Raw genomic sequence first — 119,907 nt, forward strand, 5'->3', positions numbered from 1 at the left:
CTTCAGAAACTATGGTGAAGTAGAAAAATGTACTCAGTTGTAATATATTGGGGAAAACAGTACTATGATCAGTAACTTAGGGAAGTGAAAAATTCTATATGCCAGAAGTGATGTGGACATCAACCACATTTAATGACACACATTTGGTAGAGAACATAAGCAATAAAACTGTGATGTGTCAGAAAGGGGGCTATTTCATTTTAAGGTAATGTACACAAAATCTTGGGTTTAGTATCTGAATATCTCAGTAAATTTTAACTGTCAAGAGCAGTTGCAAAAAAAAATGAATGGAATAAAATTCTTGAGGATAAAATACAGTAACTTAGGTAGAAAGTCCAAACTATGTAATTAATAAAATATTCGAGCCTTTTATTGAGACCTAGAAGTCAACTTAAAATCATTGGTGGCCTTCTAAAGAGGTCCCCGAGTACAAAACCCAAGACGGTAAAAGCAGAAGATATAGAAAAATACTATATTTTACTAAAATCTACTAAATCACCCCATAGTTACTAAAAAAAATTACTACTAATTGATATAGTGTACTTATTTTTGTGGTTGTTAATCCTCCCCAAGGATATTTTTCCATTGATTTTTTAGGGAGAGTGGAAGAGAGAGGGAAAGATAGAGAAAAACTCGATGTGAGAGAAACACATCGACTGGTTGCCTCCTGCATGAGCCCCAACCAGGGCCTGGGCCAGGGAGGAGCCTGCAACCAAGGTACGTGCCCTTAATCGTAATTGAACCAGGACCCTTTGGTCCGCAGGCCAATGTTCTATCCACTGAGCCAAATCAGCTAGGGCTAGTGTACTCATTTTTGAAGTCATTCTCACATCAGAATAAAGGGAAGGAGCCTTGTGAATTTTCAGAGAAGATGTGAAACTACTCACTCTGTATTTCACTCCAGAGTTCTTGTCTCTGAAACTGACCAGCGAAACCGGCAGAGAGACCTGTGCCGGACGTCTGGAACTTTTTTATAATGGAACATGGGGCAGCATTGGCAAGAGTAACATGTCTCCAACCACTGTGGAGGTGGTATGCAGGCAGCTGGGCTGTGCAGACAAAGGGAACCTCAGCCCTGCATCTGCAGCCAAGACAACGTCCAGGTACATGTGGGTGGACAATGTTCAGTGTCCGAAAGGGCCTGACACATTATGGGCATGCCCATCATCTCCATGGAAGCAGAGACTGGCAAGCCCCTCAGAGGAGACCTGGATCACATGTGCCCGTGAGTATTTGAAAATTCCATTCTGCCCTATATGAAAATTCCATTCTGTGACTCCACTGTGATCTTCTGATCTCATTAAGTAGGAATGAGTAAACTCTAGTTAATACCTATTCTACCTGGATCGTAAAATTGGTTTTATTTCATTTGATCTATAGATTTTCAAGACCAGAGATCATTTTTCCATAGAATATTTATACGTCCCATGGTCTTCCTGAAAGTCCTATTCAATTGCTTTCTCTGTGAACAAATGAGGAGCAGAGAATATGTGATTCAGTATTTAACTATTGAATGGTCTACTTTACCTTTCCAATTTTTCTTTCAATTTCATTTTGATGTACTAATATAAAACAAGAAGCAGTCATAAAGACCAATCCTAAAGTATTTCCCCATTCTCCATCTTATTAAACTGGAAGAAATTTTCTATGTACCTGGCAATCTCTCAAGCTCTTTTATATTTGAGAAAAATTAACATTATGCAATGTTCACATTATTTATTTGACATTTTGTGAGTCACGCTACTGTTCTTATGTCCAATATGAAATATTTTGCTGAAAGGGCATGTATTTTCATAAAAGATACATTTTGTTAAAATTTATTTTTTATATGTGCATTAAATAAGCAACGTTTTAAAATAGTCTTAAAAAGAGTTTCTAATATCTCTTTTCCCCTGTGACCTCTTAGGAGTTTTTAATCTTCTCAAAAATGACCTTGGGTCTCTGATTTTTCAGACAAGATAAGACTTCAAGAAGGAAACACTACTTGTTCTGGACGTGTGGAGGTCTGGCACGATGGTTCTTGGGGGACAGTGTGTGATGACTCCTGGAACCTCGACAATGCTCAGGTGGTGTGTCGACAGCTGGGCTGTGGCTCAGCTTTGAAGGCACTCAAAGAGGCGGCATTTGGTCAGGGGACTGGGCCCATCTGGCTCAATGAAGTAAAGTGCAAAGGGAATGAGTCTTCCTTGTGGGATTGTCCTGCCAAATCCTGGGGGCACAGTGACTGTGGGCACAAGGAAGATGCTGCTGTGATATGCTCAGGTGAGTGCCAGGATACGGGATTAAGCTTGCAACTTCTGGTAGCTAAGAAGGGGTGAGTCATCGAGTGCATTGTGTAAAGACTGGATATGCCAACATAGGGATCTAGTGGGGAAAGAGTCATAATGTTTCAGTCTGAAGAAATGATGAAAATATTTGTGGTTATACATTGGCCTTCACCAAGGTAAAGCATATTACTTATCTGTGTTCCTGTGCAGAGGGAAGAAAGAGAAGAACAACATGGTTTTAGATTGGAAACAGTAGTTTGCTTGACTGAGGGCACTCAAGGCTCACATAGAAAATAAAAAATTAATTGTTTTCAATAAAAGTCAATATACCTTAACCCCGGAAGTGGTACCACCACCCATCCAAATCTCTCGTTTGAATTTCTTCCTATCCTTTTGATCTATCACCTCCTCCAGTTAGTCACCAGGTCCTATTTTTTTTTTCTAAGACTAAATTTATTGTGATAGCATTGGTTAATGACATTATATAAGTTTTAAGTATACAGAAATAGAAATATTTGTTCTATATATTACTCTTAGAATTGAGTCTCCTTCTCTTTTTCTCCTACAGGCAATGCAGTCAACGAACCATCAAATGCCAAAGGTATATAATCTTGAGGTTTCTGAGCATAGGACCAACTGTCTGCATTATTTAGAATTCCTTTTGTTAAGAGACTTTAGGTTAGAAATTCTGAGGATATGACACTTACTTCAAGGATCCTGTATCTGACCTAAGAAAGGGACCCACTTCTTTTAGCTAAGACATTCTCATCGCTTGTGATGTTTACTTGCGCTTAGGTAATGCGCTCCCGGTTGTATTTGGAGTCCTTGGGGTCATTGTGTTGACTGCTCTCATCGTGTTCTTCTTGCGGTCTCAGAAGGGAAGACAGCTACAACAACTTGCAGGTCTGAGCTAAATTATGGTCTTTCCAATGTTTTATGGGATAAGAACATTCTTGGGGGAAAAAAACAACTCATAAAAATATTAGATTCAAGAGTCAAATGGCCAGAAAGATGGAGCCTACAAGAGGCTTAAGCAGTTTCTCAAAAAGAGGGAATAAGATTTTAGAAAAAAAAAAAGGGCTTAGGTTGTTTTGATGAGTCCTATACTTCATCTATATATTTAACTGGGACATTATAGAATTGCTAGTTTAGAATAAATATGCTTATATAGTTAAACATTAATCCTTTTTTTTGCCCGAAGATTCATTTGCTTTTGCTATATACTTATTACTGATTTTTCCATTCTGTCAAGCAATGTGCCTAAGATCTTATGATATGGACATAGATAACCAAGTGTTTTTTGTCTTCATAGAATTTCAAATCTAATGGAAGAGATATATATGTAAACAAATAAATTGCAGGGTAGTGTTATATATTCATATGAATAAGGGGACAGTGGCACAGAGAAGAGAATAATTAACTGGAAGGGAAAGGGGAGTATCAGAGGCCTATTCTAGGAGGCATTCAAGATAAATTTTGAAGATTAAGAGTTCAAATAACTGGGTAAGGTGCATTTATAGGGGAAGAGAAAACTATGTACAAGTGTAGAGAAGCTTAAAGGATGCAACATTTGTTGTTTGGGAGGGGGGAATAAAAGTTGAGCTCAAGGAGAGAAGCTACTGATAAGGCTGGAGAAGAGGGGGAAAATCATGAAGTTCTGTATTCCGTGGTAAGAAGAATAGTATTAAAGAGTATTATGTAGAAAAGTGAAATAGTGAGGCAGCCTTTTAAGAAAGTTCCAGGCAACAGGATGTATGAGGAATTGAAGGATCACATTACTGACAAGGATAGCAGTTTTAAATAGTTGGGATGAAAGATGAAAAAGACTTTATAGTGAGAATGAAGGGAAGATAGATTTTAGCGAGACTTTAGGAAACACTCCAATGGATTCGGAAAAGCTTCTGGCTGCCTTGGGGGGAAGAAACTAGGTTGTTCTACAATAGCAATAGCTTTAGCTTGGTAGTAGAATGGAATGGAAACTAGACAAGGGTATGAATGAAGATTGGGTATGTTTGCACTGCTAGGAAGAAGCACACAGAGGGAGGGAAAGTTTTACTATTTTCTGCTGATTTATAACTTACGACGTCTGTTGTCAGTTTCTTCAAGAGAGAATTTTATCCACCAAATTCAATATCGGGAGATGAATTCTTGCCTGAAAGCAGATGATCTGGACATGCTGAACTCCTCAGGTGTGTGGTTCTTTAAGGGTCAATAGCCCGGGGCTTCAGACCAGTAGCTGCAATTGAGGCTGAGGCATTCTACTTTGCATAACAGTGGAAAGAAATCACAAACGCGTATTAATAGGAAACTTATGATACACGTAAGGAAACAGACAGGAATGGCCTGAAAATTATTCTTCGAGAACATGAAAATTGCAATCATGGGGACACCTCTGGCTAAGAGGTCTATATTTCTGACAGAGGTACAGAGACCCATGAAGCAGAATATTATGACTTGGACCTCATTTTATTAAAACAGAAATTAATCTTCTAAAAAATAGCTTAACTTTTCACATATCTCTTTTACAGTTTCTTCCATTAAAACTCCTGCTACTTTCCTTTCTCTAACTTTATATTTACCATATTTTTCCTAAAATCATAAAAGCTTGGACTTTTTATATCTTATCCTATCAGAGGCCACTAGCCTAATTTCCCATCACATGATACTTCTTTCTTTGTCCTCTGACTTTTATTTAGCACCACTGCACTAATTCTGCCTCTGGGAAGCATAACTCTGCTGGTTTTGGGGGAAAAAATATCCCAATACCTTCTTACTTCATGAAGGTCCAATGCCTTCTCAATAGTTCTTACCTTCTGGCAAGGGCCTGCCTCACTTCTTCCATACAAGGGATTTGATATTTGCTGCAACTATGTCAGGAACATAATGTTTAAGGCATGGGAAAGACTTTCTGTGCCCCCTACATCACACTTGTTTCCTAATTACAGATGGTGTTTTTAAATGTTCAAAGAGCTTCTAAGACATTTGAGGGGAGGTCTGATTTATTTCCCAATAATTATTTTCTTCCATTCGGAAAATCTCAATGAGCCAGACGGTTTTAATGCTGCTCAACTAATTTCCATGTCCAAATCTCTTCCTAGGGGACCATTCTGAAATACACTGAAAAGGACAATGAGAATTATAACCCAGTGAGGTGAGTGAGGAAAATTTATTCATCATCATTCTCAACAAGTACATTCCTCTGGAAAATTGAGAGCTCCTCTGGTACTAGAAAGAATGTATAGACACATATTTTATATACATGTTTATATGTTTATGTATGTATATCCATATAGAGAGTAAATAATAGGTTTTTATTACTATGACTTCACCTTTCAGTTACAAATAAGGGTTTTCCAAAAAATGTATGCACACTGTGAATAATTATTCATTCCAGTGGGTTAAATCTGAAAAGAAACATCAATTGAACTATCAGCTGTTAAGTGTGTGTAGTGTTTTGGGACACCCTATATATTCTAAGCCATAACAATGGTATGTAATGGAGCTAAGGAAAAACTGGGTAAATAAATATGAATAAATCTTTTAAAGATATATGGGGTAATTTCAGGAAAGAAATAAGGCATATTTATGGTTGTATAATGCATGTTGTGGTAAGTATTCAATACTATAGGAGTATAGAAAGTTTGGAGAAATTATGAAGAAGATGTAATGTTCAAGCTAAATAGGAGATGACTGAAAGATACACCATTTTAGGGAAAGGGCATAGCAAGTACAAAATATGGAGGCATAAAAGAGAAGCACGCCTTTGGGAAACAAGCTTTTCATTCAAAAATATATATTAAACATATTTATGGTAACAAGTGGGATCCTGAGTGCTGAAAATACAAAAATTAAAGACACTATTGACAAAGACAAGATTGTTTAATGAAATAGGTAGGAGTAAGGAGAGGTTCTGTGAAGAGAAGCAAAGTGATGCAAAAACTAAGATGAAAAGGCTGTATAGAGCCCTATAATGAATGGTCTTATCTGCTGCATTTCATATTTATATTTTATTTTAGCGATTCTTGGGGAAGTGGTGGCTATGGAAGATTAAGCTGGTCAAGAAACAGATTTGCATTTTATAATTTGCTTTCTTGAGGAAAGTATAACAAGAAAAAAGTGAACAAGGCAAAAAATTTGCTAAGTTATGCATCAAAAAGAAAAATGGTGAAATGAATTAGTGGGTACATTTTCTATTCTTTCAAAAGTAAGGGTTGTTGGGTTTTTTTAGAAATATTATGACATATAAGAAATACAGATTTAGTCAAAGGATAAAAGTTGGAAATCTTAAAAGTATATAAATATAAAGTGTTAATATCATATGTAGACACATAGAGCACCTATAACTTGTATATTGCATGAAAAGGGTAAATTCATGTATGTAAACTTTACACACACATATATATCTCATCAATTGTTATGATAAAGACAATATCTAATGGATAATTGGGAAAGCTATGAAAAGACAACTCATAAAAAATGAATTTCAGCCTTAACCAGTTTGGCTCAGTGGATAGAGCGTCTGCCTGCAGACTCAAGGGTCCCAGGTTTGATTCCGGTCAAGGGCATGTACCTTGGTTGTGGGCACATACTCAGTAGGGAGTGTGCAGGAGGCAGCTGATCAATATTTCTCTCTCATCAATGTTTCTAACTCTCTATTCCTCTCCCTTCTTCTCTGTAAAAAATCAATAAAAAACATATTTTAAAAAAATGAATTTCAAATGATAGACATTTTTAAATGCTTAAATTCACTAGTAATTCAAATTATGACTAATGATGAGATGCCATTTTATGTAAATCAGACCAACAAAAATTTAAAAGCACCAATGTTTATTGCTAGTAGGAATACAAAGAAAACTGTAATTTTAAACATTGCTTTTGGAAATAAGAAGTGTGATAGTCTTTGGAAATGGAAACTTCTATTTTAAAAAACTTAAAATGCTTCACAGATCCTTTGACCCAACAATTCTACCACTGAGAATTTTTTCCATACAGATAAAGACACTAGTATATAAGAACATATATAAAGGATTATTTTTTGCAGTGTTGTTAGTAGTAGCAAACGTTGGAAACAAAGTAAATAGCAATCAGTAAGGAAGTGGTTGATATGGAAAAACTAAAAAGAAAAACCCATTCATGAAAATGCAATAATATTATTCCATCTATGTGCTCACGTTATTGAATATAATAATTAAATCCACCTATAAAATCATGTGCGTATACATATAAACATGTAAACATTCTAACACTATTATAAACTGAGGACTATGAATGACTTTTGATTTATAATATCAAATGCATGAATATTATAATAAATAATGTTTAAAACTACTTATTCCTTAAAGAGTAATCACTGATGAATAACTGCTTCAGAATCATGTAAAATAACATTTCTGGACATCACTGTAGTTCTTTGGAGTAGAAATAATATTTATGCACACTGAAGTTTGAAAATTGCTGCATTTAAATTTTCTGTCCAGGAAAGTATTGTGTTTTGTAATCCAAAGGAGTGAGTGAGAGTGTGTGGTAATGTAATACATTACAGTATATTATAATGTAATTCTTATAAGCATGTGTGTGTAAAGAGGAATATAACAATTTTTCTATGTATGGTTTTAATTCAGCCTTTTAAGATATCTGAAGACTTGGACTATTGAATGGAGCAAGAATTCACCTGGTTCACTGAAGATCACAATACAATCCTTTTTCTCCTACTATTCCAAAGACTGCTGCTGAATTTATAAAACTTAAATTGATGAATGTGACTACTAAAAGTTGTATATAAGACTCTCGGGGGGGGGGGGTAAATAAAAATGAATATTGCTGATTTAAACTTGTCTTAATTTCTTGTTCTTGACTATATTTCTTAGTGGGCTTTCTGACTTTTTTAGAGTTTCATCAATATAATGTGATGTCTTTATTTGATAATGTTTTTATTTTTATATAATACATACTTTTATAGTTTGGGTTAAATAATAACTTTCTTCTTATTATTAAATCAAACAAAAATTTGTTAGAAAGGGAAAGTTAGTGATTATTGAAGGATTTGTTAATAATATATGGTTACCTCTGCAAGGCATGATTCTCATTGGTTCTTGAATTGCTTTTTGTCACTGTAATTCTGGTCATGGACAAAAATGCACAGCAACAGCTGGTAAGGAAAAAAAAGATTCAATAACTCACTTTCTCAATTCCTTTGGATGGTAAAACAGAAGCTGAAATAAATGCATAAATTATGTCTTTTCTATATAACTACTAGAGGTCCAGTGCACGAATTCGTGCATGGGTGGGGTCCCTCGGGTTGGCCGGCCAGCAGAGGTTGGCTGTGGGAGCGCACTGACTGCCAAAGGGCAGCTCCTGCATTGAGCGTCTGCCCCCTGGTGATCAGTGCACATCATGGCAACCAGTCATTCAGTTGTTCAGTCACTTAAGCTTTTATATATATAGATTATAATGAAAGTTTATATTTTAGTAAAAATCGCTTATCCACATTTCATATAAACCTAAGTAAGAGTTATAGTAACTCAAATAAGAGTTATAGTAATAAGACTTATAGTAATTCAACACTAAGCCTCGAGTCTATTAACTTGTTCAATTTGCATCAGTGTTAGATGCAAATTGATTTTTAATTCTTTCTTGATATTCAGATATTGCATACAGCCTTTCCTGGCATTTTGGGCTTCAAAGCAACTATCTTGTAGAAACATATCTGTCTGACTTTCCATTTTTTAATACCTCTTGTCAATTCCACAAAATCTATTGAGCACTTACTATTTGTCAAGTATTGTATGTACATTAAATACTCAGTTATACTCAATTATATGCCATGTACTATGTGCCCAATGTTAGGAACTATATACATATGTGTGCAAATATATATATGAGCCAGGGTCCCTCATGTCCAAAATGACCAGAGGGACGACCGAATGTCGGGGGGGGGGGGGGGTGGTGAGGTCATTAGCCTCCAGCCTGGGCTGGGCGGAGCCTTAACCACCTCGCCGCTGCCTCCGTGGATGACTCCCAGCAGGACCTGTGCCCTCCCCTCTGTGGACCAGAGGCCCTTTTCCTGATACCATGTTCCCAGGATCTCTCAGACCCGTTTGTGGAAGTCAGGAAACACTGCATGTGGTCATACCGCCCTGGGAACTCCCAGGGCTGACAGCAAGGGTGGGCTTCTGTGGGGTTCCCTCTGTTATGTGATCCAGGGTCACTACATCCTAATGTTGACTCTGGCAGGACTTGGCATGGTCCTCTGCATATCTGAGGTCCCGCTCCCTATACCAAAGCCCCCGAGTCTCTGAGACCCGGATGCAGAAATTGCCTATTGTAGTTCTAGGGTCCAGGGTCCCTCCCTCCTCCCTCATGTTCCTCACCTTGAGCCCTGGCAGGTCCTGGGATCCTCCCTCTGTTGACCCAAGGCCAGACTCCTCAGATCACGGCCTCACTGCCCTGAGTCCTCTGCAGGAAGTCAGTGTAGGTCACATCCAGTACCAAACCCAGCAATTCCAAAGCCTGATGGCAGGGGCTGAGATGGATTCCATAGGTTCCTTAAGCCCCTGCCTCTGATCCATACTTTGACAGGGCCTGGGCCTCCTGTCCTCTATGAACCTGAGTCTGCAATCCTCAGACCAAGGATCTGACTACCCAAGTTCCCTGAGGAAGTGGGGGGTAGGGAGGAGGAGGTGCAGTTTTCAACATACAAACAGGAAGCCCAACTTTGGGAATTTAAATTCCTGCCTCATTCACCTTATACTGTTAAACTCCAAATCTAGATACTATACCTACTATGATCACCCCCAAGATTTTAAACAAAGCTAAGATAACCAGTTGAACAACTCTATTCATTAAATACAGCCTAAAGGCAATGATTTCAACCTTGAAAACAGAAAGCTGGGGAGAGCCACATGGACAGTGGGAAAAGGGGGGTGAGATGGAAAATTTCTCTGGTAGTAGCCAAGAAGTGAATGGTTTTCAAGGTGCATAAGAGCAACCTGTACTAGGGAAGCAGGATGATTCACATCTCCACAGAGACAGTCACATTACCTTGAAAAGATTTTAGGTAAATCATATGAAAACTAGAGGCCCGGTGCACAAAAATTTGTGCACTCGGGGGGGGGGGGTCCCTCAGCCCAGCCTGTGCCCTCTCGCAGTCTGGGACCCCTCGGGAGATAACGACCTGCTGGCTTAGGCCTGCTCCCTGGTGGCAGACGGCAGGCCCAATCCCTTGGTGCAGCCCCTGGTCTGGCTCAGAGCAGGGCCAATTGGGGAGTTGGGGCGCCTCCCCCTATCATGCACAGAGCAGGGCGGATTGGAAGGTTGCGATGCCACCCTCAGTCATGCTGAGGGTAGGGCCGATTGGGGGTTTGAGGCACCGCCCCCGTCACACTCAAGGCAGGGTCGATGGGGAGGTTGCGGCGACACCCCTTGTCACACACAGAGCAGGGCCAATTGGGGGGTTGGGGCGCTGCCCCCTGTCACTCACAGAGCAGGGCCCATCAGGGGGTTGGGGCTCTGCCCCCTGTCACACACAGAGCAGGGCCAATCAGGGGGTTGGGGAGCTCCCCCCTGTCACGCAGAGAGCAGGGCCCATCAGGGGGGTTGGGGCTCCGTACCCTGTCACGCACAGAGCAGGGCTGATCAGGGGGTTGGGGCGCCGCCACTGTCACACTCAGGGCAGGGCCGATGGGGAGGTTATGGCTCTACCCCATCACACACAGAGCAGGGCTCATGGGGGGCGGTTGGGGTGCCGCCCTCTATCACCCACAAAGCAGGGCCGATCAGGGGGTTGGGGTGCCACCACTCTCACACTCAGAGCAGGGCTGATGGGGAGGTTATGGCTCTACCCCGTACACACAGAGCAGGGCCCATTGGGGGGGGGGAGGTTGGGGCGCCGCACCCTGTCACACACAGAGCCGCAGGGCAATCAGGGGGTTGGGGAGCTCCCCCCTATCAGGCACAGAGCAGGGCTGATCAGGGGGTTTGGGTGCTGCCCCCTGTCACGCTGATCCCGGTGCCAGGAGGCCTCATGGCTCTGCTGATCCCAGTGCTGGGAGGCATATTACCCTTTTACTATAAAAGATAGAGGCCTGGTGCACGGGTGGGGGCCGGCTGGTTTGCCCTAAAGGGTGTCCTGGATCAGGGTGGGGGTCCTGCTTGGGTGCCTGGCCAGCCTGGGTGAGCGGCTGATGGCTGTTTGCAGCTGGTCACACACCCTTCAGGGTGGGGGTTCCCACTGGGGTGCCTGGCCAGTCTGGGTGAGGGGCTGAGGGCTGTTTTCAGGCTGGCGGTTGACTGAAGCTCCCAACCGCACCTTTTTTTCTTTTTTTTTTTTTTTTATTCTGAGCCAGCTTTAGCTCTAGCTCCAGCTCTGAGGCCTCTGCTGCTGAAAGCAGGTATCTGGTTTGTTTGGGTTCTACAATCGAAACACTGTTTCAACTCCAGCTCTGAGATCCCGGCTCGCTGAAAACAGGTTTCTGGGGTTTTGTTTAGCTTCTATATTTGTAACAATGTTTCAAACTGCAAGCTCAGAGGCCAGCAAGGCAGGCGGGAATGTTGGATTCCTCCGTCACTGAAGCAAGCAAGCCTCATGTTAGTTTCAAGCTGCCTGGCTGCCGGCCACCATCTTGGCTGGCAGTTAATTTGCATATCACCCTGATTAGCCAATGGGAAGGGTAGCGGATGTACAGCTAATTACCATGTTTCTCTTTTATTAGATAGGATAGATACTAAAAAACTAATTTTCCGGGACTCCTTTTATATATATATTCATAGATTATAGGATATTTTTAAACATGTGTTTATCCAGGCTCATGTAGACATCAGCAAAATTTTCATAGAAAATCCAGTTTTGGGCAACGTAATTTCCCTTCGGTCCCTTTAACATAGGTTGTTGTAATATGCATGCTAATGTTAACAAACCTGGTGACATATTTTATCTTTTAAGTAAAATCCATATAAATCTTTTAATGCAAAATATGAATCTCTCTAAAAATATAGCATGGCAGTTTATAGTTCCCCTTATTCTGTGGTAGTGTCCAGGCAGATTCTTGAACTTCCTTTATGGTACCATATCCAAACATGATAAGGAAGTAACAAGGGAAAAACAACCTCAGCTTTTATAACGACTTCTCCTTTCAAGTACCAGAAACTCAAAAAAAATTTTTAAATATATTTTATTGATTTTTTACAGAGAGGGAGAGGGATAGAGAATTAGAAACATCGATGAGAGAGAAACATCGACCAGCTGCCTCCTGCACACCCCCACTGGGGATGTGCCTGCAACCAAGGTACATGCCCTTGACCAGAATCGAACCTGGGACCCTTGAGTCAGCAGGCCGACGCTCTATCCACTGAACCAAACCGGTTAGGGCAACTCACATTTTTTTTAAAAAGTTTTTATTGATTTTTAGAAAGAGAGGAAGGGAAAGGGAGAGTGAGATAAAAATATCCATCAGTTGGCTCCCACACACCCCTTACAGGGGATCGAGCCCACAACCCGAGCATGTGCTCTAACCAGGAATCAACAGGATCCAGCTATCTCCTGGTACCTGGGTTGATGCTCAACCACTGAGCAACATCAGCCAGGCTAGATTTGTCATTGGCTAGCCACACCAATGACAAATCTGTTTTCACATCATGAGTACACCTATAGGGGCATATATAAGAAGATCCAGGATTATTTTTTAAGACGCAGGAAGAGGTAGTTTCATAATGATACTACCTCAAAATTCTTGGCATATTGGTAAGGTTTGATTTTATTTTACTCGGTCATTTGGGAGAGGGTAGGCATGGTAGAAGTAGATATAAATATCATGCAGTAAGGACAAAAATTGAAAGAAATGAGAAATATAAAAGATATCAGAAGTTTTGTGAAGGTTTGAGTAGCAGCAATTTGGGAGACAGATCCTCACTGTTCTTACCAAAAGTTCATGACTAAACAGTTCTCAAATTGGTTTCTGCCTTTGGTTAATTTCCAGAGTTCTGAAATAGTGTTTTTTAACTATTATATTTGGTTTATAGTTTCTTTGGGGGGACAGGATTTGCCAATCTGTTCACTCCATCATGCTTCCCTTACTACTGTTAGCATCCATTATCTTGCCTGAACCAGTTATTATTAGGATGATTACTGAACAGTGACTTTTAAATCTATAATTTCTATTTTGTTTATATGTTGAAATTCTACAGTAAGGAAAATTTTTCTCTTCTTCCCCATTTATTTATAAATGCATTTATTCAATATAAATACATGAGTTTTTATTTCATTGAAGAATTATAGTCTATTAGTTACATTATTAACATTGATGCAAAAATTGTCTCATTTTTGACCAGTAGGAGCCCCCTTCATACTAGGGCATAAGTCCATTAGATATATTTCCATCATTCTTAGAGTACTTCTTAAATTTATGTCATTTAAGTACAGACTTCCAGTCAAGGTGGCAGAGTAGATAAACTCTGTGTGCACCTCCTCACACAATCGAATCAAAATTGCAACTGTGTTAGGAAAAAACCATCATTGAGAACCTCCTGAAGACTAGCTGAACAGAACTGCTATAACTAAGGATGTGAAGAAGAAACGATGCTGAGACTAGTAGGAGGGTCAGAGATGGGGAATGAGCAAGTCTCACAATTACAGTGAGGTGATTGAGAATCAGAATGGTTACCTAAGTTGCAGAGGTCTCCTCTGAGGCATCCTAGACGCATACTGGGCTCCTCAACTTAGCTCATTGGTGGCAGGAAGAAGTCCTCATAACATCTGGCTGTGAAATACAGAAGAGATTGCAACTGGGAAAGACAACAGCCTGCGAGAGACCTAGGTGCTCCTCTTAAAGGTCCTGCCCACAGATTCATTCTCTCATGAACTCATCTCGCTCTAAGATCTATGCAGCAGATGCAGCTTGAAAATCAGAATGGACATACAGGAAGGAACTGAATTAACTAACTTCAGGATAAGGGCTGGTGGGGGAGGGGTGAAGACAACTCTCTCCAGGAATGGAAGTACTGGCAATGTTGAACTCTCCTCCCACGCAGCTGGCATGGCACAGGCAGAGGCCAAATTGGTGCTCTCTATTAACCTGGCTAATAGGTATTTATTGCTCTCTATTAACCTGGCACAAAATATCAAAGTGGTTAAAGGCAAGGCCTACAATCAAGGTTACTCAAGCCTAGCACAAGCTGACCTTGGTCTGCAACAGAGCTTGTCCCAAGAAGCTCCAGAACCAACATATCCACTGGCCAGCTATAGACGACACCAGAGCACTACCCAAAACACACCTGAAGGACAGATTTGACCGACACCAAAGCCCCCCTGACACCGTTCAACCCTTCCTGGTGACTCCCTGAGACCCCGCTTCACCCAACTCACACTCTAGAATGAAGCCTATTCCAACAACTCCTCCACAAAAGTAGCCTACCTACTTCGTGCTACAGGCTTTTCCAAAAATTTCTCGAAGGTCCACAAACCCCAAACCAGTAGTGCTGGCCTCTGCATGACTGGTAGCTCTTGCTAAGTGGCCCCAAGCCTAGCAAAAATGGTAACCATTCTCAGTTTGCATGTGAGTCCCATCAGGGGGTCCCACGCCTGGCACAAGTGGCAACTGGCCTCAGCTCACACTGTGGTCTCTCCCAAGCATCTCCAAGACAGCACACAGAACTTTTCTGAGAGTATCAAAGTATTTGTTATCCATTTTATTTCAGTACAAATAGGACTCCCACACATTTTTTTCCTCCATAAAAGCCCTTTCCTGTTTATGAGGAACTTTGATCAATATTTTTATTCTTTTTCATATAAAGTCTGGTTGTGTCCTTGTATAGATAAATATCGGGGGGAACCCCATTTTAATAAACATGAGTGAAATATTTAAAAAACAATAGGAATATTTTTCTTTCTATTTAAAAACCATGCTTGAAACTTTAAGATTAATTTAATGACCCAAAATATTAATATGAAGTTAAAGGAGAAAAATGTGGGGATTTGTTGACATTTAAATGTTAAATGAAGATTATATGGAAAGATAATAATAGTTCAATGGAACCATTTTTATTTAATATTTAGCATTATTTTATCAAGAGAGTGGCAGCTAAAGGGTTTCTGGAAGTTTTATTCCATGGCATCATTAGCATAAGGGATAACTCCTTTTAAGTTCAGAAATTAGCTATCATAAACTCTTTGCTTACACAAGTATAAGGAAAGTAACCACCCATTGTCCATGAAAAAAAAACTATTAGGCTATCTTGAATCTCAATTTGGGTCAGAGAGATTGGTTAACAATGTAAATTTTTTAATAAATTCATCAGGCATATCGCCAGCCAGGAAGCATCATCTTTCAAGAGCAATGGTTCCCTGGGAAGGAAATTAAGACTAGACTGTTGGTGACCCACACACAATATATAACATATCTATAATAATAAAAGCATAATATGCTAATTAGACCAGAGAGCCGAACAACCTTCCGGACGTCCTTCCAGACAAAGCTGCAGTAGTGGGGGATCAGGCAGGCAGGCGAGCAGTTAGGGGCAATTAGGCAGGCAGGCGAGCAGTTAGGAGCCAGCGGTCCTGGATTGCTAGAGGGATGTCAGACTGCCTGTTTAGGCCCAATTCCTCAGGACAGTTGGATATCCCCCAAGGGGTCCTGGATTGTGAGAGGGTGCAGGCTGGGCTGAGGGGACCCCCCCCCCCCCGCACAAATTTCATGCACCAGGCCTCTAATATCAAATAAGTCAAATAAGATTTGGGGGAAATGGATGGAAAGCTATTGTGACTGGAGTATGCTTTTAGTAAGGTAAGGGAGCAGATGGCTTCCATACTTAGAATTAATTTCTAAAAGGATGAGATCTAAGCCCTAGCTGATTTCGATAGCATGTTGGCCTGGGGAGTGGAGGGTCCTGGGTTTGATTCTGGTCAAGGGTACATGCCCAGGATATGGGCTCAATCTCCAGTATGGGGCATGAAGGAGGCAGCCGATCAATGATTCTCTCACTCTCTCCCTCTTCCTTCCTCTCTGAAATCAATAAAAATGTACTTTTAAAAAATAAAGTTAATAATAATAAAAGGATGGGATCCAAGCATAGTATGTGGGCACTGTTAAGCCCTTCTAACCCAGCACCTGAAGAACCCCTGTTAAGAACAGAAACAAAAGTAGCTAGAGGAGGCCTCTGGGGTGATCACTACGTGTTCTGCTGAAACTAAGCAGAAACTAGCTCTGCTTTGCATTGAATAGGCAACCAAGCTGAATTATCTCTTATCAATTCTTCACAGAACTACATTTCTCACAATCTCTTTAGGAGCAATCTGGGCTAAGCTCCACCAATAACATGTTCTCCTATTCATGGAAGATTTAGTTTTGGAGGGGCTTTTGCCCTTGCCCTGAAAATTGCTAACTTCTGTGTTGCAGCACCATGACCTTTAGCAGTGGTTTCCTGCGGTTTTTGAAACGTTGTGATGAGGATTTTTGTAAGATAGAATTTCCTGTAGTAAACCACTTTCTGCTTTAAATACCTAGAGGGCTTTTTGACTGATATCTGATTTTGAGCCCTTGGTCTCTATAAATTCATTTAATCTTTAGCAGAATTACATTTTGGGGAGTGGGAGAACAGGGCCTTAAAGTTGTATTCTTCTTCAAAAGCAGTGAAACATAAAAAATGAAACATTTTCATGGTAGGCAGAAAGGAAAAGAAATAATCAGACTTAGGAAACAAATAGGGAAGACATGCACAAACCTAGAGATGAAGGAAACAAAAATAATCTAAAAGTTTAAAACAATCAGGATATTAAAAAGAATAAATAAAATGTAATAATGTAAAATAAGATAAATGTAAAAGAAAAAGAAATGTGTACCCAGAAATTCAGGAAAAAGATATACAGAGAAAAGAAATGCTCCAAAGAAACAGATGCAGACACAAAAGACCAATATTGCACATCCAATTTAAATATTATTTTTTTCACTCTTTAAACACAATCTTTATTCAAAGAATTATGTTAGCAAATTAATTAAAACTTAATAACAGAACTCTTTGAATTTGAAAAGCCTATTGAGTCTGATAGACTTTTTTAATATCATATTAATAGACATCCCTACAGTTTTATAAACATCAAAGTGAATTGGAATTTTATCAGGTTGTTTAAGTTGTATTTTTCCATTACAGTTTACATGCAGTATTATAATTGGACAATCAATAGGTCCATGCTGCCTGTCACTACTTGAGCCAATTAACTAGAGACAGGGTTGAATCATATATCAATATCCATTCCAATACCACCAGCAGCATGAGACAGTGGCATGTTATCCACAAAAATCTGCTCTACACCCCAGTTGCTTATGTTGGGTAGAAGGACAAAGATTACATGGGGAAGGGTATTCCAAATGGCAGTTTACAGGTATTTGCAAAGACCTGTGAATATGCAGAGCTGGGGATCTTCAAAGGGCTAGCGATATGCAAAGGGCTGAAGGCTCTGGTTTCTGCAACAAAGTTGTTAATCTTTCCCTGATAATAGGCAGCTCCCTGATGGGGAGGATGGGCTACATTTCTAGGTGAGTTCCCAGGTCACCTGTATAACTTCCAGCCAGGTTAGAATGTGCCTTCTTTAGTCAGAACAAATCATGGTTAGCAGAGCATGATTAATATTTCTTACAATTATTGGTCCCCAATATCTATTTCTGCCCCTATAAATATTTTGTATTGGTGTCAGGTATACAACATAATGGTTAGACTTTACAAAGTGATTTCCTTAATATTTCCAGTACCCACCTGGCACCATACATAGTTATTATGATAGTACTAGAGACCCCGGTGCATGAAATTTGTGCACGGGGACCGGGCCTAAACCGGCAGAAGGACATCCCTCTCACAATCCAGGACTGCTGGCTCCTAACTGCTCACCTGCCTGCCTGCCTGATTGCCCCCTAACCAATCCCCTGCTGGCCTGATCGACACCTAACTGCTCCCCTGCCGGCCCGATCGCCCCCAACTGCCCTTCCCTGCCAGCCTGATTGCCTCAACTGCCCTCCCCTACAGGCCTGGTCATCCTTAACTTCCCTCCCCTGCAGGCCTGGTTGCCCCCAACTGCCCTCCCCTGCTGGCCTATTTGCCCCCAACTGCCCTCCCCTGCAGGACATCTTGTGATGGCATGGGGTGGCTATATTGTGGTGGCCATCTTGTGATGGCATGGGGTGGCTATATTGTGGTGGCCGTCTTGTGATGGCATGGGGTGGCTATATTGTGGTGGCCGTCTTGTGATGGCATGGGGTGGCTATATTGTGGTGGCCATCTTGTGACAGCCATCTTGGAGCAGCCATCTTCTGGTGGCCCTCTTGTGATGATGTCACAGCAGCTATCTTGTGATGATGTTGTGGCGGCCATCTTGTGACTACATCACACGACGCCACCTAGGCTTTTTTTTTTTTGCTTTTTTTTTGCTTTTTTTTTAATATATTTTTTATTGATTAAGATATTACATATGTGTCCTTGTCCCCACGTTACCCTCTACCCCCCCCCCCCGGTCATGACCTCACCCCCCCGTTGTCCGTGTCCATTGGTTAGGCCTATATGCTTGCATATATGTCCTTTGGTTGATCTTTCCCCCTTACCCCCACCCTCCCCTACCTTCCCTCCAAGGCCCGACAGTCCAATCAATGCCTCTTCGTCTCTGGATCAGTCCTTGTTTATCAGTTTATGTTGTTCATTATATTCCACAAATGAGTGAGATCCTGTGGTATTTATCTGCTCTCCAGTTCCATCCATGCTGTGGCAAATGGTAAGAGTTCCTTTTTCTTCTTCCTCTTCTTAAAGAATACCTTTCGGCATTTCATATAATGCTGGTTTGGTGGTGATGAACTCCTTTAGCTTTTTCTTATCTGTGAAGCTCTTTATCTGACCTTCTATTCTGAATGATAGCTTTGCTGGATAAAGTAATCTTGGTTTCAGGTTCTTGCTATTCATCACTTTGAATATTTCTTGCCACTCTCTTCTGGCCTGCATGGTTTCTGTTGAGAAATCAGCTGACAGTCGAATGGGTACTCCCTTGTAGGTAACTGAGTTTCTTTCTCTTGCTGCTTTTAAGATTCTCTCTTTATCTTTTGCTCTTGGCATTTTAATTATGATGTGTCTTGGTGTGGTCCTCTTTGGATTCCTTTTGTTTGGGATTCTCTGTGCTTCTTGGACTTGTAAGTCCATTTCTTTCACCAGGTGGGGGAAGTTTTCTGTCATTATTTCTTCAAAAAGGTTTTCAATATCTTGCCCTCTCTCTCCTTCTGGTACCCCTATAATTCTGATGTTGGTACGCTTGAAGTTGTCCCAGAGGTTCCTTACACTATCTTCATATTTTTGGAATCTCTTTTCTTTTTTCTTTTTCAGTTGGGTATTTTTTGTTTCTTTGTATTTCAAATCTTTGACTTGATTCTTGGGATCCTCTTGTCTGCTGTTGGATCTCTGTAAATTATTCTTTATTTCAGTCAGTGTGTGCTTAATTTCTAGTTGGTCCTTTTTCATGTCCTCCATGGTCTCACTATACTTATTGAGGAATTCATTAAATTTATCGGCGGTTTCCATAAAATTCTTGAAAAACCTTATAAATGTGGCCTTGAACTCTATATCCAGTCGTTTGCTTTCCTCCATTTCTGCCATTTGTGACCTGTTTCTTTGTCTCCGCATTTTGGCTGCTTCCCTGTGTTGATAGAGTGGCCCTGCATGCCAGGTGTCCTGTAGGGCCCAGTGGCTCAGCCTCCCCAGTTACCTGAGGTGGACACTCTTGGTGCACTCTTGTTGCCTTGGTTGTTGTAGGATCACTGGGAGGAATTGACCTCCAGGCCAATTGGCTGTGAGAATCAGCTGTGTCTACAGTGGGAGAACTTCTGTGCTGAAGACACCCTTCTGGGGCAAGACTTGCTTCAGTGGGGCTTTGGTGCTCACTGAGTCTGCTCCCTGAGTGTGTCCCTTATGGATCTGAGGAGTTGCAATCTGGATGGTCCCCCTCTGACCACTGGGTACAGTGGCTCCTGGATCTAAGGAGGTGCTAATTCAGCCTCTGCCTGAGGCCACACAGCAGGAGCCACGAAGAGGCTCAGCTGTGAAGCAATGCAAGCCGCTGCGGGGCCTTGGGCCTTCTCTTGGAAGTTCCAGGTCTGCCTGGCTCGGCTGCAGTTAGGTACATTCACATGCAAAAGCCTCTGCCACAGCCTGGGTGGGGCGGGGTCTCAGGGAATCAAAGGGCGGAGCAAGCAGCTATGGCTGATTCTCCGCCCAGCCCTAAGGAGTCGCGCGTATCAGTGACTCGATAATTGCTGCAAGCACCTCTGAGGGAAAGCCGCCCTCAAGTTCGCCCACTGCCCGACATCTCCCCGTATGAGTCCTGGGTCCCCAGAGACTTCCCGGAACCGGAGTTCAGAGCAGTCGGGAGCTTGTGATTCAAAAAGACAGCCGCGTCCTCAGGTGCCACCCCCTTTCCGTGCGCGCGCGAGCCGCCGTACCTCTGCACTTCACCTCCGCAGCTCCTCTGGCTCTCAGTGTGCTTTTCTTTCCTTCTAGTTGTAGAATATACACTCAGCCAGCCTTCCTGTTGTTCTGGATGATGTCCGCTCTGTCCTTTGCGGTATTTTTCAATTGTTGTGGGAGGCGGCAATTTCCCGGTGTTTATCTATGCCGCCATCTTAGTTCTTTCCACCTAGGCTTTTATTATATAGGATTGACAATATCCCCTATGCTGTACTTTACCTGCAACTATTTTGTAACTACCAATCTGTGCTTCCCAATCCCTTTACCTTTTATACCCAACCCTCAAACCCCCTCCCCTCTACAACCATCAGTCTGTTCTCTGTATATATAAGTCTATTTCTGTTTTGTTTGTTCATTTATCTTGTTCTTTAAATTCCACATGTAAGTGAAATCATATATTTGTCTTTCTCTAAAAGACCTATTTCACTTAGCATAATACTCTAGGTCCATCTATGCTATTGCAAATGATAAGATTTCATTCCTTTTTATGACTAATACTAGTGGCCTGGTGCACAGATTCATACCCATTGAAAGGAAATTAATTAGAAGAAATATTTTAATATCACTATTCACCCTTTCTCTATAATAGAAGTGTCAGAGATGAAAGAAAATTAGTAAAATGTATATGAAAATAATATATAAATTGATTAGTAAATAAACAATAACAACATGATATAACAACAAAGACATGATATAAAAACAACAAAAACATGATATAAAAACAACATTGATAAAAACAATGACTGATAAATTGATTAAACTTATTCTAATATCTCCCTGTATACCACATGAAGAGTAAAAACACTTTCAGAATGCTTCACTAATTTCCCTTGTGATGAAGTATTGACAACTTTAACATCACACACTCTTCGAACTCAAGAGAAAGCAATATATAATTGACCATGTCTGAAAACTGGTTCAGGTAGGAATATTCCTACTCTGTCTAGATTGGCACATGCACGAGTCAATGTTTATTTTTAAATTGCCAGTGCACGTAATATGTACCAGCTGATTGGTTGGTCGGACAGTCGGACAATCAGTGACTTAGCCTTTTATATATACTACTAGAGGCCCGGTGCACAAAAATTTGTGCACTCAGGGGGGTCCTTCAGCCCGGCCTATGCCCTCTTGCAGTCTGGGACCCCTCGGAGGATGTCCACCTGCTGGCTTAGGCCTGCTCCCTGGGGGATCATGCCCAAACTGGCAGTCAGACATCCCTCTGGCAGCCTGGCAGCCCTTGGGGGATGTCTACTTGCCAGCGGAGAGCAGGCCTAAGCTGCAGTTGGACATCCTTGGTTTTGCTGAGGAGGCAGGAGAGGCTCCCACCACCACCACTGTACAGGCAGCCATCAGTCTGGCTTGTGGCTGAGCAGAGCTCCCCCTATGGGAGCACACTGACCACCAGGGGACAGCTCCTGCATTGAGAGTCTGCCCCCTGGTGGTCAGTGTGTGTCGTAGTGACCAGTCATTCCCAGTCTTTCTGCTTGTTAGGGTCAGTTTGCATATTACCCTTTTATTATATAGGATAGAGGCCTGGTGCATGGGTGGGAGCCGGCTGGTTTGCCCTGAAGGGTGTCCCGGATCAGGGTGGGGGTCCCCCTGGGGTGCCTGGCGAGCCTGGGTGAGGGGCTGATGGCTTTTTGCAGGCTGGTCACACCCCCTTCAGGGTTGGGGGTCCCCACTGGGGTGCCTGGCCAGTCTGGGTGAGGGGCTGAGGGCGGTTTTCAGGCTGGCCAAGCCCCCTCGAGTGACGGAAGCACCCAGCCTCTCCTTTTTTTCTCTTTTTTTCTAATTCTTGGATTTATTTACCTTCTATAATTGAAACTTTGTAGCCTTGAGACCTCAGAGCCAGCCAGGGTAGGCGGGAGGGAAACCTCCTGCTCTCTCCAGCTCTGTGGCCACAGCCAGCCAGCTGAGAGCAGGTATCTGGGGTTTATTTACCTTCTATAATTGAAACTTTGTTGCTTTGAGTGGAGCTCAGAGCCACTGTGGCAGCTGGGAAGCTTGGCTTCCTTCATCATTGGGGCAACCAAGCCTCCTGCTTGCTCCAGCTCCGTGGTTGCTGACCGCCATCTTGGTTGGGTTAATTTGCATATAGACACTCTGATGGGCTGGTGGGCGTGGCTTAAGGTGTAGCAAAGGTACGGTCAATTTACATGTTTGTCTTTTATTAGTGTAGATAGATTCCATTGTATATATGTACCATCTCTCCTTTATCCACTCATGTATTGATGCGCACTTGGGTTGCTTCCACATTTCTTGTGTTAATGTAAAAACATTCAAACCAGTTAAGAATTTTTGTGAGTTTATTTGAGCCAAACTGTCGACAATTTCCAGGAAGCAGTATCTCAACAGATTGGGCTAGTGCTCCAGAGAATGGCGGGTTTTCCTCTATTTTTATACATTGCAATCAAAGGAGGAGATGTAGGTGGGTGGGTTACATGAAATCCATTGGTGATAGATTAGAGAGGTGGGAGAAAGCAAAGCGGGGTGGCAGGGGGGTGGAGAGAGAACCTCTGGGACTGGACAAAAAGTAAAATGATAGACACATACTTAGATGGGTGTAGGTAACCAACAGTCAACAATTAACATAACAATGAAGGAATTTGTGGTATTTATCCTGGTGCCCAGGCACATTAGGTTGTGCCTAAGGCGTCCAGAAAAAGGGAAGTTACAAGTTATCCAGACATTTCAAGGATGTTATTATAGATGCAAAAAGACAGATAGGCTCAGTTAAGGTAAAGGTTGACCTTGTCAGTGAAGATACCGGCCTAGGATGTAACTACCCACCATAACTGCTTTTAGTTAAAGTTTAAGTTCAGACCATCCTTTGTGGTTACTTTAGGTCTCTGAGATTTCAAGACTGCTATGCAGGCCTCCCCTGAGCTTGTCAGGTCAGCATGTGGCCCCTTTCGTCCACACTTGGCTATTGTAAATAACACTGCAATGAACACAGAGGTGCACATATTCTTTCAAATTGGTGTTTTGGGTTTCTTTGGATAAATTCCCAGAAGTGAAATCACTGGGTCATAAGGCAGTTCTCTTGTTAATTTTTTTGAGGCAACTCCAGACTGTTTGCCACAGTGGCTGCACCATCTGCATTCACACCAACAGTGCATGAGGGTTCCCTTTTCTCCACATACTCATCAGTACTTGTTTGTGGTTTCATTGAGGATAGCCATTCTGGTGAGGTGATATGTCATTGTGGTTTTAATTTGCACTTCCCTAATGATTAGTGATGTTGAGCGTCTTTTCATATGTCTATTGGCCATCTATATGTCCTCTTTGGAGAAATGTCTATTCCGGCCCTTTGACCATTTTTAGATTAATTGTCTTTTGTGTGTTAAGTTGTATGAGTTCCCTATATTTTTAGCTATTAACCCCTCATATCAATGGCCAATAACTTCTTCTATTCAGTAGGTTGTCTTTTTGTTTTTGTTTCTTTAATTTGTATTGAATTTATTAGGGTGACATTGGTTAGTAAAATTATATGGGTTTCAGTTGTAGAATTCTATAATACATCATCTGTATTGTGTGTTCACCACACCAAGTTTGTCTTTTCATTTTGCTAATGGTTTCCTTTGCTGTGCAAAAAAAAAAACAAAACAAAAAAAAACTTTGTAGTTTGATGCAGTCCCATTGGTTTACTTTTTCTTTTGTTTCTCTCGCTGGAAAGATATGTCAGAAAAAACATTGCTAAGAAAAATAAATGTCCAAGATTTTAATGCCTATGTTTTCTTCTAGGAATTTATTGTTTCGAGTCATACATTTAAGTTTTAAGTCCATTTCGTCAACAGTTCTTTATCACAAATTATATTAGACAATTATGAAACTTTTCCATACTAGTTCACTTTTCCATTCAACACAGAAATCCCTCTGATAGGTAGTATCGGAGACTTTTCTTTAACATTTCTACTGACAGGAGTTTTTTTCTTCTCAAAACAACCTATTCTATGTCTCCAATCTAAATATCTCTCCCTTCCTCTTCCCTCCATTCACATCCCCTTCCTTTTCCTTTACTCTTACTCCTTCTCTGCCTCCTTCTCCTCCTTCCTTCTTCCTTCCTCCAGCCATCCCTTATATATCTCTCCAACTAGAGGTTTCCACTTGGATGCATTATGACTCAATATGACAAAGATATTGCACTTTGTTGAAAAAGGCGAACAGAGAGAAAGAGCAGGTAAATAGGTATATGTGGTAGGTAAAGATGAGAGAGAATTATGTGTAAGAACTTACATGAAAAGAAAACTTGGTGTGGGAGAGGTGAGATTAAAAAAAATAGTTTCACTTGATAGTAAAGAAGAAATATTGAAGAGGGGCCATGAGCTTTGAGTAGAAAATTCACAGTCATTCCTCCATTTTACATCTATCTTCACAAAACTACATTTCACTCTAAGATGGAAGAGGATCATGATACTTGTATAAGAAAAAAGTGCCACATGGAATCTGGACAGAACCTTTTAGATTATTAGGATGGTTTTGCTGTGTGATCTTCTTGGGTGGAGACAAGAAAGGCTCAGCTATTATACTGGATTGTTTTTTTAGACATATAGGGATCATGAGCTTTTCTTCCCTTGGAAAAGGGACTACACATGTTGCTTTAGGCGAGTGAAATAGCGTAAGTCATTCCCCTAGGATTTCACCTATAAGTAACAGATTTACTAAAAGCAACTGAGTTTATAATAATATTTTACTAACTATGTATGGTGCCAGGTGGGCGCTGGACTTATCTGGGACATCACTACTTAAATTATATAGATGTCTAGCCACTATACTATATACCTATAAATAATATGAGATCATATTAAATGCCAATTGTAATTGAAAAATAAATAAATGCAATTGTGTATAAGAAGCTATAAGTTAAACAAAAAATTTCTGCTACCATAACTTTTCTGAGAGATTCAAAATATTTATTATTTCTTTTGTGTGTTTTTTTAGTATAACCATTGATAACAAGGGTCTCAAAAGCCCTCTCCTGTCTGGTATATGATGTCACAGGTGATTGTTTACAGCTTCATCCACTCTCAAACTGATGGCCGAGGGGTACAGACCTCAGAATCCCTGGGCTCTCTTGCTACCCTGACAAATAGTAAAGGATCTTTCCCCATCCCATCTTCCTTCCCTCCCAGAACTTCTCTCCTTGGTGACTCCAGGGAACAGTCTGAAACAAGAAGAAAATTGCCTGATTATACCTGTGACTCGGCAGAATAACAACATCCATTTTAGACAGCAAATAATGGAAGAGATACAAATATTAAAAATTTCTATACATCATTAAACACTAAGAACAATCCCATCAGGAAAGGACAGTATGACTCTCAACCTACAGTCTGAGAAATACTTGTCACAAGAGATTACTATTTCTTAAGATGAATAAGCAAGAAATATTTTAAACTCCAAAAAATTCTTTGTTAGTGACAGACCAATCTTTTCTTTGTAACCATGTCCTAATTCCCAAAATATCTATACAAATAATCCCAACTTTTATAATAGTTGTATCTAGGAGTTGTTACATGAGTTATAAAAGTCAGTCTTCACCAAAGTGCCCACAACTTTCACCTTACACAGCAAAGAGAAAGCAAAAGTCTTCTAATCTGGTAATCAAATATATTTAAGCTGACATTTGCTACATCAGTGCTAATACTTCTATCTCTAAGCTTCTATGAGTTTATAAGGAAATCTGGGATAATGCTCTCCCCATCTAACCTTATTGGTAAGGAAAGTTATGTTAGGGACAATGGTCATCATAAGGTAGGAAATGTCATCAAAAATGCTCATATTTTAGCATCTTGCCAGACCCCCTACCCTTTGGTACACATACAGAATTAGTGCAAAAATCACTTGACTTAATATTCAAATTTGAGAAATATTGTCATATAACACAATATGTGTGCATCAGTGACTGAGAATGGGGGTGGGAGGAACAGGTAATCACAGACCTCAAGATTTACCCAACCTCTGGGAGGATACAGAAAAATGACAGAAATGCTTTGAAAGGGGGAGCAGTGATGTATGAGAGAGATCAGAGCCCCCTTAGATTCTGAACACTCAAGAAGTCCTAGATGATAAACCCGTGTCTCTTTACCTCTCCCTAAAGAAGGTACCCCCATCATTGCTGGAATAGGAAAAGTTCCAAACAAACCACCCATTTGACCCTTTTGAAATCATCATTTGGGGTATTATTGTTGTGAATTTGGGCCCTGAGGGCAAAAAATGGTCTTAAAAGCAGTATAGCAAGGGTGAAATGTAACACGAGTTGGGGAAGTGGAGACATTTGTACAAATGACTGAGAGTTACAGTGACTTCACATGGAATTTAGAGCAATTCACTTAACTTTTCCAACTATAATAATAAAATATTCTCATTTTAAATTACATATTCTTATTTCTATCATTGTAGTGTTGGGCTAGGTATTCTAGTTGTTTACAGTAAAACCGCATATACTTTATTTTACCTACCTCAAAGCAAAACAATAACAAATTTTAGAGACCAGATATTTCTATTTTGTGTGAAGAAAACCTGGTCAGGCCATCTGTAGCATATATTCACAAAGAGGTGACAATGTCGTGGGCACAGAGAACTCAGGAATTCACTGTGTCCCCTCCCTGTGATGTCACAAAGGAGCTATAGAATAACTCAAAGGAGGGCAGAGCTGACCTTAACTAGAGAGGCCAGTCACCTCACCTACATAGTCTGCAGGAATTATGGTCAACACATGATTAAAATGTTCCCCAGAAAAATGGAGAAGAGTCACCTAATTTTTCACTATCTACCAACATGAAAAACTGGTAGTGTAGTCACTGAGTCACTTGAGAAGGAACCTTGATTGAAAGAAAAACATCACAAGTATAGATTAAAAAAGATAAATGTTTCCACCTAGAGGAGGCCCTAGATCCGTGGTCGGCAAACTGTGGCTCGAGAGCCACATGAGGCTCTTTGGCCCCTTGAGTGTGGCTCTTCCTAAGCCTTAAGAGTACCCTAATTAAGTTAATAATAATGTACCTACCTATATAGTTTAAGTTTAAAAAATATGGCCCTCAAAAGAAATTTCAATCATTGTACTGTTGATATTTGGCTCTGTTGACTAATGAGTTTGCCGACCACTGTCCTAGATAATAAACCTGTATTTATTATGGAGTTAATGAGGACTCCACAAACTTCTGCTTGAAAAATATTCTCCTTAAAGGACTCAGAGATCTTAGGCTAAACAGAACATGAAGAGGCTGTCTCACTGAGACCAAATTTGATATGGGGTCCTGAGCTATCTTGCACACGGACCATGGGAGTAATTAGAGCTGCCAGCTTATGGCCATATGAACCAGAGGTGCAGAACAAAGAATACTCACCTGGCCTTCCCAGATTGTCCATCTGTGTCTCGTTTTCTTTATTCTTATGCAAGGCATTACGCAGAAAATACCTACATCTGATCAAGACTAAGACAAAGCACACTGGGTCAAAGCATACTCATCTGTAAATTCCTTCACATACCCCAAGATTTACAGGGTTCCCTTTATCCTTATACCTGAGCATTATGTTAGCTCAGGCAGGGCCCCAGATACTTCCCAAGCTCCACAGGTATACCAGAAATGGGCTTTCTAACCCACATCTAACCTGTGTCCCCCAGATATTTTTATCACATATAAGTTTATGATTACTAAGACCCCCTAGCCCTGGATTAAGACCTTAGAGATCAGAAAAGATCATTTTCTCCACATTATAATGTATACTATCCCCTCCCTCCACATATCCATTCTCTCATGATAAGTCCCCTGTGCCCTAGGGCCCACCATGGCACTTACAGTTCTTTATATGTTGGTCTATCTCAAGTAAAAGGGGAGAGAACATGACAAAAAGAAAAAATACAAAGAGCATAGCAAAGAGGACAGAGAGCCAAGGAACACCATTTGAGAATGAACTGGCCCCTGGTACAACCTTTGCCATCGGGATCTAAAATAAGATGGGGAATGCTCTGCCCCAGCTCTTTCATCACCTAGGTGATCAGAGTGATGAAGTCACAGCTTCAGACACAATAGGAGTGATGAAGGTCTGAATGGGGATTGGCCACGCCTCATTCCATTATGTGCTATACAAGGGAGCCACACTTCTACCACACCTCCACTGAGCCAAAATTACTAAACCTGCAGGCCAGACCTGTAAGAGGGTAGATTACTATAAACTTTTTAGAAATTGCATCGGAATCATATCCATTCACAAAATGAAAGAACAATTTCTAGAGCCAGTCTTATTGAACAAGATGATATCTAACTTGAGGGCAAAAAAAAGGACAGGTTTTCCTGAGAAAAGATTTCAGATCCTTCCTAGAAGTTCTGAGAAAACCTTTCTTCGTGTGCTTACTCATGTCAAGAATGTGTATCACAGATCATGGACTATCTCTCCCCAGTCACGTGTCAATGGGGAGGGAACAGTTTTTTTCTAGGATCAGGGTTATGTTGTCTTCTGAACTAAACAGAACTTGAGGCTGTGGAGTTGTTCTGGATATCACTATAGTCTGAATAAATCCTTATTTCTATGCTGCTACACAAACCCATCTGACATGTTTTAAAGAACATAGATAATCGATCCTCCTCGACTCAAAAGAATACCTGACAGCAGAAGTTGCTCATGCTTCAGGTCACTTTCCCCAGGCATCCCCTGGCCACTGCCACAGGGAACACTCTGTCCCATCACCACTCCCCACTGCACACAATGACCTCAATTCCTAGTCTAAACTCATCCTTCTCTGAGGTGACCAAGGCAGACACAATGAGAAGATGTTAATATGCCTCCATAGTCTTTGCCAGCTCCCAACACTTGTTGCACACCATCTCCAGGAGTACACTTTGCTCTCTATCTTCCATGAAGAGGTTCTCTCATCCCGTGTTTGGTTGCCCAGCATAGTGGCTATAAAACAAGTGATAAAATAAGTTGGGGAAAATGCAAGATCAGAACTTTCCTCTAGTCTACACATTCGTTTTCTCCCCAGGTTTCAGCTCTCTTCCCAGGTTGCTCTCTACTCACCAGTTCAATCTAGGTTTCAGTTTATTCAGGAAATGGTCTCCCTCTGATATGGTTCATCCTTCAGATGCTGATTTCTCTTTTATCTCTATTATAGCTCCAGAGCTGGTTTTGGCAATTAGCAGCCTCTGTTGGTTCACCATTTTGGCAAGAAGAGGTTGTCATTACATATAAAACAAATTATCCCATTAAAGATGAAATATTTTGAGAACATAATATAAATATTTGTCATGTTTGATCCAAAGTACAAAAATGTCAATTAATACATCAAATTCAAATTTCTAAAATTAATTACCCCTTTATCTTTATGATTGATCAATGATGATATTACCGGACAGTGCGGTAGCGGATCTGCTTCAGGCCAGCCTTCAGTGTGTGGATTCTTGACTTTGTGTCAAGGAAAGATTTCACAATATGAGTCCAGGTGACTTTGAGAGTACATTTATGAAAGCTGGTGCCAGTGAAACAAAGGAAGGACTTAGGGTAGAAGAAGCAACGGGAAGAGCCTAGGCAGTGCTCTGCTTTGTTCCCTGGAAATATAGGAAAAAAGTGAGCCAGGGAAGGGCTTCTGTTAGCTCACTGGGAAGTCAGAGGAAAAGGGGGCCTTGGAGACAGAATCAAGGGGTGTGCCTAGGACAAGCTGCTGCTGCCTGCTGCTCCCCTAGTTGCAAGTCTCATAGGGACCCTTAGAGTTTAGGAGGAAGTACAAAGTTCATGCCAAAGGAGGGGTGAGGGCATAGAGCGAGCCCACACCAGGTCTTTGTCTTGAGGGTTTTTATATTTCTTCTATAGGTGAAAATCTTAGGGAAGGGCTTCAGTAGAACATTCATCAGCTTTCCAGGTGTATTTTTAATATGTGGATGCATCAAAATGAGCGTATAAGTGATTTAAGCTACATATTCTCTAATTAGAAGAGGTATAAACCATTTGCTCTTAAGTGTCTTTGGTTAGGGAAGATAAGGTCTGGTGATTCACTAGCTGGCTGTAAGTTCTTCAAATTGTTTGACCTTGTTTAATCTTACCTCAGTTTCACCATTCCACTTGCCCGGGAATTTTCCTAGCTTCTTACTGTCCTGCCTCAGTGAGATTGCTATTTTAGGAAATTCTACAGATAACTGTATATATATATATATATATATATATATATATATATATATATATATATATTAGAGGCCCGATGCACGCAATTCGTGCAAGAGCAGGCTTCCCTTGGGCCACCCGCAGGCACACAGGACCCAGGCTTTGCTCGAAGCCCCGGCTTTGTCTGGAAGGTCGTCCAGTCTAATTAGCATATTACACTTTCATTATTATAGATTGATTGATTTCAGAGAGGAAGAGAGAGGGAAGAGAGAGAAGTAGAAACATCAATGATGCGAGAGAATCATCAATTGGATACCTCCCGCACACTCCACAATGGGGATCAAGCCTGCAACACGGACATGTGCCCTGACTGGGAATCAAACTGTGACCTCCTGCTTCATAGGTCAATTCTCAACCACTGACCAATGCCAGCTGGGCAACTGTAGATCTTTTAAAGCAATCTAAGATATACAAAGTACACCACAAATTTAGGCCAAGTAGAAATCAGCAAGGCCTCTGACATTACTGTTAATCAGATATTACCAAAGATGCCGGATGTTTTTCTGTTCATAATTAGGCCCATTCATGATTGTAACCACTGTGGTATGTAACAGGAAGGAAAATTTTGCTATATATAAAAAAAATGGCAGATGTTTTTTCATTCAGGAAAGGGTGTTGGGTTGTGGGTAATGGTAGTAAAAGTTAATGTTATATGTGTGTATTTTATTATAGGAGGTCTGCCAGTGCCCAGAGATTATAATTGGGCATTCTTTACAGTAAATCTACTATGTGGGCAAGGTTCCTATGGGTACCTACTAACTAATCTGTTTATATGCTAAAACTCTGTCATGTTCCTATACACAAATTTAGGCAGTCCCTGCTAGACAAAAGCACAAAGCTGGCCTAAACTCCAAATAGACAGAATGAGCAAATTTTGTTTACTGGTGTCAGCTTGTGCACAATGATACCTCAAATATGAGAATCAGGGAACCAAAAGCTGGCCAGGCAGTGACTGCTAGAATAATAAGCTTTTTCTCTGATTCCCTGCTCATGAATCAAGCATGCAGTCCCAAGTGGACAAAATTCTTCTACTTTGTCTTAGTTGGAGAAAGAATGTTTTATTGGCTTACTCTCTCCTTACCTCCCTGTACCTGAGACAAGAAGGTCAATTTCAAGAGACCTATGGGAAGCACTTCAAAACTTGTGAGAGAGAGACATTAATAAAGGTCAATAGAGAGAAGGAAGAGTGAGTCCTAAGCAATGGAGACAGTGGGGTTAAAATGGAAAGAGAAATTCCCTCAAGTCGAGGGGCAGGAGAGAACAGCAGTGGGATATTAAGATTAGGTCAAATTTGCTATTTATTTTTTGTGCCAGGCTATATCCCCTCCTAGCCCAATGGTAATAAATGTTGACCACAAAAAAATAAGCTTTTGATAGCAATGTTTTAGAGGAGTAAGAAGCAGCAAAATGTCCACACATTACATGGTGAAATGGGCCAGAAAGAAGATAGGCACAGAAAAAAACAGATAGAGGACTCAACAAAAACACACTTTCAGGAAGTAGTAGAAGTAGCCCAAATACACCCAAGAGCCATTAGAGTCCAGCCGGTGAGGCTCAGTGATTGAGAATTGAATTATGAACCAGGAGGTCAAGGTTTGATTCCCGGTGAGGGCACATATCTGTGTTGCAGGCTCAGTCTCCAGTGTGGGGCATTCAGGAAGCAGCCAATCAATGATTCTCTCTCATCATTGATGTTTCTGTCTCTCTATCCCTCTCTCTTCCTCTCTGAAATCAATAAAAAATATATTTTAGGTTTAAAAAGAACCATCAGAAGTATACAGAGCTATTGGTTCAAATCACTTTCATTTCTTATTATTCAAAGGACTTGCAAACTTAGATATGTTATATGTAGATAGCATATTTGTTCCCAGAAGATGTGTGAACTCTGTTAATTTTCCCAGGAAGTTCAAAAGGTTAGCAAGCCTGACCCTACTCTGTATAATATGTGACCCTATTATCCTAACACAGCAGCTCAGAAATATAGGACCTCATTCCCTTTCTCTTCTACTGATAGGCACACATTAGGATAGAATTTGGGGATAATGTAGGCACTTTTTGCATGTAAGGGTTTATCATTTGATTATCCTGTACTCCTAGCTTGGATCTAGGAAGCTACTTCAATTCTTCAAAATGAGCAAGCAACTGAGAGATTGTGGAATAGAGAATAATTTTACAGAGAGAGTATAACTACTTATCATAGAGCTATTTTCCACAGTGGTATGCAGCAGTCCCTTCTAGGAGATGCGTTGAGAAGACTATCCATGTTCATCATGGCCATGCTGAGGGAACAAGACTGGCACAACTCCTAAAGAGTTATTACTAACTCTGACCCTGATCCCAGCTTCCAATATTCCTCTTACCCACCAAGAGACTCATAGTTGCTGATCTTTTTCTATAGCCAGAGGAATTAACTGAAAATTATTTTCCCAACTAAAATCTAACCATACTATGGGATAATTTGAATTGATTTATATTTTCAAAAGATCACTGTACTTGAGAATATAAGAAATTATCTTCATCTGAATTAACCATACAGCACTCATTATATGCTACACCCATTGGCTCAACCATGAAAATACAAAATTGGGCTTAGAAATAAGTTGAGAACTAAGAATCTTCACAGCCCAAGTTACAAATCTGACATAAAATTATTCTACTTTCCTATTCCAATTATGCCTCTTAAATGTATTAAGATAGATTTTATTTAAAAAGCTCTGCCACTAAAGCAAATTCCAGAGTCTATAAAAGGACCCCAAATTATGTAAGACAAGATGATGTAAGTAGGATGGAACTTTTCTGAAATAGTCAAGCATTTTTACTGTGAAGTCATCTTGGAAGGAGGGACACCTCAACTTTGGATCTAGACTCAGCATCTCCCTCAGTCTGACCATAGATCACTCATCTAGGGTTTTACCCAGGTGAAGAAAACATGTATTTGAGTTAAAATGGCTAAGGTGTGAACTGAAAAAGCAGTTGTGTTAAAATTTCTAGAGAGTCACAAAGATTTCTCAATCACACAGAACTGTTCTTAAAGGACCAAAGTATTTATTATTGGACAATTTATTTGAAAATGGAATATAAGTCAGTGTTGTCCTATCTAGACATAGACAATGATATTTTCTAAACCTCTAGTATGGACCAAAATATAACAAAGTTTCAATAGAGGCATATTTGTTCACATGGTATCCCACCATCTCCAAGCTCAGCATTCTCATCTCCAACCTTGTCTTCTTCGTTTAGGAGTTTCTCTTTCTCGATATCTTTTTTTCTTGAGAAATGTAAAAACCAACCTGCAATAGCAAATTCAGGGCCTGGTTATAACTCAGAGACTAAACAGAGCCCTCTAGAGGCATCAGAATCATGGGCAAGATGAAAACAGCATTCCTGGGGCTCCAGATTGAGATCATTTCTGCACAACATAAAACATCAGGAAAATAATTTTAGATACAAACTGTTGGTCTCAGGTGACTGTCTAGGAAATATCTACAATAAGAGACTAAAGACCTCTCTGAATAGCTATTTTACAGTCTATACAAGCAGCAGGGGCATGAAATTAGAGGAAGAAATAATTGTGAATTGCTGTAGACCAATTCCAGCATGTCATAATTTTAAGAGTTTCATCAAAAGGTTGATGAGACTTGGGGACTCAACAGGGTTGAGTTACACATGTAGTCACCATCTGGGAATGGCTAAAGGCTTTTCCCCAAACCTGAATAGGAAACTGTGGCTGCCAGACAGCTAAAGGGCATCTTAATCTACATGTTATTGCCTCCTACTGGCCAAACACCTGAACAGCCGTAGGCTATTCCCCAAACTGACAATGCCTCGGTCCCCTTTGAAACCTTACCCTTTGAAGTGTATTATTGCCACCCTGCCTGAGGACAAATTGTGTGAATAAAAGCAAGGGTCCTAGACAAGGAGGGACTCTCTTCAGTTCCTTTAGCTGAAGGTCCTCTGACCCCCAATGCCTTTCAAAATTGTATCTCGTCTCCGGACTCTTTATTAGTCTCTGGATTTCTATGTCATCTACGCGCAGCTCCTTTTCCAGATTCCTGAACCCTTCTTGATGCTGGGACATGAACCCCGGCAGTGAACATCCTACTTACCCCAATGAGATTGGGCCAAATCACAGCAATGTGGTGATGGGAAGGTACAATCCCATTACCATCTATTCCATGAGGACACTTACAGACCAGACCCCGACTTCCCAGGTGTTCACAAGGATGACCCCAGCCTTTTCTGAAAGTCCTTAAGTGAACATACCTGCTTCAGTTTCTACCGTTTTTCTCCTCCCAAGGAACCCACCACCTTTACACAGGGTATGGCAGCAGATGTTTTATTCGGCCATCAGCTCTGAAATTCTGTGGGTAAGGGCCAGCTTCATGGACATGCAGCCTATGCAGTTGTGCAGAACCTCACGCTGTCGCCATCTTCAAAGTCTTAATCATTTTTGAAAAAGCAATTCATATTTTCTTTTGCATTGGGCCCTGAAATTATGCAACTAGTCCTGCCATGGGTCTTAAGAAAATCTGGAGTAATTATCACCTTTCACCCAAAACCTGTCATCATGAAAAAAATATACTTAGCAGAGTAATTTTAATGTATTAGTAACTTAACAGTGTCAAAATATAGCCTAATATCAATGCCTTGCTGTTTTAATTATATTTTTCACTTTGTCACACCTTAAGTTAACAAAAAAAATTTTTTTTGGTAGCATGTGGTTGTTGTGATTGGGAAAATAAGGTCTCAGGATCAAAATATATGTGTTGCTGTAACTGCAGGAAGGTACCTATCAAAAATCTAGTTATTTCCATTCTCCCAAAAGGTACCTACAAATAACAAAAATGACTTGGGAAGATAACTGCTTTTAATTAAGAAACATGGACCCACTCAAAAATTGTCTTTACAGAAGGATTGGCAATTAAGGACTCAAACTCATCTTCAGGAAATAAGAATAAGAATACAAGAGATTTAATTTCCCTTTTACTTGTTTATGAGGAATTATTCTCTGGGTTACACAATTTGTGGAGCCTGATGTAAAATAAAAATGCAGAGCCTTTTGTCCAAAAACTAACAAGAAGTTTATGATGTGACAGGAGAACAATAAACAAAGTGCGAGGTCCGGTCTTTCTGAGTGTTGTGACCTGTTGCAATTGCACAGGTCTCATTCTCATGAAGGTGTGTCTGAGCATGTCTACCTCATCCATTTCACATAAATAAACTCCAGGAAGAATTTCAGGCACAGAAAACCCTTCATTTTTGTAATTACATTCCATAGTACCTGTCTTCTGTCTGCTAATAATAATGCCTTACTCTGATAGAAATCAAGTAGGTAGAGTGGACCTATCCCTAGGAATGAGGAAAGGGTCATCCTGGATCAAATAGTGTCCTTTTTTTTTTTTTTAATCCTCCCCAAAGGATATTTTTCCATTGATTTTTAGAGAGAGTGGAAGAGAGGGGGAAAGACAGAGAGAAACATTGAGGTGAGAAAAACACATCACTTGGTTGCCTCCAGCACACGCCCGACCAGGGCCCGGGTGGGGGAGAAGCCTGCAACCAAGGTACATGGCCTTGACCAGAATCAAATCTAGGACCCTTCAGTCTGCAGGCCGACACTCTATCCACTGAGCCAAACTGGCCAGGGCTCGAATAGTGACTTTTTTTAATGACCTTGAGAAAGTCACATTATCTACTTTCAATTATTTTACTTATAGAGTAATATTTAACCATATAATCCCTATCATCTCTTAAGTACTGAATCCCAGAGTGTTTCATTAAACACATTCTAACAACTGATAGATATACCAGCTTCAAAATGTTATAGCATTATTCCCATAACACACAAAATATTCACCAAATACCAAAATATTTCCATAAAATTATATTTCTCAGTTGTCTCTCACCCTAAAGGTTTACAATTTTTAGAGGAAAGAATTAAGATATACAAATTGCCAGTTATAAAAACAGTCATGGGGATGTAAAGTACAACATAGGGAATCTATACATAGAAAAGCCCAGTGACCATTAAGGCGGAACAACCAGAATAACTGGTCACTGTGATGTGCACTGACCACCAGGGGGCAGATGCTCAATGCAGAAGCTGCCCCCGGTGGTCAGTGCACTCCCGCAGTGGGAGCACCACTCAGCCAGAAGCGAGGCTCACGACTGGCGAACACAGTGGTGGAGGCGGGAGCCTCTCCTACCTCTGGGGCAGGGCTAAGGAGTAGTGAGCCAAGCGGTAAGGAGCGAGCAAGTTGGCAGTTAGGAGCGAGGGGTCCCAGATTGTGAGAAAGATGTCCCACTGACAGTTTAGGCCCAATTGGCCCAATTGGCCTAAACTGGCAGTCGGACATCCCCCGAGGGGTCCCAGATTGTGAGAGAGAGCAGGCCAGGCTGAGGGACAACCCCCTGTGAATGAATTTCGTGCATTGGGCCTCTAGGATAGTCAGTAATTACATTTGGTGTCAGATAGTTACTGGACTTATTGGGGTGATCACTTCATAAGGTATATAAATGTCTAATCACTATGTTGTACACCTGAAACTAATATTGTATATTAATTGTAATTAAACAATAAAATAAAAAATTCTTTTTAGAAGTTTTACAGTGGTTTGTTTGTTTGTTTGTTTGTTTTGTTTTGTTTTTGTTGAACCAGATATCTTGGTTTGAGAAATACAGTCACATTATCTCTACATAAACACATATCTGAAACTATTAGAGCAACTATACACATGGAGAACTCAGTCTATTTCTTCTTCTCTGAGGTTATGAGGCAGTCACTGGAGAAATGGTCCTTCGGTTCTCAGAGGATGGTCTTTAGAAAACCAGACCCTCCTTTTCAGAGGACTGAGGTTGCAATTTCCCAGAGCTCTCTATTTCCTTCATTGTTTCCTTCACACAAGACCTTCTTACCCTCATCCCTATCCCAAGAGCAGATTGGCCTGCCTTGCCCGGAGCATGTCCAAAACCAGCTTTGTCTTCATACTCCTTGGCACACAATGGCAGCTTGGCCACAGAATCATCTAACAGGTTTTTTTAAAAAACATCTTAAGAACAGACATGAAAAGGGAAATTTTCACATGTGAAAATTAGATAAGCCTTCAGAACAAAATCTCAGACAAAGTATTTTCTTTCTAGAGAGAAGATTCAATGTCCCCTGGGGGTCAGAGAGAGATGCTGAGATCTGCAGAGAGCTATGGTTCTGAGGTGGGACACAGGAATGCTGTGTGTAGATGCTTTGCCTGCAGATGTTGCAAATAACTCCAGATGATGGTTTGTGGTCAGAAGAACATGTGAGAGAGGGCAAAGGACATCCACCTGATTCCAACTGTTTCTCTTCTCCAATGTCCTGGTCATCGTTGATGTCCTCACATGCAGCCTTACATAGATATGTACATGAAGGCAAGATAGAGACAAAGGCTCTGAATCAGAAACTCATATCTTGAAACACCTTTAGCTAGAACCACCTTTGAAGTCTCTGGAGCTGCTCTCAGCCCATCAGAGCCTCTATCCCTTCGTGAATATACCCAGAATTTTTGACCCAGTCCTGTGTCCCCCACCCCTGGTGCTGAAGTCGCTGCTGTCATATATGATACCAATTTTCGTCGGCACTCCTGATCCAAAGTCACTGAGACTTAGAGTCCACAGAAGTATAGGTATCATTTTCCAGAAATGTAATAAGGACAAGATGCAGATTCAGCATCCCACATCACAATGGGCCCCTTCTCATCCACTGCCCACAAGCTCTCCTCATCCTCATCTCTTTTCTAGAACCTACCTTGACACTTTATTTTCTCACTGCACTGCTGGATTGCCAAGAACATGAGAAAAAGAAGCAGGCAGGGCCCCACGATGAAACCGAAGATAGCTATCACAAATAAAATCCTAGTGCCAGCATCTGAGCCTAATTGGGTCCCGAAAGAAAACATATCCTCTGGATGGGAAAGGACATGGGGGAATCCTGCCCCTTCCTGTCACCTGTTGGATGCTCAGGTTAGTGAAGTCACAGCTTCAGGCACAATGGGAGATTGTGAGAGCCTAGCGGGGACTGGCCCAGCCCCTCTCCTTTATAAACCTCAGCCCCATCCTACGCTACCCAGAAAAGCTACATAAGAGAATTCTAAGGAATATCAGGAAGCTTCACAACTGCCACAGATTTGGGGTTCAGAAGCATCATATCTTGCCCCCTTCTCAGAGATAGAGCGCATCCACATCAGAGCCGGGAGAAAGATCAGAGGACTCCTGGTCAGGATGAGAGTATCCCCAAAGGGAACAACACCCATGTGCATGGCAAGTGATCTAGTTCCCCAATTTTTCTGCCCCAACTCAACCCAAGAAAAGCCCTCCTGAGTAGGGACTCCTTATCCTTTTCTGAAGAGTCAAGGGTCCCCCAGGGCACATTCAGTTCTGTGTGAAATGTGTGCACGAGAGAGAATCTTAGACTATCTCTCCTATCACATGGAGCAGAATGAAGAGAACACTGTGTCTACTTAAAATGTAAGGCAAACTTTTCCCTATTGTCTGGACAGCAACCATTACCAGAAAGTAGACACATTCACCTTGTATTCATTCTTGGGATGCCTTAAGCCCCCCTCATCCAAAGTGCCTGCCAAAATCCATCAGATCAGGACATAGACTCACCTAGTGTAAGAACACTTACAGGTCAGGCAAGTACTTTTGGAAAGAACATTTTTACTTTCTTACCTTGTTTCTCATGGCTGCCATAACAAATTGCCACAAACTGAGTGACTCAAGACAGAAATTTGTTCTCTCACAGTTCTGGAGGCTCCAAGTCCAAAACCAAGGTGTCAACAGGGCCTTGCTCTCTCTGGAGGCTTCAGGGAAAAATCCTCCCTTGCCTCTTCCTAGTTTCCTGTGCTTGTTGGCAATCCCTGGTGTATCTTAGCTTATAAAGGTATCACTCTAATCTTTGCTTCCATCATCAAGTGTCATTCTCCTTGGGTGTCTCTCATTTTCACATGGTGTTCTCTCTGTGTCTGTGTCTAAATGTCTCTCTTCTTATAAGAACAGTAGATATTGGATGAGGGACCACTCTAATCCAGCAAGATCTCATCTTAACTTGATTGCATCTAATCCAGCAAGATCTCATCTTAACTTGATTGCATTTGGAAATAAGGTCACATTTTGAAGTTTTGGATGGACATGAATTTTGTAGGGACACTCTTCAACTTAGTACATACCTCATCTTCAAAACTATCAAAACTAATTCTCCTTTACAGATTATTAATCCAAAGCACAGGCCTCTCCACTTAACAGGGCACCTCACTCCAGTATCCTCTTCACCCTGTTGTCTACAAGTGCTGGCCTGTGGGGAGGACTATTTCTGTAGGAAACCAGACACAGGTGCTGCCCCAGTGTGACTCCATGTCTGCACCAGCAGGCTCTGCAGCCTCAGAGGAGAGCCCTGCCAGCTGCTCAGGTGAGGGCTCCACCAAGACCAGAACACCCTCCTCTTTCCCTGTGTAAATACCCCATTGGCCTGACTCTCTCTCCTCAGACAGGGGACAGCTCCGCCTGGTGGATGGGGGCGGTCCCTGTGCCGGCAGAGTGGAGATCCTTCACCAGGGCTCCTGGGGCACCATCTGTGATGACAGCTGGGACCTGAACGATGCCCAGGTGGTGTGCAGACAGCTGGGCTGTGGAGAGGCCCTCAGTGCCTCAATGCTCACTTCGGGCAAGGATCAGGCCAGATCTGGCTGGATGACGTGAACTGCACAGGAAAGGAGTCCCACCTGTGGAAGTGCCCTTCCCGGGGCTGGGGACAGCACGACTGCTGGCACAAGGAGGACGCGGGGGTCATCTGCTCAGGTCTCACTGCATATTGTCGATAGGTTGGGGGGAGAGGTGGAGGGCCTGAGGTTCGGAGTCTGAGCCCTGAGTGGTGTTGCTGAAAGGGCCACAGATTCTGTCTTACTGGCAGGAATGGAGATTGGTGCTTTCATTTCCTCCTGCACCAGCGGAGGCTCTGATCCGTTCTGTCTCAGCAATATCCCTGACAAAGCCATTTCTTACAGAGTTCCCATTGGAAGCAGGGCTTACTCTTCAGTTGCCTCCAGTGGTAAAATCTTTTGACCTACTGTACTCGTTTTCCATTTGTTGCTGTAACAAATTATCACATAATTAGTGGTTTAAAGCAATGGATATATACAGTACTACCGACTGTTCCATAGGCTAGATGTCCAACACAGATCTCCCTGGGCTGAATTCAAGGTGTCAGTGGGGTTGCATCCATTCTGAGACTCTGGGGAAGAATTTAGTTCTTGTCTTTTCAAGCTCTAGAAACTTGCATGTATTCCTTGGTGTATAGCCCCTTCCTTCATCATCAGACCAACAATGTTAGATATCTCTAACCATTCTTTCATAGTCACATTTCCCTCTCACCAAAGCCAGGAAAGGTATTCCACATTTAGGGAGAGTGGGTCTAAGGTAGTGGTTCTCAACCTTCTGGCCCTTTAAATACAGTTCCTCATGTTGTGACCCAACCATAAAATTATTTTCGTTGCTACTTCATAACTGTCATGTTACTACTGTTACGAATCGTAATGTAAATATCTGATATGCAGGATGGTCTTAGACGACCCCTGTGAAAGGGTCGTGCAACCACCAAAGGGGTCGCGACCCACAAGTTGAGAACCGCTGGGGAGTAGACTGAGCTCACCCGGTTAATACACCATCCCAGGTTAATCTCACCAAGCTCATTATCTTAATCACATCTGTAAAGTCCCTTTCGCCATGTTAGGAAACATATTCACAGATTCCAGAGGGTAGGATGTAGGAATTTGGGGTCTGTTATTCTGTCTACCACCCACTCTCCACACTTCCTTTCACATACTCTGTCAGAAGGTTTGTCAGCAAGCGGCATTCAGCTTTTCCTCCCTGCGGAAGGCCCAGGTTGGTGATCCTCTCTCCACTACATCATTGAAGTAGAGATAGGCAGACACAAATGGACAAAGTCAGGGAAAAGGGACACAGCGTTCTATGTTGCCACTTAGGGGTGTCTCCTCAGCAGTCAGCGACAAGTGTTCACAAGCTCTGGGAGAGAGCGTTGAGTGGAAAGCTCACTGAACCCTGTTTCCCCTCTTCCACTTTCAGAGTTCCTGGCCCTCAGGATGGTGAGCAAGGACCAGGAGTGTGCTGGGTGGCTGGAAGTTTTCTACAACGGGACATGGGGCAGTGTCTGCTTCAGCCCCATGGAAGCCACAACCTTGTCCACGATCTGCAGACACCTTGGCTGTGGGGACAGTGGGACCCTGGACTCTTCTGTTGATTTTAGGAAAGGTTCTAGACCCCGGTGGGTAGATGGAATCCGGTGTCGGAAAACTGATACCTCTCTCTGGCAATGTCCTTCTGACCCTTGGAAATACAGTTCATGCCTTCCAAGAGATGAAGCTTATATCACGTGTGCAGGTGAATTACTGTCTGTTTCTATATGTCCGTGCCACCCCTGTAGGATATAGTTAGTGAGACTTTATATTTTCAAATCTAAGAAATAAGTGTACAAAACTTCACTGAATGAAGATGAGTTAATCTACACATTGCAATCATGTTTCAAAGGAAAAAATAAGGAAATCTGTGCTGACAGCAGTTTATGAGAAAAATATCAGGAATTCCACTGAACATGTGGAGAGCATGACTAATACTCTGATTAACTTTCTAAGGGATGGCTAGCACATTATTAGTTAAAAGATATATCCTGCTCCTTAAAGTAAGTAAGGGACAGAGCAGAGAATCTATCCTAATTCTCTGTCTCTTAAACTCATGGTATTTACTTTGAACTATGTGGAGAAAAAGGAACCCTCCTGCACTGCTGGTGGGAATGCAGACTGGTGCAGCCACTGTGGAAGACAGTATGGAGTTTCCTCAAAAAGTTAAAAATGGAACTCCCATTTGACCCAGTAATTCCACTCCTAGGACTACATCCCAAGAAACCAGAAACATCAATCAGAAAGGATATATGCATCCCTATGTTCATAGCAGCACAATTTACCAGAGCTAAGATTTGGAAACAACCTAAGTGCCCATCAGCAGATGAGTGAATTAAAAACCTGTGGTACATCTACACAATGGAATATTATGCCTCTATAAAAAAGAAGGAACTTTTACCATTTGCAACAACATGAATGGAACTGGAGAGCATTATTCTAAGTGAAATAAGCCAGTCGGAGAAAGATAAATATCACGTGATCTCACTCATATGTAATGATCAACATAATTTGATGAACAAGAATAGATTGATCTAGAGACAAATGGTAGGAAAGGGTGGGCTAGAGAGCAACTAAAGGACTTGTATGCATACATATTAGCATAACCAATGGACACAGACACTGGGGTGGTGGGGGCTTGCCCGGGGTGGGTAATGGCTAGGGTGGGGGGGACAATTGGGGAAAAAGGAGATATATGTAAAACTTTAAAATTATACAGGGTACAAGAAAAGCCTAAAGTGACTAAAATTAAGTTATAAAGGGTGTTCCAAAATTCATGCAAGAAGTAATTTTGATAGAAAACACAGGTTTATAATTAATAATTGTAAATTTTTATTGATTCATAAAGTATACAGTATAGGGTGATGTATGGAATAGCATATCAGGTAAATGGCCTCCACAGCTTTGCTGGCACATGTGCACTCATTTGTTGAAATTTTCCATGACCGTTTTTGCATAAATGTGGCTGAATTTCGATGAGCCTCATTTTCATCTTGATGGCTTGGTTAATTGACAAAATTGTTGCATTTGGGGTTCAGAAAATCCACGAGTGATTGTTGAGAAACAAATGCATCCACAACCTGTCACTGTTTGGTGCAGATTTTGGGCTGGAGGCATCATTGGACTATTCTTCTTCGAAAATGCGGCTGTTCAGGCAGTAACAGTTAATGGTGCTCACTATCATGACATGATAATCCAGTTTTTATGTATGCTATTCCATACATAACCTTATGCTGTATACTTTATTAATCAATAAAAAATTTACAATTTTTAATTATAAACCTGTGTTTTCTATCAAAATTACTTCTTGCGTGAATTTTGGGACACCCTTAGAACTAGTCCATCACCACAAAAGAACTGCTTTATGCTACCTCTTTTGTTCACACTTACTTCCCACCCTACCTCACTCCTATCCCTATCATCTGGCAACTGCTAATCTGTTCTCCATGTGTATAGTTTTGTCATCTTGATAATGTTATATAAATGGAATCATATAACCTTTGTATATAACCTTTTACAATTGACTTTTTTCACTAAGCATAATATTCTTGAAGCCCATTCATGTTGTTATATGTATCAATAGGTCATTTCTTTATATTGCTGAAAAGTATTCCATTGTATGGATGCATCAGAGTTTGTTCAACCATTGACCCATTGAAGACATTTGGACTGTATCGCAGAATTTTGTTATTACAAATAAAACTGCTAAGAACATTTGTGTGCAGGTTTTGTGTGAACATAAGGTTCTATTTCTCTTGGATAAATGCCCAAAAATGTAATGGCTGCATCATATGGCAAGTGCATGTTTAGTTTGAAGAAATTGCCAAACTGCTTTTGAGATTGGCTATATTCCACCAGCAATATATGAGAGAACCAGCTTCTCTTCATCTTCATTAGCATTTGATATAATCACTATTATTCATTTTAGCTGCTCTAATAGATGTGTAGTAGTCAACCTATGCCTTTTAATTAGACAATTTGGTTCATTTACATTTAATGTATATATATAAAAGCCTAAGCGACCATCTGACCATTTGACTGTCCGACCGATAGCTATGAGGCACACTGACCACCAGGGGGAAGACGCTCAATGCAGGAGCTGCCAAGCTGCAGTGACTTGGTAGCTGTGGTTCTCATTTCTCGGGTGACGCACCTAGAACTAGAGAGGAGGTAGCCCAATTACAGGGTGAGTCACCCAAGAACTGCCCTCTTGCAATCCAGGACTCCTCAGGGGATATTGGAGAGCTGGTTTCGGCCCAATCCCCATAGGCCAAGGGACGCCCCCCCCCCCCCCTCCCAGTGCACAAATCCATGCACCAGGCCTCTAGTATAATTATAATATGGTTGGATTTAGCACTACCATTTTGCTCTCTATTTTCTATTTGTGCTATATCTCTTTTGTTCATCTCTTTCTGCCTTCTTTTAAGTTAATTTAATATATTTTATATCCTGTTTTAATTCCTCTACTGGCTTTTTAGCTATATATCTTTACATCAATATAGTGGTTTCTCTAGGCATTAGAACATGCACCACTATCTTATCATAGTCTCCTTAGAGGTAATATTGTACTATATCAAGTAAAATGTAAGAACTTTGCAACAATGTGGCTCTATTTACTTCCATCCTTGGTGCTATTGCTGTCATATATGTTATATCTCACATGGATTTTAATGACTATACTACATCTTTATGATTTTTTCCTCAAATAGTCATATATTTTTTGTAGAAATTAAGAAAAAATATGACCTTTCATAGTTTCTTGTATATTTTCTAATTATTACTTCCTATAGAACTGTTTCCATCTCTGTCATTTACCTCCAGCCTAAAGAATTTCCTTTACCATTTTTTGTAGTGAAAGTCTGTTAACAATAAATCTTCTTGGTTTTTATTTATCAAGATATTCTGCTGCTTTGTCATAGTTACTACTAAGCAGAGAAGTTTTCTGGTTTTTGTTGCATGCCCTGGAATGGTATATCTTCCATTATCACACCCTCACAAAAGGCTCATTCATAAGCAACATAGATCATTTGAAGTGATTGCTGCTTTTCTCCCTAAGTCTAAACACTCTGAAAATCTGTTCACCAACTCCTGGCTGCTTTTTGATCACCCAATCCATAAACCCTGGAACCCTCCCAAATCTGGGTGGTGAAGCTTATCCTAACTCTCGCTTCCTTAAATTTTCCTAATTTTTATCACCAAAAATTATAGCAGCCATCTCTCTTTTGTGGCTTCATTGACACCATGCATCAGAAGTAAAAATCTCATAATTTTGGTGGGTATACTTTACTTTTCATTGTTTTTGTCATTTTCCTATGACCAATGGCCATGTATATTGCACTGGGAGAAGCCCTGGCCACCTTCTAATCCCAATGACCTACTACAATTTATGAAGATTACAAGAATGAGTATAGTTAATACACACACACACACACACACACACATCCCGCCCCAGACGGCATCCATAACCACCAGTTAAGTAATTAGGTGGGCTCAGCTCACTTCTTATATTAGTTCTTATATTAGTTCATCAACCTCTCCACACATTTATTGTGGTGGAGTTTTGAAGATGTAATCTTTATTTGGCCACTGTTACAGAATATCTCTTTACTCTGAAGAATCACAGCAAAGCCACATGTGTATTTTAAATAGTCACCAGATCAAAGCAACCTTAAAGCAACATATTTTCAGAGAAGCCCACTGGTCTGAAATTATTTTTCTATTAGTTTAATCATGTCAGATCCTTTCATCCAATCTGCAAAACTCATGTAGCCAAAAGTTCTTGTTTTTTCTGTCTGTATTCCTTCTGGGTTTCCAATGACTAGGTCTCCTCTTCCTTGTTTTCTTGCCTACTTGGATGCAGGTCTGTGGGTGAGTGCCAATTTGTCCTCCATCAACTTGCAATAAAAAGAGATGAGTTTATATAATTTGCTTAGAAGGCTTTATAATTAAACAGACAATAAATGGCAATGTCCTAAATAAATATGAGAAAGGAATGGAGAGGAAAGTCAGAATTTAAAAGGATTTCATAACCAACTTGACATGAGGAAAACGTAAGGAGACTGTATGAGCTTGAGTAATAAATGAAAAGCAGCTTAGGAAATTAGAGGTGAAAAAAGAAGAAACAGTTGTATAAAATTACATTTTTAATTGTTCCGTGAAAGTTTGGACAGAGTAAGGAAAGCTTTACTCATTCTCTCTTACTAGCCAGCCTCTCACCCTCAACTTTGAAATTCACACCCAAGTCTGGTTTCTATAAATTGTTTAAAAACAGATGATGTGACATCTCAGCAAAGAGCATACATGAATGTTCAGGATTTTTTTTATGAGTTCATCTTGCTAGGCATGAGGGATGAGGGTATGAGTGTGGACCAACTTTAGAGTCCCTTGTCTAAGCAAGAATGACCTGAGCACCCATGAGCCTGGGCAAAGTTAATGCCATGAGTAGTTTGTGGGGGAGATGAATAAACAGGTCAGTTCCCAATATCTTCATAGGGAAACTGATTGAGGACCACTCCTCGAAGAGCAATTAGATCAAACTTGCTAATTTATCAACAAAGCAAAAAGTGCTCCATTCAGAATAGTTAATTTTGAGCAATTTCCATATGATATAATTATAGGTCAGTACTACCCTATTGGAATAGAGACAGACTATCTGAGGCCTCATCTCTTTTTTAACACAACAGCATGGAAAGCTACTGTAGATGTTCCAACAACACTTAGTTCAGCGTCGTCATACTCAGGATCCTCTTCTCCCCCCTGGAGCAGCCAGGGACTATCTTCTTTCCTAGGATGAGCTGCCCCTCCAGGGAAGTACAGAGAGGAGCCTACAACAGTAAAGTGAAGTTTAATTAGAACTGTGATAGAGGCACAGGACAGTGCCCCAAAGTAGAAGTAAGTCTAGTAAATGGTAATAAAAAAGCATTTCTGGGGACCTATCACTGCTCAAGTAGGCTCCGACTATTTAATATTAGTTACAGCAAGGGTGTACCAGGGCTATCCTATCAGGACCCAGTCCATGTGGGTCTCTGGGGCCACAGCTTATCTGGGAAACCCTGGATCACAGGAGATCTGTGACCAGGACATACACTCTCTAAAGACCTTTTTCCTGGTTTACACACTTAACAGGGAGATAACCCAAGAATGGTGAGAATTACATGACAAAATGTGAAAGCTTCTTTCACAATTTTCAGGTCTGCATTCACAAGAAGGAGACAGGAGACCATATCTGGAGAAATCTCAATTCTTCACTGAAAATCCAAGTCTGCTCTTGCTGGCCTTGATTTATGTTCCCAGATGTCAACAAAAACAATCACAGAATTCCTTCACAGTTGCCCCATGGAATCACTTGAACCCTCAGATGGACACTCTTCTCTGAAGAATGAGTATCTTCATTTGGCCATTAAATGTCTAGAGAGGATTAGGCCTTAGCTGCCTACAAATTCTGAGTCTATAATCCACCACACTGGCTTTAATTTTTAAGGTCACCATATATCATAGACCTTGTTAGAGCTAACATATATGATCATAGTACATCTTAAATTATCAAAATGTCTCACAAATTCCAATATTCCAATATTGCAATTTTTTTTAAATCCCTTACTGCCATTTATGTATAAGACAACACAAAAATGTTAAAAGAACAGTTGTTTCATTTTTGGATTTGGTAAATACGCTCAATCTGCAAGCCTTAATGCAGGCACATTGAGGATAAAGTGATGAAAACACAGATAAAAAGACTACAGAGTGCTTCCTCCCTCCCAAGGAATCTGAAAGCATTAAAGAAATGAAAATGGTCTTCAGTGGTCGGCAAATGGCAGCTTGCAAGCCACATGCGGCTCTTTGGCCCCTTGAGTGTGGCTGTTCCACAAAATACCGACTTCTGTGCATGGGCCATGAAGTTTCAATCACACTGTACATGCGTACCCGCACGTGGTATTTTGTGGAAGAGCCACACTCAAGGGGCCAAAGAGCCACATGTGGCTCACGAGCCGCAGTTTGCTGACCACTGGTCTAAGTGATGCTATCAAACATATTAGGTCATCCAAATTTTGAATCTACGATAAGAATGGGCATTGAAGAGATCAAATTCATCCTTTCCAGGCCAGAGACAAAATATGACAGGGATCAAGTAATCCCACTCACCTGTCTGAAAAATTCTCACTCCATTCTCCTCTAAGGACACTTCCCACTCGTTCATCTGAGAGGCAGAAGGAGCCTGGGGCACTGGTACCTCCTCAGCATCATCGTAAATCTCGCTAAAGGCATCAGTCCTCTGAGCTGAGGGCTCTAAGGGCAGACGAGGGGTCAGGTGAAACCACAGTAAATGGATTGATTTAGGTCAGTGATGGCGAACCTATGACATGCGTGTCAGAGGTGATTTTTCTTTGTTAAATGGCATTTAAATATATAAAATAAATATCAATAATATAAATCTTTGTCTTACTATGGTTGCAAATATCAAAAAATTTCTATATGTGACACGGCACCAGAGTTAAGTTAGGGTTTTTCAAAATGCTGACATGCCGAGCTCAAAAGGTTCGCCATCACTGATTTAGGTAATGCCTAGAATCCTTTCTGACCCAGAGATTCTGGTGGTTGCTAATCAGAGGCACCATTTGCCCCATGATTTAACAGGTCTTTTCTAAGGCCATATATTTCATTTTTATGGGCCAATAAACCAGAAATTTATCCAAATATTTCAATATTTCTTGATTAAAACTTCATATTTTCAAAGGACTCTTATACCAAAAAGCATTACTAAAATATTTTACCAGATCATACTTTCCAGATGTTATTTTTTAAAAAACAATTTGTGCCTGCTGTGGCTGAATGGGGTTGGTTCTGGACACCGAGAGCCTGGCCCCGACATGAGGCATTTCAAAGCCACCAGAGAAGAGGAAGCGACCCCTCTAATCTTAGTCAAAGAAAAACTATTTCCCTTGACTCTCATCTCTGAGGGAAATTCTTCTGCCCCCACTATCCGGCCAAGACAGATCTACCTCAACTACCTAGAACATATTTATAGTCACTTTTCTCACCATCTCTGGTGTAATATGGCATTTTTTTTCACTGAGTCATTTGACAGAAACCCTACTGTGGAGGAAAAAATCACAAAAACAAAAACCAAAAAAACAACTGCGGGAAGCCATCCACTACCGATACTATCATGAGAGAGCACCAAGGAACTCGGAGGCAGATGGGCCTTGGTCGATTAGCAGGGCTAATGTCAAGCATCATTGTTCTGTTGAGATTGTAGTGGCTCAAAGAAATTTCCTGACCTAATAGCCTCAAAGTAAATGTTTACTGGACCTTACTGATCTTTACTGATCATTATTGCCCTTAGAGATGGTCCGTCTGCTACCTGTTTGCCGTGCTTTACTGAGGGCAAGATGTGTATCTAAAACTGAATAAAAAGCGGTAAGGCCAGGTTTCAGTATGCCTCTCCAAAAGAGAGGTCTCCACCTGGCCCCCCATGCCTTCTAAATTAATATTTCTTATATAGTATTTTCATTTGTGCATCGGCCCCTCCTTCAGATCCTGAACCCTAGTCGTGCAGGTTGGGGCAAACAACCCTTCCCACACCCATAGGCTCCACAGTAAGGCTGAGAAGAAATGCTGGGGCTAGCATGGCTCTTACAGAGTCAAGGGAAGGGTCAGAGCTCACAGGAGCTCTGGAGAGGCTCATCCTGCCTCTGTGAGCCTAGGGTACATGTGGGGTCTGCAGAAGCGGAGAAGACCTGGACCATAACCAGCAGGTGGCTGAAAAGTAGAGGTCCCAGGAGAGCAAAGCAGGGACACTCACCTGGGCTGCTCAGTAGAGCTTCTTTCTGCGGCGATACCCGATAATCAATTTCCTCATACATGGCTTCATCAAGAGCATATTCTAAATTGGATAAGGCTGAGAAAACGACCAGCAGGTCAGAGATTGCCACCTGAGACACCTTCATTATCCCCGATGCTCACACATGGAAAAACCCTCACAGCTTCCAGGAGCCCTATATTAGTGGTTCTCAACCCTCTGGCCCTTTAAATACAGTTCCGCATGTTGTGACCCAACCATAAAATTATTTTCATTGCTACTTCATAACTGTAATGTTGCTATTGTTATGAATCATAATGTAAATATCTGATATGCAGGATGGTCTTAGGCGACCCCTGTGAAAGGGTCATTCAACCGCCAAAGGGGTCGCAACCCACAGGTTGAGAACCGCTGCCCTATATAGTCTTATACCCATGCACCAGGTCTGCACCTTCTACCTTTGTCTGACCCTGTATCCAAAGCTCAGCTTTTACCCTTTCTTGTCTCACATAAAAAGCCACGATTATGAGTGCTCACACCCCATTCTTTTTTTTAATATATATATTTTTATTTATTTCAGTGAGAAAGGGAGAGGGAGAGAGAGATAGAAACATAAATGATGAAAGAGAATCATTGATCAGCCTCCTCCTGCACACCTGCTACTTGGGATGGAGCCCGCAACCTGGGCATGTGCCCCAACTGGGAATCAAACTGTGACCTTCTGGTTCATAGATCAACAGTCAACCACTGAGCCACTGCAGCCAGGCCACATCCCATTCTTAAGAACTTCTATAAATTCTGCCCTTAGAGGCTAACATGGGGCACATGGATTTTGCAAACCAATGGGGTAAGAACAGATACCTTGCCCAATTTTCCCCTTGTCACACCTGGCCCCATTTCCTGCCTCCATACATTTTCCATATTACCCACCTCTGTGCTCCACTCTACCTCTGTACAGCTGAATCGCCAGGATGATGAGGACCAGGAAGAGAAGGGCCCCTAAGATGAGGCAAAGGGTCCCAGACAGGGAGAAGATGCCAGGTATAGGACTTGGGCCAGATCTGGTCCCTAGAAAGAACGAAGCCAAGAGAATATCAAGAAGGACATATGTGCAGGGAAACTCACTTATGCCAGCATTTCCAGAGAGCTCAGAACAGTGAAGTCTCAGCTTTCAACATAATGGGACTGACTGTGACCCTGGTGGGCACTCCCCCAGGCCATGTCCTAAGATAAATTCAACTCCCCCTCCATTGTGGTCCAAAGGAATGCTGGGGATCATCAGGGATCTCCGGGGCTACAACAACCTCTAAAGGCCAGGGCACAGCTTCAACCCCTTCTCTTGGGCTCCACCAGACCAGAGCATCAAACAACCTAGCATAGCTGCTGAGGAGCAATACTCATGAGCAGGTGAAAAAAGTCCTTACATTCTCAACATAAGAGCCAGTCTTCAATGGCCTGAGGGCATGAGAAACTTCTGGCACAGTAAACAAAAAAGGGGGGAGCATTTCTCCAATGAAAACACCTTGATACTTCCCTACCATCCAGTTGCTCCTCAGGATTTCCTTTCCTGAGTTGGCTAATTCTGTCAGAGATTCCTCAGGACATGTCCCAGGAATTTGAACATTCTCCCCCATGAATGGATGGTGACACTGTACCTGCTGTAGTGGTGGGCAATGTTGTTCTTTCACCTAGAGAGACAAACAGGAGTTTCGAGTGCAGAAATTGGCCAGAACACGAGTTAACCCACTTTTCCCACCTGAGCCCTGAAATCACCCCTCAGTTATTGATATCAATAGTGAGTCCTCCTAGCACCCCTCTCCTAGATCTAGGACTGAAGAACCTAGATACTTTCTAAATACAAACTCCCCATCTTATTCCAGCCCAGCCCATTGTCCCACCCCTACCCCAGCTCAACCAGAGCCGGACCCACGCTCCTCCACTCACCAGAGCACCTCACGCCAGCATCCTCCTCGTGCTTGCAGTTGCTCTGCCCCCAGGGCTCCATAGCACAGGCCCACAGGGAGGACTCCCTGCCCCTGCACTGCACCTCATCCAGCCAGATGGGCCCATGTCCTGGACCAAATGTCGCCTCCTGCAGGGCTTCCAGGGCAGAGCCACAGCCCAGCTGCTGACACACCACCTCAGCCTCTGCCAGGCTCCAGGAGTCATCACACACTGTGCCCCAGGAGCCATTGTGCCAAACCTCCACTCGCCCTGAGCACTGGGTGTCTCCATCCCTGAGTCGGACCTTGTCTTTGTCTGAAAAGGCAGCACCACCTTCTGTTACTGCCTCTGGTGGGAAGGAAGGAGGTTCTGGGAGCCAACAGGAAGGTGGGAGGGGCTGATGTACCTGTGCAGGGGGCAGTAGAGGGACAGCTCTTGGATCTTCTTCCTGCAAAGCAGACAATGGGAAAGCACTGGATCAGGAACAGCTGGACCTGGTCTCACCCCACAACAAGATTATTTAAGGTCCTTGGTTCAGTCCAACGACAAGTGAAAACACAGGCCTTTTTTTAATCTAATAGGCTGAGTTACTGAGACAGTCACTGGATCCTAGCCTCTATCACCAGCCAAAATTACTTTATCTACTTACTCGTTTATCACTCTCCACATACCACAACAAATACAGACACAGACACATACACACACACACACCACATACACCTGAATGAAAGCTCCCCTAGAGGAAGAACCTTGCATATCTTATTCACCTCTGTGTTTCTGCTATTAAGACAGTGCCTGGCACATTATATGCATTCATTCAATGAATATACATTGATGATCTTCTATAAATAGTAGGTATAGGAGCTTGATCAACGTTTGTTGAATGAGTGGATCAATGAATAAAATTCAGTGAAATATAATTCACTTAAGTTCTTGCTGATCAGTAAGATAATAAAAGAAATACAAATTAATGTTCATGAATTGTGGTAATAAATAGTGAATATTAAAAACAATAAGTCAAGAACCACAGAAGTAATCTGTATTCAATGTTCCACTTCTACTTTTTAAAGGAAAATTATACAGCAGATTCTAAACTTATCTATTTTTCAGTGTGAGATATAGGAACCTAAGGTCACTAACCTCCCAGCAGGTCTCCATGGTGTGGCAGCCAAGAAGTAAAACAAATTCCTCTTTAACAGGATTGTTTTATTGGATCTTGCCTAACAGAGGTCTTTGCTCTGCTCACCATTCCAGGCTAATCCTGTATCCCTCTCCTTCGCCCTCTTTCTGCTCTGCCCAGGATGGAATATTCTCGGTACCTCAAATGTATCATGTCCTATCCCTACTCAGTATTTACACTGACCAAAATGATCTTTTGACTCTCTTCCTTTAGGAAACTCTTGCCCTAGCTGGTTTGGCTCAGTGGATAGAGCATTGGCCTGTGGACTGGAGAGTCCTGGGTTTGATTCCAGTCAAGGGCACATGCTCAGGTTGCAGGCTCAATCTCCAGTAGGGGGCGTGCAGGAGGCAGCCCATCAATATTCTCTCTCACCATTGAAGTTTCTATCTCTATCTCCCTCTCCTTTCCTCTCTGAAATCAATAAAAATATTTTTAAAAGAAATTCTTACTCTTCCTGTAAGTCTCCATCTAGATATGATCTCTTCTTTTGCCCAAATTACACATTTACAACCACTTTCTCATGCTTCATGACACTTGAAATTTCTGCCTCATGAGAGTTTTCAGCGCTGGATTGTAAGTTCTATGAGAGCAGTGACTACATATTTTTTCTCTTCTCTGTCCTCTTACCTATAGTATAAATTTGTACCTTCAGGCACTCAATTACTATCGACCAACAGACTGACTTGAAAAGTAGTCTAAGTGGTATAGATGCATTTCAGAGTAAAATACCATGAGTTTAAGAGACAAAGCCATCAAGATTGATTCACTGCTCTGTCCCTTACCTACTTCAAGGTGTTGTGCATATCTTTTAACCACTCCTAATTTTTTAGCAATTCCTTAGAAAGTTTATCAGAATATTATTTGTGCTCCCTACAAGTTTTTTTCCAATCTTCCTGATATTTTTCACTTAAATTGCTGTGAACATGGATTTTCTTATTTTTTCCTTTGAAACAAGATTACAACATATGCATTAAATCATCTTCATCCAATTTTATTTTGTAGACTCATCTTACAATCATCCCTTAGATTTGAAAGCATAAAGTCTCACTAACTATATCCTATAGGGATGGCACGGACATATAGAAACAGACAGTAATTCACCTGCACACGTGATATAAGCTTCATCTCTTGGAAGGCATGAACTGTATTTCCAAGGGTCAGAAGGACATTGCCAGAGAGAGGTATCAGTTTTCCGACACCGGATTCCATCTACCCACCGGGGTCTAGAACCTTTCCTAAAATCAACAGAAGAGTCCAGGGTCCCACTGTCCCCACAGCCAAGGTGTCTGCAGATCGTGGACAAGGTTGTGGCTTCCATGGGGCTGAAGCAGACACTGCCCCATGTCCCGTTGTAGAAAACTTCCAGCCACCCAGCACACTCCTGGTCCTTGCTCACCATCCTGAGGGCCAGGAACTCTGAAAGTGGAAGAGGGGAAACAGGGTTCAGTGAGCTTTCCACTCAACGCTCTCTCCCAGAGCTTGTGAACACTTGTCGCTGACTGCTGAGGAGACACCCCTAAGTGGCAACATAGAACGCTGTGTCCCTTTTCCCTGACTTTGTCCATTTGTGTCTGCCTATCTCTACTTCAATGATGTAGTGGAGAGAGGATCACCAACCTGGGCCTTCCGCAGGGAGGAAAAGCTGAATGCCGCTTGCTGACAAACCTTCTGACAGAGTATGTGAAAGGAAGTGTGGAGAGTGGGTGGTAGACAGAATAACAGGCCCCAAATTCCTACATCCTACCCTCTGGAATCTGTGAATATGTTTCCTAACATGGCAAAATGGACTGTATAGTTACTGTTAAGATAAGGACTTTGAATGGTGAGATTAACTTGGGATATCATGGACTAACCAGGTGAGCCTAGTCTAATCACATCCTTACCAGTAGACTCACTCTCCTAAAAAACAAATAAACTTTCCCATCTTCAGGTCAGAGGGAAATGTGAGTAGGAAAGAATGGTCAGAGGGAGGCAACATTGTTTGAAGAAAAAGAAAGGGAGGTAGGAATCAAGGAGTGTGCACCTTCTTTAGAAACTAGAAAAGGCAGGGAAAAGAAATCTTCCCTGGAGCCTCCAGAAAGAATGCAGCCCTGTTGACACCTCGATGTCAGCCCAGTGAGACTCCCGTCAGACTTCAAACGCACAGAACTATAAGGTAATAAATTGGGGTGGTTTTAAACCACTAAGTATATGGTAATTCATTACAATCACAGTAGGATCTCAAGATTTTACTACCATAGGCAACTGAAGAGTGAGCCCCACTTTTAATGGAAACTCTGTAAGAAATGGCTTTGGCCCTAACTGGTTTGGCTCAGTGTTTAGAGCGTCAGCCTGCAGACTTAAGGGGCCAGGTTCGATTCCAGTCAAGGGCATGTACCTTGGTTATGGGCACATCCCCAGTAGTGGGTATGCAGAAGGCAGCTGATCGATGTTTCTCTCTCATCGATGTTTCTAACTCTCTATCCCTCTCCCTTTCTCTCTGTAAAAAAAAAATCAATAAAATATATTTTTTTTAAAAAAGAAAAGGAAAGAAATGGCTTTGTCAGTGATATTGCTGAGAAGGAAGGACCAGAGCCTCCGCTGGTGCAGGAGGAAATGAAAGCACCAATCTCCATTCCTGCCAGTAAGGTGTGGCCCTTTCAGCAACACCTCTCAGGGCTCAGACTCCGATCCTCAAGACCCTCCCCTCTCCCCCCAACCTATGGACAATGTGCAGTGAGACCTGAGCAGATGACCCCCGCGTCCTCCTTGTGCCAGCAGTCGTGCTGTCCCCAGCCCCGGGAAGGGCACTTCCACAGGTGGGACTCCTTTCCTGTGCAGTTCACGTCATCCAGCCAGATCTGGCCTGATCCTTGCCCGAAGTAAGCAGAGACCGTGGCGTTGAGGGCCTCTCCACAGCCCAGCTGTTTGCACACCACCTGGGCATCGTTCAGGTCCCAGCTGTCATCACAGATGGTGCCCCAGGAGCCCTGGTGAAGGATCTCCACTCTGCCGGCACAGGGACCGCCCCCATCCACCAGGCGGAGCTGTCCCCTGTCTGAGGAGAGAGAGTCAGGCCAATGGGGTATTTACACAGGGAAAGAGGAGGGTGTTCTGGTCTTGGTGGAGCCCTCACCTGAGCAGCTGGCAGGGCTCTCATCTGAGGCTGCAGAGCCTGCTGGTGCAGACATGGAGTCACACTGGGGCAGCACCTGGGTCTGGTTTCCTACAGAAACAGCAGTGGTCAGAGGGTTAGTGGGGTCGAGGAACAGGAAACTGATTTAAACTAAACAATAACCCAGTGATGGGGTCTGAGATGAAAGCTGTAAAATAAAAGTAATATTACCATAATATTAGAGTTCACCTTGTTTGTCGAGAGTTCTGCTTTGACAATGCCAAAATTTCCTGTTTTTCATTGTTTATTAGGGTAACATTGGTTAATAACATTGTATAAATTTCAGGTGTACAACATATGTATACTCTATTGAATGTTCAACACCTGGAATCTAGGTTGACCTTCTTGAATTGCATGTAAGTAATAGTATGCAGTGCAAGTAACCACTTGTCTTTCAATACCTGGTCAAAAATGTCATGCAGCCTCCCCAAAATTAGCTTAGGAAATTTGCTTTAGAGAGAGTTTACATGTTGAGATTACATGCTGCAGATACTATCACTAGAGGCCCAGTGCACGAAATTTGTGCACTGGTGGGGTACCTAGTAGCTGCTGGCTGCCAACCAGGGCCTCCCTCCCTTCCCCTGGCCGACCCCACCCCTTGGTTGAACTCCCAGACAACTCCAGGTCGAGGGGACAATTTGCATACTATGCTTTTATTATACAGGATATGCAGGTGCTCTGGTCCACTAACCAGCTGACCCAGCTGCCAGCCATGTTCTTGAGCCATTCTGGATTCTCAGCCCAATTGAGTCTTCAGATGACATCAGCCCCTGAAACCTCATGAGAGAACTGCCACTCTAAGCCCTTCCTTAATTCCTTGTTCAGGAAATCATGAGCAAAATAAAAAAGAGTTTTAAACTGCTAACATTTAGGGAAAATTGTTATTTTGCAGCAATAGGAACACTTACACTTACCATGTTACTAAATATTTACTAACAACAAATGAAAATGCTTGTCTTCAAAAGAGCATGTACATTCATGTTCACAGCATCCTTATCTGTAATAACCATCACCACAATTAAAATACAAAATAGATGCATGGCCCTAAAAAGTTCCCATGTGCCTTTTGCAGCCAATAAAAGACTCCACAAACCCAGCCCCAGACAAACACTAACAGCTTCTATCACAATAAATTAGTTTTATATTTTCTAGAGTTTAATAAAATCATACAATATGCACTCCTTTTTTGTATGGCTTCCTTCAATATGTTTTGTGTAGTTGCATTTACCAGTAGTTTATTCTTTCTATTGCTAAAAAATCTTCCATTCTATAAATATTCTATAGTTTAACTATTCTTCTGTTAATGAACATTTGTTTGTTTTATAATTTTTGGCTCTAGTGAATAAAAATGCTATAAACTTGCCGAAACTGGTTTGGCTCAGTGGATGGAGCGTCGGCCTGCGGACTGAAGGGTCCCAGGTTCGATTCCGGTCAGGGGCATGTACCTGGGTTGCGGGCACATCCCCAGTGAGGAGTGTACAGGAGGCAGCTGGTCGATGTTTCTCTCTCATCGATGTTTCTAACTCTCTCTCTCTCTCCTTTCCTCTCTGTAAAAACTCAATAAAATATATTTAAAAAAAAAAAATGCTATAAACTTGCTTGCCTAGATTTTTTTGTGTGGACGTGAGTTTTCATTTCTCTTTGGTAAATATCAAGTAGTAGGATTTTTGGATAACCTAGTAAATGTATCTTAACCTTTAAAACAACTGATTTTCCAAGAGGTCATTTTCTTTTACATTACTACTAGCAATATATGAGATCTCTAGTTAATCCACATCCTTGTCAAAACTTAGAATTGTCTCTTTAACTTTAGCAATACTAGTTTGTGAAGTCATATCTCTTTACACTTTAACTTAAATTTTCTTAATAACTAATTTTACTGAGTATCTTTTCTTTTGCTGATTGGCAACTTATAAATCATCTCCCATTCCATAGGTTGTCTTTTTAATTGGTGGTGGTTTCCTTGCTGTACAGAAGCATTTCCTTTTATGTAGTCCCACGTGTTTATTTTTGCTTTTGTTTTCATTGCTTTTGATGTCAAATCTAAAAAAAAATAATTGCAAAGACTGATGTCAACGACTTTACTCCCTATCTTTATTATAGGTCTTCCATTGTTTAGGTCTTACATTCAAGTCTTTAACCCATTTTCAGTTGATTTTTGTGTATGGTGTAAGTTGAGAGTCTGCACCCCATTATTGTCTATGTCCATGGGTTATGCATATATGCATATAAGTTCTTTGGTCAATCTCTTTCTACCCCCCTCCTCCTTCCCTTTGAGATTTGTCAGTATGTTCCATGCTTCCATGTCTCTGGATCTATTTTGTTCATCACTTTATTTTGTTCATTAGATGTCACATATGAGTGAGACCATGTGATACTTGTCTTTCTCTGGCTGACTTATTTCACTTAACATAATACTCTCCAGGTCCCTCCATGCTATCTCAAAGGGTAAGAGATCCTTCTTTTTTTACAGCTGCATAGTATTTCATTGTGTAAATGTACCAAATCTTTTTTATCCACTCATCTACTCATGGGTACTTGGGCTGTTATGTTTTTAGTGTATAGAAATACAACTGATTTCTGTATGATGATTGTATATCTTACAGCTGAGCTGAATTTATTGAATACTTCTGGTGTTTTTTTTGGTAGAGTCTTTAGGATTTCCAATATATAAGACTAGAGGCCTGATGCACAAAAATTTGTGCACTGGAGGCGGGGGGGTCCCCTCAGCCTGGCCTGCCCCCTCTCACAGTCCAGGAGCCCTCAGAGGATGCAGAAGGCCACCAGGCCGATCAGGGGAAGGTGCCACCCCCATCACCCCACTGCTGCTACCACTACCAGCCACCGCGGCTGCTGGCCCTCCTCGGCCCTCGCAGCTGCCTCAGCCCTCGCAGCCACTGTGGCTTTGTCTGGAAGGATGTCCAGAAGTCTATTCAGTCTAATTAGCATATTAACCTTCTATTAGTATAAATCAGGGGTCCTCAAACTACAGCCCACGGGCCACATGCAAATACAAATATTGTATTTGTTCCCGTTTTGTTTTTTTACTTCAAAATAAGATATGTGCAGTGTGCATAGGAATTTGTTCATAGTGTTTTTTTTAAACTATAGTCTGGCCCTCCAACAGTCTGAGGGACAGTGAACTGGTTCCCTGTTTAAAAAGTTTGAGGACCCCTGGTATAAATAATATCATCTAAAATAATGACAATTTTACTTTATTTCCAATTTGGATGTCTTTTATTTCATTATCTTGGCTGATTGCTCTAGCTAGGACTTCCAGTACTATGCTGAATAAGAGTGGTGAGAGTAGGCAGCCTTGTAGTTTTTCTGATCTTATAGGAAAATCTTGTTCACACTTGAATATAATGATAGCTGCACATTTGTAATATACAAATCTAGTTTCTCGGCTGTCTGGTATCTCAAACAATTCAGTTCTTGACCAAGTTGTTCACAGAAAAAAATGTCTCAGTTATTGAACCAAACTGATTTTCAACCTGACAACCCTTTCTTGCTGATACCTCAGCATGACAAAAGCTTTTCTCAGGCAACAAACAAAGGAGAGAATGTTTTTTTTGTTGACAAAATTAATAATTAGCACAATTCTAAAACATAAAGAAGCCATCAAGAGTGCTAATGTTGCTAAGGGTGTGAAAGAAACAATAATTAGAGGCAATTGAAGAGGTACTAGCAGAAAAAGTGTTGTTGATTTGGATAAACAAAAAGCAGTTAGCCAGTGACAGCCATTTCAGAGGCAGTGTTATATGAACAAGCAAAGATGCTGCATTAGACATGTACTGTATATAAAAAAGGTTAAAGCAGGGAATTATTTAGGGGTCTAGAATGGATTCATTCAATTTACATTATTCTAATGAGGAAAAAATGATACAGTTTTCTGACAAATCACTTCTCTAATTAAGTTCGAGAACTGAGGTTCCACTGTATGGGTTTTTATTTTGTTGTGATGTGTTCCTTCTAGACCCAATTTATTGGTCTGTAAAGAAAATATGTTTTCTTTTATCAAATGCTTTTTATGCATTCATAGAGATGGTCATATGATTTTTATCTTTTATTCCAGTATTTGGTGCACCATCTTTATTGATTTGCATATGTTGAACCATCCTTGCGTCCCAGGAATAAACCTCACATGGTTATGGTGTATGATCTTTTGAATGTGTTGTTGAATTCAATTTGCTAATATTCATTGAGAATTTTTGCATCTTTATTCATCAGGATATGGGTCTACAGTTTTCCTTTAGTGTTATTATCTGGCTTTACTATCAGGGTAATGTTGACCTCATAAGATAAATTTGCAAGTGTTTCCTCCTTGTCTATTTTTTTGAAAGGGACTGAAAAGGACTGGTGTTAATTTTTCTTTTAGTGTCTGGCATAATTCACAGGTGAAACAATTTATCTTGGACTTTTCTATGTTGGAAGATTTTTGAGAATTAATTTAATCTCCCTACTTGTTATTGGTCTGTTCAGATTTTCTATTTCTTCATGGTTCAGTGTTGGTAGGTTGTGTGTTTCTAGCAATTTATCCATTCCTTCTATGTTATCCAATTTGCTGGCATATTATTGTTCATAATGGACTCCTATGATCTTTTGTATTTCTGTTGTATCCGTTGCAATGTCTCTTCTTTCATTTTTTTATTTTTTTTATTTAATTTTGTTTTATTTCTTAAAGTATTACAAAGAGTATTACATATGTCTCCTTTTTTCCTCCCCTTGACATTCCCCCGGCCTCCTTTACCCCCCAGTGTCTTGTGTCCATTGGTTATTCTTATATGTATGCATACAAGTCCTTCGGTTGGTCTCTTACCGCCCCCCACAACCCCTCCCCAGGCTTCCCACTATAGTTTGACAGTCTGTTCAATGCTGCTCTGCCTCTGTATCTATTTTTGTTCATCAGTTTATAATGGTCTTTATTATCCATAAATGAGTGAGATCATGTGGTATTTTTCTCAGCTTCCCAGGGGCCGTCTCAGCCTCACAGGGTCCGGTCTGTCTCAGCCTCACAGGGGCCATCACAACCTCACAGGGGCCGTCACAGCCTCTCAGGGGCCGTCCCAGCCTCACAGGGGCCATCTCAGCCTCACAGGGGCCTTTTCAACCTCACAGGGGCCGTCTCAACCTCTCAGGGGCTGTCTCAGCCTCACAGGGGCCGTGTCAACCTTACAGGGGTCATCTCAACCTCTCAGGGGCCGTCTCAGCCTCACAGGGGTCGTCTCAGCCTCATCTTCTTTCATTTTTTTTATTTGAGACTTTTTTCTTAGTCTAACTCAAGCATGTCAAACATGCAGCCCACTAGCCCTGAGTTTGACATTCTTGTTTCTATTTTGTTTATCTTGTTTAAAAAACCAACTCTTGCCCTTGGCAAGTGGCTCAGTTGGTTGGTATGTCATCCTGTACACCTAAAGGTTGCACGTTCGATTTCCAGACAGGGTACATATCTAGGTTTTGGGTTTGATACCTGGTCAGGGCACGTACATATGGAAGACAACCCATTGGTGTTCATCTCTTACCCTCCTTCTCTCTCTCTCTCTCTCTCTCTCTCTCTCTCTCTCTCTCTCTCTTCTCCCTTCCTCTCTCTAAAAATATATCCTTGGGTGAAAATTTTAAAAAAAACAGCTCTTAGTTTCATTGACATTTTCAATTGTCTTTTTAGTCTCTATTTCACTTATTTCTGCTCTGATCCTTGTTACTTCCTTCTAGTAATTTTGAGCGTAGTTTGTTCTCACTTTTCTAGTTCTTTGAGGACCTCTTCTTTGGAGAGAAGGGAGGGCAGAATGATTAGTAGGACAGGAAGGTGACTTCCTAGGTGCTATTAATGTTCTCTTTGTTAATCTGGGTTGGGCTACATGACCAAGGTATATACACTTAATTGCTTACACATTATTCTCTATGATTATACTTAAATAATATTGCTTATTTTTAAAATATTATTTTTCTTAACACTTCTTGTGCTGACCTGAAAAATGAATAAACAATGAAAAGAACAATATTTCACCATAAAATACCTTATTTTTAAGGCAGTTTTTCCACACTTTCTGCTCTTATGCACAGTTCACTCAAGAAACATCCTTAGTACCAGTTAGCCCTTCCCTTTCTCTTACCTGAGCAGATCACAGAGGCTGTGCTTCCATGGGTACAGTCAGGAATGCCCAAGGCAGTCATTGGGCAATTCCATAAGAAGGACTCAGCCCCTGAGCAGTGAAATTGGGCTTTCCAGATTTGATCACCTCCTTTCACAAAGTATGCTCCTTTGGGGGTTGAGATGGCAACTCCACAGCCAAGCTGACGACAGACAACATTGGCATTGGCCATATTCCAGTGGGAGGCACAGAGTATTCTCCATTTTCCAGAAATATTCATTTCCACTTGTCCCTCACACTGAGAGGTGCCATTTTTCATGAGCCGCACTTCTGTGTATGCTGGTAGGAGAAGATAGGATTTTAACAAAGTATTATGTTTTTATCACCCCAACAGATTATGTAGGGAGGTTAAAATCCTGCTCTGCAACTCACCTGAACAGACAACTTGAACAGCCCCTCTGTGCTGGCAAGTACCTCCAGGACAGGGCACTCTGGGGCAGATCCTGAGCTCAGGTTCCTGCCCCTCACACCAGAACTCTTCATCCCAGACCTGTCCATCTGACTCTCTAAAAGGCACATCCATCAGAATAGACACAGCTTTGCCACACTCCAGCTCTGCACAGATAACCTGGGCAGTGGAGAATGTGAAGTTCCCACCAGATACTGAATCCCAATTTCTTCCAGAATGCACTTCTACTCTCCCTGAGCAGGATCCATCCCCTCCAACCAGACGCACAAATCCTAAGAGAGAACAAATAGACCCAGTGAGTGTTCACAATCACATGTTGACAATTAGAAATGACATCTGATAAACCATGGTGTTAAAATTTTTTTTTTTCCTGAGAAACCAAGATGGCGGCATAGGTAAACACCAGAAATTGCTGCCTCCCACAACAAATTCAAAAATACAACTAAAAGACAAAACGGACATCATCCAGAACTATAGGAAGGCTGGCTGAGTGGAAATTCTACAACTAGAAGAAAAGAGAAAAGCACCCTGAGACTCAGAGGAGGTGCGGAAATGCAGAGGAACGGAGGCGCATGCGGCAAGGGCTGGCAACTGAGGATGTGGTTGTCTTTTTGAATTGGGAGGGAGTCACAAGCCCCCGACTGCTCTGAACTACAGTTCCGGGTGAGTCTCTGGGGACCCAGACTCATACGGGGAGAAACTGGACTATCTGGTAGTGGGCAGAACTCGGAACTCGCGGGCAGCATTCTCTCAGAGGTGCTTGCAGCCATTACCGGGACACTGAGACGCAGGGCCCCTTAGGGCAGGGCTGAGGGTCAGCCATAGCTGTTTGCTCCACCCTGTTGATTCCCTGAGACCCTGCCCCACCCAAACTGCAGCAGAGGCTTTTGCATATGAATGCCCTGGCCCTTTGCAATCTGAAAATTACCTAACAAACTGCAGCTGGGCCAGACAGACCTAGAACTTCTAAGAGAAGGCCCAAGGCCCCACAGCAGCTTGCATTGCTTCACAGCTGGGCCTCATTTGGGCACCTCCAAACCCCAAAAAAAGGAAGGGGAATCTGCATATCTCTTCGTAGCTCCTGCTGGGTAGCCTTACGCAGAGGCTAAATTAGCACCTCCTTAGATCCAAGAGCCAGTGTACCCAGTGGTCAGAGTGGGACCATCCAGATTACAACTCATCATTGATGTTTCTATCTCTCTGTCCCTCTCCCTTCCTCTCTGAAATCAATAAAATAATATTTTTTTAAAAAAAGCAGCCAGAGAAAATTGACTCATTGTATAGAGAGGAACACCAAAAAAAACAAAAACGTATTGCTAACTTCTTATTGGTGGCAATGCAAGCCATATGATATCCTATCTAATAAAAGAGAAACATGGTAATTAGCATACGACCGCTACCCTTCCCATTGGCTAATCAGGGCGATATGCAAATTAACTGCCAGCCAAGATGGCAGCCGGCAGCCAGGCAGCTGGAAGCGAACATGAGGCTTGCTTGCTTCAGTGACAGAGGACTCCAACGTTCCCCGCCTGCTGCTGCCGGCCTCTGAGCTGCAACTCTAAGCAACTATGTTACAAATATAGAAGCTAAACAAAACCCCAGAAACCTGCTTTAGTCACCGGGCTTCAGCCAGTAGGATCGCAACATTGTTTCAAATACAGAAGGTAAACAAAGGCCAGAAACCTGCTTTCAGCAGCGGAGGCCTAAGAGCTGGAGCCTCAGAGCTAAAGCTGGCCCAGAATTAAAAGAAAAAAAGGAGCGGTTGGGAGCTTCAGTCACCCACCAGCCTGAAAACAGCCCTCAGCCCCTCACCCAGACTGGCCAGGCACCCAAGTGGGAACCCCCACCCTGAAGGGTGTGTGACCAGCTGCAAACAGTCATCATCCCCTCACCCAGGCTGGCCAGGCATCCCAGTGGGGACCCCCACCCTGATCCAGGACACCCTTCAGGGCAAACCAGCTGGCTCCCACCCATGCACCAGGCCTCTATCCTATATAGTAAAAGGGTAATATGCCTCCCGGCACTGGGATCAGCATGACAGGGGGTAGCGCCCAAACCCCCTGAATGCCCTGCGGCTCTGTGTGTGACAGGGGGCGGGGCCACAACCTCCCTATCGGCCCTGCTCTGTTTGTGACAGGGGAAGGCGCCCCTGATCAGCCCTGCTCTGTGCCTGATAGGGGGGAGCTCCCCAAACTCCTGATTGCCCTGCGGCTCTGTGTGTGACAGGGTGCGGCGCCCCAACCCCCCAATCAGCCCTACCCTGAGCCTGACTGAGGGTAGCATCGCAACCTCCCGATCCGCCCTGCTCTGTGCATGACAGGGGCGGCGCCCCAACTCCCCAATCGGCCCTGCTCTGAGGCTGACCAGGGGCTGCACCTAGGAATTGGGCCTGCCCTCTGCCATCCAGGAGCAGGCCTAAGCCAGCAGGTCGTTATCTCCTGAGGGGTCCCAGACTGCAAGAGGGCACAGGCCGGGCTGAGGGACCCCCCCTTCCCCCTGAGTGCACAAATTTTTGTGCACCGGGCCTCTAGTATAATATAAATAACAATATAAAATCAATTTTAAGGTAGCAGGTAGGAATTACCAACCTAAAATTAAGTCTCCAGTGAAAACGCCTTTCAAAATTGAATGCAAATAGACAATAGATAAAAGATTAGAGAATTTGAGGACACCAGACCTACACTACACAAAAATCTTACTGAAAGTTCTTCAAGCTAAAGGAAAATGATAACAGATAAAAAAAAAAAAAAGTGGATCTACCCAAAGCTATAAAGACTGCTATAAATAATAAATTTGTGAAAAGACATATAAAGGATTTTTTCTTATTTTAAAAATAAAAGAACATTTAAGGCAAAATTAACAGTTATGTATTATAATATTTATAATACTAGAGGTCCAGTGCCGGGGTCCAGCCCCAGCAGGTCCAGGGGTTCCCAAAGGCGTAGACGGAGTCGGCGAAGAAGGAATGACACGGAGACAGTGTTCAGTTGATCAGCAGCCTAGCCAGGATCTCCAGCCAAGTTCTGGTCTCGATCTCCAGAGAGGTTCTGCTTAGGATCTCCAGCCAGGTTCTGTGTCCATGGTCTCTTGCTAGGTTCTCCAGATTCTCCAGCCAGGTTCTGTAGCCATGTTCCCTCGTTAGGTTCTCCAGCCAGGTTCTGTCCAGGTTCTCCAGCCAGGTTCAGTCACCAGGTTCTAGTCAGGTTCTCTTGCCAATTTCTGTAGTCAGGTTCAGTCCAGGATCTTTTGCCATGTTCTCTCCAGCGAAGTTCTTCTGTCCCTAGAGAACGTTCTGTGTAGGTTCTATGCCTAGGTTCTGTCTCTCTCTCTCTCTCTCTCTCCTAAGTTCTGTCTGCTGTTGTCTTGTTTCAACTGTATTTATACCAGTTGATTCCAATCCTATCAATCTCTATTCCAAAGGTTAGGGCGTTTCTTATCTCCATTCCAGGGAGTAAAGATTATGTAGCTTAAGCATGATTGTTTGTAGTTGAAGTGATTAACTACCCGCCTGGCACTTAGTTAAGGAGTTTCATCCCCTCCCTGACTTCAGGGAAAAATTCCTACCTGGGGAAACAACCTTTCTAGGAGAGGCATCCCCTCCCTGACTTCAGGGAAAAATTCCTACCTGGGGAAACAACCTTTCTTGGAGAGGTGACCTTGGTTAAAACACACAGCGCTAAGGGGAGCAAACATATTAAGAACAGTATGCCATATATTCCAGGTCCTTTGAAACAGCAAGGATGGACCGGCTCCCGGCAAATTCCCCCTTTTTTATTTTTTAAAAGCAGGCATTAAGAAGAAAAACCTGAAATGCTCTCTTGTATCCATTTTAAGAGTAGGATTGGCACTTTCCACTATTACCTGAGGCCTGATCTATCACCCCAGGGAGAACTTGCCAATCCTGCACTTTCCCAGGGTGGAAAGGCTACAGTGGGGTTAAGGATAAGGCTCCTTGGGCCTACCTCCTCCCATGCCTTTACATTTACCTTTCCTTCCTCAGAAAAGCATGGACATACTTATTGTATAAAACGTTCTGTCTGACTAGGAGTAACCTTAATTCCTCTGCTAGCAAGCATATGTGTTAAAAGATCAATACAGAGTCTTATTTCTTTAGACTCAGTATGGCACATCTTCTTAATCTAAGAATCAATACAGAGTCTTCTTTCTTTGGACTCAGTATGGCACATCTTCTCAATCTAAGAATCAATACAGAGTCTTCTTTCTTTGGACTCAGTATGGCACATCTTCTCAATCTGAGTTCTGTACTATCCACCTTCTTACCCTACTTATTCTCTGTAGGGGGGTCTGCAGTACCCTGGTGGAGTCCTATCCGTCCCCAGTGTGGGGTTCTCAATGGGGGGGGGGGGGGAGGGGCTTACCTAGGGGAATCCTGTTCCAGGAGTTCCCAAAGGTGTGGACGGAGTCGGCGAAGACTATCCACCCTCTTCCTATGGTGGAGTCTGATCCGTCCCGATTGTGGGGCAAAGACTATCCACCCTCTTCCTACGGTGGAGTCCTATCCGTCCCGAGTGTGGGGCGCTTACCTAGGGGTCCCTGTTCGGGCGCCAGATGCCGGGGTCCAACCCCAGCAGGTCCAGGGGTCCCCAAAGGTGTGGACGGAGTCGGCGAAGAAGGAATGACACGGAGACAGTGTTCAGTTGATCAGCAGCCTAGCCAGGATCTCCAGCCAAGTTCTGGTCTCGATCTCCAGAGAGGTTCTGCTTAGGATCTCCAGCCAGGTTCTGTGTCCATGGTCTCTTGCTAGGTTCTCCAGATTCTCCAGATTCTCCAGCCAGGTTCTGTAGCCATGTTCCCTCGTTAGGTTCTCCAGCCAGGTTCTGTCCAGGTTCTCCAGCCAGGTTCAGTCACCAGGTTCTAGTCAGGTTCTCTTGCCAATTTCTGTAGTCAGGTTCAGTCCAGGATCTTTTGCCATGTTCTCTCCAGCGAAGTTCTTCTGTCCCTAGAGAACGTTCTGTGTAGGTTCTATGCCTAGGTTCTGTCTCTCTCTCTCTCTCTCTCTAAGTTCTGTCTGCTGTTGTCTTGTTTCAACTGTATTTATACCAGTTGATTCCAATCCTATCAATCTCTATTCCAAAGGTTAGGGCGTTTCTTATCTCCATTCCAGGGAGTAAAGATTATGTAGCTTAAGCATGATTGTTTGTAGTTGAAGTGATTAACTACCCGCCTGGCACTTAGTTAAGGAGTTTCATCCCCTCCCTGACTTCAGGGAAAAATTCCTACCTGGGGAAACAACCTTTCTAGGAGAGGCATCCCCTCCCTGACTTCAGGGAAAAATTCCTACCTGGGGAAACAACCTTTCTTGGAGAGGTGACCTTGGTTAAAACACACAGCGCTAAGGGGAGCAAACATATTAAGAACAGTATGCCATATATTCCAGGTCCTTTGAAACAGCAAGGATGGACCGGCTCCCGGCAAATTCCCCCTTTTTTATTTTTTAAAAGCAGGCATTAAGAAGAAAAACCTGAAATGCTCTCTTGTATCCATTTTAAGAGTAGGATTGGCACTTTCCACTATTACCTGAGGCCTGATCTATCACCCCAGGGAGAACTTGCCAATCCTGCACTTTCCCAGGGTGGAAAGGCTACAGTGGGGTTAAGGATAAGGCTCCTTGGGCCTACCTCCTCCCATGCCTTTACATTTACCTTTCCTTCCTCAGAAAAGCATGGACATACTTATTGTATAAAACGTTCTGTCTGACTAGGAGTAACCTTAATTCCTCTGCTAGCAAGCATATGTGTTAAAAGATCAATACAGAGTCTTATTTCTTTAGACTCAGTATGGCACATCTTCTTAATCTAAGAATCAATACAGAGTCTTCTTTCTTTGGACTCAGTATGGCACATCTTCTCAATCTAAGAATCAATACAGAGTCTTCTTTCTTTGGACTCAGTATGGCACATCTTCTCAATCTAAGAATCAATACAGAGTCTTCTTTCTTTGGACTCAGTATGGCACATCTTCTCAATCTGAGTTCTGTACTATCCACCTTCTTACCCTACTTATTCTCTGTAGGGGGGTCTGCAGTACCCTGGTGGAGTCCTATCCGTCCCCAGTGTGGGGTTCTCAATTGGGGGGGGGGGGGGGGGGGGAGGGGCTTACCTAGGGGAATCCTGTTCCAGGAGTTCCCAAAGGTGTGGACGGAGTCGGCGAAGACTATCCACCCTCTTCCTATGGTGGAGTCTGATCCGTCCCGATTGTGGGGCAAAGACTATCCACCCTCTTCCTACGGTGGAGTCCTATCCGTCCCGAGTGTGGGGCGCTTACCTAGGGGTCCCTGTTCGGGCGCCAGATGCCGGGGTCCAACCCCAGCAGGTCCAGGGGTCCCCAAAGGTGTGGACGGAGTCGGCGAAGAAGGAATGACACGGAGACAGTGTTCAGTTGATCAGCAGCCTAGCCAGGATCTCCAGCCAAGTTCTGGTCTCGATCTCCAGAGAGGTTCTGCTTAGGATCTCCAGCCAGGTTCTGTGTCCATGGTCTCTTGCTAGGTTCTCCAGATTCTCCAGCCAGGTTCTGTAGCCATGTTCCCTCGTTAGGTTCTCCAGCCAGGTTCTGTCCAGGTTCTCCAGCCAGGTTCAGTCACCAGGTTCTAGTCAGGTTCTCTTGCCAATTTCTGTAGTCAGGTTCAGTCCAGGATCTTTTGCCATGTTCTCTCCAGCGAAGTTCTTCTGTCCCTAGAGAACGTTCTGTGTAGGTTCTATGCCTAGGTTCTGTCTCTCTCTCTCTCTCTCTCTCTCCTAAGTTCTGTCTGCTGTTGTCTTGTTTCAACTGTATTTATACTAGTTGATTCCAATCCTATCAATCTCTATTCCAAAGGTTAGGGCGTTTCTTATCTCCATTCCAGGGAGTAAAGATTATGTAGCTTAAGCATGATTGTTTGTAGTTGAAGTGATTAACTACCCGCCTGGCACTTAGTTAAGGAGTTTCATCCCCTCCCTGACTTCAGGGAAAAATTCCTACCTGGGGAAACAACCTTTCTAGGAGAGGCATCCCCTCCCTGACTTCAGGGAAAAATTCCTACCTGGGGAAACAACCTTTCTTGGAGAGGTGACCTTGGTTAAAACACACAGCGCTAAGGGGAGCAAACATATTAAGAACAGTATGCCATATATTCCAGGTCCTTTGAAACAGCAAGGATGGACCGGCTCCCGGCAGTCCAGTGCATGAAATTCATGTGGGGGGGGGGGGTCCCTCAACCCAGCCTGCACCCTCTCCAATCTGGGACCCCTAAGGATCAGGCCTAAACTGGCAGTTGGACATCCCTCTCACAATCCAGGACTTCTGGCTCCTAAAGCTCGCCTGCCTGCCTGCCTGCCTGCCCCCTAACCACTACCCTGACAGCCTGATTGACACCTAACTGCTCCCCTGCTGGCCTGATCACCCTCAACTGCCCTCCCCTGCTGGCCTGTTTGCCCCCAACTGCCCTCACCTGCCAGCCGATCACCCACAACTGCCCTCCCCTGTTGGCCATCTTTGTGGTGGCCATCTTGTGGTGGCCATCTTGTGACAACATTATGCAAGGGCATTGCACGACACCACCTAGGCTTTTATTACATAGGATATTTATAAGTAAAATGTATTACATTACTGGCACAAATGTCAAAAATAAGAAAACAAGTATACGGCTTTAAGATCTTATATGTTAACTTTTATAATATCATTTGAAGGTAAAAAGTGATCAAAAAGTAATAATTTCAACATTATGATAAACTCTTTAAAAAGGGAAATAGTTAGTAGACCAATACAGTTAATAAAATAGTTCTAAAAAAACTCAAATAAAGATTAATATAGGAATAAAAAAAAACAGAATAGCAAGCTAGTAGACTTAAAGCAAATCATGAAATAATTACATTAAAATTAAATAATTTAATTTCTCCAAATAAAAGCAAGATGATCAGACTGTGCAAAAGGCATAACCATATGCTGTCTACAAAAATACACACATGAACTATAAACAGAATCAAAAAAAGATATACCTTGCAAACACTAATCAAAGAAAGCTGTAATATATAAGTTAATATCAGATAAAGTAAGACAGAATTTATTCAGAGAGAAATAATAAACATTTTATGATGATAAGATAGAAAAGAAAATATGTAATATTAAAATTAGCAGGATACAGCTAAAGAGGTTCTGAGAAGAAAATGTATAGCCTTAATGCTTCCTTGATGTATACATTAGAATAGAATATAAAAACTAAAGGCAAATGATCTATGATGCCATTTCAAGACTCTACAAAAATAACAGCAAATTATTATCCAAAAAGAATGAACACTGCCCAGCTCACATGGCTCAGTGGTTGAGTGTTGATCTATGAACCATGAGGTCATGGTTCAATTCCCAGTCCAGGGATATGCCTGGGTTGCAGGCTCGATCCCCAGTGGGGGGTGTACAGGAGGCAGCCAATCAATGATTCTCTCTCATCATTGATGTTTCTATCTCTCTCTCCCTCTTCCTTCCTCTCTGAAATCAATAAAAATATATTTTATTTCTCCCAATTTTTATCTGCCACACATTTATAATAATATAAAATTTTTAAAAAAGAATGAACACTAAGAACAGAAATCAATGAAATAAAAAGCAAATACACAATAAAAAATATCAACAGAGTCGTCCTGGCCAGTGTTCTCAGTGGTTAGATCATTGGCCAGTGCACTGCAGGGTCTCAGGCTCGATTTCCCAGTCAAGGGCAGGTTCCTGGGTGGCAGGTTCAAGCCCAACCCGGGATGGGGCATGTTGGGGAGGCAACCAATCAATGTGTCTCTCTCACATTGATCTCTCTCTCTCTCTCTCTCTCTCTCTCTCTCTCTGTCTCTCTCTTTCCCCCCCCCCCCCCCCCGCAACCTGCTTGTTGAGCCTATTTCCTTGGTATTTTCCCATGTGACCCCCTTATGGAAGTAAGTGACTCTGTCTCTCTAGGACTTGTAAGTATAAAAACTTTGTTTTCCTGTGCCTCTTTCATGTCCCCTCTTGTGGCTACACCTGATTGACCATCTCATGAAAGATTACAAATAGCTACTATGATCAAACAAATTCATACAGGTACAACCCAGTAGTTGTACCTATAGGAAACTTTTGATCCCACCTCCCTATTTCTCATGACACACCACAGGGATGAAAAGCTCTGTGATCCGTAGGTATGGACTATTTACTGTCCAGGGCTAAACATGCTTCTTTGAATACTAATGCTCTAGGAATCACTCTATAACTGGAACCTTCTCCCATGAATGCTCTGCTAGTAAAGGCTGTGATCCTTAGAATGAGACTGAGGCTATTCCTGCTGGGGATCCCCTGCCAGACAAACAGGCTTACCTGAGCAGGCAACTCCAACATCCAAGGTATGGGAATAGTCAAGTTCATGATAGTTTCGAACCATAGAACGAATACAGTCATTGATTTTCAATTCTGTCCCTTTGCAAATAAGATATGAATGCCAAATGGGCCCTACCCCTGATCCGAAATAAACCCCTCTGGAAACAGCAACAGCAACTCCACATTCCAGCTGTCTGCACACCACAGCTGCATCCTCCAGGTTCCAGTCAAAATCATTCACTGTGCCCCATATTCCTTGGTACTTCACTTCTACTCTCCCCTCACAGCGGTGGCCTCCACTCGTCAGCCTCAGGTCTGCAGCTGCAAGAGAGACGTGGGCACAGAACACATGACACAGCAGAGATTTTAGGAGACCATACAGTGGTGTGTGTTTAGTATTAAAAACCTAGATCTCTGGGAGAGTTCCAAAGGTCAAGATGGCAGGGTGTGTAAACACTATTCTCACCACCTCCCATGACCACATCAAAATTACAACTAAACTGTAATAAGTAAAAGTAGAATTACTCAGAAGAAAAAAATAGTTATCTAGGGTTTCAAAAATATCTCTGTATAGCATTTGTTTATTTCTGTGGTGTAAATACAGGGTGGGACAAAAGTAGGTTTACAGTTGTTCATATGGAAAATAATATCATAGATAATAAATAATAATACGAGAATAAACTGTTTCACAACTATGAACATACTTTTGCCCAACCCTGTATTCCCACTGTGACCAGTTTTAAGCTATCAACGCGGCATCACTAAGTGCAGAGTTGGAAAGAGATGCACACAATTATTTCTCACCAGCTAGTAAGATCCAGCTCCAGGCACCCCACTGAGGATAGGCCTTTAGAGGATCAGGATGCTGTTGTCTCAATAGATAATGCCTAAGGCTGGTAGGGGCCAAAGTTCACCATCTCAGTTACAGTTAATGGCCCACCAGACCAGTGGAGGAATATTCTCTCCCCTCTGGCCCACAGAAAACGCTCTCATCTAGCTTTGGAACAGAGGAGTGTGTTAAGCAGCCTCTAAAACGTCCTGATTATTCCTATTTCCTTGCATTCACATCCTCACATAATCTTCCTCACACTTGATTGTGGGATGAACCCAGTAACATGCATCCAACAAGTGGAATTTGGCAAAAGCGATCAGCTGTCACTTAAGAAATTGGTTTCAAGAGGACTCTGGTTTCTCTCTTTTTGATCTATTTTACTCTCTTATTTGCTTGCTGCAATGAAGCCAGCTGCCATATTGTGAGCTGTGTATGGAGAAACCTACATGACAAAGAACTGAGGGAGGCTTCCAGCCAATAGCCAGCAAGGGACTGAGGTTCTATTACACTGTCCACCAAGGTCTAAATCAGTGGTTCTCAACCTTCCTAATGCCACGACCCTTTAATACGGTTCCTCATGTTGTGGTGACCCCCAACCATAAAATTATTTTCATTGCTACTTCATAACTGTAATTTTGCTACTGTTATGAATCGTAATGTAAATATCTGATATGCTATATGTGTTTCCCGATGGTCGAGACCCACAGGTTGAGAACTGCTGGTCCAAATGCTGCCAATTAACTAGGTGAATAAGTTTGGTAGTATTCACTCCCAGATGACCCTTAAGATGATTGTAGCCTTGTGAGAGAGCATAAGTCAGAGGACCCAGATAAGCCATGCCCAGATTCCTAGCCCACAGAAATTATGAGATAGTAGATACTAGATTCTTGCTCACTAAGCTGCCATGTTTGGCAGTAATTTGTTGCCATATAGTCTGCAGTATTTTGCTATGGCAGCCCACCTGAGCAGACTAATACATAAGGATTCTTTTCAAATTCAGCATCTTTCCAGATGTTTCCCTTTTTGATGCACCACTTCTATTTTTCCAGAATGAAAGCATATGGACCCAAGCAGAGACCTGAGCAGTGAGAATGGATACCCCAGGGACTGAGTCCTGATTAGATTATAAGAACAAAAAATTCTCATTTTGGTGATCCAATTCAAAGCTAATGGAGATGATTCTAGGGCCTCAGCAAAGCAGGAATCTAAGGTACTGAATGAGAAACAGATATGAAAAGATAGAGAGGGTTTAGGTCCCTATTTCAGGTAGCATCAAGGTTACAGAATTGGTCACTCAGGAAGAAGTCTTATTTGGATGAAGCAATTAAGCCACTTATATAAGTCTCCAGGTTGTCCACCCTGCTGTTTTCTCACTTTGGTGGGAACCCCTCAATTAGTTATATATTGCTGTGCAGCAAACTGCATTTTACTAAAACTGTGTTTTACCAAAGACAAAGAGAGAATTTTTAAAGCAGCATCGTGAATATACCACATACACCTTCTTAGACCTAAACCTGGACCTCTCAAATTTTCAGTTGCTTCAGCCCTGTTCTGGACCAGAGTCACCTCACCACTGAGAGTTCAGTTTAGAAATTACTCTTACATTGTCTGCTGCATTCTTGACTGCAAAATAAAATCTGCTCAAGTCAAAAAATAAATATGTATTATTAATATATATACTCCACCTTGTAGGATTGTTGTGCACTCTGAGTTCATATAAGTGAATGTAGTATCAGTATCTGGTGGTGGTAGTTGCAGTTGTAGTAGTAGTAGTAGTAGTAGTAGTAGTAGTATAGTAGTAGTAGTATAAAGAGTTCCAATAGAAATTGTAACAAAAATGACAAACATCCAAAGATAAAAAGTACAAATGTCATGAGCAAGTAATTCACAAATAAAGGATTAAATTAGCGAATATATGCCAGTTTTTGCCTAACATACCCCAGTTTGGGCTAAGATTTTAAAATGTGATAAAAACCCAATGCTGGTAAAGGTATGTGAAAACTAATATTCTCATCCAACATTATTGGGAATAAAATTTAGTGCAAACATTTCTGGTGGGCAATTAATCTCTATGTATCAAAAGCCTTAAAGGTATTCAGAGCCTAGAGAACAGCAATTTCACTTTTAAAATGTTATTGAGAAAAAATAATCATGGAGAGCCCTTATATGTAAATACAAGGAAGTTGAACAACTTCTTTTCATAACTTCAAAAATGAAAACAACTAAATACCCACACAAGTGATCACGTGAATATATTGCATGTTGGTCATATAAATAAATGATTGAAAATAATTAAATTTTCCAAATTATCCTTGTAATATTATATATTTTGTAATAGAATAAAATGTTTTAGTGTAGAAAAGAAGAATAGTTAATGGTCTAGAAAGATGTGAAAAACATATTGTCAATTTTAAAAAACAGATTACCAAATAATGTAAACCAAATAACCAAATTACCCAGTCTTTGGGAGTTTATGTTTTTGTGTATTATGGCATAAAGTGTATTTGAAGGCATAATTTCTTGCCAATGCCCATCATGGATTTCACTGTGGAGACTCCTGTAATGTATACCCAGCTCAGAAATCATCAAATGCTCAAAAAGGCCAGGACTACTGTTTTACAAGGAGCAAGTCCAATGTCATATGAAGTTGAAGAATAAATTTCTAGTAGGATAGCTGCTTGCCTTGGAAAAATGTTCTTGCTGCCCTAACCGGTTTGGCTCAGTGGATAGAGTGTCGGCCTGCTGACTCAAGGGTCCCAGGTTCGATTCCAGTCAAGGGCATGTACCTTGGTTGCGGGCACATACCCAGTGGGGAGTGTGCAGGAGGCAGCTGATCGATGTTTCTCTCTCATCAATGTTTCTAACTCTCTATCCCTCTCCCTTCCTCTCTGTAAAGAATCAATAAAATGTATTTTTTAAATTTTCTTGCTTCTTAAGTAACTAAGTAAATTTCCTATAGTTTTTCTCATAATAAGAGGTGTCCTTTTATTGAAACACCCATTGTCTCTCCTCTATATGGGACCAAAACCTACCTCTCCACTTCAGAGCCATCAAGAGAAGAATCTTCACTAGCATCTGGCCAACACTCAAGGAGCAGAAACTTAAAGGGATGAGGTTTCCCCAGGAGAGTTATGGGACTGAGAGACTGAACTCTAGGAGGAAGACAATGAGCATTGAGAGGAGACAGAGCTGTGCACCATCTCAACCTGGATCAGTACCCAGGCTGAAGGCTAGATTTGCTGCAACCCTATCCCTGATGCCTGCAGTCCTCTGGCTCAGTGGAAGCCAGTTTGCAGGGAGGGACAAAAGAACCCATGAGAGAGAAAATGCACCATATAGAATTCATAACACATCCTAGGGAGTGTGTGTGAACCTCAACAAGTCAGGGAACAATTCACAAGAACTGGGGCAGGAACTCGGGAAATTATACATAACTGATGCTGGGTATCTCTAAGCAAGAGATCCCCTCTCCTGGCTGCAGAGTCCTCTGTTCTACAGCAGACACCTGATAGGAATAGGTGAGTCAGGAAGCAAATTCTCTCACAGAGCCTAGTCCTGGGCAAACACTGTAGTCAAGCAGAGAGGAGACTGTAAGATTGAAGGAGAGCAGCCAGAAAGAAAGAAAGCAGGTGCAAGATTATCTGTGATCTGGTTACGTACAGTTTACGTGACACCCCAACAGTGTGGGCACTGTGTATTCCACACACCAACTGACTCAGTCACTTCTCGGCTGCTATGTTCCTCTCACACATCCATCACATCCACCACACACTCACATCCACCTCTCTCTCTCTCTCTCTCTCTCTCTCTCTCTCTCTCTCTCTCTCTCCCTCCCTCTCTCATAAATACATAAAACATAGAAATTCTCACGGGCAGCCCTCTCCAAAGCAAGCAAATGCAGTGTGGGAGGAACAGCCCGGAGGCCCAGCTGAGTCCATCTCTGGTCCTTCCCAGACACTGGGAGCCACTGGAACAAAACAGATACTCCTTAAAAACAAGGAGGCATGGGAGAGGACTAAAATCGACTCACCTTAGTCTGCAACTATCATTTCTTTGAAAAACCTGCCACTGCCCTAGCCGGTTTGGCTCAATGGATAAAGCGTTGGCCTGCAGACTGAAGGGTCCCAGGTTTGATTCCAGTCAAGGGGCGCAGGCCCAGGTTGTGGGATCGATTCCCAGTAGGGGGAGTGCAGGAGGCAGCCGATCAAATGATTCTCATCATTGATGTTCCTATCTCTCTCCCTCTCCATTCCTCTCTGAAATCAATAAAAATACATATTTTGTTTAAATCTAGTAGTCTTTGAAAAAAAAACAAAAAACCTGCCACTATGACCAATTGAAACCCCATAGGAGAAGAACCAATATTTATAATCATCGTGGTTCTCTTTTGGTCAAAAAACATGGTTTACACCTTAAGGCTTTAGCTCCATAACTCCTGGGACCTTTCCCTTTGCCAAGGTGTCAACTCACTGTTGATCCCAGGAAAGAGGTAACTCTTACCTTGAGAATGCAGCACAGTACTGAGGAGAAAACAGAGTCCCTGAGGAGAGAGATGTCCATTCAAAGTCATCCTAACTCCTGTGCCATCAAAATCACAGTCCCAGCTGCGAAATAACCCCGTGCGGAGGCATCAGGGTACCGACGAAGGTCTTCAACAATGGGAGGGGTATATACACACACATGCACTCACATCCTCCCTACTGATAGCCAATAGAGAGAGCTTTTGCCATTTCAGATGCTATCAGAGACTTCATCTGCCACCTTCTGAAGCTCAAACACCAATTAGATTCTGAATCTTCACTATCTCCTTATATGAGCAGCATGGCCCTTTGACATCATGTTTCCTTAGGTCCCTGAGAACTAGGCCCCATGATCACGGCTGGGGTAGAAAAGTTGCATCAAAAAGCCACTCTCCACCAACAGTCTTGGCTGATCTCTGCAGACTGAGATCTTTCAGGGTTCGTGGTGCTGCAATCAGTTACCCTTTGGCCCATGCGAGGACGTCTTTGTTGTAATCAAACGTTGTTCTTCCCTGTGACTGAGCTCATGCCTGAAGCAGAGAACCACAAGAAGGCTTGAAATATGAGACCACTTCTCAGGCCAGCAGAAAATGAGGACCTCAGCATAGGAATTCACAGGTGAATGTGGCGGGGTGAGAGGGGAAGCGCCAAGTTGAGGAGGTGTGATTATTGGTCTTTCTCCCTTTTCCTAGTGATCTGGAGACTGGGGACTTGGAACAGAGGCGCTCATAATTACAATGGGTCTTCGACAGGATCTAACTTTCTCTCATCAGAGATCTTTCTTAGCCCCTAAGACCACTCTGTCCAGCCCACACAAGTCACCTGGGACTAAATTCTCTGTCTCAGGGATAAGAAGGGGCTGTAATCTCCAGGGTATTTACCGACCAGATCTCCTCCTTGTTGTGCAGCTGCCCAGGGCCAGCAGTCCTGCCCTGAGAGCCAGGATGGTGCTCAGGGGTCAGAAAGTGCATCAGCCAATTGGCTGATCTACTTGCACCATTTTTCTTCCTGGATCCACCCTCCCACCCTTTTGGAATCTTTCTGAATTCATAGCTTGGTGTAGCATAAAGTTTAGCCCAAAGTCCATCTTATCCTTGCTATCCCTAATATATGTACTCATTCTCTTTTCATAATTAATGGTTTTACTGTGAGTCACACCAGAGAAAGGAACAAGGGAAGATAGAAATTTATATCTTATGATGTAAATTTTACTGAGGTAAAATTCATGAGTTACCAGACATAGCATATAACACACCATCAGCTAGCATTTACTAAGCATTTACTCTACACCACTGCCTTTAGGCACTGTGCTGTGACTGGGAATAAAACAGTGAGCAAGACAGACTCTGTCCCTGGGCTCATGGGACAGTGAGCTGCTGGAAAAAGACATATATATATAATTGTTTAACAACATATATGAAAGGGCTATAAAGAAAAAATACCGCCCTAGCAAGTTTTGCTCAGTGGATAGAGCGTCAGCCTGTGGACTGAAAGGTCCTGGGTTCAATTCCGGTCAGGGGTACATGCCCTGGTTGCCAGCTCAGTCCCCAGTGAGAGATGTGCAGGAGGCAGCTAATCAATGATTCTATCTCATAATTGATGTTTCTATCTTTCTCTCCCTCTCCCTTCCTCTATGAAATCAATAAAAATATATTTTTTAAAAAAAGAAAAAATACCATGTTTATTATATGAAGAGGAATTTCAAGAAGGTTGAACCCAGCCAAGGGAAGCTTCTTTTAGGAAGGGATATTTAAGCTGATACTTGATGGAGTTGGAGTTTACCAAGAAGTTCAAGACCATCAACTCACACCCACTGCCCTTCCCTAGACCCTGTCATTCATGGTAACAACTCCTTTTCTGAATTTCTACATATTGAAATTCTATTGTTCTATTTCTCACTCTTATTTTGACCATACCTATCCTTCAGCTGTTCAATATCTGTACTCCCTTAGATCTCTTGCTCTGCTTGAGATAGAACACATTAAGAATTGGAGAAAGAATTTGATAGATCCTCCCTTCCCCCCAACTGGTGGGCAGAGTATGACCTGCAGCCCGGAAATATCTGAGTGACTAACCATGTACCTTATATGGACTATACATTGAACCACCAATCCACATCTGCCAAATACCCTAAGCCCTTGTTCCTATATGGACCATACATTAAGCCAGCGGTTCTCAACCTGTGGGTTGCGACCCCTTTGGGGGTCGAACGACCCTTTCACAGGGGTCACCTAAGACTATCGGAAAACACATATATAATTACATATTGTTTCTGTGATTAATCACTATGCTTTAATTATGTTCAATTTGTAACAATAAAATTGGAGGTCACCACAACATGAGGAACTGTATTAAAGGATCGCAGCATTAGGAAGGTTGAGAACCACTGCTTAAGCCACCAATCAGCACACACCAAGTACACTAAGCCCCCATTCCTTCCCATGCCTCCCCTCAACACGTGTTCACCTCTGCACGTGTTGCTGTCCTCCCGTTTTGAGACAGCCCGGCAGGTCTCTCTCCCCTGATAAAGCATGTAATCCTCGTTTTCGGCTCCTGACTGGTCTCACAGAATTAAAGATTAGATTATCAAAAGATGTATTTGAGTTGACTGGGGTAAAATATCTACAGCCAGTCATGGCGGGGGGGTGGGGGGGAGGGCGGGGTGCCTAAAGTTTGAAATAACTAGGCTGATGTTGTTGAACTTATTAGGACTGGTGAACCAGAGCAAGAGGGACAGGGAAGCTACCACAAAAAGCGATCTACTTTGTTACTACTATGTTCATTTTTCTCTGTGATTCATGACTTCCCATAGACAAATGCTTTGGTGCAGTGATGGGAATGGAGAGTCAGAAAGTTCCAGGCAGGAGGAGCCTCAAAAAAGGGAGAAAACACATGAAACTCTCACGTGGAGACAGAAACCATTCCAGAGGATAAAGACAGCTCTAGAATCTGTACAATCTGACCAGAAAGGGGAAAAAAATAGATAACCAATGGAAGTCTACCTAATGAAAGAAAAATGCTACTTCTCTACAGCTGGCAGACTAAGAGTGAAATGAACTCAGTCAAGCTGACTCACTGATACCTTCCATTGTCAATGTGCTGGGCTGCATATCTGGTGCTTTGGCCAGACGGGTCATGCTGTGCTGTCTGTTCCTAAAACACATAGATAGTAAGGTACTGACATCAGGCCAGGCCTTGAGACATGGTCTCATGGCCCCTTCCCAGCACGCAGGCCTTCTTTCTCAGAAGGCCTGGAAGTCTCATTCCAAACTTGGGAGACAGAAGACTGGAAAAAGTATAAATAAAGAGAGTTTCCTCCATATGAATTTGAAAGACACATTTTTCTCTGGGCCTCCACAAAATTTAATAATAAAATGTAACTCCTGTAGTCTGGGCTGCAGTTCGGCCTCTGTTCTGGCAGGGTGCTGTAACTGTAGTCACTGGCCAGCTTAATAAAGGCTCTTAAATTTAAATCCTGAGTCGATGGTCTATCTCGCTGAGTGAACCCATAACAGTCAATAGGAGCACTATTAGGAGCTGTCCCTTCATCCACTTGGCAGGCATACAAAAAATAAAAAAGAAGCTGTCTGTTAAGCCAAGTTTCAAACTCACTGCTTTTCTTCCCTTCAGGTTTATTTGATGCTATTTCAAAAGCATATAGAATCTTTGTACTCCAGCCAACAGGTTGACAACACAATCTTCTTACTCCAGCTCACCCTCCATGTATTTTTTTTTTCTTTTGTCTTTGCTGTCACCACAAAGTATGCATAGAACCTTAACATTGTATCTATTCTCACTTCAGCGCTCAGGCACAAAAGGTGCCCAAATCCTCCTTTGCAAAAATCCTTCTCTCTTGATATCATGATCTCTTTAATATACATAATCTGCTTAAAGGGACCAAGTGCCATGGAACCAAGTCTAATATATTTCCTTTGCAAATTCTTTTTTTTTTTAATTAAATCTTTATTGTTCAGATTATTACATTTGTTCCTCTTTTTCCCCCCCATAACTCCCCTCCTCCCAGTTCCCGCCCCACCCTCCGCCCTCACTCCCCACCCACTGTCCTCATCCATAGGTGCACGATTTTTGTCCAGTCTCTTCCCGCATCTCCCACACCCCTTTCCCCCCCAAGAATAGTCAGTCCATTCCCTTTCTATGTCCCTGATTCTATTATAATCACCAGTTCATTCTGTTCATCGGATTATTTATTCACTTGATTCTTAGATTCACTTGTTGATAGATGCATATTTGTTGTTCATAATTTGTATCTTTACCTTTTTCTTCTTCTTCCTCTTCTTAAAGGATACCTTTCAGCATTTCATATAATCCTGGTTTGGTGGTGATGAACTCCTTTAGCTTTTCCTTATCTGTGAAGCTCTTTATCTGACCTTCAATTCTGAATGATAGCTTTGCTGGATAAAGTAATCTTGGTTGTAGGTTCTTGGTATTCATCACTTTGAATATTTCTTGCCACTCCCTTCTGGCCTGCAAAGTTTTTGTTGAGAAATCAGCTGACAGTCGTATGGGTATTCCCTTGTAGGTAACTGAGTTTCTTTCTCTTGCTGTTTTTAAGATTCTCTCTTTGTCTTTTGCTCTTGGCATTTTAATTATGATGTATCTTGGTGTGGTCCTCTTTGGATTCCTTTTGTTTGGGGTTCTCCGCGCTTCTTGGACCTGTAAGTCCATTTCTTTCACCAGGTGAGGGAAGTTTTCTGTCATTATTTCTTCAAATAGGTTTTCAATATCTTGCTCTCTCCCATCTTCTGGCATCCCTATAATTCTGATGTTGGTACGCCTGAAGCTGTCCCAGAGGCTCCTTACACTATCCTCGCATTTTTGGATTCTTTTTTCATTTTGCTTTTCCGGTTGGGTGTTTTTTGCTTCCTCGCATTTCAAATCATTGACTTGATTCTTGCGCTCCTCTGTTCTGCTGTCGGGAGTCTGTATAATATTCTTTATTTCAGTCAGTGTATGCTTAATTTCTAGTTGGTTCCCCAATATAACATCGAGGGTCTCATTAGTTTTCTTGTAGATCTCATTAAGTTTATCGGCGGCTTCTAAACAGTTCTTGAGAGACCTTAAAAGTGTGGTTCTGAACTCTAGATCTTCCATTGACAATTTTGTCCTGTTTCTTTGTCTCCGCATTTTGTTATGCTTCTTTGGTGCACCCCCTAGTGGTCTTTGTTCGTGGTTTTATAGTTAAATCTTGATTGTTGTAGCTAATTCCAGGGAGGGTTTGACCTCCAGGCCAAGTGGCTATGAGAATCAGCTGTGTCAGCAGTGAGAGAACTTCTGTCCTCTAGGGAGGTGCTAATCTGGCGTTTGCCTGAGGCTATCCGGCAAATGCCTCTGTGCAGGGCTTGGGTGGGGCGGGTAGCACAGGATCAACAGGGTGGGCCGGAGAGAGCAGTTATGGCGGCTCTCAGTCCTGTCCCCAGGGGCTCTGCCTCTCTGAGTCCCAGCACCCGCTGCAAAGCTCGGAGAGAAAGCTGCACTCGCTCTGACCGAAGCCAGGCAATCCCGCTTCTCCCGTTTGAGTCTGGGTCCCTAAAGACTCGCCCGGATCTGGAGTTCAGAGTCTGCGACTCCCTCCGGATTGAAAACGCCAACCGCGCCCTCCGCCGCCAGCCCGCTCCGCGCTCCGCACCTCAGACTTTGACTTCAGCACTGCGCCTCCTCTGAGTGTCCGTATGCGTTTCTCTTTCCTCCTAGTTGTAGGACTTCCACTCAGCCAGCGTTCCAGTGGTTTTGGGTGATGTCCGTTCCGTCTTTTAGTTTCACTTTTGAAGTTCAAAGCAGCAAACTCCGGCGTTAACCTATGCCACCATCTTGGTTCTCCTGCAAATTCTGTATTTAGTAGTCTACTTCAGAATTTCGTGTCTGTTACACTTTGACATCTTGATGGAAACTTCAGTTTTAACATTCTACTCCAGAAGCATGAAAGAGCTATCAAAGACAACAGTGGAACTGTCTATGCAAGCATTGTTTAAGCCAGAGAATGCCCTTTCTGGCCAATATGATGATCTGGAATCCTGAGAGGCATATGATAATGTCTCGTTGGAATGGAAGGTACATCATCCAAAGATGGGCTTGTCAGCCTGCAGAGCTCGAGGCATTAAACCTTCCAACTAAATATCCAACTTCCCTTGTTTATTCAGTAGGATTTCAGTCATTTCCTTCCAACCCCTCCTCCATAACCCACTCTGTGGGTTATGATTAGGAGATGCTTTGGTCATATTCAAATGATATCCAGCCCATCTGACAGTTGCATTTCCCAGTGTGAATTAATAAAAATGGCATTCTGATTTAAATTTCAAATTGTTTTCTGAAAAGTTGCCATTAGTAAACATCTCTAAAGCAAGAACATATTAACAGGTACCTTCTTTAATGGTAATAATTTACCAATAATTATCAGAAAGGAAAAAGAATAAAAGAATGAGGATAAGGAGGATGGTGGAAAGGAAAATTCCATAGCTTCATTTTCATATAATTAATGTTAACATAAAAATCTTTTCACATACATTTTGTCTGCAGTTCAGATTATTAACTTGTGATAGATATCCAGAGAGGGGATTGTTATTACATATGCAGAAAAGGAATTTATTAGTAATCAAGTGGAAAAAAATAGTAAGTTTTTTTGCTATATTGCCATGTAGTACCTGGAAATCTATCTATTCTCCTCTGAATCGCTCAACCTTCTTGAAGAAGGAGAAAAGAAATATCATAAACCTATCTCCTTCATCTCATTCTGGGTGACTAACTCTTCCAGGAGTGACTGGAGTGGGAAGTGTTTAAGGCAAAGAAGGCTCAGGTATTGATGACTTCCCCAAACATCTCCCTTGCCCACTACTAGAACTGACTACCAGCCCTTAGCTAACGTAGGCATGGGATCTTTACATAGTCCTTAATGGATTCTATATATTTGAATTCCAAATATTTAAATTATTAATTTTTACAAAGAAATTTCAGGGTCAAATTGTAATCCACTTATTGCACCAGTGGACTTGTCCAATGTGTGACAGGATCAGTTTGTACCTGGGAGCTGCTTGTCTGAGATCAGAAATTCCAGGTTGCCTGTGTGCAGTTTATAGGATTGCCACAAGATGGCAGAACTGGGAATGACAAATTCCTGGAAGCTAAAGTAGCCAAGTAAAATTTTATTACTTGTGTGTTTTTTAATTACAATTAATATCTATTTCATATTTAAACATCCTAAAATGATTCACTGAATAATATATTAACTATGAATTTTAACTATGAAAGAAATTAATGAAGGCAGAAATATAAACACTAAAGAAATAGATTATGTAGATGGGATCAGCAGTAGATGATGGTGGTGATGGAGATAGGTAGGTAGATAGATATGGGTAGATAAACAAATAGATACAACAGCTATATAATGGTCTTTTAAAATATCCTAGATTCCTTTTTCTTCATTGCATTTCATCCAGTCACCAAATGATGCTTTAGAGGATAAAGAGATTGTTATTACAGGAAATAAAGAAAAAGGAGCTGACATTCAACTCTGGCCTTTCAACAATAGGATTTTCGGGTCCCAAGAATAAAATAATTTTGAAAGACTAAGGTTTTCTAAATTTCAAATTGTTCCTCTTTATATACTGAGAATTTGGTTTGGTAGGATTCAGAACACAATTTTATTATAACCCATAGGTAGGGAAGATGCAAAATATAATTTTATGGAACTGCCCAAACAGAAAGGGAAAAGATAAAGTCTTTTGCTATCGGGTTGCAAAGGAGAGGCATGTGAAATAGAAAAGAGAAGGGGACAGACGCTACCTAAAACCATTGCCTTCTTAGATCTGAGGCCAAGAGGGAAGGTGGTGGCAAGAATGAAAGCCCAGGTGGGTTGAGGGGAAAGCCCAGTGCAGAGGGGCATATGCCCAATTTAGCCACTGTGCCTTATTCTGGTTTCCATTGATCAGAGCAGCTCCCAGATGCTCTCCAGAAAGTAGCCCTGGGACAGGTATAGAGAGTGAGAAGGGAAGTAAGGGTATGCAAGGCAAGGTCCCACCTCAAAATTTGAGGTTATTAACTCATGCTACCGCCCCATTCTTCATGCCTCCACAAGCTCAGTGCTTCCATAATACATCTCTGCAGTGCACACAAGCCCACCCTGTGGTCCCCTCTCCTTGGTCCTCAATGTTTAAGCACGCAGATACGGGAAGGAAACATTCTGTGACACCCCCATCCCCAAAGTCCCCACCAGAGTTCAGAGCCCCGTCCCACACCTGAAGTTTTCAGTGGGACAAACACTGAGGGCAGCTGTGAGTCATTCCAAAGCCTTGCCACATTCCCCACTAAAAGGACGCATGTCAGCAGATACAAGTTCTCAGTTTCTGCCATGCCCGTTCTTCCTCCTTGGACTTGGGTCAATTAAAAGGAAGAAAAAAGAAATAGTTGAACACATGCATCTAATACCTATTAATTTTCTAAGAACCGCTTACTCATGCCTAAGCCCCATAGCACTACATGAACCCTGTCTTCTTCTATATCTGTAATCTTAACATATTAATGATAATAACTGATTCTAAATATCAGAACCAGAATTCAAACTCAGGTGCGGGAGCTAGGATCAGGATCTGCTGGATCACTTAGTCAAGATGCCATCTTCCCTCTGTGGCACAGATTTATCATTCTTACCCAGTTCTGGGCTCTACACCATCACTAGAAACCATTCACCCAGACCCTAGAACATAGGATATGCTTGCTGGAGTCCAGCCACCCATTTCCAAAGGATGACGTAGGCATGCATTTAGTGTAACCAGTCACATTTGGTCTCGCTTACCTCAGCATTGAGATCTCATAGGTAAAGCACTGTTATGGGCTTCAGATCCAGCGGTTCTCAACCTGTGGGTCGTGACCCCTTTGGGGGTCGAACGACCCTTTCACAGGAGTTGCCTAAGACCATCAGAAAACACATATATAACGACATATTGTTTCGTGATTAATCACTATGCTTTAATTATGTTCAATTTTAACAATGAAATTGGGGGTCACCACAACATGAGGAACTGTATTAAAGGGTCGCGAATTAGGAAGGTTGAGAACCATTGTATAGGGACTGATGGGATAGAAAGAAAGGTCTCAACTCAGGGCTGGCATGCTGTCCCCAAGCAGCACCCTATATTCTAGAGTTTGGGGTACAATGTCAACATGGACTAACACACCCTCCAATAAAGACAAGATCTTCTTCAAAACATAAGAAATATCAGTGTACAATCTCATAAAAGATGAAAGGGAGGAAGGTTTTACAGAAGACACCAACCCAGCTGGGTCCCACAATGAACCTGAGAGGCTGCAATGCAGTGATCAAGAGAACAGACTCAGGAGGCAGACTGCCTGGTCTTGACTCACAGCTCTGCACATACTATATCTGTGACCTTGAACGGTTTCTTAAGACTCTCTGTGCTTGGTTACTTCATCTATAAAATGAGGGTGACAATCATGCCTAGATATTAGGGTTTTGGTGAGGATTAAATGAGTTGGATTTACCAAGTTACAGCATAAATGCTGAATAGTGGTAGTAGAGAAGTCGTATTAGGACATCTTTCTCCATCTCGTCTCAGGAATCACAAGACTCTAGAATATTAAATTACATTCTGTTACCTATAGCCTTGTTGGGAACCTGTCAGAAATCTACCATGGAACTATAGTGGTGCCTTGGTGGTATGATAATGGTGCCACTCAAAGTTGTGAGCCTTTTGCAATTGATCTTTCTCTCTCTCTCTCTCTCTCTCTCTCTCTCTCTCTCTCTCTCATTCCCATTCTACTGATTATGAAATTCTTCCTTAGCATCTGCAACCCTTTCATGAGCTCCTTTGTTTACTTGCCAATTTTACTTTACAAGCTCTAAATGTGGTTAGCAGAAGTTCTATGTCTAATTCACCTCTATAGCCTCAATGGCTGGCCATTTAAAAATTCCAAATGTCTATTGATTGGATGAATGAGTGAGTGAATGGCACTCTGCTAAGTGTTTTACAGAGGTTATTTCAATTAAAAAGAACTGTTTTGAGAACATTATTCAACTTTATCTTATGAGGACTTAATATTGCAATAGAAGATATATCATTTAATATCATTATTATAGCATTAAATGCTATTATATTAATGTATTTAATATAATACAGTAAATTCCAATTTACAAAAATAAATGCAGACCCATTCTCAGGGCACTGATGAGACAGCCAATTTTAAAAACATGCAAATGCTACAGGTTTCTTTGTGTATCCAAAGATACAGAAAACAAACCACAACATACTGCCAGGTGAAACCATGAAGCCTCTTGCGCTATCTATCAGATAGGGCTAAGTGGGCAGGATGTTTATGTATTTATCATTTGGCACATTTTCAGTTAAAACCACACATGACTGTAACAGGAAGAAAATTCTGTTATAAAAATATTTTGGTTCTGAATAAGAAATGCAGAAGTAAAGAGCAGGAAGAATTCTGTTCCTTTACTTAGCATAATTAGTAAATTGGCCTTCTGGATTGTAACACAATACAATATATTACAACAATATTGTAACATAGCATTATCCTTCCCAATTTACCCATAAGAAATTGGGGGTTTAAGAGGTCAAGTAACCTCTTCTCTGGAGAAGTTAATAATTAAACATCCTTGCTTGAGGAACAGTTTCTTAAGACCTACCAGAAACAGAGTGATTAAAACACAAAATATTCCTTAGGAATTAAAAAAGATCTATATAGCCCAGCCGGTTTGGATCAGTGGTTGAGCGTCGACCTGTGAACCAGGAGGTCACGGCTCAATTCCTAGTCAGGGCATATGCCCAGGTTGCAGGCTCGATCCCCAGTGGGGGTTGTGCAAGAGGCAGCTGATGGGTGGTTCTCTCTCATTATTGATGTTTCTGTCTCTCTCTCCCTATCCCTTCCTCTCTGAAATCAATAAAAATATTTTTTTAAAGATCTATAAGCTATTAAAAAGAAATTATTAATTGAGCTATTTCACAAAAGCATGGGAGATTCACCTCACTAATCTGTGTTCCTTGTGGATGGTACAGGGTTAGCAAAGGTTCTTCTACCAAAGCCCACTTCATCACAAGGGCATGAAAGAACAAGGCCAGGAGCTGGTTCAGGTCCAGCCCATCAGCCTTGTTCAGCCTTTGCAGACTTTGACTAGCAACAGCTAGCAAAGAGCTTGGCACTGAATAGGCCTCATTCTTTTCTCCACAAGTCCCGTGCATAATGCCCAGAGACCAGACCAGGTCAAACCTACTAAATCAGAGACAAGCAGGTACTAAGTGGGGAGCAGGCAGACCAAGGACCTTTTCCCCACTGCCATTAGGGTAGTAAAAAGCCCTTCATCGAAGAACCATCTTTGGGAGGAGAAACAGGAAATGGCTCCTGAAAAAGAGAAAAACCAGCAGGGAGTTGGAACCAATTACTGGCAAGGTATCTATTACGTTGCACCTGAGCTAAGCTGAAGAAGACATTTAAATGGAAGAGTCTGCTCTAGTCGGTTTGGCTCAGTGGGTAAATCATCAGCCTGCAGTTTGATTCTGGTCAAGGGCACATACCTTGGTTGCAGGCTCCTCCACGGCCCAGGCCCCGGTCAGGGCTTGTGCAGGAAGCAACCAATCAATCGATGTTTCTGTCTTTCCCTCTCTCTTCCACTCTCTCTAAAAATCAATGGAAAAATATCCTCAGGTGAGGATTAACAAAACAAAAACAAAATAAAAATTTTTAATGGAAGAGTCTGGGTTAACTTTTTTCATTTTATACCAGTCTGTGCTGGCAGTCATGCTCCCATTACCCCACTTTTGTCTCTTAGCATCTTAACCTTAATTCTTAAGCATCCCCTCTTTCCTCTAGGATAGTCAATCCATCATCTTTGATTCTATTTTTATCTTTCCATCATTTCTATACTAATGAAAAAGGCCTTTGGATAAGAAATAATTTCATTGAATTCCTTCTTTTTCTCAATCCAAGAAAATGGCACATTGAAACTATATGCCCTGTGAGCACTGTGCTAGGGCCCTTCTCAAGGCCTTGGAAGAGGCTGGTGCATGAGAGGCCAAGACGCTTAAGCACCAGCAGGTCATGTTTCAGGGGCAGGATATGTTTGTGACTAACATATTTCTATGAGGATTTTCCCAGGAGATTCAGTGGCTCAAAAAGTCTGGTCCCCTTGGTCTGCTGTCCCAAAATGGGAAAAAGTTAATCATTCAAAAATGAGATGAAATGTTCACCCACAAACATGTTACTACATTAGCTCAGGTAATGTAGCAGATGTAGCCTTTACAGTAAGAAGGAAAGAAACAAATCAAAAGAAAGCATGGAAGATCAAGAAGCAGGGACTTCTATGCATCCATCCAAGTAAGACTCTATAGAGACTAAGGCAACCTTATAGAAAAGTTAGTCATTGGTTTGTTTCATCCTCTGGAGCAATGCTTATTCATAGATGCTCATGATCAACTATAAGAAGTTTGGGTTCTTTTTGACAATGGCTTTCCAAATGTTCGAAGGCATAGTGGATGGTAAGGCTTTTTCACACAGGCTTTTCCAAGACTGGTAAACTGTAATATAGTAACAAGAAACCAGCTTAGCCCGGCTGGTGTGGCTCAGTGACTGAGTGTCAATCTATCAATTAAGACATCGCTGGTTCAATTCCCAGTCAGGGCACATGCCTGGGTTGCAGGCTCGAACCCCAGTGAGGGGTGTGCAGGAGGCAGCCAATCAACGATTCTCTCTCATCATGCTGTTTCTATCTCTCTCTCCCTTCCTCTCTGAAATCAATAAAAATATATTAAAAAATAAAAAGAGCCCTGACCAGTTTGGCTCTGTGGATGGAGCGTTGGCCTGAGGACTGAAGGGTCCCAGGTTCGATTCCGGCCAAGGGCGTGTACCTTGGTAGCGGGCACATCCCCAGTGGGAGGTGTGCAGGAGGCAGCTGATCAATGTTTCTCTCTCATTGATGTTTCTAACTCTCTGTCCCTCTCTCTTCCTCTCTGTGAAAAATCAATGCAATATATTTAAAAAAATAAAAATAAAAAATAAAAAAAGAAACCAGCTTAGTCTGATCAAAGCACTCAATAGAAAAGAACACGCCACCAAACTGTTAGCAGAATGGGACTTGAGGCTGGGGCTGGGGGAGAGGGTGTCTGGAAGATTTAGCACAAACAATTATGATGCTAAGTCCCTTGAAGCTCTCAAGATCGTTGAGCAATCTTATAACCATTGTTTTAGAATCAATTACTTCAGCCAATTCAGTGAGCCCCTTCTTTGCTTATATGAGTTTTCCATTGCTGCTATAACACAAATTAACACAAATTTATTATCCGAAAGTTCTACAGGTCAGATCTGAAATGGATCTTACAGGTCTAGTTCTTTCTGGAGACAGTATATTTCCTTGCTTTTTCCTTCCAGAGGCCACCTGCATTCTTTAGCTCATGGTTCCCCAGCAATAATCACATCACTCTCACCATGAATTGGTCACTGATTCTGACTATATACCACATCTTATAAGACAGAATGCTAACCCCTCAAGAGGTTGACACTCAATTAAATCTATAATTGAGGCTTCAACAAACCATTTCATAATTCTACCATGTCAGCTACTTCTGAGTGATGAAATGATACATAATAAAAACCAGTGAATACTATGGGCATAAACACATAGCCTGGCTGTTTTTGCTGTGCAATGAATTCCTAGTACAGAAGAATTAAGATGCCATCATGGTAAACAAGAAATTATATAAATCCAAGAATGATAGTGCAAGCAGATATATTTTGCACAAATACATATCCAGAATAAGTGTCTATTACAGTGAGGAAAATAATCACACCCTTATATATGGAAGAAACTAACATAATCGGCCTGCTAACAAATGCTGGTTGGTCTCCAAAAACATGGTGTAATACTGGGAAAAAAGCTTTGGGCTCTGCAACTGATAGGCTTGCTACTTACCAAAAGTGCACACAGATCATCCCAAATGAGGAAAAGTCCAATTGCTGAGCCCATTCATAACTTCTAGTCTTTATACTATGACCATTTTATTCATAAGTCCAATGAGCAAGCACTGAAGTAGCCTGGGAAAGCTATTGATTGGCATCCACAGAGCATGTTACCTCCTCAAGATGATTTTTGAGTACCACCTTCATGATAGATGACCTCTGGCAATCATTCCCATGGAACACAAATATCTTTACACTTTGTGCCCTTACATGTACTTGACCTACATATCTCTTCTCCATTTCCTTTGTCAATCCTTCCATTGTGTTCTTTCCAAGGTCCTAAACATCAATCCAAGTCATTCCCTGTGGATCAGTATAGATCCATAACTTCTGACCTTCCCTCTGGAATTATCCTGTATAATAAAAGGGTAATTGCAAATTGACCCAAGAACTACCGGGAATGACTAGTCGCTATGATGCGCACTGACCACCAGGGGGGCAGACACTCAACACAGGAACTGCCCCCTGGTGGTCAGTGCGCTTCCACAGGGGGAGCGTTGCTCAGCCAGAAGCAAACTCATAGCTGGCCAATGCAGCAGCGGTGGAGGAAGCCTCTCCTGCCTCTGTGGCAGCACTAAGGATGTCCAACTGCGGCTTAGGCCCGCTTCCCCTCCCCTCCCCCACTCAGGTGGACATCCTCTGAGAGGGCACAGGCCGAGCTGAGAGATACCCACCCCCAGTGCACGAATTTTCATGCATCTGGCCTCTAGTATGAAATAATTCATCTATTCTTCACAACAATCCTATGAGATTTTTTTTAGCATCCCTATTCTACAAAGAGGAAAATCAAGTTATATAACTCATCCAAGGTCACCCAACTAGCAAATATGGCATTGTGAAGCCAGCTACTCTGACTCCTGAGTCTATGCTCTTAATCACCACTCCTGAGCAATCTTGGGTAAATGGGGTGGGACACAGACTAATAATGGAGATGACAAGCAAAACTGTTGGTTGCTATTAAGGTCCTGTGGCGCCATCTGCTGTTGACCTAACGTTGGCCATAGCAAAGGGATTCCCAAATAGTTGTTTTTTCTTCCTCCTACTGAACCATCTGAATATGTTTTCTTCTTCTGTTGGATCATTTATCAAAACAAAGAGATTGCGAGTAATTCATTCTCACTTAAACTAAAAGAAACCAGTGCCTTGAACTGGTTGATTAAACTAAGGAGTAAAAGGCTAACTCACCTCTCCAAGTTTGTGCTTGGTTTTAACGTGATCCAAACACTTAGAATAGCCTTGGCTTTGAGAACCATCAGAACGTAAGGTAAGTTCAAATATATAACAGTGGTAGTAGTAGTTTTTGCTGCGTAGCAGCAGCTGCCAGATGTTGTTAGTGGAATCAGCACATTAATTTTTTTGAACTAATGAATCCTATGTAGTCAAACTTAGAGGAAAAGCTGTTTAAGCTCTGTCTTCTTGGAATTTTTCAAAATTATTTAAAAATATTATCAAGTTAGATATTAACCCAATTTGTTTCTTTCTTTGTGACATTTGAGATTAAGCAGGGATTAGCGGATGAGTTTCCAGATCGCCAGAAAATTTTGACTAGAGTAGAGCTTAGAGGGGAAAAAAAGGTATGGCCCCAGGTGGCAGCCCAAAACAAGAGACCCATTGGCCTAAAGGGTCGAATAAATGTGTGATTTGCTAGAAATCCAAGGACAGGCAGTGTGTTTTATCCTAAAATTGTGGGTGTTTTATCCTGAAATTGTGGGTGGGTTTTTTACCCCCTGGATCATCTATTTCTTTTCATTAAAATACAAGGCTGTCATGTAATGTCTAGTGTGACCAAACCTTCATCTCTTTTTTGAACAAGTGAGGATTTGTTTTCCTATATGAAAGCCTAAGAGCACTGAAACATGGTGAGTAAGGGAACCCAAGATGATGTCAGGACCCCAAGGGACTCCAGCTTTTTGAATCAGAAGCCATGTCTGCAGAGGCTGTAAATTTCTGGAGAAAAGAAATAGGCAGATTGAATAAAAAAAGAACAGTTGTGTAATTTCCACTGTACATTTGCCTTAGAGATAAAGTTATTACCTTTGCCATTATTTAAGGGCACATAGATGTATGTACATGAGTGTTTAAATAATTTTATTTCATTAATGCCCTAACCGGTTTGGCTCAGCGGATGGAGCATCGGCCTGTGGACTCAAGGGTCCCAGGTTCGATTCTGGTCAAGGGCATGTACCTTGGTTGCGGTCACATCCCCAGTAGGGAGTGTGCAGGAGGCAGCTGATCGATGTTTCTCTCTCATTGATGTTTCTAGCTCTGTCCCTCTCCCTTCCTCTCTGTAGAAAAATCAATAAAATATATTTTAAAATAAAATAAATAATTTATTTCATTAATATTTAAATGTAATAATTTAATGTCTTTATGAAATGGCTTCTTAACCTTAGTCATTAGTACACATTATGCAGACTACAAAGGTACCCCACATACAAAATCTAAGTAAAAAAAAATTTTTTGGTGTTAATCCTCACCTAAGGATATTTTTCATTGATTTTCTTTCTCTTTCTTTCTTTCTTTTTCTTTCTTTCTTTCTTTATTTCTTTCTTTCTTTCTTTTTTTTTTTTTTTTTTGAGAGAGAGAGAGAGAGAGAGAGAGAGAGAGAGAGGAAGGGAGGGAGGGAGACAGAAACATTGATGTGAGAAACACATCAATTGGTTGCCTCCCACATCACCCAACCAGGTCAGGGATGGAGCCTGAAACCAAGGTACGTACCTTTGACTATACACTGAGCCAAACAGGCTAGGGCCTTAGTAAAGTTTTAAGATGCCACATTTCTCTGATGAGTTCGTATTATCAACAATAATTATACCCTTCAGTGTCTGTCCATTAGCAGAGCCCTCCAGAAAAGTACCCTTTGTCTCGTGAATATGGGAAATCTCTGTATCTCTCTCTCAATTTTTGTTGGAAACCTAAAACTGCTCTAAACATTTAAATTTTTAAAAACAATCATTTTCTAATGTTTTAAGTAAGTGGAGAGGAGCCTCAAGGAGCCAATGCCCGTACATGCACTATTTAGAAAAGAGGGTGCCTTGGCATGCTTACATCCTCGTCTAGTAGGCTTGACAGTGTTGTGAAAATGGCCCACCAGCAACCAGAGTTTGGGACTATAAAGACGTCCTAGCAAACAAATTGTCTTCACACACCAAGCAGTCTTTCCATCATTTCACCTCCTATCAGTTTACCTGTAGAGGGAGAATGGTCTAGTCATATTGAATTGAGCACTCAGACATCTGCCAGTTACATTTCTTCCTGTAAATAGAAAAACTTGGGAGGGAGGGTGGGGAGTTAAAATTGTTTCTTAAAGTTGCAGAAGATATGCAACTCAGATTACATAGAAAAAAAACAAAGATTACTCTGTACAGATTTGTATCATACAGGAACAAATGCCTGGCAATCCATAGTTTTGCAGCCTTACACCCTCTTCTTTATTTACAGTCTCACTTTAGGTAAACATATCCAGTCTCAGGACTTTAAATTTAATCACCTAAAGGACATAACTTTATCTAGATAGTCCTGACATACCCCTAAGACTTAATGATCTACTTAAAATCTCTACTTGGAGATCTCTACCTCCAATCTAATGTATTCAGTATGGAACTTTGTTTTCCTTCCCAAACCTGCTCCATCCACTATTTTTCCCTCTCAGTTGAGGGCAATACCATTCTTGCAGTTGCTCAGGGTGGGAGTCATCCTTCATTTCTTTCCCTTACCCTCTGCAGCCAATCCAGCAGCAAGTTCCAGCAGTTGAAACGTGTGTGTGTGTGTGTGTGTGTGTGTGTGTGTGTGTGTGTGTGTGTCTGTTTATGTATATACTAGAAACCCAATGCACGAAATTCATGCAGGAGTAGGCCTTCCTTCCCCGCTGCCAGCACCAACTTCCCTCTGGCACCCAGGACCCAGGCTTCCCTCGCAGCCCTGGCTTCTTCCAGAAGGTTGTCCAGATGGACATCTGGTCTAATTAGCATATTATGTTTTTATTATTGTAGATGTGTATGTGTGTCTGTAGATAGGTATAGATAGATAGATCTAGATAGATAGATGATAGATAGATAGATAGATAGATAGATAGATAGATAGATAGATAGACATATACTGAATTCATCCAACCTTCTCTGGCTCCATACTCTCCATCCATCCCCTCCACTCCATGTCCACACTACACTAAGCCACTAACATCCCTTACCTGGCTTACTCCAGGATCTTCCAAACTGACCCACCTGCTTCAGTTCCAACCAGCCTCCACACCCTCCATGATCCATTCTTTACACTGCAGCAACTAAATCACATCACATCACTTTTCTGCGCAAAACACTCCAGTGATTTCTTGTGGAACTTAGAATAAAATTCAAACTCTTTTCCATAATGGAAAAGAGCCTCCCTGCCATGGCTCCTGACCACCTGTCAACCCTCTCTCCTGCTATCCCTCTCCACCCCAGCCTTCTTCCTGTGGGACTGCAGAGCTTTTAACCTCACATCAGTCTTCCCACTTGCCCTGGGACCAGGACTCCCCATAGGTGGCTCCTCCCTTTCACTCAGATCACCTCATGACAAAGACCTTTTCCTGACGATTTTATCTAATGCTGTCTCCCCAAACCCTCCCCTTTACTCTCCTGTCAATGTGCCATTTTGATATTTTCAACACACATGAATAACTGAAATGTTCATATATACTTGCTTATTCTGTCTCTCCCCCTAGTATGTAAGCTAAAAAAGCAGGGACCCTGTCTGCCTTGCTAATTGTAACCCTGGTGCCTGACAGGGACTCAATAAATACTGGCTGGATTTGATTTGGCACTGACTATGCAAGAAAAGTATCCTCTTGGATGCCGTCATGCCACCAAACGCAGGCAGGGCAGACAGATCTGGAGACTTCATTTAAACCAGAAGTTAGCTAAGCTTTCAAGCCATTTACTCGGCCACTTTCTTCCTTCTTATATTTCCACATATCAAAACTACTGCCTCGGCCTGCCCAGCCCACTCCCAGGCCTGGGGCTTCATACTGCCCACTCCTCAGAGCCCTGGTCTCCAGCTGTCTGGAGATCACCCAGGTGGTGGCCACAGACACCCTCCTCCCTCATGGTGTTTTATTTTCTTTCCTCTGAAAGTATTACACATTCACTTAAAAAAAAAAAAAAAACAATTGGGATATGACAAAAAGGGGGAAATCCTCACACTTTTAGCATATTGGAATATTCCTTTATTCTCTTTTCTGTGCATTTTTTCCTATGGATAACCTGTGGTTTATTAACTTTTTCTCATTATATTGTTAACATTATTGGCCTTGGAAACTGTACCATAAATATAAATAACTAAATAATATGTCACTGTCTAGAAATTTACAGAACAAGTTCTTTTAGATATTTTTTCTAATTCTAATGTGGCCATGAACATTTATTTTCAAATATAAATTTATTTATATTTTTTAATTTTTCCCCAGAATAGTGACCCATGTTGATATGGCTCTTCATACAGTCCTGAGAAAACCAGGCAGAGCTGAATGAAACCTTTAAATGAAACCTAAGCACTGGAAAAAACTATACAAATCCTCCCATGTCTTTCACAATAAAACAATACCCCAAAATGACATAGCACCAACCCCATATTTTTTGTAGTACACAAGTGTGAAAAGTGCACATGGTTGTTAAACATCTGTCTGTCCTGATAAACCATAAATTCCATGAACACAGGCACCCTGTCCATCTTATTCATAGTACCTAGTACGTAGTAGGTGCTGAGTAATTACTAGGTACACAGATGTGCAATCAGTACACCAATGAGAATTGAAAGATAAAGAGGAAGACTGTTGAATCCCAATCCTCCAAACACCAACCCACCTCCCAACATCCCAACTTCATACTTGGCAATAGAACTAAGACCCATGTCAGTTCCATTTATTCTTCCTACAAATATTTTACAGTTTTATTTTAAAATCATTTACACATATTCATACAAAGAAAAATAAATCTCAGAATGGAACCTTGGGACCATGGTAGTTTAAAAAAAAAAAATTCTGATCATTAGCTACTAATGACAAGGCAAGAGGCTCAGCAGTCATTTCTGCAGGTTAGTGTAGCTCCCCACGCAGGGCACAGGTGAGAAGAATCCAAGAGGCTCCCTCCTCTTCCCTCAATCTTCACCTTGCAGAGGTACTATAGGGGAAAGGGATTTTTTTACACTCTCCCCTAGAAACACTTCAAGACGTACTTCAAGTCCTAAGGTAACACTGAACCATCTCTTTGCTAGGAATTTGGCAAGATGGCAATTTCTGAAGCAACTTTCTAGAAGAGCTACTAGCTCAATTCCTACTCACAGGTCTAAGAGGAGGGACTCCTGCACTCACATCCCACGTCCCAATGCCGTCCTTCCACCAAAGGGCACAGAGCACAGCCCTTGACCTGATCCCATCAGGTCCCTTCTAGGCTAGCTAATTCCACAAGTGAGCCTTCCTGTACCCAACACCCAAACACTGTGTAGCAATTTACCCTGGCAGCTCTTGAGGACCCCCAGATAGTGAGGCCAGCATTCCTGTGTGCAGCATCGTACCCAGGGAATCTGAGCAACAGCCAGGAGAGGTCCAATGACAGAACTATGAGCACCCCTACCAAAACTTGACTCTGCTGAGCCAAATCAACATTTAAGTCCAACAGGCCAACTCCTGCCATCCCGCCCTAGATATGGTCATCACAGAGGTGCCTGGTAGAAGAATGGCCTACACATAACTGCCCAAGGAAGCTGTACTATTATCAATTCCCAGTAAAAGGGGGAGGGAGGACAGACATTACAAATGTGGTAGACCCTATGAGAAATGGCAGCTGATGACAACAGTTACCCTATTATCTCTGGGTCCTACCCAAAAAGCAGCACCAAGAAAGGGCATGATATGCAGAGATCTGTAGCCGGGTGTGCACCCTTGAATTACCAAGGGACTCAAGAGATACAGCTCATTTTCCTACAATTACGTAGGAACTAGAACAAAGACTACCCACCCCTACATTGAGGCCACTCCTGAGAGGCCGTACCGCTTATGATCATCAGCCCACCCCCTTGGTAGGCCCATTTGGGGAGAGGGAGTCACATCCAGAGCGGGGACCCCTCCAGGCAGACACTCACAGGGCAGCCCATCCCACTGTCACTGGGGCAGGCCAAACATAGTTAAGAGGGCGGACAGATCCCGGGCATCAGCCGCCCCATAGGCATCGCTCTGGCCTAACATGGACAATGCCAAACGCAGGGTGCTCCAGATGTTCTCTGACATGGCGCCCCCTTCACCCCGAGGGCCCCGGCTTTTCCGCTGCATGTTCAAGGCCTCCAAAAAGTGTTCCACAGCCTCCCTGTAGGGAACAGAAATGAGAGCTGGTGAGCAAAACACCAAGGAAGGAGACAGGTCAGCTGGTACGGGGAGAAAGCAAGCTGGGGATGGATAGTCAAATAACAGGAACAGAGAATGAGGAGCTAGGGACAAAGGCAGGGAGAAAAGGTTCATTCATTTATTACTCAGTAGATACCCTCACCAAGAAGTTCATTCATTCATTACTAAATAGATACTCTCACCGATGAGCCCCAAGGTTGATGCAGCTGATGCCCAGGTTATAGCGGGACCGTATATAGCCTGGTTGTAGCTCGAGGGCCCGACGGTATGCAGCTACTGCTTCTTCACTCTGGTTTCCATTGGCTAGGGTGGCCCCTAGTTTATTCCACAGCAAATAGTCCTGAGATAGGGATAAAGAAGGGTTAGGAACATAAGCCAAGCTCAGATCAAATTCTGCCCATTCCTCCCCTGTTCACCAATCTGTTTAGCTAATGTATGTTACAACCCCATTCCTTTCCTCTCAATAGTTCATTGTGTAGCTCAATGTAACCACTCTCACCATACAGACTCCCGTAAGTTCAGATGGCTCTGCACACCCCACCCTTCTTTGCCCAATTCTCCCAAGGTAACCTGTACATGGAACACTGGAATGAACTATCCCATGACTCCAAAGGTCCCAACAAATGGTTCTTCCATAAGGTACAGAGTGATGTCCCATTTCCATTCCTCCCCTGAGGCTCACATTGGGACGAACGCTGAGGGCAGCTGTGAAACAGTCCACTGCCTTGTCATACTCCCCACTCAGGTTGAAAAGGACCCCTAACCCACACTGCACATCAGGGTCAATGTTTGTAGGGTCCAGGCGCACAGCTGCCAGGAAGAGCTCTTTCACTTCCAGAAACAGGGAGCTAGAAAAGAAGAGGAAAATGTGGATGGACATGTCTACATATTCCTACCCCTCCAAAATAATTCCTTAATTAGTCAATCAGATCCCAGAGATTATCAATCTATCAGCCACCCCTCCTACTCTACTCTCAAATTCCAATTTACAAACCTGTTTTTCTGTCTCCTCCCAGCATTACACTGCAAAATGCAGACCTCCTTCAAGTACTAGGAGATCCCTGAGTCTCACTCTATCCAAATATCGAAAATCAAGGTTCTCCCTAATGGGTTACCATTCTCACCCCAGGAACTCCTCACTCACTCAGACAACAGAGATCCCAGGATGCGCTTGCTTGGGCCCAGTCCTGCGCCACTGGCCCCTTCTTCCCCGGGCACCACCAGATGGGCATAGGCTGGTGTATAGCGCAGCCAGTCTCGCAGGGTTTCACAGGCCTGTCGCTGCAGGGACTCGTTGGTGAAGCTGACAGCCAGTGCCATCAATGCTGTCTGGTTATCTGGCTTTAGCTCCAGACACCTGTTTGAACAGAGATGGACAGAACTGGTATTGCAGTGACAATGGCACCCATCAGTACCCTGGGATCCAAGTCAAGCCTTGGAATGCAGTCATGATGGCCTCACCTGCCAACTCCCTCCGATTAAGATACAGAGGAATCCTCTACACAGAAGTTACTAATAAAATTACAGATCTGAGAAAGGGAACAGTTTAGCAGCCAAGGAACCAGCCAGGGTCTCACAAATAAAACCAAAAGCTATTGAAGAAATAGAACCAGTTATCGCCAACTCACTCCAAACCTTATAGTTTTAATCATGAAAAACACTCTAGTTAGTGGCCTGAAAGAAGACATGGATCTAGATCTGGGCTCTTATCATTCTAAAGGCGATTTGGAGAGCCCTGGACCCACCTCACCCCACCTCTCAGTGTACTCACTTCCGTAGTGCGCTGATGGCTAATAGTTCTTGTTCATTCTCTGCCTGTGTGGTACCCAGATACTGCCAAGCCTAGAGGGAAGTTGACAGATTCCATCACCCCTGTATTCACCTTTCCATCCTCCCCTCCTCTGGCTCCCCGCCACTCACCATCTCACTCTCACCCCATCCCAGGCCAGCACACTGGCCCTAGTCCATCTGGACTACTCCTTGGGACCTCCCTCAAAACTAGAGGAAGCAGTCTCTAATGTGAAGTCAGAAGAATGAGTCACTCACTTCCATGTGCTTAGGATCCTGCTGCACAGCCGCCTCAAAAAGCAGCACAGCATTTGGCAGGTCCCCATCCTGAAGTCGCCGCAGCCCTTCCTCGAAAGGCTGGGGGTGGTCACGCAGGGGGTTCTCCTCCTCAAACTGGTACCCCTGGAAAGAAGAGAAGCCAAGTAAGAACCCATATGAGAAGGAGTCATCACAGAGCAGCAGGAATAGGAGATGACAACCAAGACAAAGGTGGAGAAGTTGAAGGTCTCCAGAAAGGTATCTGAACAAATGATGACAAAATTTCCATATTAATAAGGAGATCATGTATGACTACAGTGAAGTCATTCAGTTTTGTGCTCACACTTCTAGCTCCTGTTCACAATAACTGGAACGCTAGGCTGGCCTACAAACTCTGATCCATGCCGGACATAAGCTTATTTTAGGAACCCTTTATAGACCTGAATTTCCAAATCCTTGACTTCTCACCAATGAACAGATATATGTCTTGCCAGGATTTGCTTGCAGTAATAAGATAACCTCTCCTTAGCTCTTCACAGGGCATTTCTAGTTATCCTGCAATATGTGACAATGTAAAGGATAACTACATTATAAGGCAATTTGGAATTAGAGACCCTGCCATTCAAATGCAAATCTTACCCAACTCATAGAGTCATTGTGGACAATAACAAGAGAGCATGTGTTGAAGCACTTAGAAATTTTTCATTTGTTCCCCAATTTCATTCTTAAAAGTTATTAATATTAATCTGTATCTGATGGTAAATGATAGCTGATCCCAAAATCCTGAGGGCAGAAATGTTTCAGAAATACACTGCCCCCGTCTAGCTGAGGAATTCTCATTTCAGGGAAGAGTTATGATGCTCTGTGCAAAGTTTTGTCTAGTGGCGTTTCATGTTAGGCAGAGAGTAATGAGGTAAAGTGGGAAATCAGACTGGGATAATAGGCAAAATCATATTTCTCTTAGTACTAAGTTTTTCATTGATTTTTTTAACGTTATCTTCAACTTTATTCATCTCTATCTCTGCACAGCTCCCTTATGTCAAGATCTGCCTTCAGCATCCTGCCTTGTATCTCAATCCCTGGTTCTAGCCCCTGAATCCCTTCCCAAGCAGATCTGAGCTGAGAAAAAGATATCCCTACTCACCTCCTCAGTTCCTATTTTGCCTTTTACAAAACCAAGCAATTCTCTCCCTTCCCTATCATGCTTCAACTCAGCAGCTTAATTATTAACCACATCCCCAAATGCCCTACAACCCACAGGTAGTATTTTTTCATAGTGATAACCCTGAAATAACATACACTTCTAAGTCAATAGTATATGCTATATGCAAAATTTGATCATTTTTCACCACTGACTGCTGGAAAATTTTCCTAACATTTATTTAATATAATTCTTTGAAAACACCCTAAATTGGGTGATCTGCAGGAAGAGATCAGAATTTAAAGTAAACTTGTGAGTTAAAAAAATACATAGGTATTAAGGTGTGGAGGCACAGAGTCTACCAACTACCACTCCACACCAAAGGAGTTATCTATCTTCTCAAAATGTTCTCAACCTCCCATGCTCTTGCTGCATCAGGTGCAAACTTCTACCATAAGTATAATGTCATCGCACCATTGTTATTTGACAAGGGTGGTCTATTATTAACCTTTATAGCCTAAGAATAAAGCATACTCTCAATTACTAAAGGACAGCAGGGGCAAGGGAATGTTCCTTTCAGAAAAAAGGGGCTTAAGAAAATAATTACATAAAAGTGAGTGCCCAGTCCTGGCCTGTTTGGCTCAGTGGATAGAGCATCAGCCTGCAGACTGAAGGATCCCAGGTTCGGTTCCAGTCAAGGGCACACACTTCAGTTGCAAGCTCAATCCCCAGCCCTGGTAGGGGTGCGGGCAGGAGGCAACCAATCGATGTGTCTCTCACATCAATGACTCTCTCTGTGTGTCTCTCCCCCTCCCTTCCACTCTGTCTAAAAATCAATGGAAAAATACTGTTGGGGTGAGGATTAAAAAAGGTGAATATCCAAATTCAGGATTAAAGGAGAGACAACAAAACAAGGAAATCCTGCGATCTGAAAATCTAGTTCTCACCTTATCATAGGAAGCAGTCGTGATGTCATCATAGTCAGAAAGCCAGGGGTGAACCTCAGCATCCCGTTTCGCCATCTCCTCCAACTCTGCCTGCAACTTGTCCCAGAAATCGACATCAGACTGTAAGGAAGGGAAGGAAGCTAGAAAAAGGGGATACATCATGACCACCCCACCCCACCTCAGCTCCACTAGAACGGTGCCCTAAGCACTAGTTAAACTTCAATGTGTTCAGAATATCTGAAGAGCTTTTTCTAAATGCAGATTCCTAGATCCTCCTCCCAGATTCTGATTCAGTCATCTGAGGTGATGCAGGAATTAGCATTTTTGAGAGGCACCAATCCCAAACAATTCTGACACAGATGATCCAGGAACACTATGCGCATCATCTTTGACGTTAACACCCACTTGCTCCAATGGAGTCTTTTCTTGTGCAGTGTGCACTCCTGCACTATCTGCTCTCACCTCTATAGCTGATTTGGCTCGTTCAAACTCCATATCAAGGGCAGATGTGTTCCCTGGTCTTGTGAACTCGTCAACCCAGGCATCTGATGTACCCTGTGACAAAGAAGGATGGTCATACCACCACCACCAACTTTCTACCCACTAAACACTGACTAAATACCCACTGAACACCACCAACCTGGACACTTCTGAGAAGAACATTCTCAGAATCTCTTTCCCACCCACTCAGACCTGAACGCTACCAAGACAAGCTGACAATAAAATCCCTTCCCCATCTGGGACCACTGAACAGTGAACCCAAGGCCTAGGACACCAGCTGGCTCTGAAGTGGAACTGGGAGGTGACAATGTCCTACCTGCTGCTGTACAAACTCTGCTGCCCACTGCTCTGCCTGAGCTCGGCCCGACCCTGCACCGGACTCCAGGGACACCTGCCCCTCGCCAATCTGCCGCACGAATTTCAGGAACTGGGGCACAGAGACACACATAGGCCACTCGGGAAAGAACTTCCAAGTGTGCACTCTCAACCATGCCCAAGAGGAGCCTGCACTTAGCCCTCCCCCCTGACCATCTTGGGCTGTAGGAAAGATATACTACAGACCCTAAAAAAGGTAGAGAGCAAAAAGAAAGGATTTCTGGCTCTAAAGACTTAAGAAGGCAGGGCGGGGAGGGGGGGGGTGGCGGGGAGGGGGGAGTTAGTAAGCAAGGAAATGAGGAAAGAATGTTGGAAGAAGAGGCAGATCCAAAGTCTCCACTCTCAATTAGAAGGAACAGACCAAGGATCTCATCTCCTTCTCTTTAAACTGAACTGGGAAAAGAGAAGTCAGACCCTTGACTTCCAAGACCAGCTCTCCCGGGCAAAGCAGCAGTAGGGTGTGGCTCACCTCAGAGTTAGCCAATTTGGGGTCATCCACTTTGGCCACAAAGTCACTGGCAGTATGCTGTAGATCATCCTCAGGATGATAATCATTATACCTGGAACAGGTAGGGACAAACTAATTTTACACATTAGTTAGCCATTACCTTCCCCATGCTATTCCCCACTCCCAGCCCATGGCAATCACACTTCCTATGGGGGAAAAGAGAGTGACCTTACTCTACTCTCTTGTTGAGGATCTACAATTTACATTAAAGGACATCTGGGCAGGAGTGTAAAGCAATAACTATATCTTTTTAACTCTCCCTTTCCCAAACATATCTTTGCAGAGAGAAAGAATAGACAGGCTCCAACTTAAAAAGGAAACAGGGTGCAGAAGGTAAAGTTACAAACTTTTGGTTAGGACAGTTAGCATTCTTAGGGATCATAATACAGGTGGAACCATAATGTACAAAATGAAGGTTTTGCAAGATGGTTTGGGAATATAGAGAGAGGAGACTGGAGGAGGCTGGGAAAACTGTCCAATCCTCCTTCCACAGGGATCCATCCAGGAAGAAATGGCTGCACTCACCAGCGATCACTGGCAGTCGTTCCCTCGGGCTCTCCCAGCCACAACTTCTCCTCTGACTGTTCCAGATATTCCTCAGCCCAGCGGGCAGGAGACACAGACAAAGGGTCTGCAAGGAGCAGAGAGTTGAAAAAATCACACAGGATTCAGTGAAGGGGCTGGGAAAAAGAGTACTACCTTGACCAAGCCAAAGCAGACAAAATCCTATTTAATCCCTCAGAGACCCCTGGTCAAAAAAAAAAAAAAAATATATATATATATATATATATATATATATATATATATATATTACTAAATTTTCAGTATCCAACCTACTCCCCCAAGGGCCTGGCATGGAAATTTACTGAACCGGGAAGACCAAATAAAAAGAATAAGGACCAAAGCCTTTTGCTTAAAGTGCCAGAAACCTCGATAAGAAAAAGCAGGTACTAGGACCTTCACTTTCCTCAAAGGTACTACTGGGAAGCAGCAAGGAACTAAGGGAGAACAGAAGAACTCTAGTTCCTTAACCAAATCTCTGGTCTGTTCTCCATTTACAGAGTTCACACCCTCCTAACAAAAGGAGCCTCATATTTCATCTTACTATACCTACCAAGAGAATCTGAGAACCAGAACACTGAGCTAGAATTAAAGATACATGGGTCCACTCTTCCTACTGGATGTTTTTATTTTTTATTTTTTTAACTGAGATTTAAAATACAAACATGAAAGTTCATAAAGTATACCAAACTAAATAGACTGCTTCATTAGTTTCTACATATGAATATACTCAAATCACCACCACCCACATCAAGATACAGAATATTTACGGTTCCCTCATACCTCCACCCCCCAGAGATATAAACACTATTCTGACTTCAGTCACTTTTGATTAATTTTGAGGGCTATGTTTTTAAGTCTAATTCTAGAAATTGTCTTAGCTCTAGTGACAAAGGGCACAGCTGCAACATCTGAATAAACATATCAAGTCAACAGGTCGAATGAGGGTGCTAAACTGTTTGTTTCTCAACCTCCAGGACTTTGCCCTTTACTATTCTGGAGTCAGGGGGGAAAAGGCAAAAAAAAAATTATTCTAAGGGGCCCTAAAGAATGTGTAAACATAGAGAAAGCATAAACCTGCAGTGTTCATTCCTTTTGCTCTGCATCCACATCTTTACAAACCAGATACTAAGATGGACTTCCTGTCTTTGTCTCCAGTTTGAAGAACTGTCATTGCTTTTAATGTTGAGGAGATTTATCCCCTCAGTATTAATGTTTAGCAGAACTCTATATTATATTCCATTTAACTGAGATTTTGCCTGAATAAATTCAACAAAGTAATCTCAACATCTGAGAAAGCAATGTCAAAATCTGAGAATATAAAGAATCAAGACTCTCAGAAAATACCTAATTATAAATAATACTAGAGGCCCAGCACACGAAATCACATGAGACCCAGACCTGCCTCGCCACCAGGACCCCAGTCCCACCGTGCACAAGTAGCTCACTGCCGCGAGCCACGAGCAGCTCACGGGCCAGTGTGGGGGCGGACCTAGAGGTGCTCCATGCACCTCTTGGTGACCGGTTGTTTGGTCGTTACAGCATTACAGCCACAGGCTTCTTATATATGTAGATATTACCAATATAATAAAATATATCGTTGACAATATTTTTGATCATGCACTCTGTCCCTTAATGACACAGATTCCCAACATTTATATCCATATATCCTTCACTAGCTCTTACAGGCAACATTTATTTTTCCTTTGCCCCAACTAGACTGTTGGCTCAAGAGTAGAGACCTAATAATGAGATGCTTAACACTTAGACTTTATAATACCTCCCAGTTTCTTTGTCCCATTCTGTTGAAGAATAACCAGTTCCTCCTCCTTACTCTCAACTAGAGTGTTTTACAAAAGCAGGCCACAAGTGCTCCTTACAGAGAACACCATTTCTGTGAAACGCTCCTCTCAAAGATAAGAAGCAATTGGACTATAAAACAGACATGAGAAAAATTAAAAGAAAATCCCAAAGGTGAGAAAAGACTTCTTCAAATACCTGTAATTTAATATTTGGCCATATTAGCCAAAAGACTCAGAATTTTTTGGCATTTGGGAACCTGCTCCAACAAAGGAGTCAAAATAAAATTACCAAGAGTACCACTTGGCCTTCACAATATTTTTTGAGAAATTGTTACAGAAAATCAGATTCATTTGGATACCTCTGAGATTGAAGCATCTAAAGCCTACAGATGGAAAAGGACTGTCCTAGGACACACTGATTAGTAGAGTTCAAACTAACAACCCAGGTACCAATTATCCAATTCAGAATGTTCACCTCTTACAGTTTCTCATTGTGTGTTCATTCCATCTAGGCACATCCAACCCAAACTCAGAACTTCCTACCCCTATCCATCAGTTTTCTGCATTTGCTAAATAGCACAGTAATAAAAACGTAGATTCTATAGTCAGCCTACTTGCACTCAAATCCCAACTCCACAACTTATTCACCATGCATTTTCGGACAAATTACTCAACCTGCCAAGTTTCCATTTCCTTATCTATAAAATAGAAATAATAATAGCTACTTCAGAGAGAGGTCATAAAGACCAAATGAGATAATGCATACATAAAACAAAAGTAATATGTATTAACTATTGCTATCATAGCTGGCCACTCGTGGCAAACTTACATCAAAAATAGAAAACATCACAATGAGATTGTTATTCCTTTTATTCCATAGCCTCTTCCTCTGCCATCCAGGGGAGATCTATGGCACTCATCTTCTGCTTCTATTGCCCACTGTTTTTCCTATGAAAGTACAGGATTCATTATCATTGAACCTCACACACCATGTTAGCTGAGGCCTTCTAAATTCAAAACTCCTTAAGGATGTGTTTCATTCCTATAGCTAAGCAATCATGAAGTGGAGAATTATTTGGCCCAGAAAATTAGGGTTGGAGGGCATATTCTATCAATAAATTTGGCAGACTAAAAAGTAACTTGATACATACAGAAGGCCGAGAGACATATGAAAACATGCTCAAAGTCACTAATTATACGAGAGATGCAAATCAAAACGACAATGCGGTATCACCTCACACCTGTCAGAATGGCTATCATCAACAAACAACAAGTGTTGGAGAGGATGTGAAGAAAAAGGAACCCTTCTGCACTGCTGGTGGGAATGCAGACTGGTGCAGCCACTGTGGAGAACAGTATGGAGTTTCCTCAAAAAACTAAAGATGGAACTCCCATTTGACCCAGTGATCCCACTTCTAGAGATATATCCCAAGAAACCAGAAACACCAATCAGAAAGGATATATGCACCCCTATGTTCATAGCAGCACAATTCACCATAGCTAAGATCTGGAAACAGCCTAAGTGCCCATCAGCAGATGAGTGGATTAAAAAACTGTGGTACATCTACACAATGGAATACTACACTGCAATAAAAAAGAAGGAACTCTTGCCTTTTGCAACAGCATGGATGGAACTTGAGAGCATTATGTTAAGTGAAATAAGCCAGTCAGAGAAAGATAAATACCACATGATCTCACTCATTTGTGGATTATAGAGAACAACATAGACTGATAAACAGGGACAGATCCAAAGACAGAAAAACAGTGATCAAAACTAACACTCCCCAGAGGGAAAGTAGGGGAGGGAGTGGGTAAGCCGAAGAGATCAACCAAAGGACTTGTATGCATGCATATAAGCCAAACCAATGGACATGGACAACAGGGGGATGAGAACATGAGTGTGTGTGTGTGTGTGGGGGGGGGGGGGGGGGGGGGTTAATGGGGGGTAAGGACACATTTGTAATACTTTAACTAATAAAGAATTTTAAAAAAGTAACTTTATGTGCAATGGAATAATTCTATATCTTGTAGTGGTGGTTACACAAATCTACACTTCATAAAACTATAAAACTATAAAACTATAAAAACTATAAAAACATACACAAATAAGGCCATGTAAACCTGGTGAAATCTAATAAGCTCTATGGATTACACCAAAAGCAATTTCCTGATTTTGATATTGTGCATAACAGTTATGCAAAATGTTATCATTGAGAAAAAAACAGAATAAAAGATACACAGAACCTTTCTGTACATTTTTTGGCAACTTCCAGTGAAACTATAGGTATTTCCAAATAAAAAAAAAAAAAATTTGAACTTCACCGTTCCTTTTAAACTTAATTCTAGAATTGTAACAATGAGGATTAGAAAATAATAAGGATATAAAGAATATATCCTTCTCTCATCTCAGTCTACTTATCCATAAAGTAACAAGTAATCTATATCATCAATATAATCATATCACCCACAAATGTTGAGAATAAAAAAAAATCAATTACTAGAAAATCAATTTCCTTTAGCTCTTTCTCCCAGATCTCACTTCATTCATTCACTAAATACTGAAGATCCACTACATACAAAGCAATATACTACTGCAATAAGACATTTTTATGAAGGTAGACTCCAAATAGCTCTACTTCTCTTTCCAGCTTCCCATGTCCCTGCCTCTGTGAAGCAGGCATGGTTACAAAAGAATGTATAAAAAAGAGATCTCCCAAAGAAGATTTTACAGATTTAAGATAAAGTCCAATGTGTGTTTTTTATTAAGTTGTTTTTCACTTACAGGCTAAGGGAGATTTCAATGGCTGCAAACAATTCAGGTAATTGTAACAAAAATCTCATCAGTCTCAATGCTTACAGTAGCAATGATTTTTTTTTTTTTGAGTTGTGATAAATGACTGATGCCCACACATTACAACAGAAGTCTCTATGTAATAAGAGATAGCACTTACACAAAGGTTTATATGAAACACTGAGTTTCAGTCTGGTGGAGGGTCTCTATTATAGCTCAGATTTCTCAACGATAGTGTAATGGTTCTAAGTATAGAGCCCACAGTTAAACAGACATGAGTTCCAATATCAGCTCTGTTACTGAATGACTTTGGACAGAGTATTTAACCTCCCCAAATCTTAGTTTCCTTATCCATAATATAGGGGAGGAATACCTGCCTTGTAAATGTTACTGTAAAATTCAAATGGGTTTAAGAATATAACATATATAGTCCAGCTGGTGTTGCTCAGTGAAATTAGCAACCTATGAACCAGGAGATAATGGTTCGATTCCAGTCAGGGCCCACACCGGGGTCACAGGCTTGATCCCAGGTGGGGGGACGTGCAGGAGGCAGCCAATCAAAGATTCTCTCTCATCATTCATGTTTCTATGCCTCAAATCCCAACTCCACAACTTATTTACCATGCATCAATCTCAAAGGATGCAGTGAGCATGGATGCCCTCAAAGAGGGAAAATTTGACTGAGACCCTGAAGAGCTGAAGCTGTAGGCCTGGCAGTACTACATAATGGTTAAATCCACAGGGTCTGGAATCATTCAAACCCAGAATCAAATCCCAACTCCACTACTCACAAAACTGTGTCACCTTGGGCAAAGTTCTTATCTATAAAACTAAGAATAAAAACAGTAACTATCTCCTGGGCTCTCATGATTAAACAGATAATGCATTTAAAGCACTAAACACAAAGCCTTTAAACATGGAAAATAAACATTAGCTATTATTATTAATTTGTATTATTATCATCAAGGTATGGTCTTTGACCTCCAAGATCTTATACTTCAGGCCCTTGAACTCAGCAATTTCACTCTCCAAGTCCCAATTCTGTTCAAGATAACTTAATGCCAAAATCCCATAGGGTGTGTTAAATAATTCTCCCTCCCTGAGCCACACTGCAATCCATCCAATCTCTCCACCAAACTACAATAATAAAGTTTCAAGTAACAAAGAAGTAAACATAATTCCTCATCCCCTCCCCCCCCTTTTCCTCTCTCTCTCACAAACACAAACAGTCCTCTGTTTAATATAAGTTTCAATTCCCTATTATTATTATCACCTAAGGGAAATCAGATTCAGTGGCCCATAGAAATGAGTCAAGAATTCAGAAAAGTCATAAGCAGCTGAATCACTCTACATATACCCTTAGATGAATTAGGTAACAGTGCAGAATACTGATTGCCCCATGGGAACCTGCCGGAAGCCGGTCCATCCTTGCTGCTTGACACAGTCGCTGCAGGGAAGAAACATCTGCACAGCATATGTTTCAAGGGACCTGGCGTATACGGCATACTGTTCTTAATGTTTGCTCCCCTTCTTAGCGATATGTGTTTTAACCAAGGTCACCTCTCCGAGAAAGGTTGTTTCCCCAGGTAGGGGTTTTTCCCTGGAGTTAGGGAGGGAATAAAACCCCTTAACTAAGTGCCAGGCAGGTAATTAATCACTTTAACTTCGAACAATCACGCTTAAGCTACATAATCTTTACTTAAGATAATCTCCTTCAGTTACTTCCTTGTAGCTTAATTGAACAATAGAGTAACCTTGGAATGGAGATAAGAAATGCCCTAACTTTTGGAATAGAATGGATACGATTAAAATCAACTGGTATAAATACAGATGTAACAGAATAAAGACAGAACTTGGCTGGAGATCCTGGCTAGAGAACCTGGCTAGGCTGCTGATCAACTGAACGCTGTCTCCGTGTCATTCCTTCTTCGCCAACTCCGTCCACACCTTTGGGAACCCCTGGACCTGCTGGGGTTGGACCCCAATAGGAACCACTTCAGATTTTCCCCTGAGGAGCCTCACCTGTAACTTCAGAGATGAATTCTTGGGACCAGTCCGTCTCATTATAATCCTGCGTTACATCCACAGCATCTCCAGCTGCAAGAAACTCCTGGGCCCAGTTCTCAGACAAGGCCAAGTCTGCCACCCCAGGGGCTGGAGATAGAGAAGGAGAGAACTGAGAAACAAAAGAAATGCATATCATTCTCTCATGCCTAAGGAACCCTGAGTGCCCATGAAAACACTGTTCCTTTTGTCTCCTTCTGCATCTCAAGTTTCCCAGTCCCAGCAGCATCCAAATATGGAACCCCCTTGGCTCTATCTGCACACACACAAAAAATGGTGATCTCCCCTCCCATCAGACTCTGGACCCACCTCTCTGGGGTGCCTGGCGGAAACTTGACTGTTCAATCTCCTGCATCTCTGCCAGGAGGTCATCCATCTTGAAGGTCTGAGGGGCACGCGATATAAGTGGTTCATTCTGGTCCTGGAGGAATTCAGCCACCAACTGTCAGAAGAGAGATGGTGAGATGAACCCAGCAAGAGGCAGGGCCATGGGATGCAGGTTACTAATGTCAAACAGAAGGAAAAGAAAACAGAAACTACAGATTTGGGAATATGCCAAGAAATACATTTTTTTAAAAATAAGCAAGAGGGCTAAAGCAAATTTCATTTGGTCAGGAAAGTCCAAAGACTGAAATGTGGGTGAACCAACTTTAAAGTAAAAACACAATGGGCAACAGGAAAATGAAACAGAAGAGACTAGAATACTTACCTCATCTTCAGAGGCTACCCCCAAAGGCTTAGGGACCTAGACAAAAGGGAGACAACAAAACCTCTGTGAGCCTTGTTTCTTCACCTATAAAACGGTTGCCTCCATCAATGTAAAGATGTACAGTGCTTAGCATGTTGCTTAGTAAACACTCATTGAGTGGTAACTATTCTTCGCAACACGATGAGCAGTGATTTTCAACCTTTATTCATCTCATGGCACACACAAACTAATTCCTAAAATTCTGCAGCACACCAAAAAATAAATTTTCATCCGAGTCACGGCACCAAAAAACAAAACAAAAAAAATAATACAAAAATACATTTTCTGCTGATCCGACCAAAAAAAAAAAAAAAAGGTATAACTTTGTCTTTTGTTAAATGTATCTTTTTATTGATTTCAGAGAAGAAGGAAGAGAGCGACAGAAACATCAATGATGAGAGAGAATCACTGATCGACTGCCTCCTGCGCGCCCCGCTCAGGATCAAGCCCCCAACCCTGGCATGTGCCCTGACCGGCATCCAACTGTGACCTCCTGGCTCCCAGGCTGAAGCAACCAGTGAGCCACAACCCGCCGGGCTAGGTCTCACTTTAATTCATTCACAGCGGACGGTACTGTGTGGGCTCTTGTCATTTTTTTATTTGACAACCTAAAGAGAAGGAGGCCAGTGCCCCTGACCGCACAGTCTGGCCGCGCACTGAGAAAGCCGTTCGGGGTACTCCCTAATAGGCACCCTCTACCCCACGCCACTCCTGGGCCCTCCGACCCAAGAACACTCACCGCCTCGGAGGCTGGGGTCCCCGGGGGCCAGGGACCGGGCCTCAGCCCCTCCTGCCGAAGGGCCTTGTCCTGGGTGAAGTGCCCGGCCAGCTTCATGAGCGGGTTGGCACCCCCGCATTCGGCCTCCACCAGCTCCCGCATCGCCATGGCGACCGCCAGCTCTCTGATGGGCAGAGAAGGTGAGGAACTCAGGTCCCGCTGTCACACCCAAACCACCACCCAGCCAGTATCTGCAGGAGGCGGACAGACGCCCGTCCCAGGTTAGCCCCTGGCCCTTCCCCACCGACCGGCCGGCAACCCTCAGAGGGGCCTGGACCCCGGGAGACGACGGGGCGACAGTTCCGCAACCGGGCTGTACCGGGGTACCGGCGGGACAGGGCAGGGCAGGAAGAGTGGGACCGCCGCCAGACCGCAACGCCAGGCCCCCCACTCCCCACAGCATCGAGGAGGGACATCCCCTCCCCGAAGTCACCTGAGCCCCTCCCCCAGCCCCGCCGAGCCAGGCCCACCCCTCCCGCGCTCCGGACCACCCCGTCTCCCCCGCCCCAGCCCCAGCCCCAGCCCCGTCCCGGGACCCGCGAGGACACGGCAAGGACGCGGAACGCTCGGTGAACGTGTCCTCAGGTCCCCCAGGCCCTGCGCTCACCGTCGCGCGCCGCGCCGCCCGACCCGCCGGGGCACCTGGTGCCGGGCCGAGTGGGAGAGGAAAAGATGGGGCGGGGCGCCAGGGGCGGGGCTCAGGCTTAAAGGGGCCGTGACCGCCGGGCTGCGGCCGGGGCCTCGCGGAAGTCGTTGAAGGGGCGGGGCCTTAAGGTCGAGAGGCGGCACGACGGGAGCCACCGAGAGTCTTAAAGGGGAAGAGCGCCTTAAAGGGGAAGTCTGGAACCGCACTGGGAGCTCTTACCAGGATCACGGACTCCAGGACTTATTTGAAGGGAAGCTCGAAGAAGAATGGAGCCAGGAGGGGCTTCCTGCGCTTCGGTGAAAGCCGAGGGCGCTGGATCCTAAGCTCAGTTCATTCCGGCTCTTCCCTGGAGGCGCACCGTATAACGCGGGATTTGCGAGGTTCAAATCGGGGCCCTCCCCAGCCTTCTAGGCCTGTCCCCTTCTAAATCGCCCCTAGCTGGCCGCGTGCGGTCTCCATGGAGACAGAAGCTTGCCCTCAAGCCCTCTGCCACCTCTGGCTAGTGGGGGAAATAGCACTAGATGATGACAAATTTCGTAGACTAACATAGGGTCCAAGCATCCTGAGACCAAGGGGAAGGAGCCCAGTGAATCATTCCTCTTCCCTCCTCCCTCCCTCGCCACTGGTCAAGGTCACCATGGTGACCTTACTCCCACTGCTCCAAACTAGGAAAGCACAGACAAGATGCAAGAAATGATTTTTAACCACGGATTAAGCCTCATACCCCACCATATGCCACAGTAGTGGCTCTGGTGTCAAACTTCAAGGTCACGGAGAAACCCTGAAATCTCACCTGCCTCCAAGACCAAGGGGATCCTGGTGCAAAAGGGCACGAGGTGCTCAGGGCTGCTGGTAGATGGGCCGGCATGGCTTAGTGCCAAGAGAACAAAAGTCCGAGTCCAGCCCAGGGTGCAGGGGGGTGATAGGTAGACAGCAGGTGGCACCCTGGGCCAGGCTGTCCTGCACATTTCAAAGGTGGAGGCTCCAGGGGACTCGGGAGGCATAGCTGTGTAAACTTATTTCAGGGAAAGTAGAGAAGCTGCTCTGATACATCAGGGAAACAGAATGGCAGGGCAGGCCTGAAGATTACGCAAAAATTCTCCTTTCAGAGGCCCTACGGCCTAACCCAATACCCTTTTCCCCTGATACACAATGACGTTAGTAGACGGAAGGCATTTCTGTTGGTGCAGATAAGCTTACATCATGGCATTAATTCCAGGCCTGTTTTTCATTTTCAGTCCAGCTTTCTTATTATCTTTACAAACAGTTATTTGGGACACAGTGTTGGTTTAGCCCCAATCCAAAGGTTATTTTGCCCCGTCTTAACATCCCAAAGGTTTGAGGAATAAGACAGTGCATGCGGGATGACAGCACCAACTCCATTTTACAGTGGCTTTATATTATTTTTCTACCTAACAATGCCTTACTTAAAAAGCTCTCATAGCCAAGATTCTGCCCATTTTGAGGTATGACCAAAAGGCCACCTGTTTGTTGAACTACTCTCTGTTTTGTATTAACTGTAGTACCAGGTCAGCTTTGCCCATCCAAATCAAGGTCACCCACAGAAGTTGGCACCCAACAGCCTGTGAGCTCTTGTTTGTTAAGAACCTAGGCACTCCCGTTGCTAAAGCCCCTATCTATTAAAAAAATAACCTTGTGCCCTAACCAGTTTGGCTCAGTGGATAGAAGGGTCTGTGGACTGAAGGGTCCCAGGTTCAATTCCGGTCAAGGGCATGTACCTTGGTTGCGGGCAGATCCCCAGTAGGGGGTGTGCAGGAGGCAGCTGATCGATGTTTCTCTCCCATCGATGTTTCTAACTCTCTATCCCTCTCCCTTCCTCTCTGTAAAAAAAAATCAATAAAATATATATTTTTTAAAATAACCTCATATCTGTTTAAAACACACTGGAAACTATAAAAATAGTCATTCTCCTACGGGCATTAGCCACAATATGCTCCTGTAAAGTGTCAAGGAGAAGAAGAAAATCCAGGTGTCTCTGACTCCAAAGCATGTGTTCAAAACCACAACCCTATGCTGCCTGGACTTTGAATGAAAGGAACTTCAGGGATCTCTAGAACTTCATGGTTTAAAAGACCTCATTTACTGTGACTAGGAATAGTTTTGTGCATCTCCCAATAATTAATGATAATAATAGCTGACATGTAATATGCTGGTTCTGAGTTATTTCAGAAAAAGTTCTTACTTAAGCCTCACTCGACCCTTAAGCCTCACCTAAAATTCCCCTTTTAGGTGATGAACCAACGCTTAGAGAAAAAGACAAAGAACAAACACTAAGTTGCTGGGATTTGAACAGGGGCAGAGCTGATAGCAAAGCCCTCATCAGCCTTGCTCCCCATGACCTCACCTGGCAAGGGGGCCCTCTGTGCTATAGGATCTTCTCAAAGCAACAAGATGGCTCGTCAAGAGTAGGGCCCTGAGGGCCTGGCCAGTGTGGCTCAGTGGTTGAGTGTTGACCAACAAACCAAGAATTCACCTGTTCGATGCCCTGGTCAGGGCACATGCCTGGGTTGTGGGCTTGATCCCCAGTAGGGGGCATGGAGGAGACAGCTGATCAATGTCTCTCTCTCTCATTGATGTTTCTATCTCTCTATCCCTCTCCCTTCCTCTCTCTCAAAAAAGAAAAAAGAGTAGGGGCTAAGGGAGAGGGTCCCTGGCCCTGGGCTCTGTGAGGGGACTGCTACACTATCAGGAGCCTAGGTAGCATGAGCAGCCTAAGTCCACCTGGTACCCTGGGGCTTTGACCAGTTGTCATCTGGAAGATGTATTACCCTCTCTTCACTGCTTCATGCCTTTCAGACTTTGCCCTCCCTGCAGCACCATGGAATGAAGGAAGACTGCTCTTCCTTCAGAGGCCTCATTAAAATTAGAGGTCTTCTCAAATGTTGCTTTTGCCCACTAGCAGCCTCTTTCCCCAGAGCCTGCCACACCGCAGCGCATGGGGAGACCACAGAAGAATCCTAACTGCACGTGTTTAAGGGGGAAAGACCACACCTGATGAGGAGACAGGACAGGGCTGCAGACCTGAGGTGAGAACTTGGGAAATGTGGGCAGCTCTTTGAGATTGGATATTTGGGGGCTGACATTCCCTTATCCTTGTATATTGGAATTCTCACCCAGGCATCGTGGGATTTTTACTCCTGTTTTCTCAAAGTCGGCTCCACCACATCCCAGAGTCTCCATCACCCCCTTCCCGCTACCCACTGTTGCTAAATTTAAATCCTCACCTGTCCTTTTCCTGTAGGACGTGGGTATTTTAAGGGAGCGACAGCGTGGTGCCGCGGGAGATGCGATGACACCAGTGCTGTGAACATAATCCTGCGAGCTCCTCCTGTCTGTCTGTCAGATGCCTCCACCCACCTGCCAGGGACTCGCCCAAAGGGTGCTGCATGAGGAGAGGGTTCCCAGGAAGCGGAGTTCAGGAAACCGGGAAACCATACCCAAGGTGCACAGAGAAACAGAGTGGACACAAACTCATCCTTAGACACGCCTCGGAGACATCCCAGGATCTGAGGGAGTCCCCAGGTCAACATATAGTCCAGAGTCCTGAGGTATAGTAAGTCTGGGGGATCTTCTAGGGGACACACTTTGGGGAGCAAAGATGGATATTACATTCTGAAGGGTATATGAGACCTCCCATAGCTCCTAGAAGACAGAGAGCAGAAGTGTCATTCTTTCCCTACCCAACCAAGTCCCCAGGGTGAGGGCTAGTGGGTGGGGCAATGGAGGTTTCCGAATTCTTGCTGATTGGTGCATTAGCCTGAGGTTGCAGGGTGGAATGGAGACTCCTGAAGTGTGCAGAGCCCTCCTGCATTTACACACTACCAGTGTGTGTGTGTGTGTGTGTGTGTGTGTGTGCACGCGCCTAACACCCAGGAAGCACAAGGGTGAGTTTTCAGGTCTCTGGCCTGGTAACAGGAAGTTCACACTTTGTTCTTGAACTCGTTGTTACCATATCTGCCTCTACAGCATGGCTTTTCCCAAGGGCATAGCTCTTGCAGCTTTTGGAAAGCTAATTAATTTTCATTGCAGAGAGAGGATGTCAGAGGAAAACATCCTTCCAGTGCAGAAGAATGGAGTCAGGCCAAAGGAGATGTGTCGGCTATTTCGAATCAAATGGGAGTAGGTAAATTGGAAACACTGCCCAAGACCAGGCACCCTGAGGCTTTTCCAGCTTCTACACGGAAGGTTATGGAGCAGCCTTCCAGGAGATCTTGAGCAACAAAATAAAAACCCATTTGGTCTGCTGCCTGCTGTGTTTCCTCCGCATGGTCAGAGTTAGCATCTTACCTCATGCCTCATTCCTTGTGTGTGTGTGTGTGAGAGAGAGAGAGAGGGGGGAGGGGGGGCGGGGGGAGTTCAAGGTCTTCTCCAGGCCCCCAGGCTCCTACTTATACCACCACCCCCACCACCACCCACGATGCCTCTATGTGTTCCCTTGTCATAGAGGGAGATGGCAGTAACCATACACTGGGATCTGGGGTGTCAGACACGAGGGACAGGAAAGGTTACACCTATAAGACATAATCAGTGATCCATGGCTCTGATTCTAGAGTCTCCAGGAAACTAATGTAGAATGGTAAGTTTCAGAAAAAAACTCCACCCCAGGGGCAGATGATCCAGAAAGGCCAGGAGTCTGGCTGAGGTTGGGCAGATGTAAGAAAGACTCCACGCTGCCATCTGCCATTCTATGCTGCTGATGTGTGTACAACAAGGGGAGGGGATGGGGGGAGACAGTTCCCAGTGAGCTCTCCCTCTCCCCCACCCACTCCATAGAGGTGTGGCTTGAACTGGAGGTGAATAAGGACCCCGTGCCGAGGTCTCAGCCACAGTGCATGGGCTCCCAGGGCAAGCACAGAAATAACGGGATGCACTTGGCTTCAGCTCCTCCCCATGGGAAGCTGTGGTCTTGGAGACCAGGGAGCGTGAGGGTGAGGAGGGATGGCAAGAGGGAGAAGAATGACGTGAACACACTGAGATTCAGGACAACAAAGTCTCTCTCATGCCTCTCTACCTATTGAGCCATCACCTGAGCCTCTGAAGGACTCTGGCTGAACAGGTAGAGCTGCCTCCCACATGGTATTGCCACAGACACAGAAATGTCAGCTTGGCATACAGGTGGCCCCACCACAGGAGAGGCTGCCACAGGGCATCTGCTTGGCCACCTCTGTCCTCTATGCACTGACCTCCCAGGGCAGAGGTCACCAAAGCAGCTCTCCTCTCCCCTTCTACCAATAAGCCTCAGTGTGAGAGCCACACACACCACCTCACTCATCATATATGGAGCCCCTGCTATGTGCCGGACCCTATATAATTTGCTGCGGATACCACAAATCTGGGGGTGGAAACATACATGTACTGCAGTCTAGTAGGAAGTGCTGTGATGGGGGCATAAACAAGAGGTGCCAGAGCACAAAAGACTTCCTGGAAGAAGCAACATTGGAACTGGATGTTCAGTGATAAGTAGAAGATTGCGCACAAAGAGAATAGATAAGTAGAATAGTTAATAAACACACAAAGGGGAAAGAACATGCTGGGCAGGGGGAACAGTATGTGCAAAGACGAAGGCAGGAAAGAGCAGGGTGGATTTGGGGAAGGACTAGTGGTCTGTGTGACCAGGTGCACAAGAGAGGTAGCAGAGAGAGGCCAGGCAGGGAGGCAAGG

General features: G+C 42.7%; 3 protein-coding genes and 1 pseudogene across 5 annotated transcripts in view; 2 read left to right on the plus strand and 2 right to left on the minus strand.

Moving 5' to 3' along the window:
- Positions 1-8,183, plus strand: part of CD163 (CD163 molecule) — a 25,261-nt gene extending 17,078 nt beyond the window's left edge. Inside the window, exons 11-17 of the mRNA XM_081083168.1 lie at positions 905-1,225; positions 1,954-2,262; positions 2,836-2,868; positions 3,063-3,170; positions 4,364-4,456; positions 5,366-5,418; positions 7,889-8,183. Of these exons, the coding sequence (XP_080939294.1) occupies positions 905-1,225; positions 1,954-2,262; positions 2,836-2,868; positions 3,063-3,170; positions 4,364-4,456; positions 5,366-5,388 (887 nt within the window). The 3' untranslated portion in view covers positions 5,389-5,418; positions 7,889-8,183. The remainder of the gene's footprint in view (positions 1-904; positions 1,226-1,953; positions 2,263-2,835; positions 2,869-3,062; positions 3,171-4,363; positions 4,457-5,365; positions 5,419-7,888) is intronic.
- A 26,801-nt stretch (positions 8,184-34,984) lies between these two features.
- Positions 34,985-42,385, plus strand: LOC308513998 (antigen WC1.1-like; annotated as a pseudogene). The gene is made up of 5 exons: positions 34,985-35,058; positions 35,206-35,275; positions 40,227-40,347; positions 40,426-40,736; positions 42,021-42,385. The product of its transcript is annotated as an antigen WC1.1-like (transcript).
- Positions 42,386-46,178: 3,793 nt separating this feature from the next.
- LOC308513274 (antigen WC1.1-like) lies at positions 46,179-86,954 on the minus strand. Of its 2 annotated transcripts, XM_081083171.1 has the most exons (16): positions 86,757-86,869; positions 75,116-75,169; positions 72,735-72,919; positions 63,232-63,540; positions 62,821-63,138; positions 56,669-56,758; positions 56,276-56,590; positions 54,655-54,969; positions 52,780-52,821; positions 52,374-52,688; positions 52,085-52,117; positions 51,360-51,497; positions 50,433-50,528; positions 48,773-48,916; positions 47,367-47,454; positions 46,180-46,524 (listed from the first exon to the last, which is right to left on the minus strand). In XM_081083171.1, exons 3-16 carry the CDS (start codon positions 72,781-72,783, stop codon positions 46,521-46,523), a joined length of 2,256 nt encoding a protein of 751 aa, XP_080939297.1. In that variant the 5' UTR covers positions 72,784-72,919; positions 75,116-75,169; positions 86,757-86,869; the 3' UTR covers positions 46,180-46,520. The 2 variants fall into 2 exon arrangements, with proteins under 2 accessions (XP_080939296.1, XP_080939297.1); XM_081083170.1 differs by lacking the exon at positions 47,367-47,454 and having other exon boundaries at positions 46,179-46,524; positions 86,757-86,954.
- Positions 86,955-97,823: 10,869 nt separating this feature from the next.
- Positions 97,824-114,205, minus strand: PEX5 (peroxisomal biogenesis factor 5). Its single transcript, XM_081083177.1, has 17 exons — positions 114,187-114,205; positions 113,541-113,703; positions 112,763-112,798; positions 112,363-112,495; positions 112,012-112,143; positions 105,361-105,466; positions 104,797-104,887; positions 104,269-104,379; positions 103,914-104,006; positions 103,452-103,571; positions 101,364-101,507; positions 101,089-101,159; positions 100,462-100,674; positions 100,000-100,165; positions 99,500-99,657; positions 99,059-99,279; positions 97,824-98,097 (listed from the first exon to the last, which is right to left on the minus strand). The coding sequence occupies exons 2-16, from the start codon at positions 113,685-113,687 to the stop codon at positions 99,078-99,080; spliced, it is 1,923 nt and encodes a 640-aa protein (XP_080939303.1). The 5' UTR covers positions 113,688-113,703; positions 114,187-114,205; the 3' UTR covers positions 97,824-98,097; positions 99,059-99,077.
- Between the last annotated feature and the right edge of the window lie 5,702 nt (positions 114,206-119,907).

This window comes from Myotis nattereri (genome assembly GCF_964212035.1).
Source record: "Myotis nattereri genome assembly, chromosome: 2".
NCBI lineage: Eukaryota > Metazoa > Chordata > Mammalia > Chiroptera > Vespertilionidae > Myotis > Myotis nattereri.

Bases quoted from the DNA above. Each gene is read 5' to 3' on its own strand.
- LOC308513274 (XM_081083170.1), bottom strand. From the start codon at position 72,783: ATGTGGAGTTGCTGTTGCTGTTTCCAGAGGGGTTTATTTCGGATCAGG. The intron at 52,822-54,654 runs GTGAATTACTGT...TCTGCTTTGCAG, and splicing joins AGCTTATATCACGTGTGCAG to GAAGAAGATCCAAGAGCTGT. The intron at 48,917-50,432 runs GTGAGTGTCCCT...GTCTGCCCTTAG, and splicing joins AGCTCTACTGAGCAGCCCAG to AGCCCTCAGCTCAGAGGACT.
- PEX5 (XM_081083177.1), bottom strand. From the start codon at position 113,687: ATGGCGATGCGGGAGCTGGTGGAGGCCGAATGCGGGGGTGCCAACCCG. The intron at 104,888-105,360 runs GTGAGTGCAGCC...TACCTGTTCCAG, and splicing joins ACGACTGCCAGTGATCGCTG to GTATAATGATTATCATCCTG. The intron at 104,007-104,268 runs GTAGGACATTGT...TCTTTGTCACAG, and splicing joins CAGAGTTTGTACAGCAGCAG to GGTACATCAGATGCCTGGGT.